Here is a 144,179-nt window from a genome sequence, read left to right on the forward strand (position 1 = left end):
ACCAGGGCTCAGTTAGCTGCATACAGCATACTCACCCCATTTCCGAGGGACAGTTCAACGATGCTCCCATTAGACAGAAATGCAGGCACGACAGACCATGTCCCTGGCTGGAGTGGGGAGGGGGGAGGAATACCCAGTGGTGTAGGAGCAGATAGGGGTTGGTTTCTGAGCATAGGAAGGGGCTCATTGGTTGCTGGTCACCTGAGCTCACACACTAGGGAAGGGTATATAAGGTGGACACCATCTTAGTTCTGTGTGCAGAGAGGAGTAGAAGAAGTCAGTTCAGTCAGAGAAGAAGCAGAGTGGAGATGTGACAGGGAGCTGTGGCTCAGCCTCAGCCCAGCTCCATGAGACAGGCCTAGAGTGAAGGCCGGAGTAGAAGAAAGGAACTGAAAGGAACAGAAAGGAACAGCAAGGAACAGAAACAGAAAGAGAAGTATCCAAAGTGTGGAAAGGCTCAGAAACAAGTGGAAGGGACCCTAAGAACCCATGAGAATACAGGGTGAAGGGTCAAGCAGATTAAGGGTACCGGATCCCAAGTTGGTGGAGGAGAAACAACCCTCAGCCAAAGACCGGAGGTCGTGATCATTTATTTGTGCGACACCTCATCAAACCTGCTAGGAAGGCACCATATAGGACAGCGGGGAACGGGGCCCACGTTTACCCGCGCAGATTCGCGGCAGCTGGACAAAAGTGGGTCACTGGTGAGGCAGGCCAGAGAAAGGATAAAAGGGGGTCCTGAGCCAGACTTCTGAATTGCCTGGGAGTTGACTGAGCCCCACACCTGGTGGACGCAGCCCGGCTCGGGCGGTCACTACTGGTGCCGAAGTGACCCGGAGCACATGAATTGTGAGTAAAAGACATTGGACTGCAGTATGTTGTCTGTGTACTTTGTCGCTCCTCCAGCACTACCGGTACTGGGACTCCCTGCACCATCACCCCCACCATCCATTGCACTGCCCTGGGGCTACACTCTTCTCGTGGGGAGTTATCCAATCTCAGCTGCACCCACCATCAGCCTCAGGGGATTACCTTGCAGCGGCGGTTCATAATAACCACAATCCACGGGTGGCGTTGTCGGACATTATCAACAGCACATAGCAGACTACCATTGGTCTGACCACCCTGAGCCACGGAATCGGGTCGCCACCACTACCCCCATCGTCTCCCTATTGCCCGGCTCCGAGTGCCCCACCGCCCAGGAGGCGAGTCATAAGCAGAGCACCAGCTAGAGCCCACCCCACAGGCCGCCCGAAGCACGAGCATACCATTATCTCCAAACTGAAAGTCAAGATTACACAACAACAACAGCATGGCTTTCATCAACCAAGGTATCATATTAATCAGTGTAATGTTGCCCACCTGACAGTGTATGTAGTTTACTGAGCACAATCCTGCTGTCAGATGCGCTTTAAATAAAACTGGTCTCCCGCTCACACCTGATTTACATCCTATTGATTGAAAACACCAGAATCTAATTTACAGTACAGACCAAAAGTTTGGACACACCTTCTCATTTAAAGATTTTTCTGTATTTTCATGACTATGAAAATTGTACATTCACACTGAAGGCATCAAAACTATGAATTAACACATGTGGAATTATATACTTAACAAAAAAGTGTGAAACAACTGAAAATATGTCTTATATTCTAGGTTCTTCAAAGTAGCCAACTTTTGCTTTGATGACTGCTTTGCACACTCTTGGCATTCTCTTGATGAGCTTCAAGAGGTAGTCACCGGAAATGGTCTTCCAACAATCTTGAAGGCGTTCCCAGAGATGCTTAGCACTTGTTGGCCCTTTTGCCTTCACTCTGCGGTCCAGCTCACCCCAAACCATCTCGATTGGGTTCAGGTCTGGTGACTGTGGAGGCCATGTCATCTGGCGTAGCACCCCATCACTCCCCTTCTTGGTCAAATAGCCCTTACACAGCCTGGAAGTGTGTTTGGGGTCATTGTCCTGTTGAAAAATAAATGATGGTCGAACTAAACGCAAACCGGATGGAATAGCATGCCGCTGCTAGATGCTGTGGTAGCCATGCTGGTTCAGTATGCCTTCAATTTTGAATAAATCCCCAACAGTGTCACCAGCAAAGCACCCCCACACCATCACACCTCCTCCTCCATGCTTCACGGTGGGAACCAGGCATGTAGAGTCCATCCATTCACCCTTTCTGCGTCACACAAAGACACAGTGATTGGAACCAAAGATCTCAAATTTGGACTCATCAGACCAAAGCACAGATTTCCACTGGTCTAATGTCCATTCTTTGTGTTCTTTAGCCCAAACAAGTCTCTTTTGCTTGTTGCCTGTCCTTAGCAGTGGTTTCCTAGCAGCTATTTTACCATGAAGGCCTGCTGCACAAAGTCTCCTCTTAACAGTTGTTGTAGAGATGTGTCTGCTGCTAGAACTCTGTGTGGCATTGACCTGGTCTCTAATCTGAGCTGCTGTTAACCTGCCATTTCTGAGGCTGGTGACTCGGATAAACTTATCGTCAGAAGCAGAGGTGACTCTTGGTCTTCCTTTCCCGGGGCGGTCCTCATGTGAGCCAGTTTCTTTGTAGCGCTTGATGGTTTTTGCAACTGCACTTGGGGACACTTTCAAAGTTTGCCCAATTTTTTGGACTGACTGACCTTCATTTCTTAAAGTAATGATGGCCACTCGTTTTTCTTTACTTAGCTGCTTTTTTCTTTCCATAATACAAATTCTAACAGTCTATTCAGTAGGACTATCAGCTGTGTATCCACCTGACTTCTGCACAACACAACTGATGGCCCCAACCTCATTTATAAGGCAAGAAATCCCACTTATTAAACCTGACAGGGCACACCTGTGAAGTGAAAACCATTTCCGGTGACTACCTCTTGAAGCTCATCAAGAGAATGCCAAGAGTGTGCAAAGCAGTCATCAAAGCAAAAGGTGGCTACTTTGAAGAACCTAGAATATAAGACATATTTTCAGTTGTTTCACACTTTTTTGTTAAGTATATAATTCCACATGTGTTAATTCATAGTTTTGATGCCTTCAGTGTGAATGCACAATTTTCATAGTCATGAAAATACAGAAAAATCTTTAAATCGGAAGGTGTGTCCAAACTTTTGGTCTGTACTGTAATTTTCAAATTATCTGCTAATCCCAAAGTTTCACATACTTATGCTAGTTATAAACATGTGATATTACATCACTTTCATTATTTAACAAAAAATGATAAAATGAAATATTTTTGACTAATTTTTTTATAAGATTCTCTTTACTTACTTTTTGGAATAGTGTGAAAATCTGAAGTATTTTTAGGTGAAATTTATGTAGAAATATGGAAAATTCAGAAGGATTTAAAAACTTTCAAGCACCATGTGTAAAAGCACTTCATTTGGCTGTTATAAGGCCAATAAAAATAGGGGACCCAGTCCTGGTTGGTGACATCCCCTCTGTTGTTAGGAAGCGAGAACTTATTCCAAACTATCCTCTCCAAAGGAATTGCACTGTTAAAAAAGAGTGTGGATTGCCTAAATGGTCTTGAAAAAGGATGTAAGGAGAATAAAATAGCAAGATCTGCTGTCCAATTTACAAACTTGGGCACCATAACCCTAGTTCCTGGTTTGTCTTGTTTTTTCAGGTCCTTTTTGCTGTGTATACCAATGTATCACCTTAAAATAATTCATGATGATTTACCTACATTTTAACATTATAAAATATAAAGTTATTTACTGAGTCAAATAAATGATAGCAATTTGTTTTTCACCAAATTGTAAACAAATTGGAAATAACTCTGCAATCTACATATTCATTTTATAACATTCAACAGTTCATGTTAAGTGATGAGCATTCAGTTTCTTTTTCTCAACTTGCAAGCGATCATTTTGACAAGGACGGCTCAACAAAAGACCACTTCTTCACCAAATTGCCATCCCTGTGTGTTTCATCTGAATCGACTCATCAGGGGATCAAGGTATAGCTCTGTGTTGCCAGAAAAGTTTCTCAGATAGAACTAGCTATCAGTGAGAGAGATTGTTGTAAAGGTTTGATCACAATACGATAAGCTGTCATGATGAGAACACTCATCGGGAAAGCAGCTTAGACAAAAAGGTATTTCCCAAACTATGGATGATTTCTCCAATGAAAAATCTTCTATATAAAAAGAAATATTATCCATTTGTATTGCTCTACAAGTAGCTATCACAGATATAATGAAACAAAGGCTAAGATTATCCTAGAACCTAGAAAGTAGCTTGAATGTTAAAATAAGAAAAAATAAGAGTTAGACAACCTTATTTCAAAGTAAATTCTTTTAGCATATGGTGAAAAAGTGCAGTGTATTTAACAAAGTCCATTAAAATTAAATTGTCCATAGTATCTAATTAAAATAGTAGAAAACACTAGCGATCCTAAGGTGTTTTAACATACCCAAATCTTACAAGAGAATTTTTCTTTGATTATTCATGCATCTCTCATCAATTCTGGTAGTATGGTCTTGTGATAACAGAAAATTGTTCCTCAGGAATTCACTCAAGCATGCTTGGTGCGGTAGATGTGCTGAGCAAGTTTTCCTAATGTCATAAATGTCTGTTTTAAGTATGTCACATTAATTCAGGTACTGATCACCCTAAAAATTAAAATAATCAGCATTTTCTATTACTTAAAATAAACGTGATTTATGAAGCAGAGCAGAAAAGAATATTGTAAGTGAAAAGCTTAACATTTCTTTGTTGGCTCCTATGAAACAACTATTCTTTTTAATCAGAATCAGAGTTTACTATTTAAATTGTTGTAGTGCACTTGGTCTTTTTTGAATCCTAATGTGTCCAGTGTCTGTGAGAAATGTGAGAAAAAGCTGCTGTTAGGGTATAGATTCTCTTGGCTGGCCTGCAGAATAGCAGAATCTATATATATAATTGTCTTATCCCGCCTGTCTGTCTGTCTGTCTGTCCTGGAAATCCCTCATCGCTCATTGGTCCGGCAGCTGCCAATCAGCGCCGCGGGATTTCTGAAAAAAGATGGTGGCCGTTAGCGGCTCATCTGCCGGACGGAGGTCAGCGGTGATGCAGCGGGGAGATGAGCGGCGCTAGCAGCACAACTACTCCGACCGGCGCCGCTGACCTCCATGCGGCTAACGTCGGAAGATCAGCGGCTTGGCCCGCTGATCTCCCGACAGCAAGTGTGAACAGAGGACCAGGGAGCGGCGCCGCCGGTCGGGATGCTTCTGCTGCGAGTAGCCGCTCATCTCCCGGCTTCTCGCAGCAGAAGGAGCCGCACAGGCAGCGCCGCTCCCTGGTCCTCGCTAATACGACGCTAATTGGTCGCGGTGGCCGGCCGTGACCAATCAGCGAGATGGGCGGCAAATTTAAACACCGCTCTGCTGATTGGTCGCGGTGGCCGGCCGCGACCAATCAGCGAGATGGGCAGCAAATTTAAATGCCGCTGTGCTGATTGGTCGCGGTGGCCGACCGTGACCAATCAGCGAGATGGGCGGCAAATTTAAACGCCGCTGTGCTGATTGGTCGCGGTGGCCGGCCGCGACCAATCAGCGAGATGGGCGGCAAATTTAAACGCCGCTCTGCTGATTGGTCGCGGTGGCCAGCCAACCGCGACCAATCAGCGAGATGGGCGGCAAATTTAAACGCCGCTCTGCTGATTGGTTGCGGTGGCCACCGCGACCAATTAGCGAGATTGCTGGGAAATTTAAACGCCGCTCTGCTGATTAATCGCGGCCGGCCACTGCGACCAATGAGCGAGATGGGCGGCAAATTTAAACGCAGCTCTGCTGATTGGTCGCGGTGGCCGGCCGACCGTGACCAATCAGCGAGATCGGCGGCAAATTTAAACGCCGCTGTGCTGATTGGTCGCGGTGGCCGGCCGTGACCAATGAGCGAGATGGGCAGCAAATTTAAACGCCGCAGTGCTGATTGGTCGCGGTGGCCGGCCATGACCAATCAGCGAGATGGGCAGCAAATTTAAATGCTGCTCTGCTGATTAATCGCGTCCGGCCACCACGACCAATTAGCGAAATGGGCGGCAAATTTAAACGCCGCTCTGCTGATTGGTCGCGGCCGGCCACCGCGACCAATCAGCGAGATGTCCGGCAAATTTAAATGCCGCTCTGCTGATTAGTCGTGGTCGCCGGCCGCGACCAATCAGCGATATAGGCTGCAAATCTAAACGCCGATCTGCTGATTGGTCGCGGTGGCCGACCGCTACCAGTCAGCGAGATTGGCGCCAAATTTAAACACCGCTCTGCTGATTGGTTGCGTCTGGCGTCAGCGACCAATCAGCGAGATTGGCGCCAAATTTAAACCCGCTCTGCTGATTGGTCGTGACCGCCGGCCGCGACCAATCAGCGATTTTGGTGCCAAATTTAAAGAACGCTCTGCTAATTGGTCGCGGTGGACGGCCGCGACCAATCAGCAATTTTGGTGACAAATTTAAACAATGCTCTGCTGATTGCTCGCGGTCGCCGGCCGCGACCAATCAGCAGTATTGGCGCCAAATTTAAACACCGCTCTGCTGATTGGTCGCGGTCGCCGGCCGCGACCAATCAGCAGTATTGGTGCCAAATTTAAACCTCGCTCTGCTGATTAGTCGCAACCACCGGCCATGACCAATCAGCGATATTGGCGCCAAATTTAAACACCGCTTCGCTGATTGGTCGTGGTGGCCGGCTGCGACCAATCAGCGATATTGGCGCCATATTTAAACACCGCTCTGCTCATTGGTCGCGGTTACCGGTCACGAATAACCAGCATTATTGGCGACAAATTTAAACACCGCTCTGCTGATTAGTCATGGCCATGACCAATCACCATTATAGGCGCCAAATTTAAATAACGCTCTGCTGATTGGTCGCGACCGCTGGCCGCAAACAATCAGCATTATTGCCGCCGAATTTAAACCCCGCTCTGCTGATTAGTCGCGACCGCCGGCCGTGACCAATCTGCGATATAGGCGCCAAATTTTAACACCGCTTTGCCAATTGGTCGCGGTTGCCGGCCTCGACCAATCAGCGATTTTGGCGCCAAATTTAAATACCGCTCTGCTGATTGCGCCCGGTCGGCCGCATACCTATTCTAGAATACCCGATGCGTTAGAATCGGGCCACCATCTAGTCACTCATGAGGATCTAGTTGGTTGGGAATTTAAATATGCCAGGCTTGGTATTCTCGACAAGAAAAAAATTTCCCCCTTAAACACCCAGTTAGAGGCCCCTTACCTAGCCAAATCAGATCTCCTGCTTTGCAGTGATAAGGGGCAACATCCCGAAACATGTGTCTGCAAATGGAGCTTCTGGTTTGGCTTATTATCCTAAGTTATGTGTCACGGCTCATTAAAGAGTTGATATTGACTTTTAGGATTCCTACATCCAATAAGTGGCACCAGAGGTATAGTTCTCTTCTTTCTTAAGAGGCTATTTGTATAGGAGCATTGCATGGCCTATAAGTCTCCTTATGCTGGCTTGACACCATCTTCAAGGAGAAATGTTCCCCATTAGACCACTGGATACTTTATATGGATGTTCTGAGAGGCAATCAAAAGAACACTAGGAGTTAACAAGAAAGTATGTAATCTGGAATACTTTGTGTGTCTTCATGAGAAACCAAATTTTGGGCTAAATCCATCATTTGTATAATCATAAATTGTTGATGTGTGGCAAGGAAAATTTTGTGTTACATGCAGACTATTCGGGTAAAGTGCGGCCCTTCTAACCGGCGTATCTAAATGAGCCAGGGTGAAATCTTGCCTAATCTATGGTTTTCAGTGTTCATGTGCCCTGATTGGGCAAAAAAGATGAGGTTCATCCTGATGGATAGGCAATAGGCATGATACAAGCAATGATCTGCAACATTTTCAGCGGTTGTCAATTCCTATTTTTTTTAGTAAAGAGACGGCCTAGCAGATAGAACATAATCTCCACACTGATTATCGCTGTTCAGGTGCACCATTTGTTTCTGTGTTTCCTCTTCAAGCCAGGATGGTCACATGACTGCTGCAACCAACAGAAAGTATTCAGACCCCTTTAAATTTTTCACTCTTTGTTTCATTGCAGCCATTTGGTAAATTCTAAAAAGTTCATTTTTTTATCATTAAAGTACACTCTGCACCCCATCTTGACTGAGAAAAAACAGAAATGTAGAAATTTTTGCAAATTTATTAAAAAAGAAAAACTGAAATATCACATGGTCATAAGCATTTGGTCAGTGAAAAATATTGCTCATCTGTACAGACCCACTGAATAACATTGATTTGAGTGCTGTCCATGTTTTTCAGGACTGCACTCAGATCAAAAATACAGTCATGTGAATGAGACCTAAGTGAAATAGCTTTATAGCACTTTATGCGCACATGTAAAATTATTTTCCTTTCATAAAATCAACAAAGTCCAATTTACTAGTAACTTACTGAATCTATGTTGCAATGTAGTGTAGAAGAAGCACTGTCTAATTAGCCAATGGTGGTGTGTACAGTTGATTTTGTACAGCATGCTGGGGAAAAATGTAGGCTAAATACACTAACGAGTGGAAGGGCAGCAATATTTTGAACTTTTGACTATCAGGCTCCATATCTCACCGTCCACTGCTGCTTCGAACTTGAGACTACCACCATTTTATAGACAATCATCTTGGCTATCTCATAAATTTGACTTGCAACTATTTAGCATATGATTAGTTATGCAGATTCTTGTCTTGTCACTGCATCATTACTGTATTGTCCTAAAACTCTAAATTTTAATTTTAATTATTTTGTCAGAATTTTGTAAATCCACCTTTGGCTTTCAACACTGCCTGAATCTTTCTGGGCATGCTCTCGATCACATTCAAACATGTTTCGACCAAAACCTGATCCCAGGTCTCTTCTACACATTCCCAAAGTTGGTGCATGCTGGTCCAGACTCACTTGGTTATGTATACAGTTTTTTCAACTCTACCCACAAGTGTTCAATTGGGTTGAGGTCTGGAAACTGTGGGGTGCAATCCAGCACCTCTATTTCATTGTCATTGAACCATTTCTTTGCTAATCTCTAAATAAGCTTTGGGTCATTGTCCTGCTGGAATACTATGTCGTCCTTTTCATATTTATAGTACTCAAGTATTCAAAGTAACTTGTCTTGTAGGATACTCACATATAGCTCAGCACTGAGACCTCCAGCATTCCTGATCAAATATCCAACACCTTTTGCTGTGAAACAATCCCATATCATCAGACTTCCTCCACCGAACTTGACAGTTCCTTCTATTTCTCGATCAGTTAGCCCCCTTCTCCCTTTGTTTCTTCCAGACCCAGTTGCATCCATCAGAGCCTAGTCTATCTATGACTTGCATTGTTCCAAATCACCCGCCTCCAATTTTTTACTGTCCACTTTTTGTAATTTTTGGCAAACTCGAGCCAACTCTTCTTATGACAATATTGAAGTCGAGGCTTCGTCACCTTATTTTGAGCCACCATTCCAGACTTGTGTAGCGTACATCACATGGTGTTTGCTTGGACGTCTGTGATCTCACTGTTATGACGCATACGAGCCACCTCCGGTGCCATGTTTGTCGCGTCATAACTGATAGACCTTGTAATGAGCTGACTTGTTGATGCCGATATTTAGCCTGGACGTCCACCTCTTGACTTTTGAATGGATGGATGGACTTCATTTTGTATTCTTCCAACTGACATGGCTCTCACATGATGCAGTTTAGGAATTTTAGGTGCTCCTTGATTCAAACCAGTGACCTTTCACTTGGGAATCAACTTAGTAACACACTGACCTATTAGGAAATATAAGAACAGGTAGTAATTTGTAGTTTATGGGAAGAAACTTATTTTTCTACCACCAGGAGCAAAACAGTAACAATGCAGTGACATGACAGGAATCTGAATAACTAGCTATATACTAAATAGCTGCAAGTCAAATGTATGTATGAGAAAGCCAAGTTGAATGTCTATAAAATGATGGTAGTCTCATGTTTGGAGCAGTAGTTGATCGTGAAATATGGAGGCTGAAAGACAGAAGTTCAAAGCATTGTTACCCTCTTGCTCACCAGTGTAGTTATCATTTAGACTCAGTGAAGATAAGTAAATATTCTGAAATTGATTTCAGGCAGTGTGACAGAGTCACTGGTATGATATATGAGGGGGGATACAGTATGTGTCACACAGGTTGCTAGCCTGTGTGAACTGAAACCAATAAACTTTCTATTGGCATGTTATATGCTGGGGGTAAACTCACTTAAAGGGTGTGGTTTTATGGGAATGGCAGAGGGTGTGAGACCATTCCCCTACCTCCCCTCAGGGTGTGGCTGAGCAGGGTTAAATACTCAGTCAGTAGTTTGCTCTGTGTAGTGTGTGGCTTGGAGAAGTTAGTCTCAAGGCTGTGTTGGGCTGAAACCAGAGAGCAACACCAGAGTACTGGTGTTGCTGAAGACTTTGTTGTGCTAACTGAAGCAGGACGAGCCTTGCTTGATAATAGACTCTGTTGTACTTTCTCTTTTGTTTTCCCAAGAGAGGGTCTGTTTATTTTTTATAGGATGCTGCTGGAGTTTATGCCGCATAATAAACCCGCAGGAAGTTTTACCCAAACCGTGTGTCCTGTGTCTACCTCTCGAGGGCCGAGCAAGTCGCTTTATCACAGCAATTCTGAATTTTTTAGGAAATCTGTAACAAATTCAGGTTATTATTGTAGCATCAGTGTCTCTGTGTCCTGCCGGGCAGAGATGCCGTTCCCCTCACCGCCACAGTCCCGGTCCTGCGTCTTCCTGCTCCCCCTCCTCCTGCTGCTGTGGCGCAGCTTCCCAGGCACTGTGCTTAGGGCACGCGTGCGCTCCCTCCCTCTTAAAGGGGCCGCGCACGCCGTCCTAAAGAGTCCCCGGCCAATGGCTGGAGGACTTCCCCTTTATAAGGCACCTCCTCCAAAATGGAGGTGCCTGTGCAAGGTTGTTGTTTTGTGTGCTAACACTTTCTTCAGCATCAGGTCCCGCTGTCTGTCAGCTTTGCCCGCCAGTCTGTCTTACAGTCCTGCCCACCAGTCTGTCTATCAGCTGTGCTCACCAGTCTGCCTACCTAGAGCACCTGCCAGTTACCTGCCGTGCCCGCCAGCCTGCCTACCCAGAGCACATGCCAGTTACCTGCCGTGCTCATCAGTCTGCCTACCTGGATCACCCGCCAGCCTTTCTGCCGTGCCCGCCAGCTTGCCTACCTGGAGCACCTGTCTGGCTATCCTCCGTACTCGCCTGCTTGCCTACCCAGGGCACCTGTCTAGCTATCAGCCGTACCTGCCTGCTTATCTACCCGGATCACCTGCCAGACTTCCTGCCGTGCTCATCTGCTGTACTGGTCAGCTTCTGTCATCTGACCCGTGGGAGTCCCCTGCTCTCACAAGGCCGGTCCCAGAGTGGCACCTGGTTCACCTGCCCGGTCCCTCCCTGGTTCACGGTGTCGACTAAGCCGCCGTGTGACCTGGGTCAGTCCAAGTAGGCACTTAGTTACGCCCCTCTGGTCCCTCCTTGCACCGAAGCACAGAGGTTCCACCACCCGGACCCGTAACAGTTTGCACAGGCCATGGAACCCGGTGGCCCCCAGGCTCCTTCGCTCTCAGACCTGTACCAGGCGGTCTCTCACTAGAGATCCCAACAGGATACTATCCTGTCCTATCTGCGGACAGTCAACTCCCGTCTGGACGTGCTGTCCACCCCGACTGTGTCCATCTCTAACCGAGCAGCACCCGCTCCGGTGGCACCTCAACCCAGTGGCGCTGTGGCACCTGGCTTTAGACCCCGGCTCTCTGCGCCTCCTTGTTTTGGTGGTGACCCTGTCCTATGTCAGGACTTCATAAATCAGTGCACGCTGCACTTTGAACTCCTGGCACACAGGTTCACCTCCGACCGGGCCAAGGTGGCGTTCATCATGTCTCACCTCACCGGAGAGGCACTGGCGTGGCTTAACCCTCTGTGGGAAAGAGGGGATCCCCTGGTGTCCGATCTTCTGGCTTTCCTCCCTGCCTTCCGGAAGGTCTTCGATGAGCCAGGACGAAAATCTTCTACTGCCTCCTCACTTCTCCGTCTCCATCAAGGGAGTCTCACTGTGGGCCAGTATGCCGTACGTTTCCGAACCCTCGCATCTGTACTTGCCTGGAACAATGAGGCTCTGGTGTCCACTTTTAGGGAGGGCCTTTCCAGTCGGATCAAGGATGACTTTGCCAGTCGTGACATCCCTTCCACCCTGGATGACGTGGTGTCATTAGCTACCCGGATTGACATCCGTTTTCTGGAACGTGCTAAGGAGACGACCCGGGAAAGAAGATTTCCGCGTCTCGCTCCAACATTCCAAAGGCCAGCCTCGCAACCTGCATGTTCGCCAGAGCCTATGCAAATTGACCAAACCAAGATGGTCAAGTCTCGCCTGGAGACACGCCGAGCCGAGGGGAGTTGCTTCTACTGTGGCAGTATTGAGCATTTGATCCGTTCCTGCCTGGTGAGGCCGGGAAACTCCAGTGTCTAGGACCGCTCGGAGAGGTTGTCCTAGGCAAGAGTAAATCCTCTCCATCCTTGACTCTGTCTGTTTCCATTTCCAGTGGTGAGACCCACTTCTTCGAGACTGCCCATCTGGATTCTGGAGCCGCTGGGAACCTCATTCAACAGGCCGTTGTGGAGTGTTATCAGATTCCTACCGTACATCTGGCTGAACCGTTGGTGGTTGCCTCTGTGGATGGGAAGCTTCTCCCGGAAACCATCTTGCTTGTCACTGAGCCTGTTACCCTTCAGGTGGGAATGCTGCACTCGGAGAAGATCTCCTTTCATGTGCTGTCCGGTCTCTCTCACTCCCTCTTACTTGGTCTACCCTGGTTACAAAGACATGAGCCCGCCCTGAATTGGAGATCTGGTGAAGTGCTCCGTTGGAGTCAGGAATGCCATGAGTCCTGTCTGGTTCCGGTTTGTCCTGCTTGACCTCCGTCTACCCTGGCTAATCTATCTGGTCTTCCGGCACCCTACTGGTCCTATGCGGATGTCTTTGACAAAAAGGAAGCGGAGACACTACCACCTCATAGGCCGTATGATTGCCCCATCGACTTGGTACCTGTTGCTTCTCCTCCCCGTGGGCGAATCTACCCTTTGTTGCTGGCTGAGTCCCGTGTCATGTCTGAGTACATAGAGGAGAATCTTGCTAAGGGATTTATCCAGAAATCTACCTCCCCGGCTGGAGCAGGATTCTTCTTCTTCAAAAAGAAAGACGGCTCTCTACGTCCCAGTATCGATTACAGGGGCCTAAACCAGATTACCATCAAAAATAAGTACCCCATGCCTCTCATCTCGGAGCTGTTTGACCTCCTTAAAGGCGCGAAGATCTTCACCAAGCTCGATCTTCGTGGGGCGTACAATTTGGTCCGGATTCGCCAGGGAGACGAGCGGAAGACGGCATTCAACACCCGGAACGGTCACTACGAATACCGCGTGATGCTCTTCGGTCTCTGTAATGCTCCAGTCGTCTTCCAGGAGCTGGTGAATGACATCTTCCGAGATCTCCTGTATTTCTGCGTGGTGGTGTACCTGGACGATATCTTGGTTTTCTCTCCGGATCTGCCCTCACACCGGAGGGATGTTCGTCAGGTTTTGCTTAGGCTCCGGAAGAATCGCCTGTACACTAAATACCAGAAATGCCTCTTTGAGCAGACCTCTCTGCCGTTCCTGGGTTATATTATCTCTGGACTGGTCTGCAGATGGATCCCGAGAAGGTGTCCGCCGTCTTAAAGTGGCCCTGACCAGAGGGGTTGAAGGCGATTCAATGATTCCTGGGCTTTGCAAACTATTACTGTCTCTTCATTCCTCATTTCTCCTCCTGGACTGCTCCCATTTCTGCGCTCACCCGTCAAGGAGCAAATCCCAGGGAATGGACTTCCAAAGCGGAGAAGGCCTTTGTCGCCCTTAAACAAGCCTTCTCCTCCGCTCCTGTGCTACACCGTCCAGATTGCAACAAGCAGTTCTTCCTGGAGGTTGATGCCTCCTCCTCCAGGGCCAGAGCAGTGCTTACCCAGAAATCCTCGTCCGGATGAATGGTGACCTGTGGATTCTTCTCCAAGCTCTTCTCCTCATCCGAACGCAACTACTCTATAGGAGATCGAGAACTGCTGGCAATCAAGTTAGCGCTAGAGGTGGGGCACTATTTGCTTGAGGGGGCTCTGCACCCTGTGATCATCTACACTGACCATAAGAACCTTGCTTATTTGCAGCACGCCCAAAGACCAAATCCGCGTCAGGCCAGGTGGTCTCTATTCTTTGTCCGTTTCTGCTTCACTCTGCACTACCGCCCGGCGGACAAGAACATGAAAGCTGATGCTCTATATCTCTCATTCCTGTCTTCCGACCAAGAGTCTCTACATATCATTGACCCTCCAAAGTAATGTCTGTTACTCCGTTTGACCTATCTCATCTTCCACCCGGTAAGACCTTTGTAGCGGTTCCGGATAGGAAGAAGGTTCTACTCTGGGGCCATTCATCCAAACTAGCCGGTCATGCTGGCCAGAGGAAGACCTTTCTGCTCATTGCCCGACATTACTGGTGGCCCTCCCTGCGCAAGGATGTTGCGGACTTTGTCGCGGCTTGTTCCTCTTGTGCCCGTAACAAGGTTCCCAGGCATCGTCCAGCCGGCAGTCTCCTACCTCTTCCCGTGCCTTCCGCTCCGTGGAAACACATTGCAATGGATTTTATTACCGACCTCCCTGTTTCTGCCGGTTGCACTGTCATTTGGTTGGTCGCCGACCGCTCTTCTAAGATGGCCCACTTCATCCTTCTGCCTGGTCTTCCATCTGCATCTGTGCTGACTAAGGACTTCATCCAGCACATCTTCCGTCTTCACGGCCTACCCCTCCACATTGTCTCGGATCGCGGAGTTCAATTCACTTTGCACTTCTGGAGAGCCACGTGCAAGCTGCTGGATGTCTCTTTGGATTTCTCTTCTGCTTATCATCCTCAGTCAAATGGTCCAGTGGAACTTATCAATCAGATCCTTACTAGCTTTCTTCGGCACTTTGTCAACGCTCACCATAGCGATTGGGTTGAGCTCCTGCCCTGGGCCGAGTTCTCCTATAACAACCATGAGAGCGAGTCTTCTACTAAATCCCCATTTTTTGTGGTCTACAGTCGACACCCCTGGATTCCGTTTCCCATCTCCTCTTCAGTGGACAATCCTGCCACGGAGTCTCTCGTCAGTGAATTTTCGGCTATTTGGGAAGACACTAGATCTGCGCTTCTTCTGTCCTCCGAGCGGATGAAGAAACATGCTGATAAAAGATGTCTGGATCCGCCTCTATTCCATCTAGGAGACAAGGCCTGACTTTCCTCCAAATATGTCCGTCTCAAGATACCTTCTTATAAGTTGGGTCCGCAGTTCATCGATCCGTGCGAGGTTCTGAACCAAATTAATCCCGTGGCTTACAAGCTGAAACTCCCGGTCACCTTACGGATTCCCAACTCCTTTCATGTATCTCTCCTCAAGCCAGTTGTTCTTAATTCTTTCTCTGACAACCCAGGTACCACCCCAGCTCCAGTCTCCGCTGAGGACGTCTTTCAGGTAGAGAATATTTTGGCCACCAAGAGGGTAAGAGGAAAGACTTTCTTGTGGATTGGAAGGGGTTTGGCCCGGAGGAGAGGGAACCCAGGGAGAACATTCATGCCCCTCATCTTCTTAAAAAATTTCTCGCGGGCCAAAGAAGAGGGGGCGTAAAAGGGGGGGTACTGTAGCATCGGAGTCTCTGCCTCCTGTCGGGCAGAGACGCCGTTCCCCTCACTGCCGCGGTCCCGGTCCGGCGTCTTCCTGCTCCCCTCCTGCTGCTGCTGTGGTGCGCATTGTACTTAGGGCGCACGTGCGTGCGCCCTCCCTCTTACAGGGGCCGCGCGCTGTCCTAAAGAGTACCCAGCCAATGGCTGGAGGACTTCCCATTTATAAGGCACCTCCTCCAAAATGGAGGTGCCTGTGCAAGGTTGTTGTTTTGTGTGCTAACACTTTCTTCAGCCCTAAGGTCCCACTGCCTGTCAGCTTTGCTCGCCAGTCTGTCTTACAGTCCTACCCGCCAGTCTGTCTAACAGTCCTGGGCGCCAGTCTGTCTATCAGCCGTGCCCGCCAGTCTGCCTACCTGGAGCACCTGCCAGTTACCTGCCGTGCCCGTCAGTCTGCCTACCTGGAGCACCTGCCAGTTACCTGCCGTGCCCGCTAGCCTGCCTACCCGGAGCACCTGCCAGTTACCTGCCGTGCCCGCCAGTTTGCCTACCTGGATCACCTGCCAGCCTTCCTGCCGTACCCGCCTGCTTGCCTACCCAGGGCACCTGTCTAGCTATCAACCGTACCTGCCTCCTTATCTACCCGGATCACCCGCCAGCCTTCCTGCCGTGCTCATCCGCTGTTCCGGTCAGCTTCTGTCATCTGACCCGTGGGAGTCCCCTGCTCTCACAAGGTCGGTCCCAGAGTGGCACCTGGTTCACCTGCCCGGTCCCTCCCTGGTTCACGGAGTCGACTAAGCCGCCGTGTGACCTGTGTCGGTCCGAGTAGGCACTTAGTTACGCCCTTCTGGTCCCTCCTTGCACCGAAGCACAGAGGTTCCACCACCCGGACCAGTAACAATTATAACAAGTTCATTTACTTATCTCGAAGTCTGAGGAAAACTGTCTCTACATGTAAATTCAACATCTGTCTGTGTCTGTTTCAGAAAAATCTACTAAACAATCATCCACCTTGATTATATTTCTAGTATCTGATTGATGAAATGGGTTGTACACTAATATTAAATATTCTTTGCTTCTCTTTCACTCCTTGCTCCTTTGTTGCCACTGCCATCAGTAGCAGAAATATTACAAAATGTATACTCTACAGTAGTGTTGAGCGAACATGCTCGACACTGCTCGGTACTCGCCCGAGCATCACGCTACTCGGGATGTTCGGCGAGCACCTAGCATTTCCGGGTTACTCGGGCGGGAGCTCGGGTCTCCGCCCTGCATGTTTGGTGCTCTTTACAGAGCCAATGAACATGCAGGGATTGCCAGCCAGTCTCTGTAATGCCGCAGCCATGTTGTTTGTGGGCATTACAGTGATTGGCTGGCCGCACAGCGTCACCTCGAGTATTTAAAACCGGGCGCTGCCATCTTGGACACAGTCGCTCCGGATCAGACAGTGTAGGGACAGCGCTGCTGATTTAGGGAGAGATATATCCTGCAAAATAGTTAGTGTAGGGTCTGTAAAGGCTGCCAGATCAAACAAACAGTCCTTCTCAGGACTAATATCCATCCCAGGTATATCAGGCAGGCAGGCAGGCTGTATAGGAGACGCAGTGGTTATACCAGCAAACGCTGCATTACAGTCCTGTGTGCTGCTCCTGTTGCTGAAATTGCTGGACTTAGCTCCAGGTCCCGGGGACCAGGAAAAATCCTTTTTTTTTATCTAAATCCTCTTTTTTTTTCCTCCTTCACAATGTACAAATACCCATCTTATTAACCTTTTGGTGTGTCCCCCCCCCCCCCCCCCAAAAAAAAAGTGTGCCTCTGATTTTTCAGACACAAATATATCTGTTGAAAATAGTCTGGTGTAGGCCAGAGAAATAGAAGTGTGGTTTTGCAGTTCTATTGGCCATTTGTATCTAAAAAAAACAGTTTGAGTGTGTCACTCACTGTTCAGCCGCAAATATATATATTTAAAAAAGTCTGGTATACACCAGTAAATTATTACTGTGGTTTTGATGTTCCACGGTAAAACATCTCTATTATCCTGTTTTTGGCATTTTTTGCTGTATAAAAATAATAATAGTGTCTCCCTGATTTTTCAGACACAAATATATCTGTTGAAAATAGTCTGGTGTAGGCCAGAGAGACAGAATATGCTTTTGCTGTTCCACAGTAAAAAATCTCTATTATCCTGCTTTTTGCATTTTTTGCTGTAAAAAAAAAAATAATAGTGTCTCCCTGATTTTTCAGACACAAATATATCTGTTGAAAATAGTCTGGTGTAGGCCCGAGAAATACAAGTGTGGTTTTGCAGTTCCACGGTACAAACCTCTGTATTATCCACTTTTGTTCCATTTGTATCTAAAAAAACAGTTTGAGTGTGTCGCTCACTGTTCAGCCGCAAATATATATATATTTTAAAAAGCCTGGTATACACCAGTAAATTATAACTGTGGTTTTGCTGTTCCACAGTAAAAAATCTCTATTATCCTGCTTTTGGCATTTTTTGCCGTAAAAAATAAATAGTGTCTCCTGATTGTTCAGACACAAATATATCTGTTGAAAATAGTCTGGTGTAGGCCCGAGAAATACAAGTGTGGTTTTGCAGTTCCACGGATCAAACCTCTGTATTATCCACTTTTGGGCCATTTGTATCTAAAAAAAACAGTTTGAGTGTGTCGCTCACTGTTCAGCCGCAAATATATATATATATTCAAAAACGTCTGGTATACACCAGTAAATTATAATTGTGGTTTTGCTGTTCCACGGTAAAACATCTCTATTATCCTGCTTTTGGCATTTTTTGCCGTAAAAAAAAATAGTGTCTCCTGATTGTTCAGACACAAATATATCTGTTGAAAATAGTCTTGTGTAGGCCCAAGAAATACAAGTGTGGCTTTGCAGTTTCACGGTTCAAACCTCTGTATTATCCACTTTTGGGCCATTTGTATCTAAAAAAAACAGTTTGAGTGTGTCGCTCACTGTTCAGCCGCAAATATCTCTATTTAAAAAAGTGTGGTATACCCCAGTAAACAATAACTGTGGTTTTGCCATCCCACGGTAAAAAATCTCTATTATTCAGGGTTTGGTAGTTTTTTCCGTAAAGAAAAACAGTAGTGTCTCCTGACTGTTGTGACACAAAAATATATCTGTTGAAAATAGTCTTGTGTAGGCCCGACATCCCAGTGTGGTTTCGCAGTTCCACGGGTTAAATCGCTGTACTATCCAGTTTTGAGCCTTTGGTATCTAAAAAAAAAGCAGTTTGAGTGTGTCGCTCCGCTCACTGTTCAGCCGCAAATATCTCTATTTAAAAAAGTGTGGTATACCCCAGTAAACAATAACTGTGGTTTTCCTCTTCCCCAGTTCTAATCTACTCTTTATTACCCTTTTTCCATTGATAGTGCAAGTGTAAGCTATTTTACTTAATTTACAATAGGCAAGTCGCGTGGCAAGGGACGTGGATGTGGACGTTCTGGTGATGGTTCGTGCAGAGGACGGGGCCGTGGCCAAGGTGAAAATGTGCCACAATCAACAGCCACATCTTCTCGCTCCCACTTCTTGACCGAATTACTAGGGAAGCACAGAACAACACCAGTATTGAGAACTGATCAGTGTGAACAGGTTATTAATTGGATAGCAGACAATACTTCCAGTTACCTGGGCACCACCACCTCCGGTCTGTCTTCCACATGGTCAACTCTTAGTAGCCGTGAGTCTCGACCGCATACTCCTCCTCACCCTGATGCTCCTTCCTCCCACCATGCCGAGTGTCGTCAGACAGCAAGTGATCCCACACTTGGACACTCTGAAGAGCTGTTCACTGGTCCATTTCCATATTTGGGCCCCTCGCCTGATACGCTTGAAGTGGTGGAAGAGGAGATCCCATGTTGCGATGCCCAAATATTTGAACAGCCACGGCCACAGGAAGTCGACGTTGGCAATCTGTCACAAGAGGTGGACGATGACGAGACACAATTGCCAGGAAGTGAGGAGGAGGATCGTGGTGCGCAAGTGGAAGAGGAGGAGGTGGTGGATGATCTAGTAACTGACCCAACGTGGAAGGAGGACATGCAGAGTGAGGCCAGCAGCACACAGGGGGAGGGAGGCAGAGTACCCCAACAGGCAGGAAGAAGCAGTGTGGTGGCCGCAGACAGAAGGCAGGCAACCGTTCCCCGTAACACCAACACGAGGGACGTTGCCAGTACAAGCGGTAGGTCTTCCAGAGTCTGGAATTTTTTTAAAGACTCTGCTGATAACCCCAAAAAGGCCATATGTTCCACCTGCCATGCCAGCATCAGCAGGGGTGACAAAACTACCAGCCTGACCACCACCAGCATGATCAGGCACATGGCAGCAAAGCACCCGACTTTGTGGGGCGAAACCCAGGGTCCACGACCAGTGTCAGTGGGTGTCACCACTGCTTCTTCCACTGTTGTGCGTGCAATAGAACCCCCTGTTGTGTGTGCAAGGCAATCCCCTGTCCATACTGCATGTAAAGATGCCCCCTCCTCTCAGTCTTCACTTGTTATGGCAGTTTCTCAAGAAACAGCATCAACGTCCACGTCCATGTCCCACCGCAATGTTCAATTGTCCATGTCCCAGACCTTTGAACGAAAGCGGAAATTCGCAGCTAACGCCCCACAGGCCACAGTCCTAAATTCGCACATTTCACGACTGCTTGCATTGGAAATGCTGCCTTTTAGGCTGGTGGAGACGGAATCCTTCCGCAATCTTATGGCGGTGGCCGTCCCTCCGTACTCGGTCCCCAGCCGACACTATTTTGCCCGGTGTGCCATCCCCGCACTACACAAGCACGTGTCCCAAAGCATCTGCCGTGCCCTCAACAACGCAGTTACTGGGAGAGTCCACTTGACAACGGACACGTGGACAAGTGCTTGTGGCCAGGGACGGTACATCTCTCTGACGGCACACTGGGTTAACATAGTGGAAGCCGGGACCCAGTCGGACCTTGGGACGGAACACATCCTCCCCACACCGAGGATTGCGGGCCCTATGTCAGTCAGAGTTGCCCCCACAGTGTACAGCTCCTGCGCATCCTCCTCCTCCTCCTTATGTTCAGCCTCCATCTCAGATATCACTGCATCAGTTACAAGCTGGAAGCGTTGCAGTACTGCCTCCGCCAAGCGGCAGCAGGCTGTGCTGAAACTCATAAGCTTAGGTGATAAACCTCACGCTGCTTGTGAGTTGTGGACAGCTGTGAAAGAGCAGGCAGATCTGTGGCTGAGACCGCTGAACCTACATCCCGGCATGGTCGTGTGTGACAATGGCCGTAATCTGGTGGCGGCTCTGAGGCGAGGTGAGATCACACACGTACCATGCCTGGCTCATGTGCTTAACCTCGTGGTTCAGCGGTTTCTTAAATCGTACCCCGAGTTGCCAGATCTGCTCGTGAAAGTACGCCGCCTGTCAGCTCATTTTCGCAAGTCGGCTACAGCTTCCGCCGCCCTTGCTGTGTTGCAGCAGCGTTTGCAGCTTCCGGCACACCGACTGGTGTGTGATGTCCCCACACGTTGGAACTCTACCCTCCACATGTTGCAAAGGATTTGTGAGCAGAAGAGAGCAGTTGTGGAGTACCAGCTGCAACAAGGCCGTCAATATTCAGGTCAGACTCCACACATAAGACCTCAGGAGTGGACCTGGCTGTCTGACATATGTACCATCCTGACAAACTTTGAGGAGGCCACCAAGATGGTGAGTGGCGATGACGCCATCATTAGTGTCAGCATCCCACTTGTCTGTCTTTTGCAATGCTCTCTGCAGAGAATTAAAGAGGAGGCATTGCAGCCAGAGTATGATGAGATGGATCAAGAAGCCGTAGCGTGCGATTACACACAGCCCAGACTCATCTCATCCCAACGTGCATTGGGGGACAATGAGGGAGAGGAGGAGGAGGAGGAGGAGGAGGAGGAAGAACAGGAGCTGCTATCATGCATTGTAGATGGTAGTAACTGTACAAGTGTCATACCGTCGGTTCAGCGTGGGTGGCCTGAGGACAGGGGGGAGGAGGAATAGGAGGAGGAGGAGGAGGAGAGCATGGTCAGTCGTCATCTTGGTGAGGACACGGAAATCTTGCCCGTTACCAGTCTGGCACGCGTGGCTGACTTTATGTTACGCTGCCTTAACCGTGACCCTCGCGTTGTCAAAATGTTGGGTGACAGTCATTACTGGTTGGTGACACTTGTAGACCCCCGCTACAAGGAGAACTTTCACTCTCTTATTCCTGAGGTGGAGAGGTCTACAAAAATGGGGCAATACCAGAAGGCCCTTGCTGCAGAACTCTAAAAAAAATTCCCATCTGAACACGCTAGCGGCAGAGGTCACAGTTCGTTGCCCAACCAAGGCGTACAGGCGAGAGAGATGCAACTCCAATCCAGCAGAGGCAGGGGAACACTGTCAACGTTCTGGGACAGTTTTCTGACACCCGCCCAGCTTACAGGCCCTGAGGCGCGGGGTACTCTCACAAGGAGTGGAAAGTTTCAAAAGATGGTGAGGGAGTACCTTGCCGATCGTACCAGCGTCCTCCGTGATTCCTCTGTGCCTTTTAATTATTGGGCATCCAAGCTGAACACTTGGAATGAACTCGCTCTGTACGCCTTGGAGGTCCTGGCCTGCCCTGCCGCTAGCGTGTTATCGGAGCGTGTTTTTAGTGACGCTGGGGGAATTATAACTGATAAGCGCACTCGCCTGTCAACTGACAATGCTGACAAGCTGACCCTTATCAAAATGAACAAGGGCTGGATTGGGCCAAACTTCTCATCACAACCAAATGACAGCAGAGTTACATAAAGTCAAATCCACTGTGTTATTTCAGGAGGTGTATTCACATGCACCGCTTCACACCCACACATGGGTATACGCTTCCTCGTTTCGGCTGTTTAATCTTCTTCTCCTTATCCTCAGCCTCCACCACCACTATACCACCAGGGTGCCAGCATTGCAAGTTCCTCCGTCCTAATTTTTGGCAGCTTTTGCTGGGAAAGCATAAGCAAATACCATGGGACACCCACTCCCCAATAATGGGACTTATGTTTGTAATATGCTGTACTGCATGGCTCTTGTAAGGGGCATTGCAAGTTGCTCCGTCCTAATTTTTGGCAGCTTTTGCTTGCAAGGCATAAGCAAATACTATGGGACACCCACTCCCCAATAATGGGACTTATGTTTGTAATATGCTGTACTGCATGGCTCTTGTAAGGGGCATTGCAAGTTTCTCCGTCCTAATTTTTGGCAGCTTTTGCTTGCAAGGCATAAGCAAATACTATGGGACACCCACTCCCCAATAATGGGACTTATGTTTGTAATATGCTGTACTGCATGGCTCTTGTAAGGGGCATTGCAAGTTGCTCCGTCCTAATTTTTGGCAGCTTTTGCTGGGAAAGCATAAGCAATTACTATGGGAGACCCACTCCCCAATAATGGGACTTATGTTTGTAATATGCTGTACTGCATGGCTCTTGTAAGGGGCATTGCAAGTTGCTCCGTCCTAATTTTTGGCAGCTTTTGCTTGCAAGGCATAAGCAAATACTATGGGATACCCACTCCCCAATAATGCCACTTATGTTTGTAATATGCTGTACTGCATGGCTCTTGTAAGGGGCATTGCAAGTTGCTCCGTCCTAATTTTTGGCAGCTTTTGCTTGCAAAGCATAAGCAAATACTATGGGAGACCCACTCCCCAATAATGGGACTTATGTTTGTAATATGCTGTACTGCATGGCTCTTGCAAGGGGCATTGCAAGTTGCTCCGTCCTAATTTTTGGCAGCTTTTGCTGGGAAAGCATAAGCAAATACTATGGGAGACCCACTCCCCAATAATGGGACTTATGTTTGTAATATGCTGTACTGCATGGCTCTTGTAAGGGGCATTGCAAGTTGCTCTGTCCTAATTTTTGGCAGCTTTTGCTGGGAAAGCATAAGCAAATACTATGGGAGACCCTCTCCCGAATAATGGGACTTATGTTTGTAATATGCTGTACTGCATGGCTCTTGTAAGGGGCATTGCAAGTTGCTCCGTCCTAATTTTTGGCAGCTTTTGCTTGCAAGGCATAAGCAAATACTATGGGACACCCACTCCCCAATAATGGGACTTATGTTTGTAATATGCTGTACTGCATGGCTCTTGTAAGGGGCATTGCAAGTTGCTCCGTCCTAATTTTTGGCAGCTTTTGCTGGGAAAGCATAAGCAAATACTATGGGAGACCCACTCCCCAATAATGGGACTCATGTTTGTAATATGCTGTACTACATGGCTCTTGTAAGGGGCATTGCAAGTTGCTCCGTCCTAATTTTTGTCAGCTTTTGCTGGGAAAGCATAAGCAATTACTTTGGGAGACCCACTCCCCAATAATGGGACTTATGTTTGTAATATGCTGTACTGCATGGCTCTTGTAAGGGGCATTGCAAGTTGCTCCGTCCTAATTTTTGGCAGCTTTTGCTGGGAAAGCATAAGCAAATACTATGGGAGACCCACTCCCCAATAATGGGACTAATGTTTGTAATATGCTGTACTGCATGGCTCTTGTAAGGGGCATTGCAAGTTGCTCCGTCCTAATTTTTGGCAGCTTTTGCTTGCAAGGCATAAGCAAATACTATGGGATACCCACTCCCCAATAATGGGACTTATGTTTGTAATATGCTGTACTGCATGGCTCTTGTAAGGGGCATTGCAAGTTGCTCCGTCCTAATTTTTGGCAGCTTTTGCTTGCAAGGCATAAGCAAATACTATGGGACACCCACTCCCCAATAATGGGACTTATGTTTGTAATATGCTGTACTGCATGGCTCTTGTAAGGGGCATTGCAACTTGCTCCATCCTAATTTTTGGAAGCTTTTGCTGGGAAAGCATAAGCAAATACTATGGGAGACCCACTCCCCAATAATGGGACTTATGTTTGTAATATGCTGTACTGCATGGCTCTTGTAAGGGGCATTGCAAGTTGCTCCGTCCTAATTTTTGGCAGCTTTTGCTTGCAAGGCATAAGCAAATACTATGGGACACCCACTCCCCAATAATGGGACTTATGTTTGTAATATGCTGTACTGCATGGCTCTTGTAAGGGGCATTGCAAGTTGCTCCGTCCTAATTTTTGGCAGCTTTTGCTGGGAAAGCATAAGCAAATACTATGGGAGACCCACTCCCCAATAATGGGACTTATGTTTGTAATATGCTGTACTGCATGGCTCTTGCAAGGGGCATTGCAAGTTTCTCCGTCCTAATTTTTGGCAGCTTTTCCTTGCAAGGCATAAGCAAATACTATGGGACACCAACTCCCCAATAATGGGACTTATGTTTGTAATATGCTGTACTGCATGGCTCTTGTAAGGGGCATTGCAAGTTGCTCCGTCCTAATTTTTGGCAGCTTTTGCTGGGAAAGCATAAGCAAATACTATGGGAGACCCACTCCCCAATAATGGGACTTATGTTTGTAATATGCTGTACTGCATGGCTCTTGTAAGGGGCATTGCAAGTTGCTCCGTCCTAATTTTTGGCAGCTTTTGCTGGGAAAGCATAAGCAAATACTATGGGAGACCCACTCCCCAATAATGGGATCTTATGTTTGTAATATGCTGTACTGCATGGCTCTTGTAAGGGGCATTGCAAGTTGCTCCGTCCTAATTTTTGGCAGCTTTTGCTTGCAAGGCATAAGCAAATACTATGGGAGACCCACTCCCCAATAATGGGACTTATGTTTGTAATATGCTGTACTGCATGGCTCTTGCAAGGGGCATTGCAAGTTGCTCCGTCCTAATTTTTGGCAGCTTTTGCTGGGAAAGCATAAGCAAATACTATGGGAGACCCACTCCCCAATAATGGGACTTATGTTTGTAATATGCTGTACTGCATGGCTCTTGTAAGGGGCATTGCAAGTTGCTCTGTCCTAATTTTTGGCAGCTTTTGCTGGGAAAGCATAAGCAAATACTATGGGAGACCCTCTCCCGAATAATGGGACTTATGTTTGTAATATGCTGTACTGCATGGCTCTTGTAAGGGGCATTGCAAGTTGCTCCGTCCTAATTTTTGGCAGCTTTTGCTTGCAAGGCATAAGCAAATACTATGGGACACCCACTCCCCAATAATGGGACTTATGTTTGTAATATGCTGTACTGCATGGCTCTTGTAAGGGGCATTGCAAGTTGCTCCGTCCTAATTTTTGGCAGCTTTTGCTGGGAAAGCATAAGCAAATACTATGGGAGACCCACTCCCCAATAATGGGACTCATGTTTGTAATATGCTGTACTACATGGCTCTTGTAAGGGGCATTGCAAGTTGCTCCGTCCTAATTTTTGTCAGCTTTTGCTGGGAAAGCATAAGCAATTACTTTGGGAGACCCACTCCCCAATAATGGGACTTATGTTTGTAATATGCTGTACTGCATGGCTCTTGTAAGGGGCATTGCAAGTTGCTCCGTCCTAATTTTTGGCAGCTTTTGCTGGGAAAGCATAAGCAAATACTATGGGAGACCCACTCCCCAATAATGGGACTAATGTTTGTAATATGCTGTACTGCATGGCTCTTGTAAGGGGCATTGCAAGTTGCTCCGTCCTAATTTTTGGCAGCTTTTGCTTGCAAGGCATAAGCAAATACTATGGGATACCCACTCCCCAATAATGGGACTTATGTTTGTAATATGCTGTACTGCATGGCTCTTGTAAGGGGCATTGCAAGTTGCTCCGTCCTAATTTTTGGCAGCTTTTGCTTGCAAGGCATAAGCAAATACTATGGGACACCCACTCCCCAATAATGGGACTTATGTTTGTAATATGCTGTACTGCATGGCTCTTGTAAGGGGCATTGCAACTTGCTCCATCCTAATTTTTGGAAGCTTTTGCTGGGAAAGCATAAGCAAATACTATGGGAGACCCACTCCCCAATAATGGGACTTATGTTTGTAATATGCTGTACTGCATGGCTCTTGTAAGGGGCATTGCAAGTTGCTCCGTCCTAATTTTTGGCAGCTTTTGCTTGCAAGGCATAAGCAAATACTATGGGACACCCACTCCCCAATAATGGGACTTATGTTTGTAATATGCTGTACTGCATGGCTCTTGTAAGGGGCATTGCAAGTTGCTCCGTCCTAATTTTTGGCAGCTTTTGCTGGGAAAGCATAAGCAAATACTATGGGAGACCCACTCCCCAATAATGGGACTTATGTTTGTAATATGCTGTACTGCATGGCTCTTGCAAGGGGCATTGCAAGTTTCTCCGTCCTAATTTTTGGCAGCTTTTCCTTGCAAGGCATAAGCAAATACTATGGGACACCAACTCCCCAATAATGGGACTTATGTTTGTAATATGCTGTACTGCATGGCTCTTGTAAGGGGCATTGCAAGTTGCTCCGTCCTAATTTTTGGCAGCTTTTGCTGGGAAAGCATAAGCAAATACTATGGGAGACCCACTCCCCAATAATGGGACTTATGTTTGTAATATGCTGTACTGCATGGCTCTTGTAAGGGGCATTGCAAGTTGCTCCGTCCTAATTTTTGGCAGCTTTTGCTGGGAAAGCATAAGCAAATACTATGGGAGACCCACTCCCCAATAATGGGATCTTATGTTTGTAATATGCTGTACTGCATGGCTCTTGTAAGGGGCATTGCAAGTTGCTCCGTCCTAATTTTTGGCAGCTTTTGCTTGCAAGGCATAAGCAAATACTATGGGAGACCCACTCCCCAATAATGGGACTTATGTTTGTAATATGCTGTACTGCATGGCTCTTGTAAGGGGCATTGCAAGTTGCTCCGTCATAATTTTTGGCAGCTTTTGCTGGGAAAGCATAAGCAAATACTATGGGAGACCCACTCCCCAATAATGGGACTTATGTTTGTAATATGCTGTACTGCATGGCTCTTGTGAGGGGCATTGCAAGTTGCTCCGTCCTAATTTTTGGCAGCTTTTGCTTGCAAGGCATAAGCAAATACTATGGGACACCCACTCCCCAATAATGGGACTTATGTTTGTGATATGCTGTACTGCATGTGACGCACCCCATGGGCCATGTGTACACGTGTGTGGGATACCCGGTGCCGGGTATCTGGGGTCTGTAGTCTCCGTGGCGGTGACCCGGTCCCGTGGCTCAGGCTGGTCAAACCAGTGGCAGTCTTTCTTAGGTTTTGAGGTTAATTGTCCGACTGCGCCACCCGTGGATTGCGGTCAGGGAGTACCACCGCTGCGAGGCAGACCGCTGAGGCTGGTGTTGTGTGCGCAGCATAGAATGGGATAACTCCCCTCGGGAGGAGTATAGCCTCAGGGCAGTGAGTGTGGATGATGGGGGTGATGGTGCACGAGCGCAGCAGGAACGACTCAGAGTCTTTGCAGTGCAGTTCAGGGTCTTTACTGATGATTATAAGGTAGACCCTCCCGGGAGTACTGGCTAGCATAAGAGGCCTGGTCAGTCTGTGAGCAAGCAGGAGTTCCCCTGGCCAGGTGGAGTTGTAGGCCTCCCCGTCTGTCTGCACTCTTCCTGGCTACCTTGCTGTAAGCGGGTAGAAGTAGCCCACGTCCCTGAGTGTACCGTGTAGTGCTCACCCGTATGGCTGGTGACTTGGGGCCTTCTGTTAGCCTCCGCTCCACGACGGCGGTGCTGGTCCCTTGCTTGTGACTGAGCCTCCGGGCTTCTATGGCCAGAGGACCTGAAATCCCCTGCCGGCTGGTTTCTGCTGCTGGATATATAAGTCCTCACAGCTTCGGACTCCTGTGTCCGGTTCCTATTGTCTTCTGCCAGGGCGAGCTCTGCTCAGCTTCCAGCCCCTGGTCTTTAGCTCCTAGCTCCTACAGAGCTCCTTGCTGTTACTTTCCCTTGCTCTCACTCTGACTCTGACTGTTCTCTGACTCACTCAACCCCGCCCCAGATCCAGTTTATAAGGGCAGAATTCTCCCCTCCCAGGACTGGGGCAGGAGGATGTTGCATGTTTAAGGGATCCTGACCAGGAAACCTCCCAAATGCTCTCCGACGTAATATCTCTATTACTGTGGTGACCAGACCCCTGGAGTGCCACACATGGCTCTTGTAAGGGGCATTGCAGTTCCTCATAATTTTTGGAAAGCCTTCCATTCACTGCTTAGGCCAACAGTGCACGGGAGACCCAGTTGCTATAAATCGAAAAAAAGATTTAGTTAACGCCCACTGACCTCCATGTCATTTCCAAGGGGCATTGGAGTGGCTCGAAATTTTTGGTAGGCATTGCACTCACTGTATGCCCTATAACTGTGTAGCCGAACCGCTCCTTTTGTTACAGAAACATATCCTACAAGACATATGTGGTTGACTGGCCTGATATTGATGTGAATGGTCCCTGTTCCTCCTGCTCTTTCTCCTTTGCCACCACCTCATCCATCATTTATAACCTGAAGCTTTGTTTTAACGGAAGTCATAGAACTGGGATAGTAGCAGGAAAACATCCAGCAATCCTCGGAGGAGGTAGGATATGCGCCAAAACGCGGACCACCTCAGGCCTAGCCGCTACTACATACATGCGCTTGCATTCCAAGAAAACAAAGCAGATGCTAACTTCTATCATCATCATCATGCTCCTCACCTAGGCACTCTCAACTCCCCTGATGGAGAAGCCAGGGCCCACCGGAGGAGTCTGGTTCTCTGGTGGGCTCGTCCAATGCTGCCCTAAAGCAGACCAGGCTAAGAAAAGTGTGGGGGAAGGTGACAGGAGAAATCAGGGCGGCTGGGGACCGAGTATGGACACCTGGCCGCCACCTGGCAGCTGGGGACCGAGTGTGGACACCCGGCCGCCGGGCGGCTGGGAACAGAGTATCTATACCTTGCTGCCGAAGCGGCCATGAGGTAGTGGCCAGCTTCGGCCTCCTCCAAACTAAAAGGCCCCATTTCAAGTGAAAGCTAGCAGTATGGTATTGCAGCCTGCGGGTGGGTGGGTGGTTGGCTGCATATTTTCGCTTGCATTGCAAGGAATGGGGGAGGTACAATTGAACACTGCCCTGGGACAAGGACTTGCACGGGGATAGTTGCAAGTCTGCATCTTCTGATGCGGCAAGGATCACTTCTGATGTGCACACTTTTAGACAGTGACCTGGGGGTCAGAGATGCTTCCAGGGGTCTTCCCCATGCTGATCCCTTGTCTTTTCAGCACTGTATGCATGTGTCACACAGCACATGGCCAGATAAGGTTGTAAAATGTTAAAATGACATTTCCCGGTGAACGCATTTGTCACGGTTGAAAGCAATACAAAAGTGCAAAAACGCATGAAAAATGCTACTTGTGAACATAGCCCAAGGTGTGGAGGAGTATTTTTGTTTTTGGTCATTTATTTTACCTTATACACAAGTTTTTACCCTGGAAAGGAAATTCCTTAACATATTTCACAGGAAAACTGTTTCAGTTTCGTTTTTGAACGTTTTATTGTGAGCCCGCAAAAGTGGCTTAATACCTCTGACCACGTTGTTGACAGCAGTGACCTGGGGGTCAGAAATGCTTCCAGGGGCGATCCCCATGCTGCCCCCATGTCTTTTGATCACTGTCACTATCGTTTTGGGCACTTTTTAGGCTTTTTACAGACTGCCGGGGGTGCTGCCGCAAAAATGCTCGGGTCTCTCATAGACTAACATTGGGCTTGTTGCTCGGGTCGAGCACCCGAGTATCACGGTAAGCTCGGCCCGAGCTTCGAGCACCCGAGCATTTTAGTGATCGCTCAACACTGTCGGTCGTCATCTTGGTGAGGACACGGAAGTCTTGCCCGTTACCAGTCTGGCACCCATGGCTGACTTTATGTTACGCTGCCTTAACCGTGACCCTCGCATTGTCAAAATGTTGGGTGACAGTCATTACTGGTTGATGACACTTTTAGACCCCCTCTACAAGGAGAACTTTCACTCTCTTATTCCTGAGTTGGAGAGGTCTACAAAAATGGGGCAGTACCAGAAGGCCCTTGCTGCAGAACTATTAAAAAAATTCCCATCTGAACACGGTAGCGGCAGAGGTCACAGTTCGCTGCCCAACTAAGGCATACAGGCGAGAGAGACGCAACTCCAATCCAGCAGAGGCAGGGGAACACTGTCAATGTTCTAGGACAGTTTTCTGAGACCTGCTCAGCTTACAGGCCCTGAGGCGCAGGGTACTCTCACAAGGAGTGGAAAGTTTCAAAAGATGGTGAGGGAGTACCAGCGTCCTCCGTGATTCCTCTGTGCCTTTTAATTATTGGGTATCCAAGCTGGACACTTGGAATGAACTCACTCTGTATGCCTTGGAGGTCCTGGCCTGCCCTGCCGCTAGCGTGTTATCGGAGCGTGTTTTTAGTGCCGCTGGGGGAATTATAACTTATAAGCGCACTCGCCTGTCAACTGACAATGCTGACAAGCTGACCCTTATCAAATTGAACAAGGGCTGGATTGGGCCAGACTTCTCATCACCACCAAATGACAGCAGAGTAACATAAAGTCAAATCCACTGTGTTATTTCGGGAGGTATATTCCTATGCATCGCTTCACACCCACACATGGGTATACGCTTCCTCATTTCGGCTGTTTTTTGCTTTTCTCCTTATCCTCAGCCTCCACGACCACTATACCACCAGGGTGACCGTGGTCCATGTTGCCAGCATTGCAAGTTCCTCTGTCCTAATTTTTGGCAGCTTTTGCTTGGAAGGCATAGGCAATGACTATGGGAGACCCACTCCCCAATAATGGGAATGTTTTTAATATGCTGTACTGCATGGCTCTTGTAAGGGACATTGCAAGTTCCCCCTTCCTAATTTTTGGCAGCTTTTGCTTGGAAGGCATAGGCAAAAACTATGGGAGACCCACTCCCCAATAATGGGAATAATGTTTTTAATATGCTGTACTGCATGGCTCTTGTAAGGGGCATTAAAATCGTCTTGTTAAGCTACTGTGACCTCCACGTCTCTTCCAAGGGTCGTTAATATTGTCTTTTTATTCCACTGCGACCTCCACCACTCTTCCAAGGGGCATTAAAAGCGTCTTGTTAAGCTACTGTGACCTCCACATCTCTTCCACAGGGCGTTGATATTGTCTTTTTATTCCACTGTAACCTCCACCACTCTTCCAAGGGGCATTGATATTGAGTTTTTATTCCACTGCGACCTCCACCACTCTTCCAAGGGGCATTAAAACCATCTTGTTAAGCTACTGTGACCTCCACGTCTCTTCCACGGGGCATTGATATTGTCTTTTTATTCCACTGTAACCTCCACGTCTCTTCCAAGGGGCATTAAAACCATCTTGTTAAGCTACTGTGACCTCCACATCTCTTCCAAGGGGCATTAAAACTGTCTTGTTAAACCACTCTGAACTCCACATCTCTTCTAAGGGGCATTAAAACCGTCTTGGTAAACCACTCTGAACTCCACAGCTCTTCCAAGGGGCATTGACATGTTGTTTTTAATTACCTCTAACCTCCACGACTCTTGCAACGGGCATTGCATTTCCTCCTTATTTTTGTCAGCTTTTGCTTTTCAATGCATAGGCGAAAACTAAGGGAGACCCACTCCCCAATAATGGGTAGAAGGTTTTTAATACGCTGTAATCCACGTCTGTTTCAAGGGGCATTGCAGTGTCTAATAATTTTGGAAAGCCTTCCATTCCCTGCTTAGGCCAACAGTGTACAGGAGACCCAGTTGCTATAAATGGAAAAAACGGTTTAGTTAAGGCCCTCTGACCTCCATGTCACTTCCAAGGGGCATTGGAGTGCCTCGAAATTTTTGGTAGGCATTGCATTCACTGTATGCCTTATAACTGTGTAGCTGAACCGCTCCTTTTGGTACAGAAACATATCCTACAAGACATGTGTGGTTGGCTGGCCTGATATTGATGTGAATGGTCCCTGTTCCTCCTGCTCTTTCTCCTTTGCCACCACCTCATCCATCATTCATCACCTGAAGCTTTGTTTTAGCGGGAGTCATAGAACTGGGATAGTAGCAGGAAAACATCCAGCAATCCTCGAAGGAGGTAGAATATGCGCCAAAACGCTGACCACCTCAGGCCTAGCTGCTACTACATACATGCGCTTGCATTCCAAGGAACAGAAAGCTAAGGAGGTGGATGGCCTCATGATCATGAATAATTTACTCGTTGTGTAGGAGGCCGACCACTGCTTCTGTCTACCTTCTGAACTTTGTGTTGAAGCCTGATTGACCCAGGACCCGCAATCCTCTATGTCTGGAGGACGTGTTGCATCCCAGTGTCCAACTGTGTCCCGGCTTCCACAATATTAACCCAGTGTGAAGGCGTTAGTGAGATGGACCATTCCTGGCCACATTCACTTGTCCATGTGTTTGTGGTTAGGCTGTCCTTCCCACTAAATGCACTGGGGAGGGCACAGGTAATGTTTTGGTATGCGCGCTTGTGTATAAGGCGCACCGGGACAAATAGGGGCGGCTGGGGACCGTTTATGGACACCCGGCCACCCCCACGCGGCTGGGGACTGTGTGTGGGCACCCGGCCGCGGGGCGGCTGGGGACTGAGTATGGACACCCGGCCGCCCCCTGGCGGCTGGGGACCAAGCGTGGACACCCGGCTGCCGGGCGGCTGGGGACTGAGTATGAATGCTAGGCTACCGACGCAGCCATGACGTGGTGGCCAGATTCCACCTCCACATGCCTAAAAGGCCCAATTTCAAGCGCAAGCAAGCTAGCAGTATGGTATTGCAGCCTGCGGGTGGGTGGGTGGCAGGCTGCATACTTGCGCTTGTATTGCAAGTTATGGGGGAGGTACAATTGAACACTGCCCTGGGACAAGGACTTGCACAGGGATAGTTGCAAGTCTGCATCTTCTGATGCGGCAAGGATCACTTCTGATGGGCACACTTTTAGGCAGTGACCTGGGTGTCAGAGATGCTTCCAGGGGTCTTCCCCATGCTGTTCCCATGTCTTTTTAGCACTGTATGCCTGTGTCACACAGCACATGACCAGATAAGGTTGTAAAATGTTAAAATGACATTTCCCGGTGAATGCATTTGTCACGGTTGAAAGCAATACAAACGTACAAAAACGCATAAAAAATGCTACTTGTGAACATAGCCCAAGGTGTGGAGGAGTATTTTTGTTTTTGGTTATTTATTTTACCTTATACACAAGTCTTTACCCTGGAAAGGATGTTCCTTAACCCCTTTACGACCTGGTCAGTAATAGTACGCACCAGGTCGGGAAGGCCGGTTCAGTGGGGGCTCCGGCGGTGAGCCCGCACTGAAGCGAGCACATGTCAGCTGATTATTGGAATCGCAATCCACCCACGGCTGTTAACATGTTAAATCTCTGACAGTGGCATTTAACTCGCGCTTCCGGGAGTCCTAAGCCCCGCCCATCAGTGACCCCGTCACGTGATCGCGGGTCACCAATGGGTGGGAATGACAACTCAGGGTCTGCAGCAGACGCCTGTGGTTGTCATGTCTCAATTGCTATGAGTGCCACCTAGTGGTCAGCGCTCATAGCAAGTGAGCATTTCTCCTGCATACAAGCGATCTGCTCATCGCTTGTATGCAGTAGAAGCAATCAGACAACTGCTGCTTCTAGTCTCCTCTGGAGACTATAGAAGCAAGCAGAAAGTGTAAAAAAAAGTTTTTAAAAAAATAAAAAAAATAAAAAATATATAAAAGTTTAAGTCACCCCCCTTTCGCCCCATTCAAAATAAAATATATATATATATATATAAAAAAAAAAACACATACACATATTTGGTATCGCCGCGTTCAGAATCGCCCGATCTATCAATATAAAAGAAGAATTAATACAATCAGTAAACGGCGTAACGAAAAAAAAATTTTAAAAGCCAGAATTAAGTTTTTTTGGTCGCTACAACTTTGCAATAAAATGCAATAACGGGTGATCAAAACATCGGATCTACCCCAAAATGGTATCAATAAAAACGTCAGCCCGGCACGCAAAAAATAAGCCCTCACCTGGCCCCAGATCCCGAAAAATGGAGAAGCTAAGGGTCTCGGAAAATGGCGTCATTTTTTTTGTTTTTTTTAGCAAGCTTTGGATTTTTTTTCACCACTTAAATAAAAAAGAACCTATACATGTTTGATGTCTATGAACTCGTAACGACCTGGAAAATAATGATGGCAGGTCAGTTTTAGCAATCTGTGAACGTGGTAAAAAAAGGACCCAAAAAACAACTGTGGAATTGCATTTTTTTTGCAGTTTCACTGCACTTGGAATTTTTTTCCCATTTTCCAGCACATGATATGGTAAAACCAGTGATCGTGTTTAAAAGTACAACTCATCCCGCAAAAAATAAGCCCTCACATGGCCATATTGAACGAAAATTAAAAAAGTTCTGGCTCTGGGAAGAAGGGGAGCAAAAAAGGAAAACACAAAAACAGAAAGACCCATGGTCATTAAGGGGTTAACATATTTCACAGGAAAGCACTTTCACTTTCGTTTTTGAACGTTTTATTGTGAGCCTGTAAAAGTGGCTTAAAACCTCTGACGACGTTATTGACAGCAGTGACCTGGGGGTCAGAAATGCTTCCAGGGGCGATCCCCATGCTGTCCCCATGTCATTTGAGCACTGTCACTATCGTTTTTGGCACTTTTTAGGCTTTCTACAGACTGCCGGGGGAGCCGCCGCAAAAATGTTCGGGTCTCCCATAGACTAACATTGGGCTCGTTGCTCGGGTCGAGCACCCGAGTATCACAGTGAGCTCGGCCCGAGCTTCGAGCACCCGAGCATTTTAGTGCTCGCTCAACACTACTCTACAGCAGTAATCCTCAACCTTTCTTTACCTTGAGAGCTTCATTTAGTTATATCCTCTTCCCCCATTCCAAGTAGTGACACTACTTCCCCATTATTAGTAAAAAGGCATCCAAAGGTTCCCCACTGAAAGCACACCAAGATCTTTTGCCCCACTCTCTTATATGCAAAGTTCTTACCTTCAGAGTATCCCCCATTTAATGTTCTTACGTCAAGCTAACTTACCACGCTATTGCATCCAGCTTCACGCATCCCTCTAGCAGGAAATATCATCCAATCTCCAGCTTGTCATATTTACCCTCCCACTGCCCCAGTATGTGCACATCCAGATCTGTTCATTTGTGCAGAGTTCCCACAAAGTCACCATATGGAGTCCCGCACTTAATAGGTGCTTGGTAGACCTGGTGCTAATGCACCAGACTAGCAGACAGCCAAGAGCCATACATCATTCCTGCGAGCCACATGTTGTTCCCAAGCCACAGGTTGGGGACCCTGCTGTATAGAATATGAGCACTTGTTTGCCTATAGTGTTTAGCCCTACTGTACGTTATATTAATGCGCAACTCTTTTTACTATAAAATAGACATATACAATGCATAGTACATTTTTCCCATATTTTCTATACCATGCATGGTATTCCTATTTATGAACTTAAATCGTACTGAACTGTAGTACAGCACAGTAGAACTTTATGGATAGTGTTGAGCGAATTTGTTCGGCATTTCAAATTCGGGTTCGTGTTCGGGGTTCCGGCTTGTTCGCGCCAAAAAATCGGCTCCACCTATGAACATCTCTGATTTGCCATGCTGTCACGCAGATGTCATGCACCTCAATATTACTTACCTTAAATAGTCAGCTTTCCCAGGAACCATATAACTAACAGCAGTTGAAGAACCTATTTTTATCTCCGAAAGATTGCCACTCAGCTTTTTTGTGGTGAACGGTGACCACAGGTCTAGGTACCATCACTGAGACTTTTTCTCTCCACTTTATAAAGTCAACGTCACAGCCCTGATGCCTGGACCTGAAATCTTTGCTCACCAGTAATCTCAGTGATCAAAGCGCTGTACTAGTGATATAGCATTGCACTGAGCTGCAATAAAATGGTGTTGGGCTACACCCACAGCTGTGAACTTGACAGCCCATGCATGTATCAGTCTTATTTCCTGTGTGTGTGTCATGCTCTGACACTTACACAACTGCAAATAAAAATGGCAACCCCTAGTGGCTGACTAAAAAAGTAATAATATATAGCAGTAGTTTATTTTGTACTGTAATAAATAAACATAATCACATAATTAGCAATTATTAATAACAAAAAAATGTGATCCTCATCTTTTCACCCAAATTTAACAGGAATGTCAATAAATAAGTTTCAGATTAAATAAATGCAATCTTTATCAATTTATCAATCTACTCAGCTACCTCTTCTTTATAACATGATGCCAATATATTAGGCATCATTTTATGGTGACATGTTCCCTTTAAAAGGTTAACTTTAGAAATTATAAATCTTATCCTCTATAATGATTTATCCATTGTCCTTCCTGATTAATTAACAGAATACAATGTATCAAAAGCTTTTAAAAACCCATGGTATAGCCTCAGAACAATAGACAGCACAGCAGATTTTTATCTGATGGAGATTTTACTACAATTGTTTTCTGTCATCACTAAATTTATTTAGCATTATTTTTTTTCTGTTTGCATACTGCAGTTTTTGTACATTTTTCCTCTCAATATTTGTTTGCGGTATTTAGGAATTCATTGCTACAAGGTAACTACATTTAAAACTCATTTATTTGCCATAGAAAATGCTGTATATTTCCTTTACTGGAAAGTCTATAAATCTAAGGAGAATGCGGTCATTATTGGATATCTAAACCAGATTAGACCGAGACCACCCACTATTTAGCCCCTCAAGTAACAGAATTTTTCAATTTTTATTAAATCTCTTAGCAGAAGACTTGAGCTTTTAGTTGGCTTTGATTTCCTTTATTATGGCTCAGCATGACTTTGGGCTACATACCACCCTATCTTTGCTACAATTTTGATAAATACATATTGTGTATAATACATGGCTGGTGTTCATTTTCTCTTTCCTTGTTCTTTTCTTCAAGAAGTCTTTTCATAAGGGTATTAGTTTTGTCATATTTCCTATGGCTTTTGCAGTTTTAGTAAAAAAATAAAAATAAAAATCTGTCCCATTGAGATGCTCCAGTTAAAAAAAGACACATGTTGTTTTTGCTTATTAAAAAGAGACCTTGTTTAGCTCTTTAATGGAAATCAAAATGCAATGTGTTTTTTTTTTATGTTCCGCACTGTTCTGCGGATTCATTTTGATCAATGAACACACTCTAAAACATAACACTCTTTCACCAGCTGGAAAGGGCACATAAAAACCTTTTGACAACTTGACAATGAAGACCTTTTAACTAAAATAATTGCACGGAATATCTTCTTTTTAGAGCTCATTCTTGCTTTAATATTTTATTCTGTCAGCAGCATATGGCTGAATTAAGAAGTTCTGTATTCGTCATTTTTACTGCCGCTGGAGGGATTACATCTCTCTGTCTTCTCAATCTCCTTGCTAAAAAATGGAAGCAGCACCGCTGAGCATTTTATTATCCATAATTATCATACACAGTATTAATTAGGTAGCTGCTTTGGAACTCCGACTGCAACTTAGTTTTAAAAGATTAGGGGCCCAGGGAATAGAACACTTTTCCATTTTCATAAGCGTCGCCATGGGATAGTGTCCTCTCTTTCATATGCATACTTATTGCTAACTTGATACCTAGTTGTTTGATATCTTCATATATGTTTACTTTATGATTGTGATAGGAGACTTTGTTAAAGGTCTACCATAGCCAAAAGGCATTTTTGTGTTTTAAATAAGGAGTGATGAATAAAGGATCAAATACACATAAAATATAATCCTTTTGTTAAAGATAAATTCAAATCAAATTTAGTTCAGTAAAATTAAAAAATAAAGTGAAAAGCCCATCTTAAACCGGTATGAGATCATTCCGAGTCATCCCATTGCATCAGTTGTGCTGGATTGGTTACCTGAGCAAGATCAAAAATGTTGCATGCAAGAGCAAGTCACTTCGTGCAACCATAGTCCACGATCCAGGTCAGTGCTCTCTGGCTGTGAATATAAGCTCTGTGAATTTCCTTATCCTCTGGGATACCAAGCCTGGCTTATGGTTGGTCAGGCTGGCGAGACGTCACCTGTGCGCCACACGTCACACAAGACTAGTGAATCAAATGTGGCAGTGGAGAACCAGGAAGATCAAGAGATTTGCCCAGCTCCTGTCCATGGCCAGAGAGCACTGACCTGGACAGTAGACCGGGCTTGTGCAAAGCAATCTGCTCATCTCTATGTGCAACACTTTGTGATCTAGCTATTGATGCCGGACTGATGCAGGAAATGCCCAGCTAGTCATCTGTGGTAGATCAAGTATGACATTAACTGACCAGTATCTCTGAACAGAATAAAGCAAGTGTGAACAGATACAAGCTGCCATGATGACATAATATAAAAACAAGAGAATACAGCAGCGCTCTGTAAGCTCTAAGATATATGCAAACTCTGAATATATGAAATTTGAACTGCATTACTGCTATATAGAGTATACTTATAAAAACTAAGGTATTTGGTGCATAAATTGGCCAATTCATGTGAGCCCATCAACCACGGCAAGACAACCTTTCTTCGATCCTTTAGCCAATTTAAGTTAAGTAACTCCATTTTTATAAGTATTTTCTATATAGCACTAATGCTGTTCAAATTTCATATATTCAACGTGTGCATAAATATTAATGCTTACAGAGTGCTGCTGTATTCTCTTGTTTGTAGATCAAGTATGAAACTACTTATATATGCAAACCCAACTTTATAAAGTGATAGGAGGATATCACTTTATAGCCTACCCTGAAACTTGTTGACCTGTAGTAAGATTTCCACATACTCCTTTGTAATTGACATGTAGAAACTGTCCTCAGAAAGGCATCATGATTACACGTGTACAGAATTACTTTCAGTTGTCAGAATAGGAGTAAACGGTCCCTCACTAATAGGCTCTTATCAATTTTAAGACCCCTTTATTTGCAATAGTCTATAAAATCTTGCTGTGCAGCAATGATTATGGTGAATGTAAATGTTATTACGGTAATTTATATTTACAGATCCAGCTGCCGATAATCATAATTTTTATGATTGGTCAAGATCAATGATAACCCATAATTGTGTCCTTATCACCTTTTCAACCAATTACATTGGCCAATGAAATAGTGACAAAAATCACCATTGTAAGTAGGGTTTTAAATTGTTAAAAGGAATCTGTCAGTAGGATCAACCCTCCTAAGCCATCTATATGGGCATGTAGGTCATATAAAGTGAAATAAAATGATACCTTGTTATACGTACGTGGCCTGATTTCTTATTCCAGAGAATTCCATGTTTTTCTTATTATGTTAATGAGGTGTTAAGATCTATGGGCCGGACACAGATCTCCCCGAGAAGCTGCCTCCAAAGGTTATTTTAAATGAAAGGGGCGTTACCAGTGTGACACATGTGATGACTGACAGTCTGCTCTCCTGACCTACAATACATGTCTCACACTGGTAATGCCCCTTTCATTTAAAATAAGCTCTGAAAGCAGATTCTCCGGGAGATCAGTGTCCGGCCCATAACTCTTAATAGCTCATCTACATAATATCAAAATGTGGATTTATTTGGAATAAGACATCAGATCGCAGATATCAAGGTATCATTTTATTCCACTTTCTATTCCCTGCGTGCCCATATAGATGGCTTAGGAGGGTTGATCCTATTGATAAATTAATTTCTGTATAGAATTCTTTGCATATAATAATAAAGTTGGAGGAAGGGTTTTTATATTCTTTGGATTCAGTCAGAAACTGACAGAAAAAGCTTTGTTTTTTTAGTAGGATCTTCAAAGAATATGCTGTTCATAGGAGGCCTCACCACTCTCTCTGCAATCAGCTATAATCTATGGCATTATTGAAAAGCTATCGCACTCCTGGTGTAGGTTGGTGCCCGGGTAAGGTACCAAACCAAGTATAAATATATAGTAATAACCCAGCACTTGAAGACTTGAATTAATTTTCTTGATTTTAATAAAGTTGATACACACACAATGTACAAACATTTCGGTCACTTAGGACCTTCATCAGTGTACAGTATGTTATTTTGAATGGGGCCGCCTTGACTTGGCTGAGACTTGTGTGGATAGATATGCTGTATACCTCTATAAGAACACAGTATCCACCGCTTGTTCTAAGCATATTAAAAAGAGGGAAAGTAAGGTGTTAAAAAATAATGAACATTATATACTCCCCTGTCCTAGGCCCGGCCCTCATCTGTCTTAACTAGTGTTGAGCCACCCCCGTAGTGTTCGAGTTCGGTTCGGTTCGTCGAACACCCGTGTGTTCGCCGAACTGTTCGTCGAACTGTTCGTCGAACACCTTCGAACACCGTTAAAACCAATGGCAGGCAAACAAAAACACATAGAAACACATAGAAAACACCTTCAAAGGTGTCCAAAAGCTGACAAACTGCTCAGAAGACATAACTAACACATGGAAAAGTGACAAGTACATATAGTCATGCGAAAATAAAAGAGGTGGAGGAGTAAAAGGAGGGGGAGACACAGATATAGGCATGTCATGCCCTTCTAAAATCCAAAAAGTGAGAAGCCGACACGGCCAGTCCGCTCCTGCCCGTGCCACCTCCGTGTCGCCGGGTTTGTGCCAGAGCCGCGGTGAACCCTGACGGCCAGCCCCCCTCTCCCAATACTGGTGCCTGTCCGCTGGTGGGTCGAGCGAGCCCCCTTGTGGTGGAGGCAGCTCTAAGCTTTTTAATTTAAATTGTCTCTCTAATTTGAATGAATACACTTTAAATCCATTTACAAGGATCTATTGGAGGGCAAGTCTCATGCCAGCAGCCGCGGTAATTCCAGCTCCAGTAGCGTCCACTAAAGCTGCTGCAGTTAAAAAGCTTTTATAAGGATCGAGCTCGGCTGTCCACCGCAAGGCATCCTACTGCCAGTCCCAGCCCCTATGCCTTGGGGTGCCTCCTGATGCTCTTCACTAAGTATCCCATGGTCCCGAAGCATTTCCTTTGAAAAAATTAAGTGTCTAAACTACAGGTGGTGCAGCTTGCTTAACAGCCGGGATAATCCGCTTACTAGCAGACACTGCTACTAGGCACAAAGTATTTCCTGGGCTAGATGCAGTTAAAAATTTGTAATTAGATACTCTCGTTGGATGCTGAGAAAGCATTCCATAGAGTCTCCTGGCACGCCATATATGATTCTCTTAAAAAGCTTGGGGTAGGGGTCTAGGGGACCCTTTTATAGCCAAAATCACGGCCCTGTATCGCAATACGTCACCTAGGCTGAAGATAAATGGAACTGTAGCACCCTGAGGGCTCAGTTGCTAAAGACGTATTGCACCTCACCCAGAGGTGTGATATCTCACTCTCAGGTAAGGATGGAGTGTGGATCAGGACCCGACACCTGCATGCATTACACCACATTGCCGTGGGGCAGGGCGACCAATATGCCCCTGAGATGGGCACGACAGTCCCTGTCCCTGGCTGGAGTGGGGGGAGGGAACACTGAGGAAGGGGAACCCTGTAGTGCAGGAGCAGGGAGGAAGCAGTTCCTGGGTGCATTGAGAAGGGAGTATAAAAGGTGGGCACCATCTTAATTCAGTGCAGAGAAGTCTGAGCAGAAGTGGCAGGGAGCAGGGGCTCTGCATGAGCTCTGCTCCGGAGGCGGGCCTAGTAACAGAGGCCCAGGCCTGGAAGAGGGAGAAGGAAGGAAGAGGAGCGGAGAAGGCTCCAGGAACGAGGAATGAAGGGATCCCAGGGGTGCGGACGGGCGAGTCGCCACCGCACGCCCGAATCCACCTGCGTGGAGGGGTCAGGCCAAAGGGGGAGACCGGTCCCCGAACTAGTGGAGGCAGGAAACGACCCTCAGCTAGAAACCGGAGGCTCTGACATTTTATGTGGCGCAGCCCCTCGCTACACCCGCTAGGAAGGCACCACATAGGGTCAGGGAAACTGGCGCCAAGTTTACCAAGAGGAGGCCCGAGGCAGCCGGACAGAAGTGTTGGTAAGAAAGGCCAGACAAAGGACACACAAAGGGGGTCCTGTGAAGTGCTCCAAAGTTATCTGGGAGTTGTCTGAGCCCCTCACCTGGTGAGCACAGTACGACGTGGGCAGCCGTTACCTGCAGACGTGGTCTGGATAATAAGAACTGTGAGTAAAGGCCCTGAACTGCATCACTGACTCCGTGTCGTTACTGCTGCTGCCCTGCACCATCACCCCCATCCTCCGCATACACTGCCCTGAAGCTATACTCCTCCCGTGGGGAGTTATGCTACGCTCTGCTGCACCCACAACACCAGCCTCAGTGGTCTGCCCTGTAGCGGCGGTTCACTCTGACCGCAATCCACGGGTGGCGTAGTCGGACATTTAAACATCAAAACCACATAAATAGTTCCGCCACTGGTTTGACCGCCCTGAGCCACGGAACTGGGTCGCCGCCACGAAGACTACAACCACCAGCATCCACCAAAAAGGGTCCGGCTCCGGGTGTCCCAAGGCCCAGGGGGTGCGTCAGAACATTTTCATCACCTTTCACAATCACCAATGGGACAAGGCAGTGATGTCCTCTGTCCCCTCTCTTATACATCCTAGTGACGGAGCACCTGCTCTCATCAATTCGCCATAACCCCAATATTAGGTGGATTGAGGTGGGAGGCACCGAGTACAAGTGCTCTCTATTTGCTGATGATGTCCTAGTATATATCACTCAATCACATATATCCATCCATGCTGTTATGGCTGAAATAGATCACTTTGTTACATGGTAAAATTTTAAAATCAATGCAGCGAAGTCTGAGGCCCTCGATGTCTCCCTCCCCAAATCCATATAGGATTCCATCCAGTCCAACTTTCCCTTTGCCTGGCCCTCACAGGGTATCAAATACTTAGGAATTCCTATTCATAGAGACCTCTCCCATCTATGTTATCTTAATTTTGGGCCCTTTATTGAACAACTCCATACAGACCACGGTTGGCAAGTTAGAACTGTAAGATTCACTACGTGAACCACTGGTGTTTTGTGGAAAAGCAAATGTACACTGCGTTCCAAATTATTATACAAAAAGTGTTTAGGAGTGATAAGGGAAGAATTTGTTTGTTTGTCAGTTAAACTCATTGATGGTGATGTGTGTCAGGGCTCTTTATATCACTGTAAGCAATTGCAGACACCTGTGCTAATTAGTTTGGCAGGTGTGTCCAATGAAAGGCAAGACTACTTAAGAAGGCTCTCTCACATTATTAAGCAGCCTACATTTTCTGCCAAAATGGGAAAGAAAAAGGATGTGTCGGCTGCTGAGAAGCAACAAATTGTGGAGTGTTTAGGTCAAGGCATGACTACAATCAACATTGTGCGATGATCAGGATGAAGTGTCTTGGCAATCAAGAAGTATGTAGCTGATTCACAGTACACATGTGTGCGTGCTGATAAGGGCAAATTGAGGACTCTTTCCTACAGGCAATTACATCAGGTTGAAAGAGCAGCGGCAAAAAAGCCTTGTCATAGCAGCAGACAAGTTTTTGAAGCTGCTTGTGCCTCCAACGTCCCCCGAACAACAAGATGCAGGGTCCTTCAGAGGTTTGCAGCTGTGCATGCGCCATCCTGTCGACCTCCTCTATCCACTTCACACAAGCAGAAACGGCTCCAGTGGGCCAAACATTACATGAAGACTGATTTCAAAACTGTTTTGTTCACGGATGAGTGCCGTGCAGCGCTCGATGGTCCAGATGGATGGAGTGGAGGATGGCTGGTTGATGGACACCCCACGCAAACACGGCTACAGCGCCAACAAGGAGGAGGTGGATTAATGTTTTGGGCTGGAATCATGGGGAGAGAGATTGTCGGCCCCTTTAGGATCCCTGAAGGCGCTAAAGATGAACTCTATAATGTATGTGGATTTTCTCAAACAGCACTTCCTGCCATAGTTCAAGAAGAAGAACCGTGTATTTCACAGCAAGATCATTTTTCTGCATGATAATGCACCATCTCATGCTGCACATAAAACATCTGCATCTCTGGCTGATATGGGCATAAAAGGGGAGAAACTTATGGTGTGACCCCCATGCTCCCCTGACCTCTACCCCATTCAGAACCTTTGGAGCATCATTAAAAGGAGTGTCTATGATGGCGGGAGGCAGTTCACATCTAAGCAACAGCTCTGGGAGGGTATTCTGTCCTCATGCAAAACAATTGAAGCAGAAACCATCCAAAACCTGACAAATTCAATGGACGAGAGAGTTCAGAAGCTCCTTTTGAACAAGGGGTCCTATGTGAAAATGTAACATCACCTAGAATAAAGTTTTGAGTTGAAAACTGTTTGATTTCAGTTTCTAACAACCTGCTAATGCTTATAATTTCAAAAATGACCATTTTTTTGGTCTTTATTAAAATGAAAAGGTTGATCGAAAAGTTTGGGGGATCTAAGAGTGTGGCAACCCAGTAGTCATGATTACTTCGAATTCTGACAATATGAGGGTCATGCTGCAGGTAGTGCAGCAAGAAGGCACTTATGTGCCTTGCGCATCTCGGAGCCCCAAAATTATTTTCCGGGCTAGATGCAGCTAAAAATTATTTTTAATTTTAAATCTGGTGAAGCTTTAGTATAGATGGCCTAATAGGATCAGTGCTGCACACTGCTACAAAGCCCAAATTATTTTCCAGTCAAGATACAGATAAACATGATTAGTAATTTGAAAGCTTAAAACGGTTGGTAGGGTGATTTTAACCAATCATCAAGCTTTTACTCTCCCCAGGATGACACAGGGGTAGAAAAGTCGTTTCGGATCCATGATTTGTTCATCTTTATGAACGTGAGTCAGTCTACATTATCAGTGGAGAGCCGCGTGTGCTTATCTGTCAGCACACCACCAGCAGCGCTGAACACACGTTCAGACAGAACGCTGGCTGCGGGGCATGACAAGATCTCCAAGGTGTAAGTGGCTAGCTCCGGCCATTTATCCAGATTGGAAGCCCAAAAAGAGCAAGGGTCCAGTGACACAGTCGTGGCTTCAATGTTTACTTGGAGATACTCCTGTACCATCGTCTCTAGGCGTTGACTATGTGTCAGACTTCTTGTCTCCTGTGGCCTTGCAAAGGATGGGCTAAAAAAGTGGTGAAATGATTCCGCAAAATTGATGTTACCAGCAGATACTGTGGTTCTGTCACGGTTTGAGTGCTGAACACTTGACGGTCCCACGGTTGGCAAGTTGGAACTGTGAGATTCACTACGTGCACCACTGGTATTTTGTGGAAAAGCACATGTAAGATTCTGCAACAGTCTCTGCTGATACTCCTGCATGCGTGCATCCCTTTCTATGGCAGGAATAATTTCTGCAAATTTACTTTTGTACCGGGGATCTAACAGTGTGGCAACCCAGTAGTCAGGATTATTTCTAATTCTCACAATTCGAGGGTCATGTTGCAGGTAGTGCAGCAAGAAGGCACTCATGTGTGTTGCGCATCCAGGAGCACCAAGTCCCTGTTGTGTTGGTGGCGAGGTAACAATCATGCTTCCTTCCTCTGTCCTCTCCCCCCAACCTCGCACAACAGAAATGTGATCAAGGTCTCCCTCATCTGATGAGTCTTCCATCAGTTCGTCCTCCACTTCTTCCTGGGCTCCTGCACCTTCCTCACTAGTTTGGCTGCTACCATGCGCCCTGGTAAAACCATCTCCCCCACCCTCACATGCCTGCCGCCTTGGTGCTGCCGACCATCTGGACCTTGCAGATGTTAGCCCTTCCGCATACAACTCCTCCTCCTCTACTTCCTCCACCTCCTCTTGTGCCACCACCTGACTCCGAATTCTGTTTAACATGTGCTCCAGCATGTAAATCACCGGAATAGTCATGCTGATAATGGCATCGTCAGCACTAAACATCTTCGTCGCCATTTCAAAACTGTGCAGAAGGGTGCATAGGTCCCTGATCTGAGACCACTCCTCCAGCGTGATTTGCCCCACCTCTGAATCTCGTTGGCCCAGGCTATACGTCAGAACGTATTGCACCAGGGCTTGTCGGTGCTGCCACAGTCGCTGCAACATGTGCAGAGTTGAATTCCACCGGGTAGGCACATCGCATTTTAGCCGGTGAAGTGGCAGGCCCAACGACTTCTGTAGAGATGTAAGTCGCTGAGCTGCGGGATGCGAACGGCGGAAGTGAGCACACAGCGACCGTGCCCTCTGCAGAAGGCCATCTAGTCTGGGATAGTGGGCTAAAAATTGCTGGACAACCAGGTTCAACACGTGAGCCATACAAGGCACGTGTGTGACATTGCCCCGGCGAAGGGCCGCACCCAGGTTTGCAGCATTGTCGCACACGGCCTTCCCTGGTTTCAGGTCCAGTGGAGACAACCATTCATGAAATTGGTTCTCCAGAGCTGACCACAACTCCTCAGCTGTGTGACTCACATTTCCCAGACATTTCAATGTAAAAACCGCCTGATGACGTTGAGCCCTACTGCCAGCATAGTAAGGAGGTGTGCAGGATCCCTTCTGCGCAGTTAGAAAGCTTGTGGCATGACCAGACAGGCTTTGGGTGCAGGTGGAAGACCGAGAGGAGGTTGAGGAGGCAGAAGCAGTGGTGGAAAAATGACATAAAGAGGATTGACGCACAACTCGTGGGGACGGCAAGACTTGGACAGCAGCCCCTTGTCCTGCTGTCACCATAGTTACCCAGTGCCCAGTCAGCGACATGTAACGCCCCTGTCCATGCCTACTCGTCCAAGTGTCTGTGGTGAAATGCACCCTGTCACACACAGAGTTTCTCAAAGAAGCGGTGATGTTGTGTGCGACATGCTGGTGGAGCGCAGGCACACCTTTCTTTGAGAAGTAGTGCCGACTGGGCATCTGGTACTGGGGCACTGCGACGGACATAAGGTCTCGAAAATCCTCTGTGTCCACCAGGCGGAAAGGCAGCATTTCTGTAGCCAAGAGCTTGCAGATGGTGAAATTCAACCTCTTAGCTTTCTCATGGCTAGGAGGAAATGGTCTTTTACTTGTCCACATCTGAGGGACCGAGGGCTGGCTATTGTGCTTAGACGGGGTTGATAAGGGTGTCCCCGGCAAACTGCCGGTCTGTGAGGAAGATGCAGGCGGACATGTTAGGTTGCCTTGATCCAAAGGTGGTGCTATCGATGTCGGACAGCGCTCAAGACCAGCTGGTGTTACCACCTCCAAAGAAAATGATGACCTGCCAATCACGCTGGCTGTTGCGGGTAAAGAGGTGGCAGGTCTGCGCCCCAAAACAGGTGTGACTGCTGTCCCCCCAGTCACAGAGGATGAAGAGGCCGCGGATGCACAAGATATGGCAGACGGTGGTTGGCCCGGCCGGTTAGACCGCATTGTAGCACACTGAGCTTCCCACTGCAACTTATGCTTCATGTCCATGTGCCGGTTCATGCATGAAGTACTCAAACTATGTATTTTTTGGCCTCTACTTAGCTTTTGCTGACAAATGTTACAGATAACACGAGTTGGGTCATCTTTATCGATCTGAAAAAATGCCCAGGCTATGCAAGGCTTAGCACCCATGCGACCTGAAGAGCCACCACGACTTGTGGTGAGAGGCAGAGTTGTGTTTGAGGATGCAGTTGTTGACGTGCTTCCAGTACTACGTCTCTGTCCAGGAAGGCGCAACCTGACCTCGTCGTCACTAGCATCTTCCTCCACCTCCTCTGCTGACCTCATCTCTTGGCTGACTGTGGGTTGACAGTAAGTGGGATCTCCGACCTCATCATCATCACCCTGTGCGTTATCACACCCGTCGTCCTCAGAGCCAACCTGTTCCTGCCCTGACAAAATACTAAAGTTGTCGCTCCAATCAGGTATTTGAGTCTTATCATCGTCTTCCTCATTGTCTCCACCAACAGGAGTTACAGTTTGGGAATGAGGGTCTACATTATGGTCAGAACCTTCTGCGTCTGGTCCTGGATCCGACTCATAAAGATTCTGGGCATCAGTGGAGATCATTTCCTCGTCTGGATTCACAGAAGCGCTGGAGTCGACCTCTGATTCCCAGGCTATAGTATGAGTAAACAGCTCTGCAGACTCAACCATCTGTTCTACCTCATACTCAGACGGGCAGCTGGAGATTTGGGAGCTGTGAGGAAGCAAGTGCGATTTGGGTGACACCTTTGAGGACTGGAGTATTTGTGATGTTGAAGTTGATGTGGAGGAGAGCCCACTTAAAGGAGCACTTGATATCCGTTGAAGCACCTGCTGTTTTTGTGCCTCATCTGGAATTTGTAGCGATTGGCGTGGCCGTAAGAAAGGGATCTTATCACATTGTCCGCTAAAAGAAGTAGACATTTTAGTTTGGCTGGAAGATGGTCTTTCTTCTGCACCTACCCCACGGACACAACCTTTTTTCCCCTTCCCAACACGCCTATTCCCCTTTCCACCAGCAGCAGGCCTTTTTCCACTCATTTTGGTGGTTAACTAATTCACAACTCTGGAGTTGTTTGCACAAAAAAACAATGGATGGTAACCGAGCAGAGCTGAGTGGCCAAACTGTGGTATTAGGCCAAAACTATTGGCTGGGTTAGATGCAGAAAAAAATTATTTTTAATTTGCAACCTGATGGAGGTCAGTATAGATGGACTAATAGACCAAGTCCCACACACCGCTAGAAGCCCAAATATTTTTTCAGAGCTAGATGCAGAAAAAAATTATTTTTAATTTGCAACCTGATGGAGGTCAGTATAGATGGACTAATAGACCAAGTCCCACACACCGCTAGAAGCCCAAATATTTTTTCAGAGCTAGATGCAGAAAAAAATTATATTCAATTTGCAACCTGCTGGAGGTCAGTATAGAAGGACTAATAGAACAAGTCCCACACACTGCTAGAAGCCCAAATATTTTTTCAGAGCTAAATGAAGAAAAAAATTATTTTTAATTTGCAACCTGATGGAGGTCAGTATAGATGGACTAATAGACCAAGTCCCACACACCGCTAGAAGCCCAAATATTTTTTCAGAGCTAGATGCAGAAATTTTTTTTATTCAATTTGCAACCTGATGGAGGTCAGTATAGATGGACTAATAGACCAAGTCCCACACACTGCTAGAAGCCCAAATATTTTTTCAGAGCTAGATGCAGAAAAAAAATATTTTTAATTTGCAACCTGATGGAGGTCAGTATAGATGGACTAATAGACCAAGTCCCACACACTGCTATAAGCCCAAATATTTTTTCAGAGCTAGATGCAGAAAAAAAATATTTTTAATTTGCAACCTGATGGAGGTCAGTATAGATGGACTAATAGAACAAGTCCCACACGCTGCTAGAAGCCCAAATATTTTTTCAGAGATAAATGAAGAAAAAAATTATTTTTAATTTGCAACCTGATGGAGGTCAGTATAGATGGACTAATAGAACAAGTCCCACACACCGCTAGAAGCCCAAATATTTTTTCAGAGCTAGATGCAGAAAAAAATTATTTTTAATTTGCAACCTGATGGAGGTCAGTATAGATGGACTAATAGACCAAGTCCCACACACTGCTAGAAGCCCAAATATTTTTTCAGAGCTAGATGCAGAAAAAAATTATTTTTAATTTGCAACCTGATGGAGGTCAGTATAGATGGACTAATAGACCAAGTCCCACACACCGCTAGAAGCCCAAATATTTTTTCAGAGCTAGATGCAGAAAAAAATTATTTTTAATTTGCAACCTGATGTAGGTCAGTATAGATGGACTAATAGACCAAGTCCCACACACTGCTAGAAGCCCAAATATTTTTTCAGAGCTAGATGCAGAAAAAAATTATTTTTAATTTGCAACCTGATGGAGGTCAGTATAGATGGACTAATAGACCAAGTCCCACACACCGCTAGAAGCCCAAATATTTTTTCAGAGCTAGATGCAGAAAAAAATTATATTCAGTTTGCAACCTGATGGAGGTCAGTATAGATGAACTAATAGAATGATGCTATGCCCAAAAGATTTACTTCACTAGGTGCAGTAAAAAATTGGTATTCTATACACAGGTGTTATATCTTGCAACACAGATAGGCTACTCCACTGACTAACACACTCTGCAATAGGCCAAAAAGGATTAGCTTTGCTAGATTCAGCCAAATGCCGTGAAAAAAACTTGCACAGCACTGGCACAGACCTGCCTGGCAAAAACTGATAGGAACTCATGTAACCTAGTCCTGAAAAGGACTCCAATTACAATTAGTCTTTACTCCCACAACCTATCTATTTAAGAGCACAGACCTCCCTGATAAAAGTCGTAGGAAATGCTGTAACCTAGTCCTTAAAAGGACTGCAATCACAACTATTCCCTACTCCCAAGCTATCTGTAGATTTCAGAGAAAATTGGCTTGAAATTAACAAGGTATAGCACACACAGCAACAGCGGTGCCGTCTAACACGCAGCTGCAGCAGTGAGAAAATGGTGGCGACGGGGAAAATGGCTTGGTCTTATAGGGCAAGGACATGTGACATACACTGCCAATCACACATGCCCTTGCTTGTGTGAAAAAAAGCACTTCGCTCCGTGTGTGCGCTGCTGATAGGCTGACAGATTGCACCTCCCCACTGCAAATGCGGGAAAGAGAAAAAAAAATGGAGATCTTCATTGTTCCTGCAGAGATCCATCCCCTGCCCCTCCCCCCGCCCCGCTGTACACTCAAACTGCGTATTAACATTAATTTTCATCATTACTGAGAAAAAATCCAGTTATGATTTTGGTGCACGAACAGTTATCGAACATAACCTCGAACAGCCGAATTTTTCTCAAATTGTTCGTGTTCGCCGACCGGCTCGAACACCGCCCAAAACAGCTCGAATTTGAGATTGGCGAACAGTTCGAGTAGAACAACGCTCATCTCTAGTCTTAACACCTTCACAGCTCCAGGTCTGTGGCCACTGATCTTCTAGGCATGCACCCCTCCAGTACTGAGGCCTGTGATTGGCTTCATGCAGCCATGATGGTGGTGGGTGATGCATGTAATTGATTTCAATAACTTACTTCACCCCTCACAGTCACAATGGGAGTGTGCAAGTTACCTCATATATGACAATGTGAGGCCTATCACAGGCCTCAGTACCAGAGGAGAAAATCCAGCAGATACAAAAATCAGTGATGGTAGACAGGCAGCGGAGGATCATTGAGCTAGCTCTATGTATAGACAGCTGAGGGGTAAGCCTAGGGCAGGCGAGTATGTTATGTTTATTATTTTTAAACCCTTTCCTGGTCTCCAAAAGAAAACAGCAAATTGGCGACTGGCAGGTCTTCAGTTTTCTAAATTTTTGCATATTGAATCCCCAAAATTGTCAGATTTGGCAGAATGCAAAATTTTGCTGAAATTCGTAATAAATTTGATTAGTTATGAATAGATTTGTTCATCTCTAAAGCTGGGTCTAAAAGACATTCTTAGTAGTTGTTCTTCTATCTATGAGAGTCCTCAATGCAGGACCCCCTCCTAATATCATAGAATTCCATAAAAGAGTATGCGCTTAAATCCAAGTAAGGCCATGGCACCACTATCAGTTTTTGGTCAGTATTCGGTCAGTATTTTTTCTCAGGAGTGAAAGACAAAACCAGGAGTGGGTGATAAATGCAGAATTGGTGACTTGTTTCTATTATACCTTTTCTCTGATTGTTCCTCATCTGGTTTTGGCTCCCACTCCTGAGAAAAAATACTGACCAAATACTGATAGTGGGGCCATGGCCTTAAAGAAAACAATGGAAGGTGTTTTTACTGACAAAGGGTAAGTTGTCCTTAATTGAAAGTTATTTTGCAATCTATTTCAATAAGCTAATATTTTTTGACAGATGTTAACTGTTCACAGCTGGATGCTTGTCACTGTAGGTGGCATTATTTAGAACAGTAATGCTTGAACCCCATGGGTACACTTGTATAAATTAGAAAGCAAATATTGTGCATAACAGACCATGCACCACGTAAAACTAGAAAATAATCATAATGTACAGGAATTATTTTGAAGCCATAAAGAAGTATTCTGAGTATGCCTTTACCACTGTTATCATCATAATGTGCACATTTAACAGAAAAGCTGCAGTGAATCAGATACCAGAACGGTTAAAGTGGTCCATCATTTACTTCTATTGCTAACTAAGCAAATTCTCCCTAAATATAAATGCCAAGTTCATTGTCCTTTCCAGCTGTATTAAATGCTACGCTGCTCTCTCTACAGCATCTATTAAATCCTGCTAGATTGTAATTAAAGGAAACAATAGTACATTATGGGATAGTTCTCTCTGCCTTTCAATAAGGGAAACCATGTAGCTTGTTTAGCCCGGCAATGTGCAATTATAACTATTATTAAATCATTTGCAATAGGTTTCATTTTAATTTTTTTCAAAAACAGACAATTTAATGGATTTCATTAAAAGTATCAAAACATCAATATTTTCAAAATATGAATAAATCGCACAATGTCTGCAGCTCGGTGACTTACAAACTATAATTTACAGGGGCTGTTTACATCTTTGTGTATTCATTGCATTTACTGTTTATTGTGAGTAATTGGCCTTTTATTTCTGGTTCTGTAGTTGGTGGTTCTTATTTCTAGGTGTGGAGTCAGAATAAAAGGAATGTGTGCGATGTTTCATGTAGATGCAGAACATGTAAGAAAGAAATGAGCAGCAACAATGTAAGAAAAGAACAGCAGCAACAATCCACCCACCTAATTCACACAACAGCTGGAGAAGTTAGGAAAAGAAGTTAATATATCTATTTTCGCATTAACAAACTAAAACTACTGTACTAAATTTGTATAAGGCTATGTGCCCACGTTGCATTTATGAAGCAGAAAATTTCTGCTGCATAAATGCAAGTCCTCTCCCGGAAAAACGCATGCGGAATTCCGCACGCGTTTATCGCGCATTTTTCGCGCGTTTATCACGCGTTTTCCACATGCGGAATTGCCTTGCGTTTTTTATGCATTGTACAAAGGCAATTCCGCTTGCGGAAACGCAAAATTAAATGACATGCTGCGGATTTTTGAACGCGGCATAAACGCTGCGGAATAATCCGCAGCATGTGCATAGAACTTGCGGAATCCCATTGGGGACCATGGGGTGCGGATATACATGCGTTTTTCAAGCGTTTACGCTGCGGAAATTCCGCAGCATATACGCTTGAAAAATGCTACGTGGGCACACAGCCTAAGTGCTGTGCAATTACTATAGAAAATAAGGAATTATTGTCATGTACGGGTTCTTGCTTCTTTTAATTGTGCAGTGCAATTTTGGGGCACTTTTTTACTAAAATTATTTTTGCACTGAACTATATGAAAGATAGTTGTCTGTCAAAGGGAACCTGTCATAATAATAATAATAATTTAATAATAATTTTTATTTCTATAATGTCATCATATTCCGCAGCACTATGCATTACAGAGGGGACTTGTACAGACAATAAAGACATAACAGTAACACATAATTCCACAGACACCAAGAGGAGTGAGGGCCCAGCTCACAAGCAAACAAGGTACTGGGATAGTTACATAAGTGAGGTGGGGCTATAGACCAGTCTAAAGAAGTGCGGTTTTAGGGCATGCTTAAAACTGTGGGTATTGGGAATTAATTGAAATGCCCTGGATAGTACATTTCAGAGAATTGGCGCAGCTTGCAAGAAGTCTTGGAGACGAGAGAGGGAGGTTTGGATTATTGAGGATGTTAGTCTTAGATCACTAGCGGAACGGAGGGCACAGGTAGGGTGATAGACAGAAATGAGGGAGGAGATGTAATGTGGTGCAGAACTGTGAAGAGCTTTGTGGGTGAGAGTGATAAGTTTATATTGGACTCTGTAGCGGATGGGCGACCAGTGCAATGACTGGCCCAGGGTAGAGATATTAATGCAGCGGTTGGAGAAGAATATGATCCTGTCATCATGAAAATGCTAGCCAGTCTTCCAGCAGCATGTTATAAAGCAGGAAAAGACAAACTGATTGATATATAGTCTTAGTATTACTTAGTATTAACCAAAATCCAATGCCTTTTTATGTCTAAGAGTCAATGGGTGGTCTCAATCAATGACTTTCATGAGCATACATACAGATGACTGTGAGCCACTGATTAGGAATATCCACTGGGCTCCTACACATAGAAAGAACAAGGATTTCAATTAATGTTGTACAAGTTCTACTAAATATTTTACAAGAAAATTATAAATGAACATATTCAGCTATTACCTTGCTATAACATGCACAGCCATACAGTATAAGGCAAGGGTCACAAGAGCATATATTTTCTTATCAGAGAGAATTGAGTCGATTATGCAAATCACACTATGATCAAATTCAGATTAGTGTTTGATTAGAGTGTGATTATAATGTGATCTGATTCTCTCAGATGAGGAGAAGATTGAGAAAAAATGTCAACTTCTTCTACATTGATGTCATCCGAGTGCAGTCTGATGTTTTCCATGGCCTCATTGACTTGCATGGCCGAGTGCGATCAGATAATCGGATCCTACTTGGATATGCTGTGATTCTTTCCTGCGATTCTTATATATAAAGAGAAGGCTGTGATGGGCATCTGTCACTTACAAGATTTTCATCGCTCAGGTACCTATCACCCATAATCCATATATCTGTTTGACAGACACATCATGGACAACTACTGAAAAGCTCTTCAAACTGTGAGGCACTACTCAATGCTTGGGGAGGTGGAGATTATTTTCAGAGATAATGTTTTGTTTGTTTTTTTTAGGCTTTTTGCATTTGTATAGTCCAAGTCTACTTATTATTGGAGAACTCTGCGCTACTTCAAAATTTTATAAAAACATCTGACACTTAGTGTTGATCGAGCACTAAAATGCTCGGGTGCTCGAAGCTCGGGCCGAGCTCGCCGTGATACTCGGGTGCTCGACCCGAACAACGAGCCCAATGTTAGTCTATGGGAGACCAGATCATTTTTGGCGCGGCACCCCCGGCAGTCTTTTAAAAGCCTAACAAGTGGCCAAAACGATAGTGACAGTGCTCAAATGACATGGGGACAGCATGGGGATCGCCCCAGGAAGCATTTCTGACCCCCAGGTCACTGCTGTCAACAATGTGGTCAGAGGTATTAAGCCACTTTTATGGGCTCACAATAAAGCGTTCAAAAACTAAACTGAAACTGCTTTCCTGTGAAATATGTTAAGGAACTTCCTTTCCAGGGTAAAGACTTGTGTATAAGGTAAAATAAATAACCCCCCCCCAAAAAAATACTCCTCCACACCTTGGGCTATGTTCACAAGTAGCATTTTTTATGCGTTTTTGCACTTTTGTATTGCTTTCAACCGTGAAATGTCATTTTAACATTTTACAACCTTATCTGGCCATGTGCTGTGTGACACATGCATACAGTGCTGAAAAGACATGTGAACAGCATGGGGAAGACCCCTGGAAGCATCTCTGACACCCAGGTCACTGCCTAAAAGTGTGCCCATCAGAAGTCATCCATGCCGCACCAGAAGATGCAGACTTGCAACTATCCTCGTGCAAGTTCTTGTCCCAGGGCACTGTTCAATTGTACCTCCCCCATTCCTTGCAATGCAAGCGCAAGTATACAGCCTGCCACCCACACACCCCCAGGCTGCAATACCATACTGCTTGCTTGCTTGCTTGTGTAGTGCCCCGAGGGTTCGGTCGCTACAGAGGTATTGCATCTCACCCAGAGGTGTGATATCTCAATTCCAGGTAAGGATGGAGTGTGGCTCAGGACCCTAACACCCACATGCACTACACCACATTTCTGGGGGACATGATGACAATGCTCCCAAGAGTGAGCACAACTGCCCCTGTCCTTGGCTGGAGTGGGGGAGGGAACACCTAGGAAGGGGGAACCCGGTAGTGCGTGGGTGGGGAGAGTAGATCCTGGGTGCACTGGGTAGGAGTATATAAGGTGGGCACCATCTTAGGAGTTCAGTTCAGTCAGAGAGAGGAGAGAGGAGAAGAGAGGGAGCAGGGGCTCTGTATGAACTCTGCTCCGCGGGCAGGCCAAGTCACAAGGCCTGGGCCTGGAGGAGAAGGAAGGAGAGGAGAGGAACGGAGGAGGCTCCAGGAGTGGAGTGAAGGGACCCCAGGGGTGCGGACCGGCCAGTCACCACCGTACGCCCGCTGCTACCAGAGTAGGGGGGTCAGGTCAAGAAAGGGAACCGGATCCTTCATCTAGTGGAGGAGAGCAACTATCCTCAGCTAGTAACCGGAGGCCGTGGCATTGCACGTGTCACGGCCCCTCACTACACCCGTTAGGAAGGCACCATATAGGGCCCAGGGAAACGGAACATACGTTTGCCCGTCAAGGCCCGAGGCAGCTGGACAGAAACGTGGTCAATTGTGGGGTACGACGGGCCAGAGAAAGGACACTCGAAGGGGGTCCTGAAAAGCGTTCCAAAGGTACCTGGGAGTTGGCCGAGCCCCTCACCTGGTGAGCACAGTACGACGTGGGCAGTCGTTACCTGCAGAAGTGGCTTGGAGTGTAAAACTGTGAGTAAAGACCCTGGACTGCATCACTGGACTCTGAGTCATTACTGTTGCTCCCGCGCACCATCACCCCCACCATCTGCACTCACTGCCCTGAGGCTATACTCCTCCCGTGGGGAGTTATACTACCCTCTGCTGCGCACTTGCACTTGAAATTGGGCCTTTTAGGCATGTGGAGGCGGAATCTGGCCACCACGTCATGGCTGCGTTGGCGGCCTGGAATCCATACTCAGTCCCCAGCCGCCCGGCGGTCGGGTGTCCACACTCGGTCCCCAGCCGCCAGGGGGCGGCCGGGTGTCCATAAACGGTCCCCAGCCGCCCCTATTTCTCCTGTCAACTTCCCCCCTCACACCTTTCTTAGCCCGGCCTGCTTTAGGGCAGCATTGGACGAGACCACCAGAGAAACAGACTCCTCTGGTGGGCCCTGGCTTCTCCATCAGGGGAGTTGAGAGTGCCAAGGTGAGGACCATGATGATGATGATAGAAGTTAGCATCTGCTTTGTTTTCTTTTAATGCAAGCATAAGTGTGCAGCCTGCCACCCACCCACCCCAGGCTGCAATGCCATACTGCTAGCTTGCACTTGAAATGGGGCCTTTTAGTTTGGAGAAGGCCGAAGCTGGCCACTACCTCATGGCTGCTTCGGCAGCGAAGTATCCATACTCAGTCCCCAGCCGCCCCTATTTGTCCCGATGTGCCTTATAGATAAGATTAAGCGCGTATACCAAAACATTACCTGTGCCCTTCCCAGTGCATTTAGTGGGAAGGACAGCCTATTCTGCTGTAGTGTGTGCAAGCCAAACCCCTGTTCATGGTACATGCGAACATGCCTCCCACCCTGCACCTGTCGTTGCAGACTTGCAACTATCCCCGTTCAAGTCCTTGTCCCAGGGCAGTGTTCAATTTTACCTCTCCCATTTCTTGCAATGCAAGCGCAAATATGCAGCCTGCCACCCACCCACCCCCAAGCTGCAATGCCATACTGCTTGCTTGCTTGCATTTGAAATTGGGCGTTTTACGCTTGTGGAGGCCGAATCTGGCCACCACGTCATGGCTGTGTTGGCGGCCTCTAATCCATACTCAGTCCCCAGCCGCCCGGCGGCCGGGTGTCCACACTCGGTCTCCAGCTGCCACGGGGCGGCCGGGGGTCCATACACGGTCCCCAGCCGCCTGGGGGCAGCCGGGTGTCCATAAAAGGTCCCCAGCCGCCCCTATTTCTCCTGTCAACTTCCCCCCACACACTTTTCTTAGCCCGGCCTGCTTTAGGGCAGCATTGGACGAGACCACCAGAGAAACAGACTCCTCTGGTGGGCCTTGGCTTCTCCATCAGGGGAGTTGAGAGTGCCAAGGTGAGGACCATGATGATGATGATACAAGTTAGCATCTGCTTTGTTTTCTTGGAATGCAAGCGCATGTATGTAGTAACGGCTAGGCCTGAGGTGGTCAGCGTTTTGGCGCAAATCCTACCTCTTCCAAGGATTGCTGGATGTTTTCCTGCTACTATCCCAGTTCTATGACTCCCGTTAAAACAAAGCTTCAGGTGATAAATGATGGATGAGGTAGTGGCAAAGGAGAAAGAGCAGGAGGAACAGGGACCATTCACATCAATATCAGGCCAGTTAACCACATATGTCTTGTAGGATATGTTTCTGTAACAAAAGGAGCGGTTCGGCTACACAGTTATAGGGCATACAGTGAGTGCAATGCCTACCAAAAATTTTGAGGCACTCCAATGCCCCTTGGAAATGACATGGAGGTTAGAGGGCCTTAACTAAACCGTTTTTTCCATTTATGCCAACTGGGTCTCCTGTACACTGTTAGCCTAAGCAGTGAATGGAAGGCTTTCCAAAAATTATGAGGTACTTGCAATGCCCCTTACAAGAGCCATGCAGTACAGCATATTACAAACATAAGTCCCATTATTGGGGAGTGGGTCTCCCATAGTATTTGCTTATGCTTTCCAAGCAAAAGCGTCCAAAAATTAGGACGGACCAACTTGCAATGCCCCTTACAAGAGCCATGCAGTACAGCATATTACAAACATAAGTCCCATTATTGGGGAATGGGTCTCCCATAGCATTTGCTTATGCCTTCCAAGCAAAAGCTTCCAAAAATTAGGACGGACCAACTTGCAATGCCCCTTACAAGAGCCATTCAGTACAGCATATTACAAACATAAGTCCCATTATTGGGGAGTGGGTCTCCCATAGTATTTGCTTATGCCTTTCAAGCAAAAGCTTCAAAAAATTAGGAGGAAATGCACTGCCCCTTCGAAGACTCGTGGAGGTCCCAGTAGCTTAACAAGACGGTTTTAATGCCCCTTACAAGAGACGTGGAGGTCAGAATGGTATAACAAGATGCTTTTAATGCCCCTTACAAGAGACGTGGAGGTCACAGTAGCTTAACAAGATGCTTTTAATGCCCCTCAGAAGAGATGTGGAGGTCGCAGTAGCTTAACAAGACGCTTTTAATGCCTCTCAGAAGAGACGTGGAGGTCAGAGTGGTATAACAAGATGCTTTTAATGCCCCTCAGAAGAGACGTGGAGGTCAGAGTGGTATAACAAGATGCTTTTAATGCCCCTTACAAGAGACGTGGAGGTCGCAGTAGCTTAACAAGACGGTTTTAATGCCCCTCAGAAAAGACGTGGAGGTCAGAGTGGTATAACAAGACGCTTTTAATGCCCTTCAGAAGAGACGCGGAGGTCAGAGTGGTATAACAAGACGGTTTTAATGCCCCTCAGAAGAGACGTGGAGGTCGCAGTAGCTTAACAAGACGCTTTTAATGCCCCTCAGAAGAGACGTGGAGGTCAGAGTGGTATAACAAGATGCTTTTAATGCCCCTCAGAAGAGACGTGGAGGTCAGAGTGGTATAACAAGACGTTTTTAATGCCCCTCAGAAGAGACGTGGAGGTCAGAGTGGTATAACAAGATGCTTTTAATGCCCCTCAGAAGAGACGTGGAGGTCAGAGTGGTATAACAAGACGCTTTTAATGCCCCTTACAAGAGACGTGGAGGTCAGAGTGGTATAACAAGACGCTTTTAATGCCCCTTACAAGAGCCATACAGTACAGCATCTTAAAAATATTATTCCCATTATTGGGGAGTGGGTCTCCCACAGTCTTTGCTTATGCCTTCCAAGCAAAAGCTGACAAAAATAAGGACGGAGGAACTTTCAATAATGGCAACACGGACCAAGGTCACCCTGGTGGTATAGTGGTGGTGGAGGCTGAGGATAAGGAGAAGAACGTAAAACAGCCGAAATGAGGAAGCGTATACCCATGTGTGGGTGTGAAGCGGTGCATGGGAATACACCTCCCGAAATAACACAGTGGATTTGACTTTATGTTACTCTGCTGTCATTTGGTGGTGATGAGAAGTCTGGCACAATCCAGCCCTTGTTCATTTTGATAAGGGTCAGCTTGTCAGTATTGTCAGTGGACAGGTGAGTGCGCTTATCAGTTATAATTCCCACAGCAGCACTAAAAACACGTTCCGATAACACGCTAGCGGCAGGGCAGGCCAGGACCTCCAAGGCATACAGAGCGAGTTAATTCCAAGTGTCCAGCTTGGATACCCAATAATTAAAAGGCACAGAGGAATCACGGAGGACGCTGGTACGGTTGGCAAGGTACTCCCTCACCATCTTTTGAAACTTTCCACTCCTTGTGAGAGTACCCCGCGCCTCAGGGTCTGTCCGAAGGGAGGGTCTGAGAAAACTGTCCCAGAACGTTGACAGTGTTCCCCTGCCTCTGCTGGATTGGAGTTGTCTCTCTCTCGCTTGTACGCCTTGGTTGGTCAACGAACTGTGACCTCTGCTGCTAGCGTGTTCAGATGGGAATTTTTTTAACAGTTCAGCAGCAAGGGCCTTCTGGTACTGGCCCATTTTTGTAGACCTCTACACCTCAGGAATAAGAGAGTGAAAGTTCTCCTTGTAGCGGGGGTCTACAAGTGTCACCAACCAGTAATGACTGTCACCCAACATTTTGACAACGCGAGGGTCACGGTTAAGGCAGCGTAACATAAAGTCAGCCATGCGTGCTAGACTGGTAACGGGCAAGATTTCTATGTCCTCACCAAGATGACGACTGACCATGCTCTCCTCCTCCTCCTCCCCCCTGTCTTCAGGCCACCCACGCTGAACTGACGGTATGACACTTGTACAGGTACTACCGTTTACAGCGCATGATAACATCTCCTGTTCTTCCTCCTCCTCCTCCTCCTCTCCCTCATTGTCCCCCAATGCACGTTGGGATGAGATGAGGCTGGGCTGTGTGTAATGGCCCGCTACGGCTTCTTGACCCATCTCATCATACTCTGGCTGCAATGCCTCCTCTTTAGTTCTCTGCAGAGAGCGTTGCAAAAGACAGAGTGGGATGCTGACACTAATGACGGCGTCATCGCCACTCACCATCTTGGTGGCCTCCTCAAAGTTTGTCAGGATGGTACATATGTCAGACATCCAGGTCCACTCATGAGGTCTTATGTGTGGAGTCTGACTGAATATCGACGGCCTTGTTGCAGCTGGTACTCCACAACTGCTTTCTTCTGCTCACAAATCCTTTGCAACATGTGGAGGGTAGAGTTCCAACGTGTGGGGACATCACACACCAGTCGGTGTGCCGGAAGCTGCAAACGCTGCTGCAACACAGCAAGGGCGGCGGAAGCTGTAGCCGACTTGCGAAAATGAGCTGACAGGCGGCATACTTTGACAAGCAGATCTGGCAACTTGGGGTACGATTTAAGAAACCGCTGAACCACGAGGTTAAGCACATGAGCCAGACATGGTACGTGTGTAATCTCGCCTTGCCTCAGAGCCGCCACCAGGTTACGGCCATTGTCACACACGACCATGCCTGGATGTAGGTTCAACAGTCTCAGCCACAGATCTGCCTGCTCTTTCACAGCTGTCCACAACTCAAAAGCAGTGTGAGGTTTATCACCTAAGCTTTTGAGTTTCAGCACAGCCAGTTGCCGCTTGGCGGAGGCAGTACTGCAGTGTTTCCAGCTTGTAATTGATGCGGTGATATCTGAGATGGAGGCTGAACATGAGGAGGAGGAGGAGGATGATGCGCAGGAGCTGTACACTGTGGGGGCAACTCTGACTGACATAGGGCCCGCAATCCTCGGTGTGGGGAGGATGTGTTCCGTCCCAAGGTCCGACTGGGTCCCGGCTTCCACTATGTTTACTCAGTGTGCCGTCGGGGAGATGTATCATCCCTAGCCACAAGCACTTGTCCACGTGTCCGTTGTCAGGTGGACTCTCCCAGTAACTGTGTTGTTGAGGGCACGGCAGATGTTTTGGGACACGTGCTTGCGTAGTGCGGGGATGGCACACCGGGCAAAATAGTGTCGGCTGGGGACCGAGTACCGAGCCACTGCCATAAGGTTGCGGAAGGATTCCGTCTCCACCGGCCTAAAAGGCAGCATTTCCAACGCAAGCAGTCGTGAAATGTGCGAATTTAGGACTGTGGCCTGTGGGGCGTTAGCTGCGAATTTCCGCTTTCATTCAAAGGTCTGGGATATGGACAATTGAATGCTGCGGTGGGACGTGGACGTGGACGTTGATGCTGTTTCTTGAGAAACTGCCATAACAAGTGAAGATTGAGAGGAGGGGGCATCTTTACATGCAGTATGGACAGGGGATTGCCTTGCACACACAACAGGGGGTTCTATTGCACGCACAACAGCAGAAGAAGCAGTGGTGACACCCACTGACACTGGTCGTGGACCCTGGGGTTCGCCCCACAAAGTCGGGTGCTTTGCTGCCATGTGCCTGATCATGCTGGTGGTGGTCAGGCTGGTAGTTTTGTCACCCCTGCTGATGCTGGCATGGCAGGTGGTACAAATAGCCTTTTTGGGGTTATCAGCAGAGTCTTTAAAAAAATTCCAGACTCTGGAAGACCTACTGCATATATTGGCAACGTCCCTCGTGTTGGTGTTATGGGGAATGGTTGCCTGCCTTCTGTCTGCGGCCACCACACTGCTTCATAGTTACATAGTTACATAGTTAGTAAAGCCGAATAAAGACTTGCGTCCATCAAGTTCGACCTGTTAGTTCTGTAATTGCTAAAGTTGATCCAGAGGAGGGCAAAAACCCCAAATGATTTAGCCAATCTTCACCTGAGGAAAAATTCCCTCCCGACTCTGAAACCAGCAGTCAGAATAAATCCCTGTATCAACCTACTATTTTATTCTATTTTTAAGTATATGCTGAAATCTGCCTGGTATCTAGAAAAGCATCCAGTCCCCGCTTGAACTGGTATAGTGAATCCGACATTACCGTCTCCTCACTCAGTGAATTCCATATTCTCACTGCTCTTACCGTAAAGAACCCCTTCCTATGCTGGTGCTGAAACCTTTTCTCTTCCAGTCTTAGTGAATGCCCTCTTGTTACCGTAATATCCCTCCTTTTGAACAAATCCCGGGCAAGGTCTCTATACTGTCCCCTAACATATTTGTACACATTTATTATGTCCCCCCTCAACCTTCTCTTTTCCAGGCTGAATAGTCCTAGTTTTGCCAACCACTCTGGGTATTGCAGTCCCTCCATTCCCCTTATTAATTTTGTTGCCCTCCTTTGTACCTTTTCAAGCTCATTTATATCCTTTCTATATATTGGGGCCCATAACTGAGCACAGTATTCCAAGTGTGGTCTGACCAGAGCTTTGTACAGTGGAAGAACAATGTTCTCATCCTTTGCAGCTATACCTCTTCTGATACATCCCATTACCCTGTTTGCCCTTACAGCAGCCGCCTGACTTTGGGCACTCCAATTTAGTTTGCTATCAATCAAGATGCCCAAGTCCTTCTCCATCTCTGAATTCCCCAATGGTTTCCCATTCAGTGAGTACTGGTGACTTCCATTTTTCCTTCCCATATGTATGACCTTACATTTCTCCTCGTTAAACCTCATTTGCCATTTAATGCTCCACCTACCCAGCTTATCCAAATCCCTCTGTAGGTCTTCACTATCCTCTTTTGTATTAATTGTTTTACATAACTTTGTGTCATCTGCAAATATTGATATTTTACTATTTATCCCGTTGACTATGTCGTTAATAAAGATATTAAATAACATTGGGCCTAGTACAGACCCCTGTGGTACCCCACTAGTGACGCTTACCCAATCTGAGTATATTCCATTTATAACCACCCTCTGCCTTCTATCCTTTAGCCAGTTAGCTACCCACTTGCAGACATTTTCCCCCAGCCCCATCATTCTCATTTTGTATACCAACCTATTATGTGGCACGCTATCGAACGCTTTTGAGAAGTCGAGATACACGACATCCACTGGTTCCCCCTGATCTACTCGAGAGCTAACCTCCTCGTAGAAGTCAATCAGGTTTGTTTGGCAGGAGCGATTCCTCATGAATCCATGTTGGTTCGGGGTTAATAGATTATTAGCATCAAGATGCTCCGTAATTGCCTCATTAATAAAGCCTTCAAAAATTTTGCCCACAACGGACGTCAGACTCACCGGCCGATAGTTTCCGGTGTTACTTTTTGCTCCCTTTTTGAATATTGGCACTACATTCGCCTGTCGCCAATCAAGTGGCACAGACCCAGTCTCAATAGAGTCCTTCAATATAAGATATAACGGTCTGTCTATCACATTACTTAGTTCCCTTAGTACCCGTGGGTGTATGCCATCAGGTCCTGGTGATTTGTTTATTTTAATGTTACTGAGGCGTTTCTGTACCCCAGCTTGGGTTAGATTTGTCATACTTAGTGGAGGATTAAGCTTGTCACTTCTCATTTCGCCTGTTAGTTCTTTTTCCTTTGTGAAAGTTGACGAAAAAAATGTATTTAATAGATTAGCTTTATCCTCATCTTTCTCTATGATTTTGCCTTCATCACTTTTTATCGGTCCAATATTATTCGATTTAATCCTTTTACTATTTATATACGTAAAGAACAGTTTGGGATTTGATCTACTTTCCCTAGCAATACGTCTCTCTGTTTCCTCCTTTGCTATTTTTATTTGTTTTTTGCAGGTTCTCGTTTTTTCCTTGTAACACATTAGTGCCTCCTTACTGTTTTCCTGTTTTAATCTCTTGAATGCCTCTTTTTTGCTATTTAACGCCCCTTTTACGTTCTTGTTCAACCATATTGGTTTCCTCTTATTTCTGGCCCTTTTATTCCCATACGGTATATACCTCTCGCACTGAGTATTCAGAATTCTTTTGAAGGTTTCCCATTTACTATTCGTATTTCCTTGATTAAGAACTTTGTCCCAGTCTATAAGTTGAAGGTTTTCTTTCAGCTGATCAAACTTCGCCCTCCTAAAGTTTAATGTTTTTGTTGTTCCCTTATTGATAACCCTACTGAAAGGCATTTTGAAATTGATAATATTACGATCGCTATTACCTAGGTACCCCCCTATCTGTACCTCAGTTATTCTATCAGGCCTATTAGTCAATATTAAGTCCAACACGGCCTTCCCTCTCGTTGGTTCCTGCACTAGTTGGGAGAGATAATTATCCTTGATATTTGTCAAGAACCTTTTTCCTTTCTGCGATCTACAGGTTTCTGTTTCCCAGTAAATATCCGGGTAGTTGAAGTCCCCCATTACAATCACCTCATTATGTTTTGCTACTTTGTCTATTTGTCCTAATAGCAGTTTCTCATTCTCCTCTGTTATATTAGGTGGCTTATAGCAGACCCCCAGTAATATTTTATTATTATTTTTTGCCCCCTCTATCTCTACCCACATGGACTCGACCCCCTCTTCTCCCTCTCCTATATCTTCCCTTAGTCTGGGCTTTAGACGTGACCTTACATATAAGCAGACTCCTCCGCCCTTCCTCTGTTTCCGGTCCCTTCTAAATAAACTATAATCTGTTAAATTTACCGCCCAGTCGTAGCTATCGTCTAGCCAAGTCTCTGTTATACCTACGATGTCATACCTCTCCTCCGATATAAGCGCCCGCAGCTCATCCGCCTTATTGGTCAGGCTTCTTGCGTTGGTCAGCATGCAAGATAAAACTTTGGGGTTATTTAGCATCCTATTCTTCTCTAACGATCTAACTGTACTATCCCCACCCCCCTCTCCACCCTCATTATATTCACTTCTCCCCTTCCCCCTTGCTTGCCTCACATCCCACCTATTTCCTTGGTTTCCCCCCCCCGTCTCTAGTTTAAAAACTCCTCCAACCTATTAGCCATCTTCTTCCCCAGCACCGCTGCACCCTCCCCATTGAGGTGCAGCCCGTCCCTACGGTAGAGCCTGTAGCCGACAGCGAAGTCGGCCCAGTTCTCCATGAACCCAAACCCTTCTGCCTTGCACCAACTCTTTAGCCACTTATTCACCTCCCTAACCTCCCGTTGGCGCTCCTGTGTGGCTTGCGGGATTGGTAGTATTTCTGAGAAAACTACCTTGGAGGTCCTTGCCCTAAGCTTCCTACCTAGATCCCTGAAATCATTTTTAAGGACCCTCCATCTACCACTCACTTTGTCATTGGTGCCAATGTGGACCATGACCGCTGGGTCTTCGCCAGCCCCACCCAGTAACCTGTCAACCCGATCCGCGATGTGCCGGACTCGAGCGCCAGTGAGGCAGCACACCGTTCAGCGATCCCGGTCTTTGTGACAGATTGCCCTGTCTGTCCCCCTAATAATAGAGTCACCCACTACCAGGACCTGTCTAGCCTGCCCTACACTTCCGCCCTCCCCCTCATTACTGGAGCATACACTCCCCCAGCGGTCAGAGGATCTGTCGTGCTCCAATAATGCCGGTTCTGAACCAGCCTTCCTATACTTCTTCCCTCTATCCCTTCTAACTGTTACCCAGCTCCCTGCCTGTTCAGCCTGCGCTTCCCCACTAAGCTCCACCCCCAGTGTTGACCCATTGAGTGTCTGCTCGGTGAGCAGCAAACTCCGTTCCATGTTGTCGATGCTCCTCAGTACCGCTATCTGAGCACTTAGATCCAGGATTTGGGCTTCCAAGTGCACGATATGCTCACATCTCTCGCAGCAGTATGGATCCCTGAGCGGTAGCTCAGGGAATGCATACATTGCGCAAGATGTACACTGCACGGCTCCGGCCAACATGGACGTCATTCTAAATATGGGGATACAGTCAGTATATATGTACAAGTACAAAACACAATTATTTATATATAGGTGTATGGACGGGGATCAATTAGGGATGTGCAAGTGTATCGATTAGATATCGGCGCGGGATCAGTTAAGTATGGACGGGGGATCAATTAAGTATCAATTAAGTATGGACGGGGGATCAGCTGAGTGGGTCAGGTGGATTAATTAAGTATGGACGGTGTGTCAATTAACTATGGACTGGGATCAATAAGTATGGACTGGGGAAATAATTAATTGTGGACTAGGGAATCAATCAATTAATTATGGACAGGGGGTTTAATTAAATAGGATGGGGTGTAAAGCAAATAAATAGGTATGGACGGTGGGTCAATTAACTAAGGACTGGGGATCAATAAGTATCAATAATATCAATAAATATGGACTGGGGAAATAATTAATTGTGGTCTGGGGAATCAATCAATTAATTATGGACAGGGGTTAATTAAATATGGTGGGGGATAAGGCAAATAGGGACTGGGGATGAGTAAAAGTGGACAAGGGGAATCTATTAAATAGGACAAGGGAGATCAATCAATTATGGGCTGGGGGGGTCAATCATTTAAATGTGGTCAGGGGGATCACTTTAATATGGACGGGGGGTGGTCAGAGAATCAATTAAATGAGGACGGGGGGTCAATTTAATGTGGTCAGAGGGATCAGTTAAATATGGACGGGGGTGTTCAGGGGAATCAATTTAAATATGGACGGGGGTGATCAATTAAATATGGACGGGGGGGTAATCAATTAAATATGGACTAGGGAATACAATACAATTACAATACAGATACAAATACAATACAGTACAGTACACACTTGGGTTCAGTAGGGCCGCTTATCGCGGCCTCATGCCCCTCACTCACTTCCTCTAGGGACGCTGCACGCTATCACAGCGCGCTTGTCCCTCCGGTCGCCTCTTACCGGTCCTCCTGATCACCTGGCACCCTCCGCTGGCCGGCACTGCACGCTGCCACAGCGCTCTCTTGCGCTCGTCCCTCCGGTCGCCTCCTACTGGTCCTCCCGGTCCGCTCGGTCACCTCCGCCTGGCTCTCCTCCCTTCCCAGGAGCTCTCTCCACACACAGCACAACTCTTGCAGCACACGGCAGGCTCCGCCTCCACCACTTCCTGTTCTTCCTACTTCTTCCTGCCTGTTGGGGTACTCTGCCTCCCTCCCCCTGTGTGCTGCTGGCCTCACTCTGCATGTCCTCCTGCCACTTTGGGTCAGTTACTAGATCATCCACCACCTCCTCCACTTCCACTTGCGCACCACGATGCTCCTCCTCACTTCCTGGCAATTGTGTCTCGTCATCGTCCACCTCTTGTGGCAAATTGCCAGCGTCGCCTTCCTGTGGCCGTGGCTGTTCAAATATTTGGGCATCGCTACTTGGGATCTCCTCTTCCACCACTTCAAGCGTAGCAGGCGAGGGGCACAAATATGGAAATGGACCAGTGAACAGCTCTTCAGAGTGTCCAAGTGTGGGATCAATTGCTGTCTGACGACACTCGGCATGGTGGGAGGAAGGAGCATCAGGGTGAGGAGGAGTATGCGGTCGAGATTCACGGCTACTAAGAGTTGACCGTGTGGAAGACTGACCGGAGGTGGTGGTGCCCAGGTAACTGGAAGTATTATCTGCTATCCAATTAATAACCTGTTCACACTGATCAGTTCGCAATACTGGTGTTGTTCTGTGCTTCCCTAGTAATTCGGTCAAGAAGTGGGAGCGAGAAGATGTGGCTGTTGGTTGTGGCACATTTTCACCTTGACCACAGCCCCGTCCTCTACACGCACCATCACCAGAATGTCCAGTTCCACGTCCCTTGCCACGCGCCTTGCCCATTGTAAAGGAAGTAAAATAGCTGACACTCACACTATCAATGGAAAAAGGGTAACAAAAAGTAGATTAGAACCGTGGAAGAGGAAAGCCACAGTTCTATTTCTCTGGCCTACACCCGACTCTTTTAAACAATCAGAACAATCAGGGAGAAACTATTACTGTTTTTCCTTACGGAAAAAATACCAAAAGCTGAATAATAGAGATTTTTTACCGTGGAATGGCAAAACCACAGTTATTGTTTACTGGTGTATACCAGACTTTTTAAAATATATAGATTTGCGGCTGAACAGTGAGCGACACACTCAAACTGTTTTTTTTTTTAGATACCAAAGGCCCAAAACTGGATACTACACAGATTTTACCCGTTGAACTGCAAAACCACACTGGGATTTGTCAGGCGTACACCAGACTATTTTCAACAGATATATTTTTGTGTCAGAACACTCAGGAGACACTACTGTTTTTTTTTACTGCAAAAAATGCAAAAAGCAGGATAATAGAGATTTTTTACCGTAGAACAGCAAAACCACAGTTTTAATTTACTGGTGTATACCAGACTTTTTAAAATATATAGATTTGCGGCTGATCAGTGAGCCACACACTCAAACTGTTTTTTTGTCTTTTTTTTAGATACCAAAGGCCCAAAACTGGATACTACACAGATTTTACCCGTTGAACTGCAAAAGCACTCTTCTGTTTCTGTTGCCTATACCAGACTCTTTTCAACAGATATATTTGTGTCTGAAAAATCAGAGACACCCTTTTTATTTGGGGGGGGGGACACCAATAGGTTAATAAGACGGGTATTTGTACAGTGTGTAGGAGGAAAAAAAAAAGAGAATTTAGATGAAAAAAAAGGATTTTTACTGGCCCCTGAGACCTCCAGCAATTTCAGAAACAGGAGCACACAGGACTGTAATGCAGCGTTTGCTGGTATAACCTCTGCATCTCCTATACAGCCTGCCTGCCTGATATCTGGGATGGATATTAGTCCTGAGAAGGACTGTTTGTTTGTTCTGGCAGCCTTTACAGACCCTACACTAACTATTTCGCAGCAAAAATCTCTCCCTAGCTCAGCAGCGCTGTCCCTACACTGTCTGATCAGGAGCGTCTGTGTCCAAGATGGCGGCGCCCGGTTTTAAATTCTCGAGGTGACGCTGTGCGGCCAGCCAATCACTGTAATACCCACAAACAACATGGCTGCGGCATTACAGAGACTGGCTGGCAATCCCTGCATGTTTATTGGCTCTGTAAAGAGCACCAAACATGCAGGGCGGAGACCCGAGCTCCCACCCGAGTAACTCGGAAATGCTCGGTGCTTGCCGAACATCCCGAGTAGCGTGATGCTCGGGCGAGTACCGAGCAGTGTCGAGCATGCTCGCTCAACACTACTGACACTTTCTTCTCTTTCTCTTCAAAATCAGAACACAGAAGGAGTTAAGAGCTGGCATGTTCAGCACAGGAGAACTTTAGTGCCACTATTGAATACAACAATCCTCAAAGTCAATATCGTCCCTTTAAAGAGCCTAGCTACGTATGTTAGTATAGGAAGCCAAACTAGAAGCTCCATTTGCAGACAACTGTTCTTAGATATTTGCTCCTCACCAGTGCAAAGCTGGAAAACTGTTTGTCCGAGTAAGAGGCCTCTGACAGGCACTTAAAGGGATGGATACCAAGTTGATGTAGGGAGGGGTTGGAGTGATGAGAGGGCAGTGATCATCAGGCACTTCACAATGTCCAAAAATGCAAAATCTGATTACTCAAGCGCATATATACACTATATATTTGTCTTTGTGAGCAAGAAAGATATTACTTTGTGATGCACAAAGGCAAAGAACTGTAGGTCTATGGTGGCTGCCATTTATAAATTCATGAAAAAACAACAGCATATCTGTCACAAATCATTAGGGATTCGTGGCAGCTCTGGGTTGCTGTAATTTAAATGTGTTTTTTTTTCCATTTGGTCCAGCAAAAGTTAATGTCAGTCTCTTGCTAGCAAGGTTCTTTTTGTCCGATCAGCTGATGTTGGGTGGTAACTACTCCCATCTCCCTTTAAATAGTTACATGATCCATCAGCAGATCATCGGTTATAAAGTTCATTCTATGCAGACCAGCTAGAAGTGTGGAGCCCTCCTGTGACTTTGGTGGTGCCGCTGTAGGTGTTCTGTACCCTGGTGCCATTGTTGGAGCTTTGCTGCAGATTCTAAGTTAAGTTGTTTTTCTTGCTGCCAGTCCCTTGTTTGTCATCTTGCCCTGTGTTCATTATCTGTAGTGACAAGGTTAGCATCCTTTTCAGCCAGTACATTAGCCAGGGTTTGTTGAGGAGACAGTCAGGGACCAGGCACATGACGGCAGCGAGGGGAAGAACCTGCATACCATTTAGTCCAGAGCCAAGCGCAGCAACACCAGCAGCACCTTCAGCAATTACAGCAGCACCGGGAGCTACAGCAGCAGCAAATCCTGCAGCAGCAGCAAGCTCAACAGGAGACGACCAAATTGTTGCTGCAACAGATCCAGTTGCAGCAAAATGCGCAGCAGCAGCAAAAGCTGATTCAGCTTCTGGCGGATGCCATCCAGGGCAGAGCAACCATCCCACCCCCAGGGCCGACTGATGACTCACACGTCTGGAAGGACGGTAAGATGGGTTATGCAGAAGATGACTCCCAGGGATGATGTAGAAGTTTTTCTGACAGTCTTTGAGAGGGTGACTGATCGGGAGAGACTTCCACCAGAACAGTAGGCAGAGGTTCTGGCACCATATTTGTCGGGTGAACCCCAAAAGGCATATTATGACTTGGCACTGCAGGATGCCAAGGAATATGCCAAACTAATGACAGAAATTTTGGCACACCTAGGAGTAAATATGGCGGTGAGAGCTCAATGGGTCCACCACTGGGTGTGTGCCGGTAACAAACCCCCTTGCTTGCAGATGTTTGACCTACTGCATCTCGTTCAGAAGTGGTTGCAGCCAGAGTCTTCCACTTCGGCCTAGATAGTCGAGTGGGTGGTGATTGATAGATTCATGCACTCCCTTCCTAAGTCTGTACAGACTTGGGTTGCCCAGGGCGATCCCCAGAACGTAGACTACTTCATCTGCCTGATAGAAAGGTACCAGGTGGTTGAGAAATCCCTGGGGAAACTGGATATAGTCACTTCCCCGTACTGAGATACCCAAAAGGTGGTGGGTTCACCATGGAGGGGGTTTAGAGCCACAACTGGGGGGTGTCCCACTTCCACTGAAGGTGCCGCAAAGACTGTTTCTAAGGATATAGTCTGTTGGCAGTGTCACAACCCTGGACACGTAGCCACCCGGTATCATGGACTGCAGCCTCGACAGACGGTGTTCCTATTATGCTTATCTAGCCTGCAGCGTGGACTGTTGACATGGCGAGGGGCTGCAGTCATGTGCCGTGTCCTTTAATGGAGTAAAGGTACTTGGACTGTTAGACTCTGGGAGTCTGGTGACCTTAATCAGAGCTACCCTTCCTAACCAGTTGATCCCTTCCAAAACTGTGGGCGTTCGGTGCATCCATGGGGACGCCAAGGACTACCTCGTGGCCACAGTGACAGTGGGAACAGACTGTGGTGCCCAGTCCCATGAGGTCGGGGTGGCTAAGGACCTGATACATCCCGTCATACTGGGCCATGATTTTTCTTTGTTTTGGAAATTGTGGGGAAAGGGAACCGGACTAAGTTGCGTGGGCAAAAGCCAGGTCCCTGGAAAAGAACCCCCAATGAAGTCTCAAGTGGATGAGTTCCCACTGTGCATCCTTGTCGGCGATGAAGGCAAGATGGTGACCTAGGAAGCCGATCTCTCTGAGTTAGATGTGTCTGGAGAGAACTTTGGGACTGCTAAAGTTCAGGATCTTACCTTAAAGGGGGTGTTTGACTAGGTTACGGTATGTAATGGGGTTGCCCAAGAGCCAGGGGCTGACACCAGGTTCCCCCACTTTGCAGTTCAGGGGGAGTTGTTATATCGGATGGCCAAACTAAGGGGCGGTGAGATAGTGGAACAGCTGCTAGTGCCGGAGCCATTCAGATGGAAGGTACTAGATATGGCCTATTCATATGTTCTGGGGGTACACCTAGGGGTCGAGAAAACTCAGGAGAGGATATTAAGAAGGTTTTATTGGCCAGGGTGTTACCGAGAAATTCGGAACTATTGTACTGTAGGTCCTGCCCCACCTGCCAAATTACAGCTCCCTCTTCCCACTTCCGTAGCCCATTAGTTGCACTACCGGTAATAGAGGTCCCCTTTGAGAGGATTGCTATGGACCTAGTAGGGCCCTTAGTCAAATCAGCCTGAGGCCACCAATACATTCTGGTGATTATGGACTATGCGACCCACTATCCAGAAGCGGTACCGCTAAGGAACTCATTGAGCAAATGCATAGGCAGGGAACTTGTTCATATATTTGCCAGGACCGGTCTGCCGAAGGAAGGGATCCCATTCATGAGCAAGGTAATGAAGGAGCTGTGCAAGGTCCTCCAGATTACCCAGCTGCGAACCTCTGTTTACCATACGCAGACAGACGGCTTAGTAGAGTGCTAATAAGACCCTGAAAGCGATGATCAAGAAAGTCGTAGAGAAGGATAGACGTGACTGGGACAACCTGCTGCCATTCCTACTCTTCTTGGTGAGGGAGGTTCCACAAGCCTCTACTGGCTTTTCTCCGCTTGAGCTCCTGTATGGATGACATCCGCGAGGGCTCCTGGATATTGCTAAGGAAACACGAGAAGCCGAGGTTATGCCATACCGGAGCATCATTGAACATGTTGCGCAGATGCAGGAAAGAATAGCGAAAGTGATGACGATCGTGAAGGCGCATATCCTCCAGGCGGAGGAAGCCCAGGCAGGGGTCTATAACTGATCGGCGAGGCTGAGGCAGTTCCAGCCCGGGGACCGTGTTTAGGTGCTGATCCTCACAGTCGAGAGCAAGTTCCTGGCCAAATGGCAAGGTCCGTACAAGGTGGTAGAGAAAGTCGGCGAAGTTAATTATTAAGTCCACCAGCCTGGCCGAAGAAAACCACACCAAGTATACCATGTGAACTTGCACAAGCAGTGGCTGGACTGGGAACCTGTGGAAACTCCTTGCCTGGGAGCCGCTCCCGAAGGCAAGGCGGAAGAGGTCACTATAGCAGAGACTCTATCGCCGGCCCAGAAGCAAGAGTGTTGAGAACTACTACAGTGGAATCGTGACCTGTTCTCAGAGTTGCTGGGATATACTCAGGTGGTAGAGCATGACGTGCTAGCAATAGCCACATGTAAGAGTGAAGCTGAAGCCGTACCAGATTCCGGAAGCACCCCAGGAGGTGATCTCGGCTGAGGTGAAGAGGATGTTAGACCTCGGTGTGATAAAGGAGTCAAAGAGTGGGTGGTCGAGCCCAATCGTCCTGGTGCCAAAACCCAACGGAGAGTGGAGGTTTTTTAACGACTACCGCCGGCTGAATTATGTCTGCAAGTGTGATGCATACCCGATGCTCCGCGTCAGCGAGCATATTGAGAGGCTTGGACCGGCGAGGTACATCACCACTCTTGACCCGACGAAGGGCTATTGGCAGATCCCCATGTCCCAGACAACCAAGGAGAAGATGGCTTTCTCGACACCTGATGGGTGCTTTCAATACACTTGGATGCCGTTTGGACTACAGATGGCCCCAGCCACCTTCCAAAGGGCAATGAATCGGATCCTTGCCCCACATAAGAAGTATGCCACAGCCTACCTTGATCACATTGTAGTCTTTAGCTCAGACTGGGCCAGTCATCTACTTAAACTACAGGCCGTTCTGGATATGCTGAGGAAGGCAGGAATATAAATCCGAGAAAATTTGCTGTTGGAAAAGATGAGGCCAAGTACTTTGCTATGTTGTCGAGAGAGGCAAAATAAAGCCGCAAGTCAATAAAATGAAGGCAATCCAGACCTGCCCCCAACCACTCTCCAAGAAGCAAGTAGAGTGTTCCTGGGAATGGTGGGATATTACTGGCGGTTTATCCCAAATTTTTCCATAATGGCTGCGCCACTGACGGATCTCCTAAAAGGCACCAGATCAACCATGGTGAAGTGGATGGAGGAAAAAGAGACCACGTTTTAACAGTTGAAACTAGCACTGTGTATGCAGCCAGTCCTGATTGCACCAGACTTTAAGAAAGAGTTTGTGATCCAGACAGACGCTTCAGAGGTTGGTCTAGGAGCCGTACTCTCTCAAGAGATAAATGAAGAAGAACATCCCGTTCTCTATCTGAGCCGGAAGCTTTCATCCTGTGAGAACTACGCAATAGTAAAAAAAAGAGTGTTTATCCATAAAGTGGGCTGTAGATACACTAAGATATTACTTACTAGGCCAGAAGTTTAAGTTTGTGTCAGACCATGCCCCGTTAAGATGGTTGAGGGAAAAGAGGGGTAAAAATGCCAGGGTAACTAGATGGTTCCTATGCCCTCAGAGCTTTAACTTTCACATGGAGCATAGGCCCGGGAAGATAGACAGGAACGCTGATGCCCTCTCTAGAATTCCCTGTCTGGTATCGGAAGGAGCCCAAACCCCCGGCTTTGGGCAAAGGGGGGAATGTGTGACAGAGTAACTGGTGTGATATACGAGGGGAGGTATGTGTCACTCCGGCTGCTAGCCTATGTGAACTGAAACCTACAAACTTTCTGCCAGCATGTTATATGCTGGGGGTTAACTCACTTAAAGGGTATGTTTTTTTGTGAATGGCAAAGAGGGTGGGAAGCCATTCACACTACCTCCCCTCAGGGTGTGGCTGAGCAAGTTTAAATGCTCAGGCACTGTTTCTTGTCTGTAGTATATAGTCTGGAGAGTGAAGTCTCCAGGCTGTGTTTGGTGAAGCCAGAGAGCAACACCGGAGGACTGGTGTTGGTGAGACTTCACTGTGCTACCTGGTGCGGGCAAAGCCTCGCTTGCTAATCGACTCTGTTATACTTTATCTTTTGCTTCCCCGTTAACCCTGAGATGGCCAGTTTATTTTTATGGGGTGCTGCTGGAGTTTATGCCACACAATAAACCAGCAGGAAGTTAACCCAAACCGCGTGTCCTGTGTCTCTCTGGAGAGCCGAGCAAGTAGCTTTACCACAATATGTATCTACTATATAATCGGCTTATCCCATCTGTCTGTCCGTCCAGGAAATCCCGCGTTGCTGATTGGTCCGGCCGCGGCCAATCAGCGACGTGGGATTTCAGAACAAGATGGCGGCCGTTAGCGGCTCATCTGCCGCACGGAGGTCATCTCCCGGCTGCTCGCAGCAGAAGTACCCCGACCGGTGACCTAGGCGGCGCTGCTTCCCGGTCCTCCCTTCACACTTGCCGTCGAGAGATCAGTGGTCCTAGCCGACGGTAGCCGCATGGAGGTCAGCGGCGATGCAGCCGGGAGATGACCGGCACTAGCCGGTCATCTCCCGGCTGCTCGCAGCGGAAGTACCCGCACAGGCAGCGCCGCTCCCCGGTCCCCACTAACACGGTTCGCTGATTGGTCGCAGCCGCCGGCCGCGACCAATCAGCGATGTTGGCGCGAAATTTAAAACACCGCTGTCCTGATTGGTCACGGCCGCCACCAATCAGCGACAAGCACAGTCCGGCCGCGAATTGGCGCCGTATTTGAAACATGCTTCGCTGATTGGTCGCGGCCGGGTGGGTGCAGCCAATCAGCGAAGCATGTTTCAAATACGGCGCCAATTCGCGGCCGGACTGTGCTTGTCGCTGATTGGTGGCGGCCGGGCGGGTGCAGCAAATCAGCGATATTGGCGCAAAATTTAAAACACCGCTTCTCTGATTGGTCGCGGCGACGCAACCGGGAGATGACCTGCTTCGCGTTCCACGGTGAGTGATGGGCTGTGGGCGGGGATATCCCCCATCCCGTCACACCTCTGGGTGTGGTTAACAGCCTATAAAATGGAGGCTGTTGTTTGGCACATGGTCTGTGTGTCTGGAGGGAGAAGGCCTCTTGTGTGTGGCTGTCTCCAGACTAGGCCGTGTACTGGATGCCTGCCAGCATGTGTAACCACAGTGCTGGCTAACCAGAATTTTTGCTAAACGGACTGTTTCCTTTGTTTTTGCCTTCACTAAAGGCTGTTTGTTTGCACTTTTGCTTTTGCACGGTTTATGAAACCAATAAACCGTTATGGACACTTAAAGGAACATGCCTCCTGTTTTCCTCTTATCACACCCAAGTGAGTACGATCCCTACAATAAATATAACCACATTCATGTTCAACAACCTGCGTATGTTCTGGCAACTCCGAAAACAGGTCCCGTTTTCTCTGAAGCAGTTCTCTGCACTGTTGTTTCTGGGCTGGTGAAAAGTGTCTCTGCCACTGTGACATCCTCAGTGTCCCCTTCTGGTTTGTCCAGCCCAAATGGAGTTTCAACAGCGTCCCTCTGTTGCCCTGCCTTGTTGGGTATTGGCACGAGAGGATTTTGGAAGTGAGAGGTGATAGCGGTTAACTGGCAGTTGGGACAGGACTTGCAAACCCTTACGATTTCCCAGTGACATCCGGGCCAATAGAAATTCTGCATGACCCATTCTTGAGTTTTGTCCACCCTTCCAGATGACCACCCATGACATGTGAATGGGCCATGTCCAACACCCTTTGTCTTTAGGCTCCTGGTACCAAAAATTGCTCTACTATTTCCTCCCTCACCTTAGTAACCCGGTACAATAAGTCCCCACTCAACATGAAATAGGGAAACCTGGTGTCAGCCCCCGACTCCTATGCTATGCCGCTTATCACGGTTACCTTATTAAATGCTTCTTTTAGAGCTAGGTCCCTATGTTGGGTGGACCCCAAATTTTCCCTGGTCACCCTATCTCAGGAATGTCAGCCTCAGGGATACTACTTTCTCCTTTTCTCCCATTACACAGAAGGGAAACACGTCATAGTCATATTCTGGGGTTGGTGAGACATTTTTAGGATCAACCCGTTTCTTACCTGAGCAATCGAGGTATTCGCCCCTCTTCCACAAGTCCCAAAACAACACAACTTCCCAGCCTATCATAATTGGGTGCAATAAATCCTGGATCAAATCGAACTCATGGGACTCAGTACCTCGGGCCGTCTAAATGACTAATCTGGCCACCGGATAGTCTTTAGCATCCCAGTGAATGCAGAGGATGCCCACATTCTTCCCAGGGATCAATTGGAGTGAGAGTGTGGTCCTCACCAAACTCCCTGAGTCTAGTATTCCAGTCATTTGCAGACCATTCACTTTTCCAGGACAAGCTTGGGGTCCCTTGCCAGGTGGACAGTCCAAACTGCAAGCTGGATATGCGTAGAATGAATATCTGTATCCCATGCTACAGTCCCTTCGGTGGTCAGGGGACAATGGCTGTATGACTTGGGCCGTGGTATCTCCAGCAAATTACATACCCTGATGAGGCCCTCGGCATGACGTCTGCTGCCCCCTTGGACTTTAGGTGATCTACCCCCTTTTTAACCTCAGCCCCCAAGTATGGAGTGGGTTGCCTCCCCAAGGACCCATTGACCCACTGATACCTTTCCGCCAGTTCGACCAAGTCATCAGTGTTCCGGGAATCTCCCTGGGTAACCCAAGTCTGCATCGGGCTCGGAAGGGACTGCACGAACCGGTCCATTACAACTCGCTCCACCATGTGCGCTGGTGTAGAGGACTCCGGCTGTAACCACTTTTGGACAAGGTGCAGAAGGTCAAATGTTTGGGAGCGAGGGGGTTTATCACAGTGATATGCCCAGCGGTGGACTCATTTTGCCTTGAGAGACATTGTCACCCCCAAGCACGCCAAAATTTCTGTTTTCAATTTTGCATATTCTTTGGCGTCCTGTAAGGCCAAATCATAGTAGGCCTTAGCAGGCCGTAGCCACTGCTCTGGCAAGAGTTTCTCCCTATGGGCAGCCCTTTCAAAAATGGTTAAAAAGGCCTCTATGTCATCACCCAGAGTCATTTTCTACAAGGCTCTCCTCACCGCCTTCTGAACAGAGAACTTATCAGCTGCCATTGGTTCGGAGCTGCCACTGTGCCTCGAATCGCCTCTGTGAGTAACTCAATCTGCTGCTGCTGTTGTCGGCTGTTTCAACAGCAGCTTACTTGTCTCCTGTTGTGCCAACTGTTGCTGCTGCAGCTGTTGCTGGTGCTGTTGGCGCTGGCTTTGGACCAGGTGCTTGATCAGCTCCTCCATTTTGTCCGACCGCTATTCGATCTTTACAACCGCCTTCACCCAGGACATGCAGTTTGCCTACAGCTATCACACTGGCTTCTTGCCTGCACTTCTAGCATCACCTGTGGTAGATTGGCTCACTTGGCTGCACATAGAGGTAGACACAGGAAAACTGTCTCTTTATATCTTCCACTGGTTTTTTAAAAGTTCTGCATAAACCAGTCCAACATTAGGAAAACAAACATGGCTTTCCTGGCCCAACAAGTAAACAAAAACTTAACGTATGACATAGTTCTTGTTGCTACGGGAATTTGTGGTGCCCCTGCGGGTTCAGTCACCACAGAGGTACTGCATCTCACCCAGAGGTGTGGTACCCCACTCTCAGGTAAGGAGGGAGTACTACCCGGGACCCACCCACCCACCTACATCCAACACTACACCATTCCAGACCAGCAGGAGGGACAAGATGCACGAATCCACTGCTGAGCCCTGTCCCTGGTTGGAAGGGGGGGAACCATGTAGTGGGTGTGGGTGGAGGAAGTAGTTCAGGGGACCACCGTCAGGAGGAGTATAAGAAGGAAGGGAACCATCTAGAAGGAGTTCAGTCAGAGGGAGAGTTCAGAGCAGGAGCTCAGGAGGAGCTCTGCTCAGGAGGAGTGGAGAAAGGAGCATGGGCCCAGTGACAGAGGCCCAGGAGAAGGAAAGAAAGAAGAGAGGAGCAGTGAGGAGGGCTCCAGGAGGAACAGAGGGGATCCCAGGGGCATAGTGAGTGCGGATGCCCCCTGTGCGCCCGAATTCACGCTGACGTGGAGGGATCAGGCCACAGAGAGGGGACCGGCCCCTAAACTAGTGGAGAATAATCAGGCTCAGCTAGATAACCGGAGGCTACTGTACTTGCAAGGTGCAGCTGCCAACCACCACAATTACATCGCCAAAAAGGTGGCCGCATAGGGTCCATGGGACTGCATGTCGCCCAACAAGATCCGAGGCTATCGGCCTGGGACACTGATTGTGAGATGCAGGGCAGGAGGGTGAGAGCCAGCGCAGGGAAGACGACCGAGAAAGGAACATAGAACGGGGTCCGGTTTAAGTACTCCTGAAATACTTGAGAGCTGCTGAACCCCTTCCTTGGTGAACACAGGACGACGTGGGCGGTTATAATCCGGAAAGTGTAACCTGAGGAACTTAACAACTGTAAGTAAAACCTGAAGACTGCACCCCACTGTGTCCTTGAATAATTGCTGCTCCATCACCAGCCCTGTACTACACAGCACCAGCAACTTCTACCTCATAACATCATCTTACACTGCCCTGGAGCTAAGCTCTGCCTTTGGAGAGCTGAACCAACTCTGCTGTTTCACCATCAGCTCCACAGGATTTGCCCTGCAGCGGCGGCCCCATATAGCCGCATACCACACGTGGCGTCACAAACATTATCTCTATAAAAACTTTATTCCCCTTTTACCTTTTCCTTTAATTGACCGCCCTGGGTCACGGACCAGGTCACTGCCACCGTGACATCCCCCAGCATCGACCGGCCCGACTACTGAGTACCCCACGGCCCAGGGGGCGCGTCAACTTGGTGTCGCGAACAGGATCTCTAAAAACTTTATTCCCCTTTTACTTCCCCCTTTAATTGACCGCCCTGGGTCTCGGACCGGGTCACTGCCACCATGACATCCCCCAGCATCGACCGGCCCGGCTACCGAGTGCCCCACGGCCCAGGGAGCGTGTCAAATCCGCCTGCTTCAGGAGCAAACAAGACAAGGTTCAGATTTCCATAACCTGAAAACACAGCTCCAGCGGTTGCACCTCCAGATCCACCCACACTAAGTGCTCTAGAAAGCTGGATATTTATCCTCTGGACTCTAGCCATTCTACAGCTGTTCAATCAAACTAGCACTAAACATGGCTTATTAACCCCTTTCAGCACTTAGTGTGCTGGAGCATATTCCTAGGTTGATATCACTGAAGCTAACACCCTCCGTGAAACATATTTCCCTTTCAGTACTATGCCAGTGACTTTGTCACAGTGTGTATATGTAACATACCTGGCGGCGTTCTTGCATAGGGCACCATCTTCCACTATGCAAGATCGCAAACTTGATCATCAGTCCAGTCTGCTAGCCTGGCTTCTTTCCATGCTGTCTGCTTGCCTCTGTTCTGGCTGCTTAGGGCGGCGGCCCGGTCACTTCCTGTTTCTTGTAGCTGCTGTGGGCACACCCCTAATGCGTCCTCAGCCTATTGCTGTCAGTCATTGGATATTTAAACCAGCTCCACATACAAGCTGGTGCCTGAGCAACTTTATCATTCAGTGTGCTCCTTGACTCTGAATGTGCCAGGTCCTGTCTGAACTATCTCCTAGCCTGTTATCTGTCTGCCTTCCTGGAGGCTGTATTTCCAGGCCTGTCTGAACACGCTCCTAGCCTGTTTGTTTCTGCCTCTGGGGGCCGTATACCCAGGCTCGTTCCTGTATTTTGTTGCAGTAACAGTTCCTGTCTGAACTGTCTCCTAGCCTCTTAACTGTTTTGTCTCTATGTCCGTTTCCTCCCTTTTGCTGCAGTTTCTGAACCAGCACTTGGCTATACCTAGGCTCGTTCCTGTATTTCATTGCAGTAACAGTTCCTGTCTGAACTGTCTCCTAACCAGTTACGTGTTTTGTCTCTATGTCCGTTTCCTCCCTTTTGCTGCAGTTTCTGAACCAGCACTTGGCTATACCTAGGCTCGTTCCTGTATTTCGTTGCAGCAACAGTTCTTGTCTGAACTGTCTCCTAGCCTCTTAACTGTTTTGTCTCTATGTCTGTTTCCTCCCTTTTGCTGCAGTTTCTGAACCAGCACTTGGCTATACCTAGGCTCGTTCCTGTATTTCATTGCAGTAACAGTTCCTGTCTGAACTGTCTCCTAACCAGTTACGTGTTTTGTCTCTATGTTCGTTTCCTCTCTTTTTCTGCAGAGTCTGAACCTACACCTAACTCCTACTCATTGTCACTGTACTTCCGTTTGTGAGTTTGGAGTCCACTCGCTACTTCTTTGCAAGTACCTTGTGTGTATCTGCTTCTGCCTTTCCCTTCCAGTCTGTTCCGTGTGAACAGAGTCCTGTCCCCTCTGCTCTGTCTTTGCTCACCGCTTTTGTGGTTAATCTCTGCTCTGCCTTGCTTACCTCTCCGGCGGTTCCTGCCAGCTCTGCCTTGTCCATCGCATCTGCGGTTTCGCTCTGCTCTGCCTTGTCCACCGCATCTGCGGTTTCGCTCTGCTCAGCCTTGTCCACCACATCTGCGATTTCGTTCTGCTTAGCCTTGTCCACCGCATCTGCGGTTTCGCTCTGCTCAGCCTTGTCCACCGCATCTGCGGTTTCGCTCTGCTCTGCCTTGTTCACCGCATCTGCGGTTTCGCTCTGCTTAACCTTGTCCACCGCATCTGCGGTTTCGCTCTGCTCTGCCTTGTCCACCGCATCTGCGGTTTCGCTCTGCTCTGCCTTGTCCACCGCATCTGCGGTTTCGCTCTGCTCTGCCTTGTCCACCGCATCTGTGGTTTCACTCTGCTCTGCCTTGTCCACTGCATCTGTGGTTTCGCTCTGCTTAGCCTTGTCCACCGAATCTGCGGTTTCGCTCTGCTCTGTCTTGTCCACCGCTCCTGCGGTTTCGCTCTGCTCTGCCTTGTCCACCGCATCTGTGGTTTCTCCTTGCTTAGCCTTGTCCACCGCATCTGCGGTTTCGCTCTGCTCTGCCTTGTCCACCGCATCTGTGGTTTCGCTCTGCTTTGCCTTGTCCACCGCATCTGCGGTTTCGCTCTGCTCAGCCTTGTCCACCGCATCTGCGGTTTCGCTCTGCTTAGCCTTGTCCACCGCATCTGCGGTTTCGCTCTGCTTAGCCTTGTCCACCGCATCTGCGGTTTCGCTCTGCTCTGCCTTGTCCACTGCATCTGCGGTTTCGCTGTGCTTTGCCTTGTCCACCGCATCTGCGGTTTTGCTCTGCTCAGTCTTGTCCACCGCATCTGCGGTTTCTCTCTGCTCTGCCTTGTTCACCGCATCTGCGGTTTCGCTCTGCTCTGCATTGTCCACAGCAGCTGCTGTTTCGCTCTGCTCAGCCCTGTCCACCACACCTGCGGTTTCGCTCTGCTCAGCCTTGTCCACAGCTCCTGCGGTTTCGCTTTACTCTGCTTGATTACCGCATCTGTGACTCTGGACCCGTCTCCCAGTCTGTACTGTACCCTATCCAGCCTGTGCTCTAACCTTCTTGTTCCTGTATTCCCCGGTGTGGGTCAACAGCCGTGTCCGGGGTCTGACCTGGAGTGGCACCTGGTCCCTCTGCTCGGTTCCTCCCTGGTTCACGGCGTCGTAGCTGGCGTGCGACCTGGGTCGGATCGGGTTGATACTTAGTTACGCCCCTCCAGGCACTCTTCTGTTCATGGCACCTAATCTCGCACACGCCAGTCAGTCTGGGCGTGTGCATAACAGTGTATATATATATATATATATATATATATATATATATATATATATATATATAGTGACAGTGTCACTTGTTTTATATATGAGGGGAGGTATGTGTCACTCAGGATGCTCTCCTGTGTGATCTAAGACCTACTTTATTTCTGCCAGCATGTTGTATGCTGGTGGGTTTACTCTGTTAAAGGGTGTGCGGTTTTATGGGAATGGCAAAGAGGGCGGCACGCCATTCCCCCCACCTCCCCTCAGAGTGTGGCTGAGCAATGTGCAAAAGCTCAGTCCTTTTTTTTTTCTCTGGAGTGTGGTCTGGAGAGTGAAGTCTCCAGACAGTGTTGTGGAAGCTGCAGAGCTTTTTACAAGGACTTTGCCAGTGCAGTTTGTGCTACCGACAGCGGGCGGCACCCCCTCACCTATGGACTGAGCTATATTTTGTTTTGTTTTCCTGTTTAACCCAGAGGGGTCTTGTTTATTTTTCCTGTGGAACCTTGCATGAGTTTATACTATATAATAAACCAGCAGGAAGGTAACCCAAGAACGTGTGTCCTGAATCTGCCTCTGGGAGAGCCGAGCGAGTCGTCTTACCACAGTTGGTGTGAGAGTTCGTGCAGGATTCCAGGAACTTTCGTACCTGCCACAAAGACCGGTGGATGTCCAGGGTGAAGGCCAGCAGCCAGCCAGAGAAGTCCGGCAGCATGGAGGAGCTCATTAAGCACCTGGTCCAGAGCCAGCAGAGCATGCAGCAGCAACACCTGCAGAGCCAGCAAACAATGCAGCAGGCCCAGCAGAGCATGCAGCAGCAGCACCAGGAGACGACCAAACTGTTGCTTCAGCAAATCCAGTTGCAGAAAAAGTTGCAGCAGCACCAGCAGGAGGCGCAACAGCAGATACAGCTTCTGTCAGACGCCATCCAGAGCAGGGCGACTGCCCCACCACCAGGGTCGACTGATGATTCTCACGTCAGGAAGGCGGTAAGGCGGGCCATGCAGAAGATGACCCCTGGGGATGATGTAGAAGCATTTCTGACTGTTTTTGAGAGGGTGGCTGATCGGGAGAGACTTCCACCAGGACAGTGAGCACAGGTTCTGGCGCCATATTTATCGGGTGAACCCCAAAAGGCATATTTTGACTTAGCGCTGCAAGATGCTAAGGAGTATCCCAAGCTAAAGACAGAGATCTTAGCATGCCTGGGAGTAAATATGACGGTGAGAACCCAACGAGTTCATCACTGGGCGTAAGCTAGCGACAAACCCCCTCGCTCGCAGATGTTTGACCTACTGCATCTCATTCAGAAGTGGCTACAACCGAGTCCTCCACTCAGGCCCAAATGGTTGAGCGGGTGGTGATTGACAGATTCATGCATTCCCTTCCAAAACCAGTACAGACCTGGGTTGTCCAGGGTGATCCCCAGAACGCAGATGACTATCCAGCCTGTAGCATGGACTGTCGAGGGGCCGCAGGCGTGTGCAGTGTCCATTAATGGAGTAAAAGTGCTTGGGCTGTTGGACTTCGGGAGTCTGGTGACCTTGATCAGAGCTACCCTTCCCCGCCAGTTGCTCCCTTCCAAAACTGTGGGCATTCGGTGCATCCATAGTGATGCCAAGGACTATCCCGTGGCCACAGTGACAGTGGGGACAGACCGTGGTGCCCAGTCCCATGAAGTCGGGGTAGTGAAGGACCTGATACACCCCGTAATATTGGGCCGTGATTTTTCCTTATTTTGGGACTTGTGGGGGAAGGGAACTGGACTAAGTAGCGTGGGGAAAAGCCAGAACCCCCGACGAAGTCTCAGGTGGAGGAGCTCCCACTGTGCGTCCTTGTCGGTGACGAGGCTGAGACGGTGACCGAGGAGGCCGACCTCCCTGAGTTAGATATGTACAGACAGAACTTTTTTTTTCTCTGGAGTGTGGTCTGGAGAGTGAAGTCTCCAGACAGTGTTATGGAAGCTGCAGAGCTTTTTACAAGGACTTTGCCAGTGCAATTTGTGCTTCCGAGAGCGGCTGGAACCCGCTCACCTATGGACTGAGCTATGTTTTGTTTTGTTTTCCTGTTTAACCCAGAGGGGTCTTGTTTATTTTTCCTGTGGAACCCTGCATGAGTTTATGCCACATAATAAACCAGCAGGAAGGTAACCTGAGAACGTGTGTCCTGAGTCTGCCTCCGGGAGAGCCGAGCGAGTCGTCTTACCACAATATATATATATATGTATATATATATATATATATATATACTTTCTTATAAATGGCTCCCACTATAGACCTACAGTTCTTTGCCTTTATGTATTACAGAGTAATATTCCTCTCCATTTTTACTGAAAAAGGCAAAGCTGAAGCACTAACTCAATGATTACAAGTGACGTCATATATTTTATTCTGATCTTGAGTCATCATAACTGCATGGCCTCACAGTATTCTGCTCACATTGCTTATATTTGAAAGTGCTTTGTATCAGGCCGTGCTTTCATACTCCTTTGGTTTCCAAATAACAGAGTAGTGTAAGTGTAATGAATTTAGGATGATTTGAGATGGAAATTAAAGCAATAAATGTGAACATGAATTTACTTTCATTAATTTTGTTTACTCCCCAAACCAACATTTACAACATACAGTGTATATTGTTTTCTGCTCCATATTAATTTGCACTGCTGGGTTCTGTTTTCAGCTTCTTTTTACGTTTTCTGCTGCTGTGACGTACTTTGTGCTCCATTGTGGGATGAGATATGCACAAAACGCAGCATCTTACAGTTCCAGCAAAGTGGATGGGATTTATAGAAATCTTGTACCCACTGTGCTTTTTTTATGCAGCGTTAACCGACCTGCCGAGCGTGTTAGGAATCCACAACGTTAATTTCTCTTGCGGGTACGTTGAATTTTATGTGCAGATTTTCTCCATAGAATTGCATTAGATGTTGAAAATCCACAGGTAAGAAATTCACGTGTTTCTGCTATGGGAATATGTGTCACCCTGGCCTGGATGCCACAAAATGTAATAAAGCTGTGTCTGAGAGCAAGGGGGAGGTTCTCTGGTCAGGGGAACATTAGCATGTGGTATCTCCTGTCTCAGGCCAGTAGGGGGAGCAGGCTGCCCCTATAAAAGCTGGTGCTGGGGGCAGGGTTAGGGAGAACTTGAAGGCCTGTCTCAGGACTGAGACGTGTCCCAGAGCAGAGCAGGGACAGACAGTTTTGTATTGCACCTAAGAGGAAGTGTGGCAGGAGGAGAGCCACAAGCCAGAGACAAGAGGCGAAGAGAGCCTGTCTTGGCAGAGAAAGGACTTAATTTACCAGATTTTGGTGTCTGAGGCTGGAAGGATTCCACATCCCCCAGCAGAGAACCAGTCCGCAAGGGACTGTATATTCCTTGGCCTAAGAAGCCTGGAGGCCCTGCCACAACCGAAGGGACCAGTAAAGCCATACAAGGCTGGGAGCAGAAAGGAACCCACGTCGCAGGCCATACAGGCGAAAATACACGGAAAGCTCGGAAACGTGGGCTGTTACCCTATAACGAGAAGATAGCCAGAAGGAGTGCAGAAAGCACGGTAGGCCTACACCCTCACCCTGACCAGGGCCAATTTCCCCGTTGCTCTCAGACATCCAGGTCCCCTCCTAGCTGGGACTGTTTGTGGGTCAATTTACCTGTTCTAGTAAAGACCCTGGACTGCAACCTGTTGTCTGCGTGCTCCTTGCTCCTCCAACACTATCAGCACTGGGACTCTCACTACCATCACTCCCAACATCCATTATACTGCCCTGGGCCGCACTCTTCCCGTGGGGATTCACACTACCCTAGCTGCACACCTCATCAGCCCCAGCGGTCTGCATGCAGCGGCGGTTCCTAATAACCGCAATCCACGGGTGGCGTAGTCGGACATAATCATCAGCACCTAACGGACTACCACTGGCCTGACCACCCTGAGCCACGGAACCGGGTTGCCACTACTACTCCCATCGTCCCCCCTATTGCCCGGATCCGAGTGCCCCACGGCCCAGGGGGCGAGTCAGCTTTGGCGTAGTCGGCAGGATTTCGTGCCCGCAACCACCGGGTACTGCGTGCCTGAAAAAGACTTTTGTAACTTACCTGTGGCGAAGTTTCCCGCCGTCCGAAGTCGTTTCCCGCCATCCGGAGCCGATTCCCACCATCAGACGCCATCTTGGACCGTTTCCCGCTGTCTTCTGCCGTCTTCCCGCCATCCGCAGCTGCTTCCCGCCATCGGATGCCATCTTCAGGACGCCGCGCGGGAAGAAGAGGGGCGTGGACGTCAAAACCGTGCGAGATACGAAGCTCCGCCCCACGCACCGACGCTGCGCAAGGTCCTGGAAGGAAGAGAGAGCGACGCTGACGTCATCAGAACGCGACGCCAGATCCTCGTCCATAGCAGCAGCAGCGGAGCCGCGGCCTACAGAAGAGGATCGTCGGAAGGTAGTCCACGCTTAACTAGGGGGGAGGAAGATGTCGGACACAGAGGCGCCCACTACCACCAACGCAGCTGCAGCAGCGGTGATGCCCTTTTCCCTGCCCTACATCCCTGGAGCGGCCTGGCTGCCCAAGTACTCAGGGGAGCCCCAGGCCCTAACTGACTTTAAGGAAAGGCTGTACAGTTTGTTCCAGGTTTACCCCCTGACAGAGGAACAGAAGGTCAGCATATTAACAGGGCAGTTAACTGGCGCAGCCCAGAGGGAGGTAAAATCATGGCCCACTGAGGAGAAAAGGACTGTGAAGGGTATTCTGGCCCGGCTGCGGGGTACCTTTGACACACGTACCTCCGCTGAAATTAAAATGAGGTTCTATGGATGTAAGCAGCGGGCACAGGACAGCATCAGAGACTATGCCGTAAATCTGCAGGAAGCCTTGAGGGCTATTCAACAAACTGACCCTGGCAGTGTGCAGGAAACGGATAAGCTGCTAACAGAACAATTCATAGAAGGTCTGCTGTCTAGCGCCCACAGGGCCCAACTGCGCCTCATGTTCTTTCAGAACCCCGACCTGACCTTTGCCCAATTTAAGGACAGGGCCATAAGGGTGCTCCGTGAATCCGCAACCAGTGGCGCTATAAACCCCCGGCGCCCTGCTATCACCTACCACCAGGAGGCGGCGCCCTCCTCTATGGATCCTGTGGGGGCTGATGCACAGGCCCTGAACCAAGCCCCGTCGAAAGACCTGCACCACCAAGTCCAGGAGCTGACCAGGAGCACAAAGGGGCAGATACCCGCTCGCTGGAGAATATAGGGTGCACTAAAATTGTAAATAACCCTGTTGCCAAATGTTGAATTGTTTGCAAAGTTACATGCATGTTTGGTAATTCTGTGTTTCAGTTTCTTGCAGTTATCGTAAGGACTCACAGGTTATGGACTTTTTATAACCAGGACCTTGCATGGACTGCGTTCGGAGCCTAACCCAGGAATGAACTAAGACTGTAAAGGACTTGGGGTAGGACAGACCCCCACCTGGTTAAGGCTCCCCGTTGTATTGGTGATATGGACACCCGGTCACAGGCCACACTGTGACCTTAAGAACTCAATCTGTGCGTCGTCTGTCTATTAATGTTTTATGGTTATGCATATTGTCTTTGTTTACTGTTTAGTCCCGGAGTACTAAATTTCACTAGGGGGGAATGTGTCACCCTGGCCTGGATGCCACAAAATGTAATAAAGCTGTGTCTGAGAGCAAGGGGGAGGTTCTCTGGTCAGGGGAACATTAGCATGCGGTACCTCCTGTCTCAGGCCAGTAGGGGGAGCAGGCTGCCCCTATAAAAGCTGGTGCTGGGAGCAGGGTTAGGGAGAACTTGAAGGCCTGTCTCAGGACTGAGACGTGTCCCAGAGCAGAGCAGGGACAGACAGTTTTGTATTGCACCTAAGAGGAAGTGTGGCAGGAGGAGAGCCACAAGCCAGAGACAAGAGGCGAAGAGAGCCTGTCTTGGCAGAGAAAGGACTTAATTTACCAGACTTTGGTGTCTGAGGCTGGAAGGATTCCACATCCCCCAGCAGAGAACCAGTCCGCAAGGGACTGTATATTCCTTGGCCTAAGAAGCCTGGAGGCCCTGCCACAACCAAAGGGACCAGTAAAGCCGTACAAGGCTGGGAGCAGAAAGGAACCCACGTCGCAGGACATACAGGCGAGAATACACGGAAAGCTCGGAAACGTGGGCTGTTACCCTATAACGAGGAGATAGCCAGAAGGAGCGCAGAAAACACGGTAGGCCTACACCCTCACCCTGACCAGGGCCAATTTCCTCGTTGCTCTCAGACATCCAGGTCCCCTCCTAGCTGGGACTGTTTGTGGGTCAATTTACCTGTTCTAGTAAAGACCCTGGACTGCAACCTGTTGTCTGCGTGCTCCTTGCTCCTCCAGCACTATCAGCACTGGAACTCTCACTACCATCACTCCCAACATCCATTATACTGCCCTGGGGCCGCACTCTTCCCATGGGGAGTCACACTACCCTAGCTGCACACCTCATCAGCCCCAGCGGTCTGCATGCAGCAGCGGTTCCTAATAACCGCAATCCACGGGTGGCGTAGTCGGACATAACCATCAGCACCTAACGGACTACCACTGGCCTGACCACCCTGAGCCACGGAACCGGGTTGCCACTACTACTCCCATCGTCCCCCCTATTGCCCGGATCCGAGTGCCCCACGGCCCAGGGGGCGAGTCAAATACACTAAATTTGCATGTCAACTGCACATGATGGTATCAAGAAAGTTTTGTCAAAGCTGAAAATGAGGAAGTATTAAAAATAAAGCCGCTTAAAGGGAATATGTCATTAGGATGAACCATCCTAAGCGGTCTATATGAGGTCATAGGAAGCTGAATAAAGCGATACCATGATATCTGCAATCCGAGTGACTGTACTTGGTTTGAGCAGTCATTCTGTGCTGATAGTGTCCCTTTAATGAGTTAAAATACAAAGAGAGAGAGATCGCAAAGCCCAATAGGGTTACACCTGTAGACATAGGGAATAATAGTAAAATGGTGGTTCTCACCTGGTTGGGTTGTGTGAGGACACAACTACCATAACATATAAAAAGCAGCTGCAGCGGATCTCCAATAGGTGTCCCACAGGACCAGAATAAATCCAAAGACGGTGAAGGTAGAGATATACGTCCGCGCCGCTGAAAAATCCTCAAGTCAGGAACATATAATAAAATCCTTGTTTATTGGTAAATGCCTACGCGTTTCTGGGTGTTCCACACCCCTTCATCAGGGCACCAACAGATATATCAATGTATGCACTGAAACACTCCATTTATATACAGACATAAAGTGAAAAAAAAAAAAAGTGTGTTCAAAAAGGAAGAGCAGAAAAAAACAACATAACCTTTGCACCTGAGGCCGTGTGCAAAAAACTTTCAACAAAACTTTATCAATGAGTGTCACCAATATAAAAAGTGAGTATAAAAAACATGTATTAAGACACGTATTACAAATATTGTAGTGTAGAAATGTATAAATAATCAATATACAGAATAGTCAAATGTATCAGTCAAATGGAGTAAATACATGAAAGGAATATTGCTTACTAATAAGTAAGCGTTCACATTAGGTAAGAACAATATAAATATATATATAACATTAAAATCTCTAATGAGATTACACCCATCAGCTGTCGTTCCATAAAGGGAGATGGAAAACGAAGGAACAAAATAAAAATAAAAAGTACCCCCATGTAAAAAATAGCCCGTAATAACCTCTATCAATGGAGGAAAGGTACAAGGAACAGGTTATCTGACATATATCATGTAGTGACTTAGAGACTTAATGTGTAGTAATAGGACCTAAAGAAAACGCCGCGATGTAGTGCAAAGGCTGTGGCACAGATAAAGGAGATACACAAACAGGTAGTGAATCACCTGACGTGCGGTGGCGTAGAAGGAGAGAGGTGTGTGATTGTAGCAACCAGCAGAGCACTACCATGTGGGTTCGAGTTGTACTGCTCCAAAAAGGAAACCATAAAAGAGGGAATATTTATAATAGCGTGCAGGATTTTAGAGGAACACAATATGTGTGTCAGTAAAAACTATGATGAATGTAAAAACACAGATTTATGTGTGTATATATAAAAAACAATATTGACTACATAAAAACTTCAGAGACATCATTCAGACCAAAGGGCTTAAGAGTATTCAGTCTGTAAATCCAATAAATTTCCTTTCTGTTTCTTGGAGTCTATTAGGATAATTCTCGGGAATTTGATCAATAGGGCTGATCTTTAGACTTAAAAAATCTTTATTATGCACCATTGTGCAATGTCTAGAAAGACCTTGTTTAAGAAACCCTTTAAGAACATTATGCCTATGGGAGTTGAGGCGTAGGTGGAGAGGCTGTATCGTTCTCCCCACAAATTGTTTATTACAGCTACATTCTATTAGATAGATAACAAAAGTAGAATTGCAGGTGAGATATTTATTGATCTCACAAATCTCCATATTAGTCTTTGATTGAAAGTAAGACCATGTGTAATACTTTTACAACATAGACAATTTTTGTTGCCACATTTAAAGACCCCTTTACAGGATGTTATAGGAGTCATACAGTTGTTCTTTGTCGTATTCCTTATCCTACTCGGAGCTATGTTATTTCTTAGTGTGGGGGCACGCCTAAAAGTAATACCACGTTTTTTAGGCAAGATCTTTTTCAGTATGGGATCATCTAGAAGAATTTTCCAATTATCTTCTAGTATTTTTCGTATTTGTCCATGAGATTTGTTGTAGGAAGTAATGAAATTCAAGGAATAATTACTCTCCTTGGTATTTTTATTTTTTTCTTTACCTATCAATAGACTATCCCTATTTTCTATATTTAAAGCCTCCAGATATGCTTTTTTAATAAGATTACGGGGTATCCCTGGTTTTTAAAGCTGTTAGCAAGAGTGCTAGATTGTACTATAAAGTCATCTTTGTGAGTACAATTCTTTCTAATCCTATAGAATTGGTTTCTAGGAATATTTTTTAGCCATTTAGAGTAATGGGCGCTTTTAAAATTAATGTAGTTATTTGTGTCAACATCTTTAAAGTATGTTTTTGTGTAGATATTCTCTCCTATTGAAAATAATGTGAGATCCAAAAAATTGATAGCATCAGGATTAACAAAGGGTGTAAAAGAGAGACCCCAAACGTTTCCATTCAAATGATTTAGAAACTCAGCTGGACCAACAAGTTCAGCATCCCAAATAATGATCAAGTCATCAATGTACCGTTTATAAAATATGATGTTCTCAAAAAAAGGGGAGTTATAGATATATATTTTTTTGAAGAGACCCATAAAAAGATTAGCGTATGTAGGTGCTATTTTTGACCCCATCACTGTACCTGATACCTGATGATACATTTTATCTCTAAGGGTGAAATAATTATTGTTCAATATAAACGACAACCCTTCAGATAAAAAATCCCTTTGTGTAACCATAAGCCTATTATCTAAATCTAAGAAGTGCCTAAAAGCCGCCAGACCAATTGTGTGTTCTATATTGGAATATAAAGCTGCTACAACTAAAGTGATGAAAGTATAAGTATTTTTCCATTTGATCTCTTTTATTAAATTAATCAAATGTGCGGAGTCCCTAAGGAAGCTATCCAAATGCAATACATGTATATCTCTACCTTTACCGCCTTTGGATTTATTCTGGTCCTTTAATGAGTTAGGCGTATCTTGATCCAGCACTGCCATTATTAAGACTGGCGTACAAATCGCCATTTACAATGAATTGAGCCCGTTATCTCCTCTCTCTGGACTATGCTCTTGCCACTTTTCAAATGGGGAGCTTTCAACTTTGGAGGTTTGTACTGCTGATTCTGGTAATTTTACAGGTCAGTTCTTATGGTTGTGGGACTTTGTGTTAGCAATAAGCGGAGCTTGTAAAATCGACTGGGGCTTACCATCTGCAGAATTGAGCATGTTGCACTGGATGTGGTAAGTATTTTTGTATATTTTCTAGGCAAGTTCTGCACTTGTGTAACATAACATGCACTGCTTACCTTAAAGGGGTATTCCCATCTCCAAGATCTTATCCCAATATAAAGCAGGTGTAATAATAATATTAGCAAATACCGCCAACGAAAAATGTAGCTTAGTTTTTCTGCTTTGCTATGTCTCTTTCCTCATGTGCAGGCATTGCAGCACCTTAAGGATCCATAGTTATGACCACTAGCAACTAGTACCTAACTGTCACTATATCAGGGGTAATAACCATGGATCTCTAAGGTCCTGCAATGCTTGCACATTAGGAGAGAGACACAGCGAATCAGAAAATCTATACTACATTTCTAATTAGAGGCATTTGCTAATATTATTATTATTACACCTACTACATATTGGGGTAGGATCTTGGAGATGGCAATACCCCTTTAAGTGTTTAAAGGGAATCTGTCAGTAGGTTTTTGCCATTTAATTTGAGAGCAGAATAATGTAGGGGAAGAGAGCCTTATTCTAGGGATGTATCACTTGCTAAGCTGCTTGTTGCTGTTTCAACACAATTATAATTTTATCAGCAGGAGATTATCACTGCAAGACTTGGTTTCACATGCCATCCAGTCCAGCTAATTTGTGTAACTATGCCCTCACCACTGATTAGCAGCTTGCTAACAATGCATAGTGTATTCATTAAGCTGTCAATCAGGGATGTGGGCGGGGTTATAGGCTGCTCAACATTCTGAACACTTCTACATCTACAGCAGAGAAAACAGGGATTATATCAAAACTGTACCAAGCAGTCCAATTAGTGATACATCATTGACATCAGGCTCTCTGCCCCTACATGATGTAGATTTCAGATTGCATATCAAAAAACAGCTGTCAAATTCCTTTTAACTCATATGCACTTGACATATGTAGGTATATGCATATACTGTGTGTGCTGATTCTCATGTGTGATGTGCTCTTGTGATCAGTGCAATGTGTGGGCTCTACTTGTTTGACCATATGCACTGTGCTTGTATGATGATTCTGCCTTGCGTGACATGTTTATTGTGTGCACTGGGCTTGTGTGTGAGGTGTGCGCCATACTTCTGTAATGTGTACTTTGTGCTTTTGTGACGCATTTAATGTGTGAACTGTGCTTGTGTCTTGTGTGCGTTAGGCTTGTGTGACTAGTCTGATCTGTACGCTGTGCTTCTGTAATGTGTGTGCTGGGCTTGTGTGACTTGTCTGATGTGTGCGCTATGCTTGAGTGACTGATTTGTACACTGTGCTTGTGTGATTTGTCTAATATGTGCACTCTGCTTGTGTGATATGTGTAATGTCAGCACTGTGCTTGTATGAGGTGTTTGATGTGTGTGCTGTGCTTGTGTGAAGTGTTTGGTGTGTTCTGTGCTTGTATGAGGTGTTTGATGTGTGTGCTGTGCTTGTGTGAAGTGTTTGTTTGATGTGTGCTGTGCTTGTGCGAAATCTGATGTGTGCACTGAGTTTGTGTGACAACTTTTATGTCTATGCTATGCTTATGTGATATGTCTGATGTGTGCACTGTGCTTGTGTGAAGTGTCTGATGTGTGCGCTGTGCATGTGTGACGTGGACTGATGTGAAATGTGTGCTGTGCTTGTATGAAGTGTGCTTTGTACTTATATGATTTTCACTGTGATTTTCTGATGTATGTTCAACATGTTTTTGTTTGCATGAAATGTGTTACTTAAAGAGATTTATTTACCATTTTATTTTTTGCCCACATTCTTGCACTAGGGAATAGTAATAAAATCAGTTACTCATCCTCCTTGAATCTGGTACTGCTCCATTCTTTATTTGCAGACTGCAACAATGATGTCACTACTACAGCACACATGACTGCTGCAGCCAATCACTGAGCTCAGCAGTCACGCATAGATAGACAGAGCGAGCTGCTGAGGCCAGTGATTGGCTGAAGTGGACACACGTGTAGTAGATGTGACGTCACTGCTTCACCCTGTAAACATAACAGTATTGGAGAGCCATCACTCAACCCAGGGAGGATGAACAACTCTAATCTTATTATTTTTCCCTGGCTCAAGCCTTTAGGCATAAAAAAATTAAGTGGAAAACCCATTTAAGAATGGGGACACATACACAATACTTGCAATGGGGTCCATTGTTATCATTATCTGTCCCTGGCAAATAGGACACTTTTTTGGCCTCCATTTGACTAATGGAGCCCTATAAACATAATTAGCAAGTATGTGAGGAACTTAGGAACTTTGCTGGTGCACATGCTAAAACATTATGTTTGTGGACATTATATGTACCCATATACAGTTCATAGTATATCATATGGATGTTGCTAACCGCTGCAGCCCACTTTTATCTATGTTAGCATATTGGACATTGGGCAGGACATTTTTTTTTTTTTGGGGGTGGGGGGGGCTGGAGAATGATGTGTTTTTTTTGGGGGGGGTGTGAATTAAGGGGGAAGTGGGTAAGCACGAGGCTACAGACTGATTCTTCCATAGTTTTCTGCAGCTAAGATTCTCTATTTTGTAATGTCAAGTTGTGCAGTCACATTTATATTTTATTTCACCTATTGTAATGCTCTATGGTAAGTGAATGCCAAAAAGAATTTCTGCAGCAGCAGAGCCATCACAAAATCACTCTTAAATGTCTTGCTTTTATTGATTTCTGTATTAGCCAGCAGATGGCGCCTGTTTTACATAGAAAGCAGCCATTGACTCACACTGAGTGATTCACGTCTCTCATATTCTACAAGTGCTCCATATATCACAATTGTCTAGGTGAATTAGCCTGTAATTCTATGAATGCAGAGCCCTTCTGTGTAGCTTCTCTGTGTTTTAGGCTTTATTATTCTCGGTACCTATGTATGAATGAGTTACGTGCATAACACAAACTTTATTGTTTCAGAACTGGCGCTGAAATTGGGATTAGGGACAGTTAGTCTGAAAAAACCCATTGAAAGTTTTTCGGTTGACAAAACACCTCTACTTCAGAACTTTGTTAAACAGGTAACGGTGGAATTCACGCTTCAAGTGGGAACACTTCACTCTGAATCCATTTCCTTTAATTTACCTGTTGGGGTGGTACTGGGATTTCCATGGCTGTTTATTCACAATCTTGTTATTGATTAGTGTCAGGGGCAAAGTGCCAGAATTGGTGCATCTGTGATGCGTCAATCCTGGAGTGGCTGCAAGCTTGTATTTTAAGACTGGTAAAGACCCAATAACCAGGGACCTTCCCAGCCTAATAAAATAAGCCCACAGGTGTCTGATTTACCTTAGCTGATTATTAAAAATAGGGGGACACCATGTAATTTTTTAAAAATTATTTATTTAATAGGTTATATAAGGGTAACCACCCCTTTTAGTGCCACATGAAAGGCACTAAAGGTTGCTAGTTTATTATATGTAGGGGGCTTTTGAGATTAAATATCTACCGGACATCCAGCTATTCTATCTATCTATCTATCTATCTATCTATCTATCTATCTATCTATCTATCTATCTATCTATCTCTCTATCTATCTATCTATCTATATCTTGATATAAGCTTGCTTTATTGTTTTGGCTAAATCGCTTAATTTAACATACAGCAATTACAGTATGTAACAGATCATGATAAAAATGCATTGTATACGGATTGCATACAGATGGCATATGACATGCGTGTGAGGAAAAACATTGCATACTTGGATTGCACTTGCATTACATACACAATAAAAAAACGATTTCACTCAGACAACTCTCAGGCATGAAAATCAGGGCGATTTTTTTTTTTTATGATTGTCTGACTCCAGCCTTACACAACATGTCAGCCAGGGAACAGTATTGTTAGTTGTGACTCTGAAATCTTCACTGTACTCACATGTTGTTAAAAAGCTTTTTGTAACACTATGCAAGCGTCCCTGCATGATTCCTCTTCCTCCTCCCAGCAGGGATGCCGACACACTCACTGTCCTGGCTGCTCAGCGGTGCCTCCCTGTCCTGCATGGCTTCTTGGTCTCCTGGCGGCGTCCCTGAACCTATTCCTGTTAGTACCTGAACCCGTAACCGTGTTCTGCGTTATTTAACCTAAAACCTTTTCTGTCGCCTGTGTTGTCTAAACTCTGAAGCTTCACCGTCGTCACCTGACCCCTGACACAACTCCCTTCCGGTACCTGAGCCTGACACTGCTCCCAGCGGTACATGTGCCTGACACCTCGGTGGTACAAGAACCCTGAAGCCGCATCAGCAGAGCCTGCACTCTGAAGTCGCACCTGCGGTACCTGAACCCTGAGGCCAAACCCGTAGTATATGTTCCCTGTAGCCACACCCGCAGTACCAGAGCCTGAAACCGTTCCAACGGTACTTGAAACAGCACCAGTGTATCCTCTAGTTAGTGCTCCAGAGTCCGCACTGTCGGAACCTTTTCCAGTATCCAAATCCAGCATTGCCTGTGATTCCATGTCAGTATCAGTTCTGCCAGATGACTTAGTACCTGTGTTGTTTGAACAAAGTCCAAATCCAGCCCTGCCTGTGACTACATATCAGTATCCATTCTGCCTAATGATTCACATCCTGTGTTGTCTGAACAGAGTCTGAATCCTGTCCTGCCAGTGACTCTGAGCCCTGTCCATGTGTGTGATCCTGACCCTTGGAGTAAACAGCTGCAGTACTGGGGACTGCTAGGAGTGGTTCGGCTACCTGCAGTTCAAGTCTAACTCCACCATCAGGAGTTCTAGCAAAAAGGAGGTAGCCACTTAGCTACACCACTCCTAGCTAAGTCAGGATCGAGGTACAGTGGGTTCACGATCCACATGTGCATGACATCTTTACAGTAATTGTTTGTGGATCTTTGGGCCACAGCTTTCAAACCATGACAGTGGTTAATTTGTTTGAAAACATGTTGCTCAGCCCAATCTCCAAGACTGATTTTGTTTGGTTAACCATTTCTTATTCTGATATTGGGGTTCATTATAGAACTGGTGATAATTTGGAGGATTCAGATGAATCGGCTACAGTGAGACCATCAGCGCCATTGACGTCCGCTTCAGAGACAGATTCCCAAGTGTACCCAACTCCTTTGTACAGAGCCTCACCAGGCATTGGACACAGCCGAGGACACCACTGAGCCAGCTGGGGTAAGAAGCCAACCAGCACCCCAACAAACACCCTAACAATCAACTGAAGCAGCACCACAGGCAGCATCTCCTCAACTTCTGCCTAGGCACATTCTCCCTAGTGTCCAAGGAAGACGGACCAGGCATCAGGGAGACGTCAGGATGTTTCCGAAGCTCATAGATGCTATAGTTCTTCATATCCTCAACACCCTAATGCCTGAAAAGCATGCAGAGCAATTTTGCTGGTTGCTCTCTCCACACCTTGCAACAATTCCTAGACACCATCAGGTACGGGTCTTTGCAGCGATACTGACACTAATTGATGCAAGCCAGGAAGACCAGGCCCCCAGCCTGGTGCTTTCTTTTATTGAACACTGGAAAACTGGCCAGCAAGCAACGTAGGACCAATGTAGGAGCCACCTGCTGCCCTCAATCATCAAGACCAACATGTGGCTTTCGCCTCATCTGTGGCTGTTCTCTCTACTACCAGCCACCACTGCCGATCCCAGCATTCCCAGCCACCGCTTCCAACATGTAGCTGCCACAAAGATCTGTGCAGACCATTCCTCTGGCAGCAAGCCAGCAGCCACCTGCTGGGCAATTTAGGCATTACTCACTTACCCATTACTATTCTTAGCAACCACCTTCTACCCAACAGTCCTTTTTATGCTTCCTTGTTTGAGCAATACCCTTATCTGCATTTTGCTCCCCAATTTTGCCCTAGTTTGCCCCAAACCCCAGGTCAAACCTGATTAGTACAGGTGCATATGACCGCCTCACAATTGGTCACACAGCCCTACATACCTGAAGCGGTTAGCTCCCACACTAGCAACCCAGACTCGTTGTTTGGTCAGGAGAATATTCTAGTGTTTAATTTTACAGTGGGTACGGAAAGTATTCAGATCCCTTTAAAATTCTCACTCTTTGTTTCATTGCAGCCATTTGGTAAATTCTAAAAAGTTAATTTTTTCTCTCATTAAAGTACACTCTGTACCCCATCTTGACTGAAAAAAACAGATATGTAGAAATTTTTGCAAATTTATTAAAAAAGAAACACTGAAATATCACATGGTCATAAGTATTCAGACCCTTTGCTCAGACACTCATATTTAAGTCACATGCTGTCCATTTCCTTGTGATCCTCCTTGAGATGGTTCTACTCCTTTATTGGAGTCCAGCTGTGTTTAATTAAACTGATAGGACTTGATTTGGAAAGGCACACACCTGTCTATAAAAGACCTCACAGCTCACTGTGCATGTCAGACCAAATGAGAATCATGAGCTCAAAGGAACTGGCCAAGGAGCTCAGAGACAGAATTGTGGCAAGGCACAGATCTGGCCAAGGTCATAAAAGAATTTCTGCATTACTCAAGGTTCCTAAGAGCACAGTGGCCTCCATAATCCTTAAATAGAAGAAGTTTGGGACCACCAGAAGTCTTCCTAGACCCAGCCGTCCAGTCAATCTGAGCAATCATGGGAGAAGAGCCTTGGTAAGAGAGGTAAAGAAGAACCCCAAGATCACTGTGGCTGAGCTCCAGAGATGCAGTAGGGAGATGGGAGAAAGTTCCACATAGTCAACTATCACTGCAGCCCTCCACCAGTCGGGCCTTTATGGCAGAGTGGCCCGACGGAAGCCTCTCCTCAGTGCAAGACATATGAAAGCCCGCATAGAGTTTGCTCAAAAACACATGAAGGACTCCTAGACTATGAGAAATAAGATTCTCTGGTCTGATAAGACGAAGACAGAACTTTTTGGTGATAATTCTAAGTGGTATGTATGGAGAAAACCAGGCACTGCTCATCACCTGCCTAATACAATCCCAACAGTGAAACATGGTGGTGGCAGCATCATGCTATGGGGGTGTTTTTCAGCTGCAGGGACAGGACGACTGGTTGCAATTGTAGGAAACATGAATACGGCCAAGTACAGAGATATCCTGGATGAAAACCTCTTCCAGAGTGCTCTGGACCTCAGACTTGGCTGAAGGTTCACCTTCCAACAAGACAATGACCTTAAGCACACAGCTAAAATAACAAAGGAGTGGCTTCAGATCAACTCTGTGATCATTCTTGACTGGCCCAGTAAGAGCCCTGACCTAAATCCAATTGAGCATCTCTGGAGAGACCTGAAAATGGCTGTCCACCAACGATCACCATCCAACCTCCCGGAACTGGAGAGGATCTGCAATTAAGAATGGCAGAGGAAGCCCAAATTCAGGTGTGAATAACTTGTTGCAAGAGACTCATGGCTGTACTAAATCAAAAGGGTGCTTCTACTCAATACTGAGCAAAGTGTCTGAATACTTATGACCATGTGATATTTCAGTTTTTCTTTTTTAATAAATCTGCAAAAATTTCTACATTTCTGTTTTTTTGCAGTCAAGATGGTTTGCAGAATGTACTTTAATGAGAAAAAAATTAACTTTTTAGAATTTACCAAATGGTTGCAATGAAACAAAGAATGAAACATTTAAAGGGGTCTGAATACTTTCCGTACCCACTGTACCTAACTGTTTGGTTTTTATTTATGCTCACAATAAAAAGTGTGTAGTTAAATGAAGGTGCATGTGTTCTTATTTCACAATGAGCTTTTTTCAACCTTTTTCTTCACAAGATCCAATTATGAAGTAGGTCTTCTATGTAGGTATGTTTGAGAACATGTATGTTGGTAAGCTCACTGCCCTAAATGAAAATCTTCACTACTGGCCACAGTAAAGTTTGAAATCACTAGTGCAAGAGTGTGGTGGCAACCAAGGGCACCTGAAAGTGTGGTTCCCCCAGCTTTTGTGAGGTTCAGTATATTTTATAGGTCAGCAGTAGAGCTTATTTGGGCACATCCTTTCAATGGAATGTGGCAAAATTGAGTAACAGTTTAATGATTTAAAACTGGTTGTTCAACATGTTGTTTGCACTAGTGATTAATGTTGTTCAGATGGTATGTTTTTGTAGTCTATACTTCCTTGATTTTGGGACTAGGTTCCACCATCCCTTTTTACACATTAGTGTTAAATTTGCTAACTGGGTACATTTTTTTAAGTATAGGAATGATAGGAAAGTATGTAATTTGCTAACATTCCTTGTCATAAATTATGTCTAATTATTACCACACTTAACAATAATGTGTTAAAAGGGGTTGTAGCTTGTTTCCAGGATGCCCCTTTTGCTACCTTGAAGGTATGCTGTCATGTACGGAAAGTAAACTCAACGGCAGTTCTTGAGGTCACGGCATTGTGCCTTGCCTTTACTAAGATGCACATCAGGAGTCCTGAAAGCCCACTTAAGTTCATGGCCCCAATCTCTGCTTTTCGTTCTGCAAGGTGTGACATTGCAAATTATTTTAATCATCATTATGCAATGTCTGTCAGGAGGAAACATGGCTCACCACTTATGTTTACTGCCAGCTATGTCAGCACGACTGCACAGCCTGAATGGAAATTGACAGGTCGTGCTTCCAGGCAGCAGACACTGTATAGTGACCAGAGTTGATTCTAGCACACCACAACTGTCAGACTCAAATACATACCGTGGCACACTCAATTACATTCCTTTTCTACCAGAAGCTGGCCAGGCTCTACAGAGGAATGGCCAATTTTGGACCGCAACTTACCTTTGATATAAAGCTCTGCCAGGGAACGTTGTTTATGGTCCTGAATGATAAACTTTTAAGTTATAAATTCACACATATACATAATCCCTTACATATCAAGGTAAATACTTAGAGATGACTGCATATAGAACATGTAATGGGTTAAGAAAAATGTATATATTGGCCGTGGTGACTTTTGTATTTCACCAGTACTAAACATGTATCTGATAGTTCCATGCATGTTATCGACTTGACCACCTTGATTGGACAATAACACCTCATGTGGACAAATTTGCAAACACATATGTGCGCAGAACCATAAGGCAAAAGTGTGTATGATAACCTAACAAGGCAAAAAAAGGGACACATGTTTTAACCAAGCGTTACATTTTTATTGTCAAACATTTGTAAGTGTCCAAAAGTAAGCAAAGAAAGTCGAGTTGTTTGGACATTGTAAAAAGGTATTTGTTGTTGTTTTTGGAAAACCAAAAGCTTTGGAAAATGAGGGCTTTAGTTATCCAAAAATAACTTAGGTTCGCAACCCACATCAAGGGTCCTCAATGTTTTGTGAGTTACTAACTACCTGAAATTTTTTTTAGAAAAAATTGCCAAAATGGTAAAGTGTTTGCATCTAATCTAAAAAATGAAATCATTTTTTTATTCCCATCCAATTACCATGGTACACAAACCTCTGGTGAAACAAAATAGTCAGCAAAAATATCCCTGACATGAAGATTAGAGGATCCTGCTTGTGTACCACGCTGTATGTCCTGTGGTAATAGCACGTTGGATGCTCCCCTATTCTCCACATCATCCAAGGGGTGCACCATGAATCCTACAGTAATTATGCAGAATCTTGGAAGCCTTTATGTCTACCTGGGCATTGGCTGGTTGCATTTGTATAGTGCTCTGAAAAATGTGCCATTTGGAGGTCAAAATACAAAATACTCAATAAATCGACGGGCTTTTGTCAGTCGATTGTTAAAAATGTGCCTCTGGGTGTCCAAACCTCTACATAGAAATTGCTGAAGAACATGTCTCGAGAGCGCAAAACCCTCATCAGTAACCATAATAAAGGGTGCAGGCAGCCCAGATGCCCCTTGAAGCGCATGGGGCTGGGAAGGGTCAAAATTCATGTCAGCAAGCTGCCAAGCTTGAAGAGCAAAAGATAGAAGCACCCGACGCACTCCCGTAGACCCTGATATCAACAATTACAAAACAGTAGTTGATGTCACCCAAATCCATCAACATCAATGAGAAATATTTTTTGTAATTGAAGCACCAGAAGCCCGAGTTTGGAAGCTTCTTGACACGAATGTGCTTACCATCCAGTGCGCCAATACAGTTAGGAAACTCGGATGCTTCCATGAAGACCTGGGTAATCCTCAACCATTCCACTGTGGTTGGCTGAGGCATAACCCTGCTCTAGAGATTAGCCCAAATAATATCACGGGTTGTGAGCACAATCCCGGATATCGTTGACGTGCCAAGGAGGAACTCAAAATGGAAGAAACCAAAATAATTGAAAGTAGCCAGTGATCTGCAAAATAAACAAACAAAAAAAAGCAATAGGTTACACAGACTATGACCAATAGACACTTTCGTGCAGAGGATTTTTAAATAGCCGAATAATCAGAAATAAATATTTAATGGCAATATAATGGTATAATTAACCCCTTATCGACCAGGCTACATGGTCACAATCTGACATGTGTCACTATATGTGGCAATTAACTCAGGAATATTTTAACATACAAGTGCTTCTCACAAATTAGAATATCATTAAAAAGTTATTTTATTTCAGTTCTTCAGTACAAAAAGTGAAATTCATATATTATATAGAGTCATTACAGAGTGATCTATTTCAAGTGTTTATTTCTGTTAATGTTGATGATTATGGCTTACAGCCAATGAAAACACAAAAGTCATTATCTCAGTAAATTAGAATACTTTATAACAACTGCTTGAAAAAGGTTTTTAAAATCCGAAATGTTGGCCTCCAGAAATGTATGTTCAGTAAATGCACTCAATACTTGGTCGGGGCTCCTTTGGCATCAATTACTGCATCAATGCCGCAATGTGGCATGGAGGCAATCAGCCTGTGGCACTGCTGAGGTGTTATGGAAGCCCAGGTTGCTTTGATAGCAGCCTTCAGCTCGTCTGCATTGTTGGGTCTGGTGTCTCTCATCTTCCTCTTGACAATACTCCATAGATTCTCTATGGCGTTAAGGTCAGGCGAGTTTGCTGATCAATCAAACACAGTGATACTGTTGTTTTTAAACCATGTATTGGTACTTTTGGCATTGTGGACAGGTGCCAAGTCCTGCTGGAGAATGACATATCCATCTCCAAAAAGCTTGTCGGCAGAGGGAAGCATTAAGTGCTCTAAAATTTCCTGGTAGGCGGCTGCGCTGACTTTGGTCTTGATAAAACACAGGGGACCTACACCAGCAGACACGGCTCCACAAACCATCACTGATTGTGGAAACTTCACACTAGACCACAAGCAGCTTGGATTGTGTGCCTCTCCACTCTTCCTCCAGACTCTGGGACCTTGATTTCCAAATGAAATGCAAAATTTACTTTCATCTGAAAACAGCACCTTGGACCACTGAGCAACAGTCTAGGTCTTTTTCTGCTTGGCCCAGGTAAAACGTTGTCTATTGGTCATGAGTGGCATGATACAAAGAATGCGACACTTGTAGCCCATGTCCTGGATACGTCTGTGTGTGGTGACTCTTGAAGCAATGACTCCAGCAGCAGTCCACTCCTTGTGAATCTCCCACAAATTGTTGAATGGCCTTTGCTTAACAATCCTTTCAAGACTGCGGTTATCGAAGTTGCTTGTGCACCTTTTTCTACTACACATTTTCCTTCTACTCAACTTTCCATTAATATGTTTGGATACAGCTCTCTGTGAACAGCCAGCTTCTTTACAAATGACCTTTTGTGGCTTACTCTCCTTATGGAGTGTGTCAATGACTGCCTTCTGGACATCTGTCAAGTCAGCAGTCTTCCCAATGATTGTGGAGCCTACTGAAACAGACTAAGGGACATTTTTAAATGCTTAGGAAGCCTTTGCAGGTGTTTTTGTTAATTATTCTAATTTACTTTAATGTTTGCTCCTTACACATTATAGTTTATTATGCTGTAAAATTGTGGTTTATATGTTGTGCGTTTATTTGTTTAAAGAACCTAAATTGTGTTCAATTGATGCAGTTTTTTACATGGAACATTTTATTATGATTAAACCTTACAGCCAGATAGTAATGGCCCATTGTCAAATGGGGAAAATGGATATATCCAATCTGGTAACTGCATGGTTACTCACCAGATTGGATATATCCATTTTCCACTCAGCCCGACCTATTATGGTGTACTCCTGTCATTGTCCCCTGATGAGCCCCGACTGAGGAGGGGGCGAAACGCGTTGGGACTGGGACTAAAGCACTTACTGGGACCACCAATGAACTGGGATCAAATAAGTCTGCATTGTTATATCTGTTCAACTTATTATGGTCCTGAATATATTGACTATTACCTATCTCCAGTTTGGTAAATCATTTATGGCAATCATGGTCGTTTTTTGAGAGCTGATAATTAAAGTTTGAAATTACTGCTCATATTTAAGGAGGTTTTTTGGTGCTGAAAACTATAGTTTGAAACTACTGCTCATATTTATTGAGGCATCTAACCGTGAGACAGTATAGATTGAAGAGGTATCTTCATTGATTACTCTCATAGTTTACAGCTTTGGGAAATACCTAAAATATCAGATGTCATTATCTTGATTTTTTTTCCTATGCTGGTCCCTAGTTGCCTACTATCCTGTGGCTTTCTAGCATTTAACATTTTAGAGAAGCCTTATGGAGAACAACTGATATCTTATCCCCCCCCTTCTCTATTGTAACTGATGCATGGTCTTTTAATAATATTTTTTTCAGCATGTCAAATTACGACATGACTGTCTGGTCATTCACTATTGTGATGTTTGTATGTCTGTATTGGGGCTGGTTAGGGAAAGGTAAGGGACAGCCTCCGTGGAGCGGTGACACCACGCCGACACATTAGGCAGGGCATTCCTCCCTCTAGGGCGCTACAGGGTGAGTTTGAATGCCTACGCATTTACTCTACTGTTACTCCTCCCCCATACTTTTATCTGGATTTTTGTCCCCTATGTTATATTATTGATGATACTTTTTAAAAAATATCTATTAAGTTATATTTTAGGGTGTTTACTTTGTTCTTTGGTTTTTGATTGCTTTTGATTGTAGGGACCTATTCAGATTGGAAGTGAATTTGTGGGACCAATATAATGGCAACCAAACCAAATTGCAAAATTGCGAACATTTAAAAACCATCTCCCCTCAACATATTAAAAAGTGCTGACTTGTAGCTTGGTAACTAGTGTTGAGCGAGCATGCTCGACACTGCTCGGTACTTGCCCGAGCATCTCACTACTCGGGATGTTCGGCGAGCACCGAGCATTTCCGGGTTACTTGGGCGGGAGCTCGGGTCTCTGCCCTGCACGTTTGGCGCTCTTTACAGAGCCAATGAACATGCAGGGATTGCCAGCCAGTCAATGTAATGCCGCAGCCATGTTGTTTGTGGGCATTACAGTGATTGGCTGGCCGCACAGCGTCACCTCGAGTATTTAAAACCGAGCGCCGGCATCTTTGACACAGTCGCTCCGGATCAGACAGTGTAGGGAGAGTGCTGCTGAGTTAGGGAGAGATATATAGTGCGAAATAGGTAGTGTAGGGTCTCTGAAGTCTGCCAAATCAAACAAACAGTCCTTCTCAGGACTAATATCCATCCCAGATATCAGGCAGGCAGGCAGGCTGTATAGGAGATGCAGTGGTTAAACAAGCAAACGCTGCATTACAGTCCTGTGTGCTCCTGTTGGTCAAATTGCTAGACTTATCCCCCGGTCTCAGGGGCCAGGAAAAATCCATTTTTTAAAAAAATCTAAATCCTGTATTTATATTTTACCTCAGTCAGACTGTACAAATACGCGTCTTATTAACCTTTTGACATCCCCCCCCCACCAAAAAAAAAAAAAATTGAGTGTGTCTGTGACTGTTCAGGCACCAAAATATCTATTATCCTGCTTTTGCCATTTTTTGCCATAAAAAAACACTGTAATAGTGTCTCCCTGACTGTTCAGTCAACCATATATCTGTTTAAAAGAGTCTCGTGTAGGCCAGAGAAATAGAACTGTGGTTTTGCAGTTCCACGGGTCAAATCTCTGTATTATCCTGCTTTTGGCATTTTTTCCGTAAAAAAAAACAGTAATAGTGTCTCCCTGACTGTTCAGACACAAATATATCTGTTTAAAAGAGTCTGGTGAAGGCCAGAGAAATAGAAGTGTGGGTTTGCAGTTCCAAGGGTCAAATCTCTGTATTATAATGCTTTTGGCATTTTTTCCGTAAAAAAAAACTGTAATAATGTCTCCCTGACTGGTCAGACACAAATATATCTGGTTAAAAGAGTCTGGTGTAGGCCAGAGAAATAGAACTGTGGTTTTCCTCTTCCACGGTTCTAGTCTCCTTTTTATTACCCTTTTTTCATTGATAGTGCGAGTGTAAGCTATTTTACTTAATTTACAATGGGCAAGGCGCATGGCAAGGGACGTGGAACTGGACGTTCTGGTGATGGTGCGTGTAGAGGATGGGGCCGTGGCCAAGGTGAAAATGTGCCACAACCAACAGCCACATCTTCTCGCTCCCACTTCTTGACCGAATTACTAGGGAAGCACACTACAACACCAGTATTGCGAACTTATCAGTGTGAACAGGTTATTAATTGGATATCAGATAATACTTCCAGTTACCTGGGCACCACCACCTCCGGTCAGTCTTCCACATGGTCAAGTTTTAATAGCCGTGAGTCTCGACCGCATACTCCTCCCCACCCTGATGCTCCTTCCTCCCACCATGCCGAGTGTCGTCAGACAGCAACTGATCCCACACTTGGACACTCTGAAAGCTGTTCACTGGTCCATTTCCATATTTGTGCCCCTCGCCTGCTCTGCTTGAAGTGGTGGAAGAGGAGATCCCATGTAGCAATGCCCAAATATTTGAACAGCCACGGCCACAGGAAGTCGACGCTGGCAATTTGTCACAAGAGGTGGACGATGACGGGGCACAATTGCCACGAAGTGAGGAGGAAGATCGTGGTGCGCAAAATGGAAGAGGAGGAGGTGGTGGATGATCTAGTAACTGACCCAACGTGGCAGGAGGACACGCAGAGCGAGGCCAGCAGCACACAGGGGGAGGGAGGCAGAGTACCCCAACAGGCAGGAAGAAGCAGTGTGGTGGCCGCACACAGAAGGCGGGCAACAGTTCCCCGTAACACCAACACGAGAGAGGTTGCCAGTACAACTGGTAGGTCTTCCAGAGTCTGGAATTTTTTTAAAAACTGCTGATAACCCCAAAAAGGCCATTTTTACCACCTGCCATGCCAGCATCAGCAGAGGTGACAAAACTACCAGCCTGACCACCACCACATGTCAGCAAAGCACCCGACTTTGTGGGGCGAACCCCAGGGTCCACGACCAGTGTCAGCGGGTGTCACCACTGCTTCTTCCGCTGTTGTGCGTGTAATAGAACCCCCTGTTGTGCGTGCAAGGCAATCCCCTGTCCATACTGCATGCAAAGATGCCCCCTCCTCTCAGTCTTCACTTGTTATGGCAATTTCTCAAGAAACAGCATCAACGTCCACGTCCCACCGCAGCGTTCAATTGTCCATATCCCAGACCTTTGAACGAAAGCGCAAATTCGCAGCAAAAGCCCCACAGGCCACAGTCCTAAATTCGCACATTTCATGACTGCTTGCGTTGGAAATGCTGCCTTTTAGGCTGGTGGAGACAGAATCCTTCCGCAACCTTATGGCGGTGGCCATCCCTCGGTACTCGGTCCCCAGCCGACACTATTTTGCCCGGTGTGCCATCCCCGCACTACACAAGCACATGTCCCAAAACATCTGCCGTGCCATCAACAACGCAGTTACTGGGAGAGTCCACCTGACAACGGACACGTGGATAAGTGCTTGTGGCCAGGGACGGTACACTGGGTACACATAGTGGAAGCCGGAACCCAGTCGGACCTTGGAATGGAACACATCCTCCCCACACCGAGGATTGCGGGCCCTATGTCAGTCAGAGTTGCCCCCACAGTGTACAGCTCCTGCGCATCATCCTCCTCCTTCTCCTCATGTTCAGCCTCCATCTCAGATATCACCACATCAGTTTCAAGCTGGAAGCACTGCAGTACTGCCTCAGCCAAGAGGCAACAGGCTGTGCTGAAACTCATAAGCTTAGGTGATAAACCTCACACTGCTTTTGAGTTGTGGACAGCTGTGAAAGAGCAGGCAGATCTGTGGCTGAGACCTATATCCAGGCATGGTCTTGTGTGACAATGGCCGTAACCTGGTGGCGGCTCTGAGGCGAGGCGAGATCACACACGTACCATGCCTGGCTCATGTGCTTAACCTCATGGTTCAGCGCTTTCTTAAATCGTACCCCGAGTTGCTGGATCTGCTCGTCAAAGTACTCCGCCTGTCAGCTCATTTTCGGAAGTCGGCTACAGCTTCCGCCGCCCTTGCTGTGTTGCAGCAGCGTTTGCAGCTTCCGGCACATCGACTGGTGTGTGATGTCCCCACACGTTGGAACTCTACCCTCCACATGTTGCAAAGGATTTGTGAGCAGAAGAGAGCAGTTGTGGAGTACCAGCTGCAACAAGGCCGTCGATATTCAGGTCAGACTCCACACATAAGACCTCAGGAGTGGACCTGGATGTCTGACATATGTACCATCCTGACAAACTTTGAGGAGGCCACCAAGATGGTGAGTGGCGATGACGCCATCATTAGCGTCAGCATCCCACTTGTCTGTCTGTTGCAACGCTCTCTGCAGAGAATTAAAGAGGAGGCATTACAGCCAGAGTATGATGAGATGGATCAAGAAGCCATAATGGGCTATTACACACAGCCCAGCCTCATCTCATCCCAACTTGCATTGGTGGACAATGAGGGAGAGGAGGAGGAGGAAGAGGAAGAACAGGAGCTGGTATCATGCGCTGTAGACGGTAGTACCTGTACAACTGTCATACAGTCGGTTCAGTGTGGGTGGCCTGAGGACAGGGGGGGAGGAGGAGGAGGAGAGCATGGTCAGTCGTCATCTTGTTGAGGACACGGAAGTCTTGCCCATTACCAGACTGGCACGCATGGCTGACTTTATGTTACGCTGCCTTAACCGTGACCCTCGCGTTGTCAAAATGTTGGGTGACAGTCATTACTGGTTGGTGACACTTTTAGACCCCCGCTACAAGGAGAACTTTCACTCTCTTATTCCTGAGATGGAGAGGTCTTGAAAAATGTGGCAGTACCAGAAGACCCTTGCTGAAGAACTGTTAAAAAAATTCCCATCTGAACACGCTAGCGGCAGAGGTCACAGTTCGTTGACCAACCAAGGCGTACAGGCGAGAGTGATTCAACTCCAATCCAGCAGAGGCAGGGGAACACTGTCAACATTCTGGGACAGTTTTCTGAGACCCGCCCAGCTTACAGGCCCTGAGGCGCGGGGTCGTCTCACAAGGAGTGGAAAGTTTCAAAAGATGGTGAGGGAGTACCTTGCCGACCGTACCAGCGTCCTCCGTGATTCCTCTGTGCCCAAGCTGGACACTTGGAATGAACTTGCTCTGTACGCCTTGGAGGTCCTGGCCTGCCCTGCTGCTAGCGTGTTATTGGAGCATGTTTTTAGTGCTGCTGGGGGAATTATAACTGATAAGCACACTCGCCTGTCAACTGACAATGCTGATAAGGTGACCCTTATCAAAATGAACAAGGGCTGGATTGGGCCAGACTTCTCATCCCCACCAAATGAGAGCAGAGTAGCATAACGTCAAATCCACTGTGTTATTTCGGGAGGTGTATTCCCATGCACCACTTCACACCCACACATGGGTATACGCTTCCTCATTTTGGCTGTTTTTTGCTCTTATCCTTATCCTCAGCCTCCACCACCACTATACCACCAGGGTGACCGTGGTCCGTGTTGAAAGCATTGCAAGTTCCTCCGTCCTAAATTTTGGCAGCTTTTGCTTGGAAGGCATAGGCAAAGACTTTGGGAGACCCACTCCCCAATAATGGAAATAATGTTTTTAATATGCTGTACTGCATGGCTCTTGTAAGGGGCATTAAAATCATCTTGTTAAGCTACTGCAACCTCCACCATTCTTCCAAGTGGCATTAAAACTGTCTTGTTAAGCTACTGCGACCTCCATGTCTCTTCCAAGGGGCATTAATACCATCTTGTTAAGCTACTGCGACCTCCACCACTTTTACAAGGGGCATTAAAACCATCTTGTTAAGCTACTGTGACCTCCACGTCTCTTCCAAGGGGCATTAAAACCGTCTTGTTAAGCTACTGCGACCTCCACCACTTTTCCAAGGGGCATTAAAACCATCTTGTTAAGCTACTGCAACCTCCACGTCTCTTCCAAGGGGCATTTAAGCCGTCTTGTTAAGCTACTGCGACCTCCACCACTTTTCCAAGAGGCATTGATATTCTCTTTTTATTCCACTGCGACCTCCACCATTCTTCCAAGGGGCTTTAAAACCATCTTGTTAAGCTATTGCGACCTCCAGGTCTCTTCCAAGGGGCATTAAAACCGTCTTGTTAAGCTACTGCGACCTCCACATCTCTTCCAACGGGCATTAAAAGCGTCTTGTTAAACCACTCTGAACTCCACGACTCTTCCAATGGGCATTGCATTTCCTCCTAATTTTAGTCAGCTATTGCTTTTCAATGCATAGGTGAACACTAAGGGAGACCCACTTCCCAATAATTGGTAGAAGGTTTTTAGTATGCTGTAATCCACGTCTGTTTCAAGGGGCATTGCAGTTCCTCATAATTTTTGGAAAGCCTTCCATTCACTGCTTAGGCCAACAGTGCACAGTAGACCCAGTTGCTATAAATGGAAAAAACGGTTTCGTTAAGGCCCTCTGACCTCCATGTCACTTTCAATGGGCATTGGAGTGCCTCTAAATTTTTCGTAGGCATTGCACTCACTGTATGCCCTATAACTGTGTAGCCGAATCGCTCCATTTGGTACAGAAACATATCCTACAAGACATGTGTGGTTGACTGGCCTGATATTGATGTGAATGGTCCCTGTTCCTTCTGCTCTTTCTCCTTTGCCACCACCTCATCAATCATTCATCACCTGAAGCTTTGTTTTAACGGGAGTCATAGAACTGGGATAGTAGCAGGAAAACATCCAGCAATCCTCGGAGGAGGTAGGATTTGCGCCAAAACGCTGACCACCTCAGGCCTAGCCGCTACTACGTACATGCGCTTGCATTCCAAGAAAACAAAGCAGATGCTAACTTCTATCATCATCATCATGCTCCTCACCTTGGCACTCTCAACTCCCCTGGCGGCTGGGGACCGAGCGTGGACACCCGGCCGCTGGGCGGCTGGGGACTGAGTATGGATACCAGGCCGCTGACGCAGCCATGACATGGTGGCCGGCGTCTGCCTCCACATGCCTAAAAGGCCCAATTTCAAGTGCAAGCAAGCTAGCAGTATGGTATTGCAGCCTCGGCATTGGGTGGGTGGCAGGTTGCACACTTACGCTTGCATTCCAAGAAAGCAAAGCAGATGCTAACTTCTATCATCATCATCATCATGCTCCTCACCTTGGCACTCTCAACTCCCCTGATGGAGAAGCTAGGGCCCACCGGAGGAGTGGTTCTATGGTGGGATCGTCCAATGCTGCCCTAAAGCAGGCCAGGCTAAGAAAAGTGTGGGGGAAGTTCACAGGAGAAATAGGGGCGGCTGGGGACCGTTTATGGACACCCGGCAGCCCCCAGGCGGCTGGGGACCGTGTGTGGACACCTGGCCGCGGGGTGCCTGGGGACCGAGTATGGACACCCGGCCTCCCCAAGGCGGCCGGGTGGCCGACGCAGCCATGACATGGTGGACGGCGTCTGCCTCCACATGCCTAAAAGGCCCAATTTCAAGTGCAAGCAAGCTAGCAGTATGGTATTGCAGCCTGGGGGTGGGTGGGTGGCAGGCTGCATACTTGCGCTTGCATTGCAAGGAATGGGGGAGGTACAATTGAACAGTGCCCTGGGACAAGGACTTGCATGGGGATAGTTGCAAGTCTGCATCTTCTGATGCGGCAAGGATCACTTCTGATGGGCACACTTTTAGGCAGTGACCTGGGTGTCAGAGATGCTTCCAGGGGTCTTCCCCATGCTGTTCCCATGTCTTTTCAGCACTGTATGCATGTGTCACACAGCACATGGCCAGATAAGGTTGTAAAATGTTAAAATTACATTTCCCGGTGAATGCATTTGTCACGGTTGAAAGCAATACAAAAGTGCAAAAACGCATAAAAAATGCTACTTGTGAACATAGCCCAAGGTGTGGAGGAGTATTTTTGTTTTTGGTTATTTATTTCACCTCATACACAAGTCTTTACCCTGGAAAGGAAGTTCCTTAACATATTTCATAGGAAAACTGTTTCAGTTTAGTTTTTGAACGTTTTATTGTGAGCCCGTAAAAGTGGTTTAATACCTCTGACCACGTTGTTGACAGCAGTGACCTGGGGGTCAGAAATGCTTCCTGGGAGATCCCCATGCTGTCCCCATGTCATTTGAACACTGTCACTATCGTTTTGGGCACTTTTTAGGCTTTCTACAGACTGCCGGGGGTGCCGCGGCAAAAATGCTTGGGTCTCCCATAGACTAACTTTGGGCTCGTTGCTCGGGTCGAGCACCTGAGTATCACAGTGAGCTCGGCCCGAGCTTCGAGCACCCGAGCATTTTAGTGCTTGCTCAACACTATTGGTAATCCTTCCGGTGCTGTTCAACACATAATGCAAAGTGGACTGAGAGTAAAGAAAAAGTTAAATTTATTAAACCAAATGTTTCTTAGTTCAGAACAAGTCACTACAGGATGCAGGCTCAAAGACCCTTATTTGCCCATGAATTGCCATGGCAAACATCATGACAACATAATTCTGATCTCAGGGTACAGATGATGTTAAAGCGTTAGTCCCCAGACTCTGTTAACCCTCTAGATGTCAGTAATTATTGTCAACAGCATGTAAGTTGTTAATCAGCCACGGTCAGTGTCACTAACAAACGTGAATGATGCATCCGGGTGTCAGCTATAGTGTACAGCTGGTGCATTTTGACCCAGGGGGAATGGTATTCAGTTATATATCAGATAATTTTGCAAGGCAATTGGTGGTCACTAAGGTGTTAAATACATAGACTTATAATACCTTTAGCACATGCCCATAGCATTTAAGTAATGCATCATAAACACCATAATATTTTACAATATTGTAAACATTTGCCCATAGTGCAAACAGCTTACACCTAGAAACATTAACATACCTCAGGGTCACTAGCAAATGCTCCTCAGGAGACATGCTTAGATGCACACAGGTGTCTTGATGAATAAGATGGGACAAAAAGTAACAAGCTTCTCAGGATATTTGCGAAGTTCGCCATACAACGTGTGGAAATGTCCATATAATAATAATCTTTATTTATATAGCGCCAACATATTCCGCAGCGCTTAACAATTCACAGGTTGATATACAACAGTCATAAGTAACATAGCTAAAGATAATACAATAATTACAGCAAAAATGACAACCATGCTCGTAAGAGCTTACAATCTACAATGAGGTGGGGGTGACACAAAGTAAAGGGGCTTATATACAAGGATGGTCCAGCCATCTTGAGGGGATGAGGGATAGATAAAGGCTGCATGAGCTCATCACCAGCCAGTGTCTGTAGTGCTTTTGGGTTCGGTGGAGACTTAGGTTTGGAGAAATAAGGGATGGGCTATAAGAATATAAAAGGACTTCGATTAGGGAAGGTGATAGGCTGCTTTAAACAGGTGTGTTTTTAGGGAGCGCCTAAAACTGTGTAAGTTGTGGTTCATCCTAATTTCTTGGGATAGAGCATTCCAGAGAACAGGTGCAGCTCGGGAGAAGTCTTGAAGCCGGTAGTGAGAGGTACGGATTAGTGCGGATGTTAGTCGAAAGTCGCTTGCGGAGCGTAGAGAACGGGTAGGCCGATAAACAGAAATGAGGGAAGAGATGTAGGGGGGTGCCACACTGTGGAGGGCTTTGTGGGTGAGAACAAGCAATTTAAATTGGATCCTATAATTCATGGGCAGCCAGTGCAATGACTGGCACAGAGCGGTGGAGTCTGAGTAACGGTTAGCCAAATAGATGACCCTGGCTGCAGCATTAAGGATGGACTGGAGGGGGGAAAGTCGAGTGAGGGGGAGGCCAATTAATAGAGAGTTACAGTAGTCAAGGCGGGAGTGGATCAGGGCAACAGTGAGGGTTTTTGTTGTTTCCAAGGTGAGAAAGGGGCGGATTCTAGAGATGTTCTTCAGGTGCAAGCGACAAGAGCGGGCAAGAGATTGTATGTGGAAGGTGAAGGAGAGATTGGTGTCAAACACAATGCCCAGACAACGCGCCTGCTGGCTCGGCATTATTGTGGTGCCACACACGTAGAGAGAGATGTCAGATTTAGAGAGGTGAGTAGACGGCGGGAGTAGAAGAAGCTCAGTTTTGGAAAGGTTGAGTTTCAGGTAGAGAGCGGACATGATGTTAGAAACTGCGGCCAGACAGTCACTGGTGTTCTGTAGTACAGCGGGGGTAAGGTCAGGGTATGAGGTGTATAGTTGTGTGTCATCAGCATAAAGATGGTACTGAAAGCCAAATTTGCTGATGGTCTGTCCAATTGGGGCTGTGTAGAGAGAGAAGAGGGCCAAGGACTGAACCCTGAGGAACCCCCATAGTGAGAGGAAGAGGGGAAGAAGTGGAGCCAGCGAATGATACACTGATGCACCATATGCACCAAGTTGTGAACCCATAGCCTTTTGTGCATCTGTGATTCTTCAGTAAGCATATTCCAATGAACTCCAAAGCAACGTGTCACGAGCCAGCAGAACAACACCAATAACCCATTTGAAAGAGACATATCTGGAAACCACAATGACCTCAAACACCACCAACACAGAAGCCAAATCAGAAATGTCCCAGATCAATAGGTATTGCAGTTTTTTAACCCCCTCACGATCTTTGATGTACATTTACGTTAGAGGTTGTGTCCCAGCCTTTGATGTGGGATCACACAATAAGCCCACACTTGATGGCTGATTTAATGAACCATAAAGTGCCTCTAACAGCTGTGCCAGTGCCGGTGCTCCAACTGTGACTGATAACCAGTTAAATCCTGCTGTCAATCACTGACAATGAGATTTAACATGTGCCGGTGTCTCGCCCAGGGGGATATATGGGGGAAACTCGGTACCCGGGCCTTTACAGTCTGTGGGATGTCACGGCAGTCGGCTCCCGGGCCCGTACTCTGGGGTCACTCTTTAAAAGGGGTTTTAGTGTACAGTTTGTCTCGTGATGCCACCTGTGGTTTCCGGTAAGGGTTACCGGCGCTGCTACAGACCTCCGGGGGTGATGGGATGGCAGCTGGGATGTTTCTGCTCCCCATAGGCAGAGCGGGCCCCCGGGGCAGGGCTGGTGCAGATGGTGATGCTGGGCGTTGTAGTGCAGGCGCGGTGGGGTGATGTAAATAACCGACAAAGACAGTGGAGTGCAGTCATCCGAGTTTACTCACAGAATGGCAAGAGTGTGCAAAGCAGTCATCAAAGCAAAATGTGGCTACTTTGAAGAACCTAGAATATAAGACATATTTTCAGCTGTTTCACACTTTTTTGTTAAGTATATAATTCCACATGTGTTAATTCATAGTTTTGATGCCTTCAGTGTGAATGTACAATTTTCATAGTCATGAAAATTCAGAAAAATCTTTAAATGAGAAGGTGTGTCCAAACTTTTGGTCTGTACTGTAGATGTGCTCCAGCACTGCTATATATAGCACAAGCGATCAGGTGATTGCGGCTTCAATTCTCCTAAAGGAACTACTGAATAAAGTAAAAAAGAAAAAGAAAAGTTAAAAATATGAAAAAAGAAACACAAAAGTTCAAATCACCACCCTTTTGCCCCATTGAAAATAAAACAATTAAAAAAAATACACCTGCTTTCAGAAATGTCTGAACTATCAAACTATAAAAACAATAATTCTGAGCGGTAAACAGCGTAACGAAAAAAAAATCAAAACACCAGAATTAAATTTTTTTGGCTGCCGCAACATTGGAATAAAATGCAATAAGGTAATCAAAACCTTGTATCTACCCCAAAATGGTAAAAACGTCAGCTCAGGGTGCAAAAAATAAGCCCTCACACAGGCCCAGATCTCAAAAAATGAAAACACTATGGGTCTCGGAAAATGGTGACATAAGCAAAAAAAAATGTTTCATACAAATTTCGGAATTTTTTTTCACCACGTAAATAAAAAAACTATATATGTTTGATATCTGTATACTTGCACTGACCTGGAGAATCATATTGACCGGTCAATTTTACCATATAGTGAACATGGTAAATAAAAAAAAAAAACTATTGTGGACAATTTTTTTGCAATTTCAAAGAACTTGGAATTTTTTTCCCGTTTTCCAGTACACTATATGGTAAAATCAATGGCGTTATTCTAAAGTACAAATTGTCCCGCAATTTGGTGGAAAAATAACACGGATGGTCAAAACTGACCATCTCACATGTACACATGTCAAGGTGGACTAAGAAGAAGTTTCTTACAATTAATTAGACTGCACACAAGGGTATGAGTTAATAAACTTCATAGCTTACAATTACTGTTGGAAGGTTCCGAATAAATAATTACGGTAGGTGCTTTATGATAGCCAAGAGATAAGAGGTTCCCATATACTATTCTTGCACAGGGTCTCTTCGTAGTCTATGTCGGCCCTGGCGTAGCATACAATTTTTTTTTATTATATATAGAAATCAGTAAGCTACATATGTCACTGTATGGCACACAGTAGGATGTATATATCAGAAGTATTTTCCCATGTGAACCTTTTCCCAAATGTACTGTTATTTACTTCAGCTGAATTGATTGCACATTGCAAACAGATCCATGTCTGGGGAGCTGCTCTGATCCATTATTCATTAAATATCTATTCAGATTGATTAACCTCTATTTTATTCATCTATATATGGTAAGCAGATGTATTTTATGCAGCATTTTAAACATTGCATGACTTTTTATTGATACTTTACTAAATATTACCAATGCCCTTGCTATGCACGAGTTCATAATGTGCAATACAAAAGGAATTTATGTCTTCACTTTTCTGCCTCCTAAGCTCTCTGCTTTTCGCTATGTCCTTTCCTTGAGAATGCTATACTTTATTACTTTTTAGAGGTAGCATTTGAAAGCGCATTAGTTTACATGCTAGCTAAAACGCAGTAAAACTTGCAGCACTTAAAAAGATCTTAAAATATTAGAAAATATAAAACCTATGCAAATTATTGTTGAATAAACATCTAAAAGAGAAAAGAAAGATACAAATAAAAAACATTAAGTGCATGCATAATGTATACTGATGTCAGAAGCCTCGCAAGAAAAAATAGAATTAATAAAGTTGAAAAAGAAATCGGATATAGTGGAGGTAACTAAGATGTGGTTGGATGATAGCTATGAGAGCGCTGTTTATGAGCAGATATACTGTACAGTCTGTTTGGAAATAATCGCACAAAAAACTAAGGGGAGGGGTTTTATTTTACATAAAATACTGATTAAAAGCCTATTCTGCTGTTGTGAAACTTCCTTCTCAAATACGCGATCACAGACAGCCTAAGTATAAACCACTTCACTTTACTGGTCCAAAGGCACTTTAGGCTATGTTCACATGCAGCGTTTTTGCTGCATTTAGTTCTGCAGACAAAACCTCTTTTTTTGGCAGTAAAAACGCTGTATTTGAAATACAAAATGTTTCACAGCTTTTTCTTGCAGTGTTTTTGGGTGCGAAATTACATGTGTGCTTTTTCTACAGTACATGTTTAATAAAGTTAGTTTTGTTTATAAAAATGCTTTAAAAAAACTTCAAAAATATTTGTTGTGTATTTGGCAGGTTTTTCTTCACTTTTTCATTGCTTTCTATGGGTGAAATAATGCTGCAAAAACGCTGGAAGAATTGACATGCTGCAGATTACAAAAATGAGAGATTTGAGGATTCACAAGTCTGCACACACATGAGATGACTGCAAACTTGTAGTTTTAGACAATAAAACCCCTTTAAAGGCAAAGTGATATAGGTCTGTCCTTCCATCATTGTAGACTTTATCTGATGGAAGGTGTTATACTGTCAGGCATAGTGTGTTAGGCCTGTGTCTTTGATCAGCTCTCCACCCCCTGGGGTGGTGACCAGCTGTTAATTTATCCAGAAGCAGCTCCTACAATCCCTCTCACCTGATGCTATAGTCAATCCTATAAATCTAGATGCATCATAAGGGGTGCACGCCTCTTCAGCAAAGTGTCCTACTCAACAAGTGTCTCTGACGGTCATTTCAATGGGAGTCATTCAGGGCTGGAGTCAGGTAATCCACACTTTGTACTCTCTTCTAACTATGTATTTTATTCCTGCGTCCATATTCCTGGGTGCTTTTTTCATCAACATTCACCCCCCCATCCCCCTCCATCACCTCTCATCCACATCTGCCCCTTCCTCCTTCCCTCTCCCATATACAGCTCCCATGCTCTTTTTAATTTCCTGAAAAATCTCACTATCTTATCCAAAGGTATTGCACAATAAACCATGTCACAAATCCAAAAACTATTTGCTCTTTCTCTTTCTACTGCTACTTATTCCAGGGGATATCTCTCCTAACCCCAGTTCACCCTCCACCAACCTCAACCCCTCCCCCACCTCATATTACAACCCTGCTAACCTTATTAACATCAGTTGTACTCCTTCATCTCCCTCTTTCAATTGTGCACTGTGGAATCCACCGTCTATATGCAACAAGCTTCCCTTCCTGCACAACTACTTTCTGACCAACTCTCTCAATCTGCTGGCCCTCACTGAAACCTGGATTCTGGAATCTGACATTGTCTCCCCTGCTGCTATTTTGTCATGGTGACTTGCATTTTTCCCCATTCCCTGAGACCTGCGAACAGACTTGGTGGTGTAGTCGGCTCTCTCCTGTCCCCTCAATGCTCTTTCCAGGTCACCCCCCCCCCCCTTCCCAGTTCCATCGCTCTCATTCTCTTCTTTTGAGGTCCACACCATCAGGCTGTAATACTATTGTAGGAACTCGAGGATTCTGGTAGCGTGGAGCAATGAACAATCAGAGACGGGTTTCTTTAATGCAAATAGTGTATTTATACAACAGCAATAACACCCAAAAACAATATTCTGATAACCTGTAGTGACATGCAAATAAACAAGTCCAGCAATATTAGGTCCTTGAAATCTATATAGCAAAATTGGCAAGGTTCTTACGACAGAGTCTCCACACAAATGTGACCCAAAAGGAAAGTCTGACACACAGGTGACGTGGCTCAGTTCAAAAACTGCTGGTGTAGTAAGAGTCAATTCCAGGTATGCAGTAACACAGGGAAGTCCAGAAACAAGTTCACATTTAAGTATTATTCCAGTAATAGTTCCAACAGCTCTCACTGAAGAGCATGAATGAAGGATTAAACACAGTTCAGAAGCACAGTTCTTACCAGATGGAGCGAACCAAGGGTTAAATTCCAAAGTCAACAGGCTAATGATAACACAGTGAGTGTAGCTTACATATGCAGTGAATGTCCAAAGCCATGGGTAGAAGCTCACTTCTGCCGAGAAGCACCTGTAGATAAGCCTGGTAAAGAACCCTCCGGTAAATACACAAAAGATCTGGGAGGTAATAGAAGTACAAGGCAGCTGAGTTGAAGGGAAGGGGAAGCAGAATACTCCAGCAAGGAAGCCAGCACCTGGGCTGGGTTTTAAACAAACGAACAGGAAGTAGGGCATACAAAAACAGCAAACTCCATTTTAGCAAAGGGCAAAATCATTCACAAGGTGACCTAGAAAAAACCGGAATACTGACATTACTCCCCCCCCCCCCCCCCCCCTAAAGATGGCCTCAGGACGGTCCTGGACCAGACTTGTCCAGGTATTTCCGATGAAACTGAGCAACCTTCAGGGGAGCATTAATGTTACTTACTGGTTCCCAAGAATCGTTTTCGGGAGAGTAACCTTGCCATCTAACTAAATACTGAAGCCGGTTCCTATGAAGTCTTGAATCAACAATATCCTGTACCAAAAATTGTTCTTCGCCATCAACCCACACTGGTGGTGGAGGAGATACGATACATCCCTGAAACGTGTTAGGAGAAACCGGTTTTAATAAGGAAACATGAAATACCGGGTGTACCTCTAAAGTTTGTGGTAGCTTCAGCCGACAGGCCACAGAGCTCACAATCCCAGTGATCTTGAATGGACCGATGAACTTCTGTCCCAGTTTCTGTGAAGGAACACCCAATCTTAGATTCTTGGTGAACAACCAAACTGAATCTCCTACCTTATACATAGGTGCTGGTTTCCGGAATCTATCGGCCGACTTCTTGTAACGCTTCTGTGCTATGGTCAGGGAGTCTTTCAAAACTTCAAGATTACGTTGCAACACCGCCACTCTGTCTTCAACCGCCGGTACCGAAGTAGCAACCAGAGACCTAGGCAAAATATTTGGATGATATCCCAGATTGGCAAAAAAAAGGCATTACCTTCATGGAACTGCTCTGAGTTGTTGTACGAAAATTCCGCTAAAGGAAGTAGCTTCAGCCAATCGTCCTGCAAATGACTGACGTAACAACGTAGATATTGCTCCAAGGTTTGATTTGTCCGTTCGGTCTGAGGATGGTATGCAGAAGACAAGCAAACATTAATGTGGAGCGCAGAACAAAATCCTTTCCAAAATCTAGAGGTAAATTGTATTCCCCGGTCAGAAATGATCTCATCTGGTACGCCATGCAGCCAGAAAATGTTCTGGATAACCAGATCTACTGTCTCTGTAGCTGAGGGAAGACCGGTACATGGAATGAAATGAGCAGCCTTCGTTAAATGGTCCACTACCACCAAAATAGTATTTTTACCGCCAGAGGTGGGTAACTCCACAATAAACTCCATCGAAATAGACCCCCAAGGGCGAGACGGTACAGGTAGCGGTTTAAGAAGACCAGTAGGTGAAACGCGAGGAACTTTGTACCGGGCATAAACCTCACAAGAGTGGACATAGTCGTTCACATCTTTCAAGCAGGTAGGCCACCAAAAAAACCGATTTAAAAATTCCTGCGTCTTCTGTACCCCCCCCCCTACCCTATGACCAGCCAATACGGAATCGTGGACCAATTTGAGAATTCGAAGTCTCACAGCCTCTGGGACATAAATACATAGATTTCTAAGCCACACACCATTCCGAAGGAAAAGAGTCACGTTCTCTGGTGGAGCAGCAAGAAATACGTCACCGTCATAGGTGACAGCTTGATCTCCTGCCACAAGTCCCGGTCCTGGAGCACTCCTACGAAATTGGCATTAGACAAGATGGTCTTAGACGGGGTCCCAGGTACGGAGTCCACTGCATGGATTCGGGATACTGCATCGGCTTTCCCATTACGTGAACCTGGACGGTACGAAATAATAAGATCAAACTGGTTCAAGAACAAACTCCACCTAGCTTGTCGAGGAGAAAGACACCTGGCGGACTTTAGAAATTCCAAATTACGATGATCCGTGAGTACTACTACCTGTTGAGTTGCTCCCTGCAAATGGTGTCTCCATTCCTTAAAGGCGGAAATGATTGCCAAAAGTTCCTTATCTGCAATATCATAGTTCAGTTCAGCAGAGGATAACCTGTGAGAAAAGAAGGCACATGGGTGCAGCAAACCTTTTGTCTCCGGTTTGTTGTGAGAGGATAGCTCCCAATACACAGTCAGAAGCGTCCACCTCCACGATGAAAGGCAGTGCAGGATCCGGATGCATCAATATCGGAGCCGTGGTAAAACAAACCTTGAGGCGATCAAAAGCTCCATGGGCTTGCGAAGACCATACAAACTTCTTCCCCTTCTTGGTGAGGAGAGTGATGGGACGGACAACTTCCGAAAAATTCCGGATAAAACGTCTATAAAAGTTAGCGAAACCAATGAATCGTTGTACCTCCTTAATGTTTCCTGGTACCAGCCAGTCTATGATCGCCTGGATCTTGCTGGACTCCATATTCAATCCCCGAGGTGAAATAATATAGTCTAAAAATTGAATTTTAGAGCAATGAAATTCACACTTTTCGAGTTTGATGTACAAATGATTATCTTTCCAACGTCTAAGCACGGTCTTAACATGTTCCTGTAAGGAATCAGAGAAAATCAAGATGTCATCCAGGTAAATTACCACATAATGGTCCAATAAATCCCTGAAAATATCGTTGGCTAAATGTTGAATAGCAGCAGGAGCGTTAGAGTCCGAATGGCATCACTAAATATTCATAATGTCCATACCGGCATCTAAAAGTTGTCTTGCATTCGTCTCCGGGGCATATACGGAGTAAATTATATGCCCCGCGAAGATCTAATTTGGTAAATACTTTGGCCTGGCAAACTCTTTCCAACAATTCAGGAATTAGCGGCAACGGGTACCTGTTACGAATGGTTACCTTATTTAACTCCCGGTAGTCAATGCAAGGTCTTAGAGTCCCATCCTTCTTCTTTACAAAGAATATAGGGGCTCCCGCTGGTGAAGAAGATGGTCAGATAAACACCTTGGCTAAATTCTAATCTATATACTCTCGTAATGATTTTAACTCTGGAGCCGCCTGCGGGTAAACATGGCTGAAAGGAATCGCTGCCCCAGGAAGCAATTCTATGGGGCAGTCATACGGTCTATGTGGGGGAAGTTGATCTGCCTTCTTCTTGTCACAAACATCCGAGAATTCCTGGTAAACCAGAGGGAGAGTAGGTACCTGTGTTGCCTCTTCCAAGTTCTGGGTAACTGGAGCCGCTACCATTGGACTGATGGTAGGACTACACTTCGGGAGGAAGGATATCTCCTTGGTTTCCCAATTGATGTTTGGATTTTGTGACCGTAACCAGGGAATTCCTAGAATTACAGGAAAATGAGGAGAAGATATTAACATGAATGAAAGTGTTTCTTGATGGTCTGGTTCCATCTTACACTCCAGAAGCACCGTCTCCAGATCTACTGGTCCAGAAAGTAATGGGGAACCATCCACCATTTCCATAGTGACTGGTAAAGCTTATAGTTGTGTCTTTATACCATGTTCCCTGGCAAAAGAAGAATCCATGAAATCCCCACCTGCTCCAGACTCTATCATGGCAGAACTTGGTATCCACTGTCCCTCTCACCGAATCTGAATAGGAAGAGAACAATGTGAATATTTCTCCCCTTGGTCTTTAGGGGAAGTCGGCATCAATATTGGGGGAAACACAGCATTTAGATGTAAACTGGTCTCCGAAACTTCAGACTCAGCGTCTGTGTTATAATAATCTCCTTCTACTTCCAACACCTTGTTGGGTCGCCTGGGACATTTGGAACAATTGATGAGGAAATGGTCCGATTGACCACAATAAAAGCATAAGCGCTCACGGAGACGGTATTCGCGGTGTTCATTACTCTCACGTTTTTGTAGCGAGTCCACCTGCATAGGCACCTCCTCGGCCTCCCGTGGGTTTTTGCCTGTGGTTTCCCTAGACAGGAGAGAAAAATTAGTGATGCGATTTTAAAGCTGCCCATTTTTCTTGTCTGCGTTCAGTTTGATGGATATCAATACGTACACAGTGTTGTAAAAACAACTCAAACTCCTGTGGAGACTCTGAACATGCTAGCTCATTCTTGATTGCACTGGACAAACCCTTCCTAAAGATTGGCAATAAAGCATTGATATCCCAGTTGGTGTCCACCACTAACCTTTTAAATTCAGTAACATATTCTATGACTGAACGTTTCCCCTGGCGTAAGGAAAGCAAGGCAGATTCAGCGGTAGCACGGCGGTTGGGATCGTCAAACATTTGTGCCATAGCTGTCAGAAAATCATCCAAATTATTTAGACTGGTATCGTGACTTTCAACCATAGGATTTGCCCAAGCCAGTGCCCGTGATGTTAACAACATAATAATACATAGAACCTTAGATCTATCAGACTGGTAATAGGAGGCATGTACATCAAAGAATAATATACATTGATTAACAAACCCACGGAATTGACTTCGGTCACCATTAAACTGGAATGGAGGCAATTTGGGCATACTGGTGGATGATGCAGGCTCAGTAGGTAAGGCCTCCCGGACTTCTAACCTAGTAGTAGATCTTGGAGAGCCTGACCAAACATCTGTGCATTGTGGTCATCCTGGGACTCCATGTCTCTAATCTTATTGTGTACAACCTCCATCTCCTGCTGCAAGGAGTTAATTATGGTGAACAGTTTGTCTGCCCATGTCTCCATCATTGCCCCAGCAGAATCCTCTTTAGGCTGGAGTATCCTCTAATACTATTGTAGGAACTCGAGGATTCTGGTAGCATGGATCAATGAACAATCAGACGGGTTTCTTTAATGCAAATAGTGTATTTATACAACAGCAATAACACCCAAAAACAATATTCTGATAACCTGTAGTGACATGCAATATTAGGTCCTTGAAATCCTATATAGCAAAATTGGCAAGGCTCTTACGACAGAGTCTCCACACAAATGTGACCCAAAAGGAAAGTCTGACACACAGGTGACGTGGTTCAGTTCAAACACTGCTGGTGTAGTAAGAGTCAAATCCAGGTATGCAGTAACGCAGGGAAGTCCAGAAACAAGTTCACAAGTTAATCCCATATGCGGTGTGAATACAGGGAAGTCCAGAAACAAGTTCACATTTAAGTATTATTCCAGTAATAGTTCCAACAGCTCTCACCGAAGAGAGTGAATGAAGGATTAAACACAGTTCAGAAGCACAGTTCTTACCAGATGGAGCGAACCAAGGGTTAAATTCCAAAGTCAACAGGCTAATGATAACACAGTGAGTGTAGCTTACATATGCATTGAATGTCCAAAGCCACTTCTGCCAAGAAGCACCTGTAGATAAGCCTGGTAAAGAACACTCCGGTAAATACACAAAAGATCTGGGAGGTAATAGAAGTACAAGGCAGCTGAGTTGAAGGGAAGCGGAAGCAGAATACTCCAGCAAGGAAGCTAGCACCTAGGCCGGGTTTTAAACAAACGAACAGGAAGTAGGGCATACAAAAACAGCAAACTCCATTTTAACAAAGGGCAAAATCATTCCCAAGGTGACCTAGAAAACCTGGAATACTGACACAGGCTCTTCCACCCCCTCTCCCTCAGAGTAGCGGTTGTATACCGTCCCCCAGGCTCACCTACCCAGTTACTTGACCATTTTTTTGCCTGGCTGCCGCACTTCATGTCCTCAAATTTACCAACCCTTATCCTGGGAGACTTCAACATTCCCATAAATAGCCCCACCTCCCCATCCACATCCCAGCTTCTATCTTTAACCACTTCTCTTGGCCTCTCACAGCTTTCAACCTCTCAGACACACAAATACAGAAACACCCTTGAACTGGTCTTTGTCCGGCTTTGTTCAATCCCCTACCTAGATAACTCACCTCTTCTCTTCTTTGACCACAACATCCTCTCCTTCATGCTCACAAATCCTCGCCCACCCCAGCACACTCCTACCTATCACACATTCAGAAATCTACAAGCCATTAACCCTCATACACTTACAGACTCCCTTCACTCATCACTGTCCCCAATCTCCTCTTTTTCCTGTCCTGTTCTGGCTGTAAATCAATACAATGACATTCTCAGAAGCACCCTGGACCAAGTAGCGCCCCTCACCCTCAGAACCTTTAAAAACAGAGTAAAACAGCCCTGGCTCTCACCGCAAACCTTATTTCTCCAGCAATGGTCTAGGAGTGCCAAACGCCTATGGAGGAAAACTCGCACACTAGAAAACTTTATCCACTATAAATTTATGTTAAAAACCTATAACTCTGCCCTTCACCTCGCCAAACAGCCCTACTTCACCACCCTGATCTCCTCACTATCCAACAATCAAAAAAAACTCTGACACTTTTCACTCCCTCCTCAGTCCTAAAGTGCAGTCCCCTATCATGGACATTTGTGCTGAGGACCTGGCCTCCTACTTCATAGAGAAAATAGAGAACATCAATCAGGAAATCAGCTCCCAGCCATCAAGTCCCATGACTCCCATCCCTCCCCACATCTCCTCTGGTTCACTCTCCGCATTTGACCCAGTCACAGAAGAAGTCTCCAGGCTCCTCTCTTCTTCTCATCCCACTACTCGCACCACTGACCCCATTCCCTCACACCTACTCCAATCTCTCTCTTCAGTCGTCACTACTCACCTAACTAAAATCTTCAACCTCTCCCTCTCTTCTGTTATCTTCCCCTCCTCCTTCAAACACTCCATCATTACTCCATTATTAAAAAGAGCCCTCTCTTGACCCTTCCTGCAAAAACAACTACAGACCAGTCTCCAATCTCCCCTTCATCTCTAAACTCTTGGAGCGCCTGGCCTACTCCTGCCTTACCCGTTACCTCTCCATTCACTCTCTTCTAGACCGATCACAGTCCGGCTTCTGACCCCTGCATTCTACAAAAACTGCACTCATCAAAGTATCCAATGACCTTCTGACAGCAAAACGTAATGGTGACTACTCTCTGATCATTCTTCTTGACCCCTCTGCAGCTTGAGACACCGTTGACCATCACATCCTACTCTCTATGCTCCACTCACTCAGCATACTCCACTCACTCAGCATAAAGAACACTGCTCTCTCCTGGTTCTCCTCCTACCTATCTGACCGCTCTCAGTGTATCGTTTGCTGGCTCCACTTCTTACCCCCTTCCTCACACTATTGGGGTTCCTCAGAGTTCAGTCCTTGGCCCTCTTTCTTCTCTCTCTACACATCCCCAATTGGACAGACCATCAGCAAATTTGGCTTTCAGTAGCTTCTTTATGCTGATGACACACAACTATATGCTTCATCCCCTGGCCTTACCCCCACTGTACTACAGAACACCAGTGACTGTCTGCCCACAGTTTCCAACATCGTGTCTGCTCTCTATCTGAAACTGAACCTTTCCAAAACTGAACTTCTTCTGGTCCTGCCATCTACTCGCCTCCCTAAATCCGACATCTCCCTCTCCGTGTGTGGCACCACAACAACGCCGAGCCAGCAGACGCGCTGTCTGGGCGTTGTGTTTGACACCAATCTTTTCTTCACCTTCCATATACACTCTCTTGCCCGCTCTTGTCGCTTGCACCTGAAGAACATCACTAGAATCCGCCCCTTTCTCACCTTGGAAGCATCAAAAACTCTCACTGTTGCCCTGATCCACTCCCGCCTTGACTACTGTAACTCTCTATTCATTCGCCTTCCCCTCACTCAAATTTCCCCTCTCCAGTCCATCCTTAATGCAGCAGCCAGGGTCATCTATATGGCTAATCGTTACTCAGATGTTTCCTCTCTGTTCCAGTCATTGCACTGGCTGCCCACACATTATAGGATCCAATTTAAATTACATGTTCTCACTCACAAAGCTCTCCACAGTGTGGCACCCCCCTAAGTCTCCTCCCTCATTTTTGTTTATTGGCCTACCTGTTCCCTATGCTCCGCAAGGGACTTTCGACTAACATCTGCACTAATCCGTATCTCCCACTCCCAGCTCCAAGACTTCTCCTGAGCTGCACCTATTCTTTGGAATGCTCTACCCCAAGAAATTAGGATGAATCACAATTTACACAGTTTTAGGCACTCCCTAAAACCACACCTGTTTCGGGTGGCCTTTCATGTTCCCTAATCAAAGTCCTTTTATATTTTTATAGCTCATTCATTATTTCTCCAAACATAAGTCTCCACCAAACTCCACCGCACCCAAAAGCACTACAAATACTGGCTGGTGATGAGCTCATGCAGCCTTTATCTACCCCTCATCCGCTCAAGATGGCTGGACCTTCATTGTAAATAAGCCCCTGTACTTTGTGTCACCCCCACCTCATTGTAGATTGTAAGCTCCTACTAGCAGGGTCGTCATTATTCTTGCTTTAATTATTGTATTATCTTTAGCTATGTTACTTATGACTGTTGTATATGAACCTCTAAATTATAAAGCGCTGCAGAATATGTTGGCGCTATATAAATAAAGATTATTATTATTAAAATGGATGTAGTTCATAGCATAGGATACAATCAGTAGAGATTTTGTCTCCTTGTGAAGCAAGCAGGCTTAGGGCCTCTTGAGGCAGCTGGAGTATGGTTCACTTCTGTTGCTATTGGGGGAATTGTTATAGGAAAGCACAGTCCAAGTAATACTTTGCTGATGGAGGAACCTTCACGAGTTGGTTCTTCGAGGTGATACTTTAGTGATATGAAGTTACTCACGGTTTTGGGTAAAAGCACAATTCGTGGAGTGAAAGTCACATAGCACTGAGCACTGGTTTTGGCTGTTGGCACATAAAGAAATCACTACGTCAGAGAGCACTTATTCGGCTTTATCTCTTGTGACTATGGTAAGCTTTACTTCTTTGTGGAGGGAAACAGAAGAAAGATCTCCCCTTAGCATGGACTGGATAAAGATTCTAGGAGTAGAAGCTCTTCCTTTCTCTCCCTGGACTAGACAGAACTGGTTTGTACCAGGTTACAAGAAGTGTGTCAGCAGTGAGCCGGGGGGCTCCTCTCAGCTGTTTCTATGATATTCAATCTCCTCACCATAAACTAACTTTCATATTCGTACATCAGCCAGTAGATGTCTACAGAGCACAATACCCATTTAGCAGTTTTCAGTGTATGTACATTACAACACTATTATACATTTATGTGACAACCCAGCTTTTCTTCTTAATTATGCCAGACATACATTCCATAGGTCAGGAACCATACACCTTTATTGTTATGTTGACTTTTGAACTTGTGTTCTTCTTTGGCTGCTCAACACAGACTATTGTTTGTATAAACCTGAATGCTGATCACTTCAGGTGATATTGGTAATTGATGAATGGCTGCTATTCACATCTTATATCAGCTCTTACAGTGTATTGTTTGACAATTTTGCAATACAGGGACTCTGAACAATGGATGTTGTTTGCTAGATATGTTAAATACCATTCTAGGGTGTTTGCCAGCCAACATTGAGGGGATGAGCTGTGGATATTTGAGCCCTGTAGAATAATATCATCCCTAATCCTTGACCCGTGGATGTTTGCTTGAAAGGACAATTGTGAACTATTTACAGGACATAGGCCTCTGTACTAGTCAGACTTTACAAAGAGAGAGCCAAGAGAGATTCTTCAGGACAGCAACCAGAACACATGACTCCATCAAGAAGAATACAGATCTGTTCCATTGAATATCACTGAACTTTCAACAATATTATGAGGATAACCTGGTTGGGACAATCAGGTCACCTGGCCACATATCTCAATGCTCTATTCCCGGTGGGCCAGCGTAAGGGTGAGACTCTGTAACTTGCATCATCTTGTGTATTTTCTGGGACTGTTCAATATGTTTATTGTTTGTTTTGTAGTTCAATAAATTATTGCCACACTGATTTCCCATCAGCCTGTGTTGTCTGAGTAGTATTACACCCAAGGGAGACCCCGTGTAGTCACAATTTACATTTCCTATCTCACAGTACCCAAAGTAATTCTGGCACACTGCAACACATCTATTGTCACACGACAACTCAGCAGCAGTAGAACAGGTACTGGGATACCACAAAAGAGGCATTTATCTGTTAGAATTCCCTTCTGTTTGCCATAGCTGATCATGGTTTATTATAGTGTTGTTTGTTTTGAAGGACTGCATTGCACAGGCGGTTCACTGATATTCATAGGCCCTATGTAATGCTTGCTTTCTTCTGTGGTGTTGCTGTAGGAGAATTGAACACTTGCTCCTGTGTTCCCCCTCAGATTCCAGCTGACGACTGAGAGTTCAAGCTATGAAACTCTTTGATCAGCCCATTGTAGAGGGACCAACCTCACAAATGGATATTGTTCAGCATTAAAGGACTCCTTTAAAGTGTACCTGTTTGTTAAAAAAAACCTTCTCCAGTTCAATAGTGAATACCACAGTTCGACATTGTCATATTTTGACAAAATGAACAGAAACCCAGCTGTTACATAACATACATCCTACTTGACTTGCCTTGAGTTACAGTGCCTACAAGTAGTATTCAACTCCCTGCAGATTTAGCTGGTTGACATGCGGAATTAACTTGGCATTGTGACATTTGTACTGTAGATCAGCCTGGAAGTGGGAAATGCACTGCAGCAAATTTTTTTTTTTTTTTTAAAAACGTTAAAAGTTAATTCAGAGTGTCATTTATTATTCAACCCCTCAAACCACAAGAATTCTGTTTGGTCCCCCAAAAGTATTAAGAAGTAGTTCAGGCACCAAGAATAATGAGCTTCACATGTGTGGATTAAAGATCTTTTGCCAGCCTTTTCTGACTATTTAAGACCCTCCCCAAACTTGTGAACAGCACTCAGACATGGTCAACATGGGAAAGACAAAGGAGCATTCCAAGGCCATCAGAGACAAGATCGTGGAGGGTCACAAGGCTGGCAAGGGGTACAAAACCCTTTCCAAGGAGTTGGGCCTACCTGTCTCCACTGTTGGGAGCATCATCCGTAAGTAGAAGGCTTATGGAACTACTGTTAGCCTTCCACGGCCAGGACAGCCTTTGAAAGTGTCCTCCCGTGCCGAGGCCAGGCTTGTCCGAAGAGTCAAGGCTAACCCAAGGACAACAAGGAAGGAGCTCCGGGAAGATCTCATGGCAGTGGGGACATTGGTTTCAGTCAATACCATAAGTAACGTACTCCACCGCAATGGTCTCCGTTCCAGACAAGCCCGTAAGGTACCTTTACTTTCAAAGCGTCATGTCAAGGCTCGTCTACAGTTTGCTCATGATCACTTGGAGGACTCTGAGACAGACTGGTTCAAGGTTCTATGGTCTGATGAGACCAAGATCGAGATCTTTGGTGCCAACCACACACGTGACGTTTGGAGACTGGATGGTACTGCATACGACCCCAAGAATACCATCCCTACAGTCAAGCATGGTGGTGGCAGCATCATGCTGTGGGGCTGTTTCTCTGCCAAGGGGCCTGGCCATCTGGTCCGCATCCATGGGAAGATGGATAGCATGGCCTACCTGGAGATTTTGGCCAAGAACCTCCGCTCCTCCATCAAGGATCTTAAGATGGGTCGTAATTTCATCTTCCAACAAGACAACGACCCAAAGCACACAGCCAAGAAAACCAAGGCCTAGTTCAAGAGGGAAAAAGTCAAGGTGTTGGAGTGGCCTAGTCAGTCTCCTGACCTTAACCCAATTGAAAACTTGTGGAAGGAGCTCAAGAATAAAGTCCACATGAGACACCCAAAGAACCTAGATAACTTGGAGAAGATCTGCATGGAGGAGTGGGCCAAGATAACTCCACAGACCTGTGCCAGCCTGATCAGGTCTTATAAAAGACGATTATTAGCTGTAATTGCAAACAAGGGTTATTCCACAAAATATTAAACATAGGGGTTGTATAATAATTGACCCACACTTTTATGTTTAAAATTTAATAAAATTCAACTGAGCAACATAACTTTTTGGTTTGTAAGATTCATGCTTCTGTTCATAAAACCTACTCTCGTTTGCAGTTTGAAGGCTCTAACTTATTTGCATCTTATCAAACCAGTTAAATCTGCAGGGGGTTGAATACTACTTGTAGGCACTGTATATGATTTTTTACAATATCATTCAGCAATTCCCATTTTTAGCTTCAAAGAGATTTATCCTTATTACAGAAAGACTCTTGAAAATACAAAAGAATAACAAAACACTTTAAAAAACATAAAACACTAACGTACTTCCCACAGACCCGTCTGGCCCTTATTTATTAAGGACAAACCCTTTTATTTTGCTGTGCCTATATCAAGCACTTGACGCACACAATGAGACAAGAGCGAACCTGAAATGATCACTGAAATGTTCATTTAGACTTTACTCTTGTTCGTTACTTATTTTTCCTTTTTGGCTTCTGCAATGTGAACACAACAGGTCAGCAACACCTAGGAGACTTTTAGTAACCATGGAGACGGCGGAGAGCGGAGTGCATTCCGTAAACAAAATTGGTGTTCTGAAGAGAAAATCTCATGTTGAAGACCAAGAAATTAAATCCTGGTACATTTCTACAAGGATAAATAAATAGGGGGGACATTATAGCAAAATAACAAATGTATTTCAGTACTCTGAGGAATATATGCCAAATTCCACATTTACTGGAATTAAAAGTTTTAGTTTTCAACTGATTTTAAAATAGATGCTGCAAACTCAATGTATGTAGGGTCCTTATATATTTTATTATTAAGATTTGCAATGTTTGAGAATTTGTATCTTTTAAATCAAACTTATTTTTGCTAAGAATTTACAATGCATTTTGTACATAGCGGAATCCAATAATTAATAATCTAATTAGAAATGTTAAAGGAAATTTGTGATCAGAAAATAACCATATTTTATATGAAGTTTTTATGTTAAGCTGACCACCAGACCCACTGAGACTCATACTTTCTATTCTATCAGGAAAGCCAAATGGACAATAGCAGCAATGGACTGTTTCATATCCTATATAGTTGTATTGGAGTATGCAGTGACCAGAATTGAATTAGGATAGACCAATAGTACGACAGAATTAATGAGCTGCACACCTAAACACACGAAGAGATGCTTCCAATAGGATTTATCAACAGTACTTTATATCCATTGGATACACCTCGGTAAGTCCAGTATTGCATAACATTTTGAGTGAAAACCTTTGTCAGACTATAGAAAAATACCAGAATTCAGGTGTAAAACACCTTCAAATGCTGCAGAATTTTGTGCAACATGAATTTATGCAAACAATTTTTGCATTTTGACCTTTTTAAGGAATATTTGGTAGTTTTGCAAAAACGGAAGACGCTGGGAAGGGGTCAGGCTACAAATTCATTAAGTTTTAGCGTGGGGGTGTGGCTTGCCAATGGAGGGATAAGATGTGCATTTGCAGAGCTGCTGAAAGACCAGCAGCCTTTCATATTCCCATGGCCCTCCCCCCCCCCCTTCTCTCCTTAATCCCACTATGTTGATGGGGAAGAAGAGAGCCTCCTCGACTCCTGCACAGAGTTTGACGACTTCAGAAACCGACATTTTTCTCTACCTAGACCACAGGCTGATCCCCTCTGAACTGGAAACTCTAGAGAAAATGGCACTGACAAGCATAACAGAATCTCCTCTTCCTAGATCTAGCTCTAAGCTGCCTTTGGTCACTCTGGCTCCTTCCCCAACAAACGAACCGGGCCCCTCATCATTAGAATCCCTTCAACCTCATTGAGCTGACTCAGACCTGCGCCATTGAGTCTGTCAAGCAAGATATTGCATATGTGGGTAATAGAGTGGATGACATACTGTAGAAGCGGACTTGTTATCTTTACACCAGAGACTAGATCATGGGTCTCAAGCTTGTCTGTATATATGGTCTGCACAAAGAAAAAATGAAAATTTGAAGTGCCGTATTCTTTGCAGGGCGAGATGACATTTTTAGTGATATCATATTATTCTTTCTATACAACTTTTTATAATTTTTTTGAACATTTTTGGCTTGTTTTTTATTATTTTATTGTGTGGGTTATGGTACAAGTTTATCATATATAAAAGAATATAGCGTGCACTTACTGGTAAATAAAAATTTCTTCTTTATTTCATCATTTTAAAATAGCAAGGCAGGGAGTCAGTGGAAAACCTAATAGACGACGGCTGTTTCGCGCATATAAGTGCTTCAACAGGTAAATGCACTACACAGTGACCTCTTGAAGCGCTTCTAGGCGTGAGACGGCCATTTTCAAGCGAAGCACCCGATTCACAAGGGAGAGGTGTTTGTTCTGCTGAATCAGAGATTGTGTAAGTGCAACGGTGCCAATGGTGCCAAGGGAGACAACCAAAGGGGGAAAACTTAGCTTGAGCAGACACCAGAGAGATAACACCAACCATCCTCCAAGGGCACCAGAGAGGTAGCTAGCTGACTGCTGTAGCTCCAAGCCTTCACAAGGGAAAATGTGAATATCACCAGTGACTCCCTGCAGCAGACTGAGAGCTTATAAATACCCAGACCAGGGCGTGTCAATCAAAGCAGGAGGGAGGTTGCCGCTGGGTCCAAAAGTGAGAAGGATCAAGAAGATGTCTTCAGTGCCAAACGCAGTGACCTTCTGCAGCCAGATGCAGAGCGACTGTCTGTCACATCTGACACCCCCGTGATAGTTTCCCCATCTTGTAGTAATGTCCCCATCCTGGTTCCCATCTTGTAGTAATGTCCTCCATCCTTTTAATCATCTTATAGTAATGTCCCTTATCCTGGTCCTCCTCTTGTAGTAATGTGCCCATTCTGGTGAGCATCTTGAAGTAATGCACCCATTCTGGTCCCCATCCTGTATTAATGTCCCCATCCTGGTTCCCATTTTGAAGTAATGTCCTCCATCCTGTTCCTCATCCTGCATGCCTGGAGAAAGCAGTGAATACCCTGTTTTGTGATTTGACTGGGAAGGGGCCTGATCATCATATTGAAATGTATAGAATCCATAAAGCTCTAGGCTCTAAACTTACCTCTGTTTTTAGACCATGGTACATTGTCTGACGTGTGCATTTCCTTAAAGAGAAAGAAGCCTTCTTACAGGATGAAAGAAGCAAACAAAATATCCAATTTCTCGGCTGTGACATCCTTATTTGTCCAGATCTTGCACGACATACACTCCAACTATGTAAAACTCTTTCTCCTCTTACTCCTGGTATCTACTTTTATACATGTCAACCCTACTGTATGTATCCTAAAATATATATACTCTGAAATATATCAGAAAACGGAAAAGACAAAAACTTTATTCCTATGGTTGTGCAGTGCTTGGTGCTGCTGTATTTGACATTGATGTGATCTCTCAACAGTCGGTGGTTGGAATATGTCACTATAAGATGTAGCAGATTGTAGAGGAAAGAGGGCAGGGAGGTGTTTGGGTGGAGTTTTGAATGGTTGATGTGATGGGTGCTGGCTTACAGGCCACTGCAATGCATGATGGAACTTGTAGTAAAAGAACACAGGAAGTCAGGAGAGAGGAAGTTGTCAATTAACCCAATCAGAGTTGCAGCCAGCAACAAGCCAGCTGCTAGAGCATGATAAAAGGTAATATTGCTGAAATAACCTAATGGATGTACTTAGTGGCAGATAATAACAAGATTTGTGTAAAACATTTATGGTACTGGACAACCTATTTAGGCTATATTTGGGTTTAGGTATGTGTGTTTGATTTTACTCTGCAGTTGCCAGAAGTTGCATATTTCAATTTGAGCAGTTTTTTTTTTACTTTTACACCATTTCACAAAAAAGTGAGCCCTGACAGTGCTTCAGATTGATTACTTTGATGCCTTCAGATTGTGCTGTTCTCATGCTAAATAAAATGAGAGCAAAAACAATGCCACACTGCCAGGAATTACATATATGCCTAAGTGACATTTTTCTTCAGCAAAGTATTTTTATTTACTGTGTCCTGGTATCAGGCTAAACATGTTCTCATTTCTATGTGGCCTCATAAATGCCCAAGACTATCACAAAAGAAAACTATACATAAATAATATCTCTGTTTCAGTTATTTTCATTCTAATATGAGATTTTTAAAGTTATATGTTATAATAAATAATGCACTAAACAGACAAAACTGTTGGGACATCTATACATTATACGTACAGGAGCTTTTCCATAGGCATTAATATGGAGTTGTTTGCCTGAGTTTTCACTCTTCTGGGAAGGATTTCTACAAGATTTTGGATTGGGTATATGGGAATTTTCACTTGTTTATCCAGAACAACATTTGTGAGCTCAAAAATTAATACTGGTTGAGAAGGCCTAACTCACAATCTCCATTCTATTTCATTTGAAAGGTGTTCAATGGTGTTGAGGTCAGGACTCTGTGTGGGCCAGTCAAGTCAAACTCACTCAATCGTGCCTCTATGGACCTTGCTTTGTGCACAGGATCACATCTTAGCCGAATGGCCTTATCCAAACTGTTCCCTCAAATTTGAATGCACACAATACAACAGATATACAAAGCATTGATATTTTTCTTAACTCAAAGTAAGCAGTGTTTTCCAGGCCTACCTCTGAAAAGCCACAAAGCAATATGCATTTCTCCTCCATCAAACTTTACTGTTTGCATAATACCAAGGCCGGCTCCAGGTTTTCATGGGTCCCGGGCGAAAGAGTCTCAGTGGACCCCTTTAACACATGCCACAATTCATGATGCACAGATATGGCAGAGAGATATAGGTATAGTACAGTATAGAATAAATATGACCACCCATGCTGTGCCCTAAATAAGCCCTACACTGTGCCCTCGAGTAAATAATTGCCCCTCACTGTGCTCTTTGCACAAAAATTACCCCACATTGTCTGTAAAGACGCAAATGAATGACCGCAGAACGTGCAATGCCTCCCCTTATCCCATGATGGCGAGTGGGCCCCCTGTTTGTTCAGGGCCCCGGCACTTGCCCGGGTGCGCCGGGTTCTGACGCCGGCCCTGCATAATACAGTGCGGCGAGTGACATTCTCCTGGCATTCGCCAAACCCAGACTCATTTATCGGACTAACAGATAGAGAAGCATGATCCTTAACTCCACATAACACATTTCCAGAACTCCAGGTTCCAGTGATGTTCTGATTTACACCGCTCCATCCAACCCTTGGTATTGTGCTTGGTGATGTCAGACTTGCATGCTGCTGATTGGCCATGGAAACCAATGCCATAACACTTCCTGCACACAATTTTTGTGATGATGTTCATGTTAGAGGAGGCTTGGAGCTCAGCAACTTTGAGTAAGCCGAGCTTTGGCGACTTTTATGCACTATGAACCTCAGTGCTCAGCAACCCTTCTCTCTAACTGCATATAGTCTGCTACTTTATGACTACATTGCTGCTCCTAACGCTTCCACTATTTATTAGTCCACACACAGAAGATCGTGGAATATTTAGGAGGGATGTAATTTCATGAACTGACACGTTATATCAGTGGCTTTCTATTATAGGACCATGCTGGAATTCAGTGAGCTCTTTAGAACAAGCCATTCCTTTGCAAATGTTAATAAAGGCAGAATAGACTGGTGAAGGGCTTAGTTTTAAACACCTTCGGCAATGGAAATGAACTAAAAATCTGAATTCATTGATTAAGAGATGTCTTCCCATACCTTTGCTCATAAAGTGTTACATTAATCTGAATTTGGTAATTTGCCTAATTTTGTCATATAGTAAAGAAAAACAATTTGGAGTTAAAAAAAATATAATTTAAATATTCCATCAGATTATGTTTTAGCTTGTTTCTAGAACAATATTTTAACTGGCATGCTAATGTAAAGTTCACTATGACGGTGAGCTATCATTAGAAATTTCTTTTCAGGATGTCTCCTATATAAGAGGGAAGAAGGTCAGCACTCGGTTAAGGGGGCTTGTAAGAAAAATATCCCCCCCAAAATTTAAGATATAGCACTCTCTTAATGGTTTGCAACTGTGACAAAATTTTATTAAATCCAAAAACGTGAAGTGGATAACTTTTGCCTTTAATAAAAGAACTGTGGCTTCTAAATTGTATGTACGGTGACTTTTTCAAATTTATATAAATGCATATACTGTGACTTTTCAAATATGTATGATGTTTCGGCTCATCCCGAGCCTTGTTCACATATAGTCACTAAAAAATAGAAATAGAATTGTCAGCATATACATTTTTAAAGAGAAAAGAAATCTAAATGGATACAGTGAAGATACATGTAACAAATTATTTATAACAATCTCCAAATAATGTTCACATTTTGAACTAGATAAAAGGTAAGAAGCACACGCAAAACATCCAGGGTATGATGGAGAAAAAAGCACAAATTTAAAAAAGGAAAAAAAGACACAAAGGTAAGTAGAAACCTTGGACCTGGTTATAGAATAATAAAGTACTCACCATTGCTCAGAAGAAAGAATGCCTCAAGGTATACACCAAAAGCTGCTAGCAACAGGAAGAAAACGAGAAATTCTGCTGAGGATCTAATGCCAGGTATGTGTGTGCTTAAATAGTGTGTTGCCAACAATGGGAGGAGAAAAGGAGGGACCACCAGTGTGCCATGGAATAAGTCAATTTCCTTTTTAAAAAATGTATATGCTGACTATTCTGTTCTATTTTTTTAGTGACTATATGTGAACAAGGCTTGGAATGAGCCAAAAATGTCATACATATTTAAAAAGTCACAGTATATGCAATTGAGAAGTCACAGTTCTTTTATTAAAGACACAAGTTATCCCCCAGCTGGACTCCAGCTGGACATTTGATACATATAATTAAGTACACCACATTAGATGTGATACAGCTGAAAGTACCTGGGATCTTGTAGTCCTGATGTGAGCTGGGAATCTTTATCTTGTCTGTGGTCATTATAAATGGAAAAGTTTAAGACATTTTCTAGTTGCAGGGAAAGGTTCCTGTAGCTGGTGGAGTAGCAGGTACTTTCAGCTGCATCACATCTAATGTAGTGTACTTAATTATATGTACCAAATGTCCAGCTGGGGGTCTGTATGTAGGGGAGACAGGGCAAAAGCTTAGAACAAGGATGAATTCTCATTGCCACACAATAAAAGAAAAAAGAATAGATCAACCTGTGGCAAAACATTTTTGCATGCCTGGTCACAGCACCATGGACATGAAATTACTGGTATTAAAAGGTAACTTAAAATCCCAGAGAGACAGAAAAATTTGGGAATACAAACTCATGACGACCTTTGACACCCTCAGTGCAGGAATGAATTTGCAGCATGGACTTATGTCATTCTATATCAACTAAGGAATGTGCTCCTCAGATCTGTGGGGTCATCACAATCATGGACCAGACTTCAATCATAGGACATTAAAACTTTCACGCTCCTGATCTATGAACTGCTCCATTATTTACGGCCAAAACTCTCCCCCCCCCCCCCCCCCCTTCCATACTCATAGTTCTGCTTCACGTCACTTGTCTCATCTATTGCATTATTCTTGTGCCCTGTTGTGCATAAATATGTGATTCTTTGGATTTTGTGTTATTTTATGCCTGATGAAGAGGCCTGAGTAGTCTCGAAAGCTTGCAATTTGTTACTATCTTTTCAGTTGGCCATTAAAAGGTATCAACCAGTGAGGACTCTTAAATCTTAACACTATTTTATAGACAATCATCTAGGCTATCTCATCATCATCTCCAACTTTTTCTCACCTTTGAAACTGCAGATACTCTTACTATCACTCTTATTTACTCTCACCTGAACTGCTGCAGCTCTCTTCTGATTGGTCTCCTTCTAAACAAAGTTTCTCCTCTACAATCCATCCTGAATGCAGCAGCCAGGGTCATATTTTTGTCCAGCCACTTTACTGATATCTCTACCCTGTGCCAGTCATTGCACTGGTTACACATTCGCTACAGAGTCCAGTATTAACTCATCTCTCACCCACAAAGCTCTCTACAGTTCTGCACTGCCCTATATTTTCTCCCTCATCTCTGTCTATTGCCCTACACGTGCCCTCTATTCTGCAACTGATCTAAAAGTAATCCTCCACAATCCGAGCCTCGCACCTCCATCTCCAAGACATCTGTCGTGCTGCGCCAATTTATTGGAATGCACTAACCCAAACAATCTGACTAATATTCAGCCCTCATATTTTTAAGCATGCTTTAAAAACATCTGTTTAGATAAGCCTATCATCTCAACTCAATAACCTAACTCTCTCCGTTCCCTCCTTCTAAATGATAATCATAATCTGCTCCTTCCTATTCATCTGTCTCCACATCCTCCATGTACCCAAATCCACTTGGTAACCGTACCTAGACAGATCCTGGTTGGTGACCCAATTGTGCAGCTTAATATGTAAACCTTTATTATAATATGTTGGCTAGACCGTACATAACAAGCACATTCTGCCTACTGTGTCCCCCTATTTCCTTATAGATTGTAAGCTTACTTGAGTCCTCCTGTAACTGTTGAAATGTGTTACATTGTTTTGTTTTTATTGTCTGTAGATGTACCCACTTAATTGTAAAGTGCTGCAGGATATATTAGTGCTATATAAATAACAATTATTATTAATAGGTTATCCCATACATAAATTTGACTTGCAACTATTTAGCATGTGATTAGTTATGCAGATTCTTGTCATGTCACTGCACTGTTACTGTTTTGCTCCTGGTGGTGGAAAAATCTTTGTATTCCTGTATACTACAAATTACAACCTGTTCTCACATTCCCTAATAGCTCAGTGTGTTATTAGGTTGATTCCCAAGCAAAAAGTCTCTAGTTCGAATCAAGAAGGAGCCATGAAGAAGATTTCCCAGAAAAGAGAAACAGCATCATTCAGCTCATCAATACCAGTCTCTTGGCCAAGAAAATTGCTAAACTGCGTCATGTGAGTGCCATGACAGTTGGAATACGAAGTGAAGTCCATCCATCCTTTCAGAAATCAAGAGGTGCACGTCCAAGAAAAAAAATATTGGAATAAACAAGTTGGCTTATCTCAAGGTCTATCAGTTCTGGTGCAACAAACACGGGAGTAGAGGTGTTTGAGTTCACAGACGTTCATGCAAGCACCATGTGACACACGTTACACAAGTCTGGAATGATGGTCCGAAACAAAGTGAAGAAGCCTCGACTTTAATATCATCATAAGAAGCTTTGACTTGAGTTTGCAAAAAAGTACAAAAAGCGGATAGTAGAAGATTGGAAACGGGTGATTTGAAGCAATAAAAACTAAAGTCAGTAGACTAGACTCTGATGGAAGAAATGGGTCTGGAAGAAACAAGGGTCAAAGGGGCTAATGGTTTGAGAAATTGAAGGAACTGTCAAATTTGTGGAGGAAACCTGATAATATGCGGTTGTTTCACAGCCAAAGTCATTGGATACTTGACCGGGATCAATAGAGGTCTCAATGCTGAGACTCTATTATATGTTAGTATAATACAAGATGAGTTACTTCATTCACTCGAATACTATGGGTATAAAAATGATGACATAGTGTTCCAGCAGGACTATGACCCGACGCAAGCGTCGAGATTGGCGAATGAATGGTTCAATGACAATGAAGTTGAGGTGCTGAATTGGCCCTCACAGTCCCCAGACCTCAACCCAATTGAACACTTGTGGGTAGAGGTGAAGAAAAAGCTGTATACATACCCAAGTGAGTCACCTACTTTGGGAACATCTAGAAGAGACCTGGGATCAGATTTCGGTTGAGACATGCTTGAATCTGATCGAGAGCATGCCCAGAAGAATTCAGGAAATGTTGAAATCCAAAGGTGGATTTACAAAATACTAACAAAATAATGAAAATTAAAACTTAGATTTTTAGGAGAAAAACAGTAACAATGCAGTGACACGAAAATAATCTGCATAACTAATCAAATGCAAAATAGTTGCAAGTCAAATTTATGTATGAGATAGCCAAGATGATTGTCTATAAAATGATGGTAGCCTCACGTTTGAAGCAGTAGTGGATGGTGAGATATGGAGCCTTAGAGTCAAAAGTTCAAAACATTGTTACCCTTTTGCTCATCAGTGTATCATCACTTCTAGGGTTCCTTGTTCTTCTTTACACTGAAGATAGTTCTTATTGATCTTGGATGTTTGTTTGGGGTCATTGTCCTACTGCAGAATAAATTTGGAGCCAATCAGATTCCCCCATTATTGCATGATGGATAAATATCATATATATATACAGTACAGACCAAAAGTTTGGACACACCTTCTCATCTAAAGATTTTTCTGTATTTTCATGCCTATGAAAATTGTACATTCACACTGAAGGCATCAAAACTATGAATTAACTCACGTGGAATTATATACTTAACAAAAAAGTGTGAAACAACTGAAAATATGTCTTATATTCTAGGTTCTTCAAAGTAGCCACCTTTTGCTTTGATGACTTCTTTGCCCAAACAGGGCACAATGATTGACATGGGATTATGTCTTCAATATTCTTCACACTGGACATCTTTCAATACCCTGATGAATAATGGAGGATGGAGGTTCTGGAGGAGAAACTGAATTGAGATTGTGTGATAATGCACCAGCTTTCACATTCTTAGACCCTGGCCTGAATGTGATAGAAAAATTAAACCTAGAGAAAAAGAAGGACCATCTGGCCCTGTCTAGGAGTTAGCTGTTTAGCTGATTCAATGTAAGCTAGATTTTTGAGATCAGTGGCCACAGTAACTGGATGAACCGCCCCCTCCAAGAAACGCCTCCATTCCTCAAAGGCCAATTTAGCAGCAAGTAATTCACAAGATCATAATTTCTTTCTGTAGATTTGAATTCTTTAGAAAAAAGCACATGGACCCAAGTTAGTCAGAGTTTTGTGCCCCTACTCCGACCTCCAAAGCAACCACATCCACAATGAGTGGTTCTTGGAGATTGGGTTGGATTAGAATGGGAGCAGACATTAAATACTCTTATTTTTTCGAAAGCCCTGATAGCACGAAGCGACTAAACTTTGAGATTCTCCCCCTTACGTGTAAGGTCAGTAAGAGGTTTAGCAATCTGAGAAAATTCTTGATAAATTTCCTATAATAGTTGGCGAATCCCAGAAAATGTTGCAAATCTTTAAGATCATGCAGTTGAACTCAAACAATTAAGGCATACACTTTCCCAGGGTCCATCTTAAACCCTTCTGCTGACCAGATAAACCCTAAGAATTAAAATTTCCTGAACAGAAAAAACACATTTCTCTAATTTAGCAAACAAAGAGTTCTCCCTCTCCCCCAGGAACACAGACATGTTCCTGGTTAAAGTCTAAATTGGATGTGAAAATTAGAATATCATCCAGGTAAATAACAACATATCTTCCAATGCAATCAGAGAAAATATAATTCATAAAATTTTGAAAAGCAGCAGGTGCATTTGCTAACCCAAATGTCATGACAAGATTTTCAAATAGACCCTCAGATGTTAAGAATGATGTGTTCATCACCCTTCTGGATGCATATCAAATTGTAAGCCCCTCTAAGTATAGAAAACTACCTGGCCCCTAGAAGCTGATTATAGAGAC

The sequence above is a fragment of the Phyllobates terribilis genome, unplaced genomic scaffold, assembly GCF_046119375.1.
Source record: "Phyllobates terribilis strain yellow unplaced genomic scaffold, ASM4611937v1 Scaffold_2__4_contigs__length_985480577, whole genome shotgun sequence".
NCBI classification, from domain to species: Eukaryota; Metazoa; Chordata; class Amphibia; order Anura; family Dendrobatidae; genus Phyllobates; species Phyllobates terribilis.